At 36.8% G+C, this 144,179-nt stretch overlaps 3 protein-coding genes across 4 annotated transcripts in view; 1 reads left to right on the top strand and 2 right to left on the bottom strand.

Annotated features, from left to right (window-relative positions):
* The window catches only part of TMEM230 (transmembrane protein 230), a 16,337-nt gene extending 8,966 nt beyond the window's left edge, over nucleotides 1–7,371 (bottom strand). The window contains exons 1-2 of the mRNA XM_051975456.1: nucleotides 7,107–7,371; nucleotides 1,985–2,112 (exon numbers count right to left, since the gene is read on the bottom strand). Coding sequence (XP_051831416.1) covers nucleotides 1,985–2,083 — 99 coding nt within the window. The 5' untranslated portion in view covers nucleotides 2,084–2,112; nucleotides 7,107–7,371. The remainder of the gene's footprint in view (nucleotides 1–1,984; nucleotides 2,113–7,106) is intronic.
* A 56,776-nt stretch (nucleotides 7,372–64,147) lies between these two features.
* On the bottom strand, nucleotides 64,148–69,421 carry PCNA (proliferating cell nuclear antigen). The gene is made up of 6 exons (XM_051975454.1): nucleotides 69,028–69,421; nucleotides 68,348–68,445; nucleotides 68,195–68,262; nucleotides 66,967–67,161; nucleotides 64,833–64,956; nucleotides 64,148–64,736 (listed from the first exon to the last, which is right to left on the bottom strand). Exons 1-6 carry the CDS (start codon nucleotides 69,246–69,248, stop codon nucleotides 64,657–64,659), a joined length of 786 nt encoding a protein of 261 aa, XP_051831414.1. The 5' UTR covers nucleotides 69,249–69,421; the 3' UTR covers nucleotides 64,148–64,656.
* A 7,583-nt stretch (nucleotides 69,422–77,004) lies between these two features.
* Nucleotides 77,005–139,370, top strand: CDS2 (CDP-diacylglycerol synthase 2). 2 transcript variants are annotated; one of them, XM_051975452.1, is made up of 14 exons: nucleotides 77,005–78,025; nucleotides 108,943–108,996; nucleotides 118,368–118,501; nucleotides 119,052–119,148; nucleotides 119,768–119,865; nucleotides 122,523–122,662; nucleotides 123,642–123,700; nucleotides 124,244–124,326; nucleotides 129,151–129,238; nucleotides 131,630–131,698; nucleotides 136,323–136,475; nucleotides 137,092–137,211; nucleotides 137,609–137,712; nucleotides 138,049–139,370. In XM_051975452.1, exons 1-14 carry the CDS (start codon nucleotides 77,963–77,965, stop codon nucleotides 138,188–138,190), a joined length of 1,404 nt encoding a protein of 467 aa, XP_051831412.1. In that variant the 5' UTR covers nucleotides 77,005–77,962; the 3' UTR covers nucleotides 138,191–139,370. The 2 variants fall into 2 exon arrangements, with proteins under 2 accessions (XP_051831412.1, XP_051831413.1); XM_051975453.1 differs by lacking the exon at nucleotides 108,943–108,996 and having other exon boundaries at nucleotides 77,006–78,025.
* The last annotated feature ends 4,809 nt before the right edge of the window (nucleotides 139,371–144,179 follow it).

Here is a 144,179-nt window from a genome sequence, read left to right as displayed (position 1 = left end):
GTAGAATTAGAGAAATACCTTATGTAGAAGAGAACACTTAAGTTGTAAGAATGATGTCATCAAGAGAAACAGGATTACGGGCTATGAGACTAACAAATAGTAATCCAGTTTTTTCTTTCACATGAAACACACTAACTCTCTAGGATAGTCCTTTTCTTTTTTCAAGTTTTAAATTAGGGGCAGCTAGGTGGCACAGCGGATAGAGCACCAGCCCTGAAGTCAGGAGGACCTGAGTTCAAATTTGCTCCCAGACACTTTTAACACTTCCTGGCTGTGTGACCCTGGGCAAGTCACCTAACCCCAATTGCCTCAAAAAAAAAAGAAAAAAAAAGGTTTTAAATTATGAGATAAATCTTCACATCAAGCCAAAATTGTTCATTCTTTAACTTTCACCCATTGGTTTCAGTTCTCTTGGGGGAAAATCTCCTATTCCACATTACTTCCCTTTGAATATCTGACAGCAGCTACCATATTCCTCATAAGTTTCCATTCTAGCTAAACACTGCTAGAATCAATGTTTCTACACTAATCAATCCCAATATGGCTTGTTTCTTTCACTTTCTTGAATCCTCTCCTCTAAATACAATCCAATTTGTCAATGTCCTTTCTAAAATGTAGTAACCAGAACTAAGTCCAAGAGTTGTTTGACCAGGATTGTACTGGTATTATACTTCAGAAAATTAATGCCATAAAAATCTTTTTTCTTCTAAAAATAATTTTGTAGTCCTCTATGATAAAACAACCAAGATATCATAAATCACTGTGTACATTATCAGAGATCTTCAATATTCTGTAAAAAAAAGAGTCTCCGCAGGATCAAGGAGATGTTTGCATGGTCAACAATTTTGGATGTTAATGAAAGGTGAAAAGATGAATAATGCAATTTGATTTTTCAGCAATTTCAACTAACATTCACTGACCACTTACTAGATAGCACACATATACTGGATAGCAGTTTCTGATATCTGAAGCTGGCTAACATCTTTATATGTTTGGAGATGGGCAATTATATCTAGCTAACATTTTCACTGTACCATAATGACCTCAATTTGTGATGAGACTTTGAGATGATTCCTGAAGTTTGAAATCAATGTTTCTGAACAGACTTTCCTGGAAGTCTCCTAGATCATTTTCAAATTTTATTTCAAATGCCAAAGTTGTAAGATAAACTGAAACATATAAACTTAATGTATGTGTGTGCATGTCTTTAAGGAACTAATCCCCATCAATTCATTTTAAATTTTTTTATAGTAAGAGGGAAGACAAGAGAAAAGAGGCAGTAATATTGTCTCTAATAACTATACAGTGTGGGATAGATTAACTGTTTTCTGTGTTTCTTACTATTTCCCAAGAAAAAGAAAATTGTTTGTTTAAAAAATATTTTAAAAAGATAAGTGTTTACTGATGAATCAAGAATGAAAACAGTTGTTCCTGCTCTTTCTTTCTATTTAAAGGAGCCTTCCCTCTTTTCATAAAGTAGAACCGATTTGGCTTTAATTGAAATTCACATATACAGCTAACAAAGTGCTTTAAAAGAATTGCAGTTTCAATGTAATTCAACATAATTTCCCTACTGAATTTTAAAGCTTCCAATTTGTACAAATACACTGTCTGACTTTATTCCCGGCATATTTCTGGGAAACCACAAGGGAAATGGACAAGACCTGTACTACACTGGTTTGACCTAATTCCCCTGAGACTATCAACGGTTTAAAGATTTTAAGTATAGAGCCTAGGATCTAACCAGATTTAGAGCTGGAAAGGAACTTTAAAGCTGTTTATTAAGTTAAATTCCCACATTTTATATACATGGAGCTAAGCTTTCGAGGAGTTAATCACAAAGCTACTACTAAGTACATGAGGCCATTTCAATCCAGGTTTATGGGACTCTGAATCCAGGGCCCATGGACTCCAGAATGTTGCTTTCCTAGGTGGCCTAGATTTTTTGGGGGGTGAACATCAAGAAACTCCTCTGTTTACTCACCTGAAGATCAATGTAGCCATCATCTGTGCTAGAAAGCTTGGAGTACTTCACTTTACTACTGGGAATCCCAGTAGTTACATTGTTACGGGATGGCATCATAACAAAGAGACTGTTTCCTCAGCTAGAATCTGAAAATAGAGAAAATCCTTGTTGATTACAAGGAAAAGGTAATAAATCATACAACTTTAAAGTTAGCAGACACTTAAATCATTTTTACCCAAATCATAAACCCCCCTACAATATCTCCAACAAGTAATCTTTTTCTGTGTATGTATGAATTTTCAAAAAATTTATTTTAAATTTAAGTACAAAATAAGAAAAACAGACATAGCTATATTTACAAAAGAACACAGGATTCAATATAAAAGCACAAATTTCCATTTCAAGAAAACCTATTATAATACTAAACATTATTTTTAAAGCTGATTGGCTTTTGCTTGCTCCCTTGGAGGCCTTCTTTTATCTCTTGCTGTACAAGTTTTATTACTTCTTCCTCCTTAATTTTCAGGTAATTCAACTATTCTTATATTTCTCCCTGATCTGTTCTCTAAATCAGTTCTTTTTCTGATGAGATGTTTCACATTCTCTTATATTTTTTCATTCTTTAAATTTTATTTTGTTTTTCTTGGTGTTTTTGTATCTCCAGAGCTCAGCACAGTGCTATTTTCTTTCTTAAGTTCCTGATTCTCTATTTCAAGTTAGTTGACCTTCTTTTCATAATTTTCTTGGATAAGTTTTTTTTTTCCTTCTAATAAATTGTTCTTCTAATTTTTCCTCAATTAGGGGTAGAGACAAAATGACAGAGAGGAGACAGGTTTTTATCTAAGCTCTTTTTGGCACCAAATCAAGCACGTGACTTTTTTTTGGAGTGACAGAACCCACAAATATTTGGAGTATAATAAATTTCCAACAGAAGATATTTTGGAAGAACTGCAGAAAAGGTCTGTTTTAATCAAGCATGGGGAAGGTGACCTAGCGCAGTCCCAGCGCAAGGACCCAAGGCGGTATAGTGTCACAGGCCAAGGAATTTACTGGGAGGCTCTTAGCCAAAATACAGCAGCGTTGGCTACTCCCCCAGTTCAGAAACCAGTGGATCAGCAGATCATCCAATGTAAAAACAAAAGGCAAACAGTGAGCCTCTAAACCCCAGAATAACACAGGACTTGGCCATGCTCACCAGCACAAGAAGCAAGTTAGCAGCACCAGCCCAGAGCAGCGTGAAGTTGCTGCTGTCTATAGAAGAAGTCTGGGACAATTTCCCTTTTGACCTAAGAGCAGACCTCAACCTTTAAACAATGAATATAAAAAGCAAAAAGAACTCTGACCATAGATAGTTTTTATGGAGAAAGAAAACAGACCTGAAACAGGCCTATTTCTCGCAATACATTACACCTCAGACACCCAACTGCCTTCTCCTCAGTAGTCCACATCTGCCATGATGTCAACCACGATTGACTAATTCGTAACCTCCATGCCAATGGAGCATCAATATTTTTCATATGTCTCTTCCTACAGAGGACACTAAAAACAAATCATGTCCAGATGAAGCCTCAAAAGGTGATAAGAGTTGGTTCCCATCTCACAAGGCTCTCTTGGAAGAATTCAAAAAGGATCAAAAGCATATAACTTCTTATATTGAAAATTGAAAATTCAATTGGCCAAATGCAAAAGGAGCTAAAAAAGCTAACTGAAGAAAATAATTCACTAATTTTTCCTCAATCTTTTTTATTTGATTTGATTTTTAATCCTTTTGATTTAAAGTCCTTTTGAAGTTCTTCCAAGGATTCTTTTTGTGCTTGGGACCACATTTCAAGTTTCTCAGCCACTAGCTCCTTTTCTCCAGCAGTCCAGGACTCCTCAGTCCTGAAAGGTTCTTCAAATTTTGTTCTTTTCTGCCATCAAACACCACTAACTCTCTCAAATCCCCACATAGTCAATGAGATGAAAGTTTTTAAGGCTCAGGCTACCTTTCAACTCCACTGCTCCAAGTTTTACTGTTGCTTTTAAAGAGTATTACAATAGAAAACCCTGCACAGCATGGATTTTGGTCCTAGTTTCTCTCTCAGCCTGGATTGCCATTCTGGTGAAATGATTTCTTGGGACCATGAAATTTATTAGAGTGGTAAGAGGCTTTAGAGATGGTTTAGTCCCACCTGTCATTTTATTGATGATGAAATAGAAGGTCCAGAGACACAAAGTAAAACTTACCCAGAGTTACTCAGGTAAGGAAATGGCAGAGTTGGGGTTTCAGTCTGTGTCTTGACTCTAAAGCCAAAACTCCTTTTGCCTTATATGTGTGATAAAGGGGATGCCCTAGAACAGTTTTACTGTTCCAGTCTTTAACATTCAATAAATATGAGATGCATTGATTGCTTAGGTATTGTCATGTAAATGTGTTTTCAGTTTTGTTATCGTATAGAGAGAGATGGTAGGAGTCTATTCTCTTAATACATTTACTGTAGCTAATGTAACCTAGTCTTTCTGGAAAACAAGAGGTCTTTTGAAAAAAGTCTTTCTTTGCTATCCTTTTGGACAGGTTTGAAAGGGAATGTGATAACTGTTTTGAAATAGCTGAAGAGCTCTCATGGAAAAAATAATGAGGCCTCTGTTTAGCTTCAGAGGGCAGAACTTATACCATTGTCTTAAAATTATAGAAAATACAAATGGAAACTAGAAGACTAGGGTGAATACCAAAGGATATCTTGTTCAAGGAAGTGCAAACCAAGCCAAGCTGTAAATGAAAAGTGGAGAGAATGAAATGCAAAGTCCAAATCCTACTTTATTTAAAGGAAAGCTTTAATGTTGAATGCTCCACTCCTTAGTCCTCCAATAAGAGGGGAGAAGAGGCTGAAGGCATCCAGAAGGTTTTGAGTACACAGTGTTGAATTTGCTGCATGGTGATTGATATTTCTAGTGATCAGCTTATCCTGGGAGGGGGTCTCTTTTTCTGAAAACATGGCCCAAAATAGAGCCTTGGGGAACATTCACAATTAGAGGGCATAACATGAAGAGCCAGTAAAGAAGACTGAGAATACATTGTCATACAGGCAGAAGAACAAAGAGAGAGCAATGTCATGAAAACTCAAAGAGAAATCTTCAGTAGGAAATACTGCAAATAAAGAAGGATAAAGGTGAAAAAAAAAAAAATTAAACCTAGCAATAAAACAAAACATCAATGGCAATCTTGGAAAGAGCATGTTCATTTGAATGAAGTCAAAAACATCCAGCAGAGGGTTTAAAAGACAGTAAGAGAAGAGAAAGCATAAGCAGTTTTTTCAAGAAGTTGAACAGAAGGAGCAGTAAAGGACAAAATGATTAGTGGGGTCAGCAGATAAGTAGCAGAATAGTAAATGGGGGAGACCCAGGCTTATTATGCAGAAGTGAAAGAATCAGAATATAATGTGAAACTGAAGATGAGAAAGAAATAAAACATGACATTGGGTGCAATTTGCTAGAGAAAATGTAAGGGGATGATGAAGGGTATAAACTGTTAGGTGGCTCAGTAGATAAAATGCCAGGCCTAAAGTCAGAAAGGCTCACCTTCCTGAGTTCAAATCTTATTAGCTATGTGACAGGGAGGCAAGTGATTTAACCACACTTGCCTCAGTTGGTCATCTGTAAAATGAGCTGGAGAAGGAAATGGCAAACTACTCCAATATCTCATCCAAGACAACATCAAAATGGGGCCACAGAGTTTGGACACAACAACAAAAAAAGGGGCAGGGGTAAATTTGTGTTTTTTGTTTTTTAAAAAGGTCATCTATCAGACTGCAGCAAAAGGGATAGTGAGATATCATATCAAGGTGATATGACTTAAGGACAAAAGAGGGAGCTCTTGATTTTTCAGTGAATTATGAGGTCAATTCCTCAGCAGAGAAAGTAAAGGAGAAGTTTTGGAACAGTGCTATTTATAGTGAGATAAATCAATTAGGAAGAAAAAGAATCGATTTTCATCATTGATCTATCCAATCTTAACAATTTTGGAAAAGCTTTTGCCTCCCTTTTTTTCTAATATGGAAGAAAAAAATCTATTTGGAGATTATAAAAACAAGGTTCTAGAAAATGATGAGACTGAGCATAATGGAATGGAAAGGGTATTGGATTTCAAGTCAGATGTACTGGGTGTGATACCTGCCTCTTGTTTTCCATGCCTCCGCACTAATCATTTTATCTCCCTGCACCAAGATTTATCTGTAAAATGACAGGGAGCAACTGGATGATCCCCAGGACCCAGCTCTAAAGTCTACGTTACAAAGGGGTTAGTGGCTACCACACCATCACCACTCCGATGCATAAACATCATTATTACAGGATCTTACACACAGACCCTGAATGAACGCATATCTAGGCACCACTTATGTTTCACTCTATCTATATAACCATCTTACCCAAGACAGCTGCCCCCATCTTATGTCATAATATATAGCACTTAGGAATCGAAAAGTCAAATCTAAAATCCCATTGGAGACTATGGAAAGAAGGCATGGGAGGCTTAAGACCGGGGATCAGTGTGACCTTTGACCCTAAACTGTGTGATAAAACTGAGCTAGTTAACCTCAGGTTCCTCCTGCATCCCCTCAAGAGATGGGCTGGCTAAGTTCTGGGGTCTTCCCTTTATTTATTGGGAAGCAGGGTGCTCCTCCAGCTGAAGTCCCTCTACGATCCGAGTCCTGGAGGGCGGAGGCGACTGAGCGTTTCGAGGCCGCGGCCAACGGTCCGGGAGGATCCCGGGGACGTAAATGGGACCGCGAGCCTGCGGTTCCCCGGTCTCGCTTCCCGGACCTAAACAAGGGGCGCGGGTAAAGTGGAGAGCGCAGTGCCCGTAGGGATGACCTCGAAGCTCGCCCACGGTCGCCACTGAGGCCTCATCTTTACGCCCCGGTCCGGCCCCCGCGCAGAATTCCCCTCCGTCCGATCGGACTCCAGCCCGGATCCCGCCGGCACTGCCACTCCGGGTCCAGGCTTCTCTCCCCGAAACCTCCCAGCACGGTTCCGGCCCCGGCTTTTCTCCAGGGCTCCGCCTCTTGCACGCCAGCGTTCCAGCCTGGGAGTCTCAACCAAATCGAGGGCCCCGCAAGCTACGAATCCTGACAGCCCGAGGAGCACTCGGTCCAGGCCTTACCTCCTGCTCAGGGCCATCTCTGTTTCTTTAAGCCCGGCAGAACGGTTCCCGAACGAGAGGCGAACGCTACGTCCCACGGAGAACGAATGAAGGACCGCTGGCTGCAGGAAACGGGATTAGTTCTCCCGGAGCCTAACTTCCTCTCCCCCGGCTCGCCGGAGCACCCGGGCCTTCGCCTCCATATAAAGCGTCTTTTGATTGGTCCGAAGAGGGAAGAGGCGTATCCGATTGGCTCCTAGGTTTGTTTATCTCTGTGAGGACTTGAGCGCAGCACAGCGGGAAAATTGGGGCGGGCTAGAGGCGGAGCGGGGCGGGGCGAGCAGGGAGGAGCCGGGGTCGGGGAGGAGGTGGGGCGTTGGGTCTTCGAAGGTAAAAGCAAAGTGGGGGGTGCTTAGAACTTTGAGCTTAGATTGTCAGAGGTGGGAGGGAACTGCAAACACAATGTTAGGTGTGGAAAGGATATGAAAACATGGAATGTCAGAACCGGGAAGAAACTTAGAACATAGACTGGAATATGAAATCTGAAAATGCTTTTAAAACATGGAATGTCAGAATTGGGAGGAATCTTAAAACATGGAATGTCAGAAGTGGAAAGGACCTCAACTGAAAGAAGATTTTAGAACCTGTAAAATCAGTACTGTGAAGTCCCTAGAAAATAGAACAAAGTAAAAAAATATATTTCCAAAATTAAAAGGAAAACAGAAAATTGAAGGAATGTGTTTTTTAAAATTATTATTAAAGCTTTTTCTTTTCAAAACATATGCATGGATAATTTTTCAACCATGACCCTTGAAAAACCTTGTATTCCAATTTTCCCCTTTTTCCCTCCACCACCCCCCAGATGGCAAGTAATCCAATATATGTTAAATATAATAAAAATATATATGTTAATCCAATGTATGCATACATATTTATACAATTATCTTGCTGCACAAGAAAAATCAGATCAAAAAGGAAAAAATATTAGAAAGAAAATAAAATGCAAGCAAACAACAACAAAAAGAGTGAAAATGATATGTTTGATTGACATCATTTTCCACTGTCTTCTCTCTGAGTGCACATGGCTGTCTTCATCACAAGATCATTGCAATTGACCTGAATCATCTCCTCATTTAAAAAAAGCCATGTCCATCAGAATTGATCTTCATATAATCTTGTTGCCACGTACAATAGCCTGCTGGTTCTGCTTATTTCACTTAGCATCAGTTCCTGTAAGTCTCTCTAGGCCTCTCTGAAATTATCCTGCTGATTGTTTCTTATAGAACAATAATATTCCATAATATTCATATCCCATAACTTATTCAGCCATTCTCCAACTGATGGGCATCCACTCAGTTTCCAGTTTCTTACTATTACAAAAAGGGCTGTCACAAACAGCCCTTTTGCACATGTGGGTCCCTTTCCCTCCTTCAAGATTTCTTTGGGACATAGGTCAAGTAGAAACATGGCTGGATCAAAGGGTATGCTTAATTTGATAGCCCTTTGTATATAATTCCAAATTGCTCTCCAGAACGGTTGGATCAGTTCACAACTCCACCAACAATGTATTACAGTCCCAGTTTTCCCACATATCCTCCAATATTAGTCATTATTTTTTCCTATCATCTTAGCCAATCTGAGAGCTGTGTAGTAGTATCTTAGAATTGTCTTAATTTGCATTTCTCTGATCAATAGTGATTTGGAGCACTTTTTCATATGATTAGAACTGGTTTCAATTTCTTCATCTGAAAATTCTCTGTTCATATCCTTTGACCATTTATCAATTGGAGAATGGCTTGAATTCTTATAAATTTGAGTCAATTCTCTATATATTTAAGAAATGAAACCTTTATCAGAACTTTGTATGTAAAAATGTTTTCCCAGTTTATTGCTTCCCTTCTAATCTTGTCTACATTAGTTTTGTTTGCACAAAATTTTTTTTAACTTAATATAATCAAAATTATTTATTTTGTGTTCAATAATGAACTCCATTTCTTCTTTGGTCACAAATTCCTTCCTTCTCCACAGATCTGAGAGCTAAATTATCCTTTGTTTTTCTAATTTACATATAATACCACTCTTTATATCTAAATCATGAACTCATTTCAACTTTGTCTTGGTATAGGGAGTTAGGTACGGGTCAATGCCTAATTTCTGTCATACAAATTTCCAATTTTCCCAACAGTTTTTGTCAAATAGTGAATTCTTATCCCAAAAGCTGAGGTCTTTGGGTTTGTCAAACACTAGATTACTATAGTCATTGAATATTTTGTCCTATGAAGCTAGTTTATTACACTGATCAATTGCTCTATTTCTTAGCGAGTACCAAATGGTTTTGATGAACGCTGCTTTATAATATAGTTTTTGATCTGGTACAGCTAAGCCACTTTCATTTTTTTTTTTCATTAATTCCCTTGCAATTCTTGACCTTTTATTCTTCCAGATGAATTTTATTATTATTTTTTCTAGATCTGTAAAATAATTTCTTGGAAGTTTGATTGCTATGGCACTGAATAAGTAGATTAATTTAGGTAGTATTATCACTTTTATTATATTCGCTCATTCTATCCATGAGCACTTGATATTTTTCCAATTGATTAAATCTGACTTTATTTGTGTGGAAAGTGTTTTATACTTGTGTTCATATAGTTCCTGACTTTGCCTTGGCAGATAGATTTCCAGATATTTTATATTATCTACAATTATTTTAAATGGAATTTTTCTTTGTATTTCTTGCTGTTGGACTTTGTTGGTAACCAAAAAAATGCTGATGATTTATGTGGATTTATTTTGTATCCTGCAACTTTGTTGAATTTGTTAATTGTTTTAGTAGTTTTTAGTTGATTCTCTAGGATTCTTTAAGTATATCATCATATCATCTGCAAAGAGTGATAATTTTGTTTCCTCATTTCCTACTCTAATTCCTTTAATCTCTTTTTGTTCTCTTATTGTTAAAGCTAACATTTCTAATACAAGACTGAATAGTAATGGTGATAGTAGCCAATTTTGTTTCACCCCTGAGTTTATTGGGAATGGTTCTAGTTTATCCCTATTACATATGATGTTTACTGATGGTTTTAGATAAATGCTACTGATCATTTCAAGGAAAACTCCATTTATTCCTATGCTCTCTAATGTTTTAAATAGGCATGGAGATTGGATTTTGTCAAATGCTTTTTCTGCACCTATTGAGATCATATACTTTCTGTTAGTTTGGTTATTGATACAGTCAATTATGCTAATAGTTTTCCTAATATTGAACCAGCCCTGCATTGCTGATATAAACCCTACTTGGTCATGCTATATTATCGTGGGGATGACTTTCTGTAATTGCTTTGCTAATATTTTATTTAAGATTTTTGCATTAATATTCATTAGGGAAATTGGTCTATAATTTTCTTTCTCTGTTTTCACCCTAGCTGGTTTAGGTACCAACACCTTATCTGTGTAATAAAAGGAATTTGGTAGGACTCCTTTTTTACCTATTTTTAAAAATAATTTTCATAGCATTAGAATTAATTGTAATTTAAATATTTGGTAGAATCCACATGTAAATTCTTCTAGCCCTGAAGATTTTTTCTTAGGGAGTTGATTAATAGTTTGTTCTATTTCTTTTTCTAAAATGGGACAATCTATATTTTCATAGGTATTCTGGAGGAATATTTTTATAGACAATTTCTTTAAAACTTTGTAAAGATGTATAAAAATATGAATCATTCTCCAAATGATAAATAGTCTAAGAAGGTAAAGAAGAAGAAATTGAAACTACATAGTCATATGAAAAAAGGCTTTAAATCACTTTTGATTAGAAAAATGCAAATCAAAACAATTTTGAGATACTATTTCTCCTCTATCAACTATTGTCTACAGTAATAGAAGGGGAAGATGACAAATGTTGGAGGGGATGTGGAAAAATTGAGACACTAAAATACTTGATAGAGCTGTGAATTGATCCAATCATTTTGGAGAGCAATCTGAAATTATACCCAAAGAATTATAAAACTATATATATCCTTTGACTAAGCAATACTACTATTAACTCTGTTTTTCAAGGTGATCTGGGGAAAAGGAATAGAGCCTATACATTATTTTGTTTTTGGCGGAGGCACTTGGGGTTAAGTGACTTATGGAGGGTCACACAGTCAAGAAGTGTTAAGTGTCTGAGGCCAAATTTGAACTCAGGTCCACCTGACTTCAGGACTGATGCTCTATCCACTATGTCACCTAGCTAGCTGCCTCAAGCCTATACATTTAAAAATATTTATAGCTGCTCTCTTTGTGGTGACAAAGAAGTGGAAATTAAGGGAATGCCCATCAATTGGAGAAATGTTTGAATAAATTGTAGTATAGGATTGTGATGCAATACTACTGTACTGTAAGAAATGAGGAGCTGGTTGATTTTAGAAAAATGTGAATATAGTTGGATGAAATAATTAAGAGTAAAACTGAAGTATGTCAAAGTCATGAGAGTTCATGGTTAGTTTGAAAAAATTCAAAGGGATTTTTTAATAGTCACAAAAGAGTTTATATACACTATAGCTGATGGATTAGCCTCTAAAAGAGTCTAGCAGTTAGAAAACGTTTCGGGCTTAGCCAGCAAGCTAACAACTTATAAGGTTGTAAATTAATAAAAAAGAGAAATAAGAAAGATTGTAGTTTAGGGAAGAAGACAAGTAAGAACTTTTACAGAAAGAGAAATCTGAAATTAGGATGGGGGTTTTAAAACAGACAAATAAGGAGCAACAGAGATTTTATTGCTCCACATTCCTTAGCCAGTTATATAGTTTGTGTTAAATGCGTGCTGTGACCATCATCTTCCCCCTTTCTGTATTTTGGAGAGAAAAAACTATGGGGACAAGGGTTGGAGGTCTCAGTCTTCCTCAGGAGCTATGGCTGCTTCAAGCTGGAAGCAGATGTTTGCCTTACAGGGTCTCATTCTAAGAGCCCAGAAGCTAATTGAAAACAGCATCCAATGGGTGTTGTAATATTGACCATCATTTAAAGATAAATTGACTGGAGCCTAGAGGAAATCTAACACAGAGACTGTAGCACCGTTCACTTGGGTGGCCAAAGACACGTATGCCAAAGTGTTTAAAAGGCTTTGGGTAGAGAGGATGATAGATTAAGGTGGGGTGAGGCCTCCAATTGGAGGCATTTTGTTTGATAATGCTTTCAGAAATATAAAATATCTCCCTGAGGCACAGATAGTGCCTGAAGTCAGGCTTTGTGCTACTCTGACTAAAGAGTTATCTCCCCACTGACAGGAGCCCACAGAATGGGACAGAGAGAGTTGGAGAAAGAGCTCTCAGAGAAGAACCCTCATGCTTGGGATATGTGGTTAAAAGGGCAGGGGGAAATGGTTTAAGAAGTGTGGGAGAAAACAGTTGACCTGGAGAGAGTAGTATCAGTTTTCCCTACCTTCCCTGAGAATTCCAGGCAGAATGGAGATAATTTTAAATGCTTCAGGCACAGTTTGGGTTATCTGTGAAATGAAAGCTGGGCCATATTAACTCTGTAAAGAACTGGACAGGCCAAAATGAGATATGATCTCTTTTAGTAGAGACCTTGCTGTTTTTGTGCTGGCCTGGCTCTTTTTCCCGAAGAATTTTCTCTGCATTAGGAATAAAAACATGCTTATTTTGAGAGATATGACACCAGCTGAGACATCTAATCACAAGGATTTGACATCTAATTTGGCTTTCTGATTGGATACGGTAAAAGTGGGGTTTCTAGAGAGCTCCACCTAGGTGGTACTGTAATAACAAAAATTTTATTGGATGAAAGATCTACTTGGGATTAGAAGTAGCATGAGTATAAGAACCAAGCAAAAAGAATAGCCAAGATCCCCATGAAGAAAACTACTTTGGGGAAAAATAATTTTCAGAAAGGGGGTTCTTAGCAGGCTAACTGAGGCATTTAATCCTTCCTTAAGAGGGATCTCAGAATAATCACCTATCAGAAAGCAGGGTATTGAAATAGTAAGATTAGTCCAAACCTCTCTCTACATGAGGCATATGTATAAAATCTCTCAGCCAATCTTTTCCTAGGCAGGTAATTTGCTAGTCTTTTCCCAGACAAGTATTCCTCCTCTAAACAAGTTTTGGGGGAAAGAGAAGGGGAAGCTAATGGCACTTTCAGCAGTCCCTTGGACACAAAGTATCAGACCTAGGACAGGTCTGATAGTTCTGCCTAATCATTTCTCCTACCAAATAAACAGTGAAAATAGATTTCATGAAGGATTGAAGGGAATTCTTTGTAGCTTGGTGTAGGTCTAGGAGAAGTTTCCATTGGTTAGTTTCTAGGATTAGAAGTGAATGGGATACAAAGAGATCATAAAGGAGGGAAAGGGACCCATATGTGCAAAAATGTTTGTGGCAGCCCTGTTTGTAGTGGCCAGAAACTGGCAACTGAATGGATGCCCATCAATTGGAGAATGGCTGAATAAATTGTGGTATATGAATGTTATGGAATTATTGTTTGGTAAGAAATGACCAGCAGGATGATTTCAGAAAGGTTGGAGAGACTTACATGACCTGATACTGAGTGAAATGAGCAGGACCAGGAGATCATTGTACTTGGCAACAGCAAAATTATACAATGATCAATTCTGATGGATGTGGCTCTCATTAAAAATGAAATGATTCAAACCAGTTCCAATGGATTTGTGATGAAGAGAGCAATCTGCACTCAGAGGACTGCAGGAACTGAGTGTGGCTCACAACCTAGTATTTTCATTCTTTTTGTTGTTTGTCTGCATTTTGTTTCCTTTCTCATTTTTTTCTTTTTTGATTTGATTTTTCTAGTGCAGCATATTTATAGAAATATGTATAAAAGAATTGCACATGTTTAATATATTTGATTATTTGCCATCTAGGGTAGGGGGTGGGGAGAAGGGAGGGAAAAAATTTGGAACACAAGATATTGCAAGGGTGAATGTTGAAAATTATCCATGCATATATTTTGAAAATAAAAAGCTTTAATTAAAAGAAGTGAGTCGGATAGGTGAAGACTTCTCAAATTCACTTCAATAAATTTGTTCAAACTCCAGGCCCCAGATTCATTTACCAAAAATCATCTGACTTAGAAATAGGAACTCCAATTCCCCCTTCTCTGAATACTATTGTGAGATTCTGACACATCAACAGGAGTTAACCCAAATAAGGCTGTGAATACTTTTTGATTTTATATTGATTTTTTTTATGTTTCCTTATGCTTTGTGTCTGGGGTTGTCTAGATTGTGAGCCTGTCCCTCCCAGTCACTGGGATTGGAGGCCAGCAGTGGGTGTGGGAATCTCCAAGTCAGGGGTATAAAATTTGGTGTTCTCCTGTAACTTTCCTCTCCTTGCCTAAATGATTATTGGGAGGGAGGCACTCTTTCTCAAGAAATAGTAATAAAACTCCTTTTGGTTTCTATCTTGAGAAATCTCTTTGATTTATTTGAGCTAGTGGTTTTTGGTCCCACACAAATGGGGGCTCGTCCAGGATCTTGAAGCTCACCTGGGAGGAGAGCTCTCTCTCCAAGTGTGGGGATAGGTGTGCCCTGCCTGACTTTGGTGGTCCCTGGTCTTGGAGGGCGGTTGCTTCCTGGTGTCTAAATGACCCAAGAAGGGAAGACTTGGTGAAACAGAAACGAAACAGGAAAAGACTCCTATTGTACAACCCCCCTCTACTCCCCCACCCCCCCCACAACCACGTGAGTGGAGCAGCCACATAAGATGTACAACCCACAGGTGAGCTGAATGGGGACCTGGGGTCACTAGAGAGAGCGATCCAGCAGAAAGGGGCAGCGCCCAGTAAGTCAGGACTCTGGGATTGTGAGAGTCCTTGCTAAATTAAGTCAGAGTCTAAATCTGAGACACTGGTAGATAACCCCTTGGGGAATAAAAACTTTAGAATTAGGGCAAAATTCCCTAAAAATAAGGGGAGAGAGAAAAAAATGATAAAATATTGTTGTTCTATATGGGAAAGATGCTCCCAGGGCTAATTGGCTATGTCACTTAAATCTGTATTTAAAAGCTGGAGAGAGGAGATTTCTGTGTGTTTCTGTCTGTGGAGGTCTCCTTTGCACTCTGTGTTCTCTGTTAAAAGTTAATGGGCTTGTGAAAAATAAGAATTCAGCCTTTGTGTTACTGGCTTGTAGAAATACCTGGCTGAATTGCTGGAATTCATTCAGAGTAATAATTCTTTCAGAGTTGCTTAGCCATCTTCTGCTACTATCTTGAAACTTAAGACTTTTCCTGGCTCACAAAAGAGAAGAGGTTTGTGTGAATTAGGAAAACAATTAGAAATGCTGCTTGAATGAAACATATAGCTAGATTTTAGGGAATCTCACAAACTAAAGTACTGGTTAATAATTTTAAATTAGTTTTTAAATAGGTATGTATGTTAATATTGGAAATTTAATTGATTATGATAAAGATTGGTTCTGTTTTACCTGAACTGCTTATCAGTGGGTTCTTTCTGAGATTGTAGAACCCAGATTTGGTTTGTTATCAAATACCCTGAATGTTATTAGAATATAAACTGAAAAACTAACAGAAGGTAGAAAATATGTTGAATAAATTGTTATCAGTTTTACTAACTCAGTAAATGTAATTTAAAAGATTAGGTATTTCCATCATTGCTTGTGAGTTAGGAGGAAGTTACAGCTGACCATTTGGTTGTTACTTATGAAAATTCTAAGATTGTTCATTATGTTAAAACCTACAGTTGATAAGTACTATGTGTGTATAACAAGACTATAAAGGAGAAGATATAGTAGTTACTGGAGTGGAGAGATCTTCACTCTAAATTAGTGGGAGTTTCAGGATAGAAGTCACTTCTGTATATAGAATAGATGTAAATCCCGGAGTTGGGAAATAACTTGTCAGGCAGAGGCTGAATTATACATTAGTATTTGGAATTAAAGGTGTGGAACTATCAGATTTAAAATACACCCTCTTTTGGCAGAAAATATGAATAGCAGAAATAGGAGAGACTTAAAAATTCCCTCCCTCGCCAAAAAAAGTTCTCAAAATCAATCTGAAAAATCCAGAGTGTGGTGTGTGTATTAAACAATACCCTATATCAATTGGAGGGAAAAAATAAGACTTCAATCAGTAATAAAGGGAAGTGTGAAGGATGGACTATTAAAACTTTGTATGTCACCTTTCAATTTTCCTATTTTGCCCCTTAAGAAATCAGATGAGACTTATGAATTAATCTAAGGTCTTGGGGCAGTAAACAATTTAGTGACATGTTAGAGAGCATCAGATGAGATTTAAGGGATCATGCTCCAAAATATTCACGTTAGATTTTACTGAAAAGACACTAGTGGAAAACTGAAGTATTTATTGGTTATAGTGGACCATTTGATAGGACAAGTGGACTCTTTCCTCTGAGCTCTACTACTTTGAGAAGTTAGTAGAATAACATTGGAATAAATTATATCTAGATATGGATTGCTAGAGACCATTGAATTCTGATAATAGAACATACTTTCCTTCTAAGGTTTTATAAGAAATAAGGGAAGTGAAGGCTGCAAATTGAGTCTTATCTATTCTCATCAGGGAAAGTGAAAAGAATGAATCAAGTTTGTAAGAAACATTACTAAATTGATGTTAAATATTAAATTGCTTTGAACCAAATGTTTGCTTATTGCCTTATTAAAGTATTGGAACTGTCCCCAGAAGAGATCTGGGACTTTCCCCATTTGAGATGGAGGGAAAAGGGAAATACTTTTCTTTGAAACAAAGAATAAGGTTTTTAAGAATTGTATACTGGCCATGTTCTTTTCTTTTTCAGCCCTTGGGAAACAAGAACTGTTGGTCTAGACAACACCTTTGGAGTTTATAATTACAGGAGACTAGGTGCCTTTTAAATCCTGGAAGGTTCAGAGTGTGAAGGACCTTATCAGATGTTACTGATGACTGAGACCAGGGACTGAGAAGAGATGGATTCTACAGCAAGGTTAAAGGAACTGTGGAGAAACCTCAAGAATGGACTTTTAAGGACAATTTATAACCTGTAAAAATTTGACTTTGCACCAAGGCAATTAAAACTGTTTTGGTGGGGGAGGGAGGTATATCAAAGATCACATCCCACAGAAAAATCCTAAGAATAGTTGGAGTGAACAGGTAGGAACATCAAGCTCAGCTCCTCCTCTAGTCAATATTTATTTAGGATATGTAATCCTTGAGAGCTAAATTCATCTGAAGCTTTGATTAATGAGATTTGCTATTTCAGATAAAATCTCCTCAGACTGTAGGTGATATTATTTGGAGTTTTAAATTCAGGTATGATTGTCTGATGGATTATCAAGTCAGTGATCCACCATCTGAAAGGAATATGCCATAAGCTATCCAGAAGAATGTGATCCTGAATTGTTACAGGTGGAAGTTAGTATCTGAACAAGAGTTAGGAGGACGACCTTGGCCTCTGTTTAAGATGGGAACCTTCTGACTCAGTTCCCCAGTGGTATCTTTTGAAAAAGAACTCACTTGGTTATTCCTGAGTCTGGCTCTAAGGTGGAGTTGTTGCTACATGGTGAATTGAAAACTGTGACAATTATCTTCAGTCAAACTGATCTAAGAATACTTTATCTTGTTTCATATATGAGCTCTCAGGCTGAGGCCTGAAGGACCACTTTTCATGCTATTTAAATCATGTCCCTGTTTTTTCCTTTTATAGCAAATTTCTATAATCAGAGCAAATGGTCAGTAGAAGCCATGAGCACAATTCAAGTAAAATCTGAAAATTTTGTGGGCATCATATCCTAAAGTAGGTACGAGAGAATTCAGCCTACTCATCCAGCTGTTGCTAGGTTCATGTCTGTCTGCTTCTTTTAACATTTCTGTGGCTGCTGACTTTTGTGATAGACGTCTTTTTTTGTGAAAGATCACCTACTCCGATTACTGGGGACATACCTTGTTGGGAAGATAGGTGGCCCTGCTACCTGAGCCCAGGATGGGAGCTGGGGTTATAGAACTGCAATCAATAGGAAGGAGATGTCTGTGGAAAGCTTTCCTCATAGCACTTAGGGGGATCCTCCTACGTCCAATCTGTATTGTCCAAGATGATTAGAATGAAGGGCCAGGCTGGAGGATCTGTCAAGTTAAGAATTCTTAGAGTCAAAGGTGTAGAAGAAAGGCCTGGCCCTGAAGAGGAGGAGACCGATAATGAAGAAGCAAATGAACAGTATAAGCAATGGTGTGAGAAGTCTTCCCAGAGTTAGAATGCAAGAGGAGGGATTGAGTAGGATAGGTGAAGACTTCTCAGTCACTACGATAAATGTTTTCAAGCCCCAAGATCCAGATTCATTTACCAAAAATCATCTGATTAGAAACAAGAAGTCCAAATCCCCCTCCCCTGAATGTTATTGTAAGACTCTGCCACATCAGCAGGAGTTACCCTAAATAAGGTTGTGGGTGCTTTTATGATTTTGTATTGACTAATTTGTTTCCTTATTCTTTGTATCTGGGATATTCCAGATTGTGAGCCTACCCGCCCCCCCCCCCCAGTCACTGGGATTGGAAGCAGAGGGTGGGGGGGAGCTCTGAGTCAGGAGTATAAAATTTAGTGTTCTATAACTTGCCTCATCTTGCCTGACTGTTTGTTGGGAGGGGGAGGGAGACATTTTCTTGAGAGATCATAATAAAATTCCTTTCTGCTTCTATCTTGAGAAATCTTGATTTATTTGAGACAATGGTCTTTGTCCCACACAGACGCATGCCTGAGGGTGTATAAAATCAGCCCGAGGAGGAAAAAGTATATCCCCTTTCTTATGCAAGGGCCTGTTATAAGATGATATATAAGAACTGGAGAACTGGAGGAGTAAAAAGACCAATATAATAGATTGATCAGCAGCCACTCTTGTGGCTGCATCAGCAAGCCAATTTCCTATGGCTTGGTCTGTGCACATCAAATAAGTTATTTATAAGAAAACATGCTTTTGCTGTAGGACACACAGTACAAACAGATGTTATTCCCACATTATGAATAAAGTTAAATAAAATTGACTTTGCTGTTGATGTAACACAAAATATTCCATAAGTTACATCTCTCTAAGAAAACTGATTGCATTGAAATTCTTTTCTCTGAACTACACTGAAGATATTTCAGGTTTAGCTTCAACATCAATAAAATAACAGCTGGCTCCATAAACAGTTGGATCAATTGCTCTTACATTCTTTTGAACTTTTAAGGACCTTCTTTCATACAGAAACATACATTTAGTAATAGATAGGTGACTACCCCAAATACTCCTTTCCCTAAGGACTATAACTTTTCAGATTGAAAATAGCAAGATTTTACATACTTGCCATGTGCTCATGGCTTCTTACTGATCACTTGGTCTGAATATAGAAATTTGCTATAAGAAGAAAAAATAGGGACATGATTGTGATAGAAAGCATCTTTAGTTCTATTTGATTTCATATATGAATCACAATTAACAACCAAAAATGCATTTGCAATTCCACCCCATAACCACACTAGGGAATAATTACATGGGGAAGATTCCTATTCAAAGGGGCATAATTGGGAAACTGAGCCATTAGGAGCTTACCCTAATTAAAAATTAAGGCTGTGCTCCAATGATTTTGCTCAAATACAGACTTCCATCTATAAAAGTTCAGGATCATATTCTCTCTGAGTAGATGGAATATTTCTCTTGAATGATGTATTAATTTAATGCTCTGTCAGATAAGCATCTCTGAATTCAATTCTTAAAACACTAAGTTAAAATCCCAAGAAATTTCATGTCAAACAGTAAGTTTCACATATAGCAAGTAATCACAATTTTAGGTAGGTCCAGTTCTCAAGGATCACATATCCTAAACAACAAGTAATGAATTAGCAATAGTAAGAGATTAATCACATAAATTCACAATTTATCTTGATATCCAAGGAGATGATTTTAACTTCAACATTACATGAATGATTTTGCTTTAAGATGCTCGATAACCAACAACCAAAAACTTGAGATATAGAAAAATAAGAATTTGAAATTTTATGAGGAAAAAACCCCAAATGTTATGAAGCATTGTCTATAGCAAAATATGTTCAATTATTAAACCATATCTTCAAGATGACTTTAATACAATGAATTAAATTAGGCTTATCATAATAACAAAGTTTACTAAGCCTCACATACATAAGAAATTGCACTTAACATGCAACTTTTTCCTCCTTCTTCTTTAAAACCTATCCTGGTGTAAAAACCAATCAGTAGAAATAATTTCTATGTAACAAACTTGTAGATTGTCAGGAAACCCATTCCTTGTTTGAGACTTACATAAACTCAAACAAGCTTTTTCCTCAGGCTGATAATTTTGCTCACAAGATATTTTTAAGAAACTTGGCAAGTTTACAAATTAAGGAGAGTCTATAGGGACTCTAAAGAGGGGGCTGAGTGCTGCTCCTGCCTGTTCAATCCAGCTATCCTTGGGGCTTTGTTCTTTGACATCTCTCCCACATTTCTGAAGAGGCAGGATTGATACAGGATTCAGTCACTAATACTAGATCATCTTGTTTTCCCCCATTAATGTAGCTTCATATTTTAATATTCCTTAATTCAATCTTAGCTTGGGGGAGGAGTAATTCCACAATTCCCTTCATTCTTTCAGCATTTATTTTCCTCTACCTCTGAAATGAGGTGTCATAAATCCCTGACTTCCCTATCCACATACTGTAATTTCTTTTTAGATACTTTCTTTTCCCAAGAAATTTAGCAGAGCGTTTGTTGTTTCTGTTACCTTATTTTTCTTTTTCCCAAATATCAACAGATCATCCATATATCCACAATAAAGTTATTTCTTCTAAAGCTTGTCCAAATAGATTTGGGAACTTGGTAAATCCTTGAGGTAAAACAATCCATCTAGATTATCCCTTTCTTTCTATAAAAGGATTTTCCCTCTACTCTCTGATACTAAAGGGCAGGCTCAAAAGGCCTCCTTTAAATCTACTATACTAAACCATCTATTCTGGTGTGGAATTTTTCCCATGATAGGATAAGGGTTTGGGACCACAGATCCTAAACAACAAGTAATGAATTAGCAATAGTAAGAGATTAATCACATAAATTCACAATTTATCTTGATATCCAAGGAGATGATTTTAACTTCAACATTACATGAATGATTTTGCTTTAAGATGCTCGATAACCAACAACCAAAAACTTGAGATATAGAAAAATAAGAATTTGAAATTTTATGAGGAAAAAACCCAAATGTTATGAAGCATTGTCTATAGCAAAATATGTTCAATTATTAAACCATATCTTCAAGATGACTTTAATACAATGAATTAAATTAGGCTTATCATAATAACAAAGTTTACTAAGCCTCACATACATAAGAAATTGCACTTAACATGCAACTTTTTCCTCCTTCTTCTTTAAAACCTATCCTGGTGTAAAAACCAATCAGTAGAAATAATTTCTATGTAACAAACTTGTAGATTGTCAGGAAACCCATTCCTTGTTTGAGACTTATATAAACTCAAATAAGCTTTTTCCTCAGGCTGATAATTTTGCTCACAAGATATTTTTAAGAAACTTGGCAAGTTTACAAATTAAGGAGAGTCTATAGGGACTCTAAAGAGGGGGCTGAGTGCTGCTCCTGCCTGTTCAATCCAGCTATCCTTGGGGCTTTGTTCTTTGACATCTCTCCCACATTTCTGAAGAGGCAGGATTGATACAGGATTCAGTCACTAATACTAGATCATCTTGTTTTCCCCCATTAATGTAGCTTCATATTTTAATATTCCTTAATTCAATCTTAGCTTGGGGGAGGAGTAATTCCACAATTCCCTTCATTCTTTCAGCATTTATTTTCCTCTACCTCTGAAATGAGGTGTCATAAATCCCTGACTTCCCTATCCACATACTGTAATTTCTTTTTAGATACTTTCTTTTCCCAAGAAATTTAGCAGAGCGTTTGTTGTTTCTATTACCTTATTTTTCTTTTTCCCAAATATCAACAGATCATCCATATATCCACAATAAAGTTATTTCTTCTAAAGCTTGTCCAAATAGATTTGGGAACTTGGTAAATCCTTGAGGTAAAACAATCCATCTAGATTATTCCTTTCTTTCTGTAAAAGGATTTTCCCTCTACTCTCTGATACTAAAGGGCAGGCTCAAAAGGCCTCCTTTAAATCTACTATACTAAACCATCTATTCTGGTGTGGAATTTTTCCCATGATAGGATAAGGGTTTGGGACCACAGAACCTTCCTCCCTTTCATAGGAATAAGATATTGCATTACTCATACCATCTCACCTTCTTTTTTCCTTTAAGGGAGAGATTCTTAGACCTTCTTTGTTTTCTTCTTTAACTCAGCATATCAAATCTATTTGTTTTTCCTCTTCTTCTATTAATAAAGATATTTTTGCTTGCATTTCCTGGTTGTACATTTCCATTTTAAAATTCAGTTTTACTATTAAATACCTTCCCAATAAATTACTTCCTGCCTCAGTGATAAATAACACTTGTCCATTTAACTTTTCTTTTAACTTTAACTTAATAGGTTCAAATATGGGTACTGAAAATCCTCTCCTTTTACTCCTGAGACTGTAAGTTTCTGAGTGGAAAATCTTACCCTTTGTGGTTTGAAATTCAGAGATAACTTAATTGTCCCAGTTTTTGTTAAAAGACCACCTCCTCCTCCTCACATGGTCCCACCTTTAAGTTTATCAAGGATTCTAGGTGGGACCAACTATTTGGAAGCCTCTCATCTCCTTATTCTTCATCAAAAGTTATGACAAGGGGCAGCTAGGTGGCACATTGGATAGACCACCAGTTCTGAAGTCAGGAGGACCTGAGTTCAAATCTGGCCTTAGACACCTAACACTTTCTGGCTGTGTGACCCTGGACAAGTCACTTAACCCCAATTGCCTCAGCAAAAAAAAAAAAAAAAAAAAAAAAAAGGTACGACAGTCAGATTGGCTAAGATGACAGGAAAAGATAATGATGAATGTTGGAGGGGATGTGGGAAGGCTGAGACACTGGTACATTGTTGGTGGAATTGTGAAGTGATCCAACCATTCTGGAGAGAAATTTGGACCTATGCTCAGCAGTGTTTCTATTGGGACTGTATCCCAAAGAGATCTTAAAGGAGGAAAAGGAACACATATATGCAAAAATGTTTGTGGCAGGCCTCTGGCAAGAAACTGGAAATTCAATGGACGGCCATCAGTTAGAGAACGGTTAAATAAGTTATGGTATCTGAAGGTTATGGAATATTATTGTTCTGTGAGAAATGACCAGCAGGAGGATTTCAGAAAGGCCTGGAGAGACTGACATGAACTGATGCTGAGTGAAATGAACAGAACGAAGAGATTATTGTACACGGCAACATCAGTATTATACGATCAATTCTGGTGAATGTGACTCTTTCCAACAATGAGATGACTGAGGCCAGTTCCAATGATCTTGTGATGAAGAGAGCCAGAGAGAGGACTGTGGGAACTGAGTGTAGATCAAAACATAGTCTTTTCACTCTTTTTGTTGTTTGTTTATCTTTTGTTTTCTTTCTCATTTACTTTCCTTTTTTATCTGATTTTTCTTGTGTGGCAAGAGAATTGTATAAATATGGTTACACATATTGGATTTAACATATATTTTAACATATATAACAAATATTGGATTACTTGCCATCTAGGGAAGGTCGGGGAGGGGGAAGGAGGGGAAAATCTGAAACACAAGGCTATGCAAGGGTCAATGTTGAAAAAATTATCCGTGCATATGTTTTGAAAATAATAAGCTTAAAAAAAAAAAAGAAAAAAATATGAGAGAGCCCACTTTTCTTTTTTTCCTTAGTTTGGAGCATTCCTTCTTGAAGTATTCAAATTTTCCACAATAAAAGCAGTTGGAGAAATTATAATTGGTTCTACCTCTGCCTCTTCTTTTTTGATCTTCATCTGCTTCCATTGATTTTTCTTTCAAAAGCCCTCTTTCTCTCCCTTTTCTCTTCCACTTTCAAATCCTTCCACAGTCAACCTCCTTACTTCTTTAAATCTATCTTGGTATTAAAAAAAAAAAAAAGCTAAAAAAGTAGAACCATTTCTATGTAGCTAGCTTTTAGTTCACTAAGTCCATTCCTTGTTTAGGAACTATATAACCCAGATAAGCCAGATCTGATGAACTTGCACACAATATGGTTTTATGAAACTTGGCAAACTTACAAATCCTAGGAAAAGGAGTTTAATTTGCTGTTCCTGCCTATTCATCTTAGTTATTCTTGTAGGCTTTGTTCTGACCCCTCTCCCCGCCCCCCCCACATTCTATGAAGAGGGGAAGGATGCAGCACATTCTCAGATCTTAAGGCAAATTGCTCTAAAATGGTAAACCAATCCAGATAAGGTTTTCATCTCACCCCCTTCTCTCATATATAGCAATTATCATTCATGTTTAATATGATGACAATAACTTAGATAACCATCTTGCAATTTTCATAATAGCCAAACTGTTTTGGCTATAATTTCTCTTAATTCACAAGTAAATATGGGAATCCCCAATTCCTAAATTGCATTCACAAAACATTATACACAAAATAACATAACTTGTTCTAAATCTTTTTCACAAAATTTTAGTAACAAGCCAAATTTCAGTGCTATAATTTTGGAAAGAATTATCATTCACTAAATCTCACCACTCAGTGATGGATCCTAAGAATTGTTTTGTTTTCTCGATAACACAACAGGAAAACTCCTTTATAGCAGCAATAGTTTGGGGGTGAGGATGACAAGGGTTCCCAAAATATTGCTGCTTTAAAGTAATTTTCCTGTTGTGTTAGGGAGAAAACAAAACAATTCTTAAAATTCAGATAGACCATAATCTATCACAAAAATGGATAGGAGTCTCATGGAATGCATTTTAACACACACTATTTTAAAAATTATTTGAAAAATAACCAGTACTTTAGTTTGTGAGATTCCCTAAATTCTAACTAGATGTTCCATGCAAACAAAATTACCTTTTAGTTGTTTCCTAATTTACACACACCTTCTCTTTTTGTGAGCCAGGAAAGAGTTAAGCACCAGTTTTTTGCTCCAAGATGCAAGCTTTTACCTTCAAATTTTCCCTGGCAAGGCTCCACCAGCCTGACTCCTGATAAAGCAGTTACAGATTGGTTGCTGCCAGAGTTTTTAAAGTAGCAGCATACTGCTTTTCTGTTTTACCAAAAGTTCCCAAGCTCTCAAATTCCTTTCAGCCCATGCTCCTTTCATTCCTGCATGCTTAAACTCTCTCTCACTTATCTTTCTATATACATATCCTTTAGTGGACTTTGATTAAAGCACCTTTAAAACTGCATCTCTCTGAACTAATGCTAAGTAAAATGAGCACAACCAGGAGAACATTGAACACATAGCGACACTATACGATGATCAATTCTGATGAATATGGTTCTTGTCAACAATGAGATGATTCAGACCAGTTCCAATGATCTTGTAATAAAGAGAGCCATCTATGCCCAGAGAGAGCATTGTGGGAACGGAGTGTGGATCACAACATAGCATTTTCACTCTTTTTGTTGTTGTTTGCTTGCATTCTGCTTCCTTTCTCATTTTTCCCTCTTTTGATCTCTTCAATAATGAGATGATTCAGGCTTGTTACAATGACCTTGTGATGAAGAGAGCCATCTACACCCAGAGAAGTGATTGTAGGAACTGAGTGTGGGTCACAACATAGTATTTTCACCTTTTCGTTGTAGTTTGCTTGCATTTTATTTTCTTTCTCGTTTTTTTCCTTTTTGATTTTTCTTGTGCAGCATGATAATTGTATAAATGTATTCATATATTGGATTTAACACATTTTTTATTCCATATTTAACATATATTGAATTATTTGCCATCTAGGGGAGGAAGAGGGAGAAAAATTGGAACACAAGGTTTTGCAAGGGTTGATGTTGAAAAACTATCCTTGCATATGTTTTGAAAATTAAAATGCATGTCTCATTTCTTTCCTTCTCTGATCTGACACTTCTATCCTCTTCCACTTGTTTCCACCACCACATCTCCAATAATCTCTATTCTCTTCAGCACATTCCTTTCCATGATTTCTCTCCCATCCAGGCATCCCTGCAATCAAGAAGGGAATGGGACAGTCGGGTGTGGAGAGAGGGGAAAAAAAAAAAAAAACTCTCCTCCTCTGCCCCAGAATAATTCTTATCAAGTGCTTTCAAAGCAAACCTTTCTAGTCACTTGTAATTTAGCTGACAGGAAGAGAAGTTCAGAGCAACTTAAAGACTGGACACACAAAAAGCCAGGGAGACTGAGAGAAGAAAAAGTGCATGCTTTTCAAATTCCTTATCTCATTTTTTCATTTTAACCCTGCACAACCTCGGTGTCTTCTCAGTATTTGAGCATTCTCCCCAATGGGCTATAAGGGGGAACCTCCCTTTTCTCTTCAGGGACTCGAAGCCCTTCTTTCCCACCCTGACAGACCATTATGAGGACATTAACCTCTGTGAGTCAAACCCTTATCTCGTCTAGTTCAGGATCCTCAGTGAAGAAGGACTTATTGTTCCTTGCCTCAATCTCTACAGGCTTCCTTCCTTATCACTTGCTGATTCATTCACCCTTTTGGAACACTGAATTCTCGGTCCCCCCCAAGTCAGACTGGGGAGCCTACTGTCCAAACTACAAAGTCGCCAACATCAGTGGGGGGCACCCACTTTGTTTCCTGGGGTGGCCAGCCCCAAGCTGATGATGTCATCCTGGACGAGCCCCAAAACAAAACTCTAAACCCCAAATAAGGGTATAGTAAAGAACAAACTCAGGAGGAGTGAAGCAGTTTAAACTTTTAAAACATTCCTGGAGGAAGTAAGTATAAAACTCAAAATGAGCTCATGCACTTTACAGAGACAAGATCATAGCCTTTTATCCCTTCCATCCAGTGGCTGGGGTGATGAGGTTAATATACTTTCCTGATCCTTCTACAATTGCTCCCCTTAATATGTCCACTCTCCCACTACATACATTATATAACCATTAAACTGAGCCTTAGCTCCTCCTGGGGAGGAGAAGTTAATATTTATGAAGCAATTAGGCATACATACTCTAGCTAAGCTATCATCTTTGTCCTATTTTTAGCTTTTTTTTACTGGACAACTAATTCTGTCCAGTTTTACCTCGTTTCAAATGGTATTAGGAGCTTCTCTCCTTTCTTCTGCACTAATTCTAATTCCAGACTTCCAGTTTTCCTCCAAAATGGGAACATAACTGTTTAATGTTTTTTTTTTTTTTTTTTTTTTACAATCTTTACTTGTGTTCTTCCTTACTGTATCCCTTAGATGTCTTTTCTTTCTGGCTGTATTTAAAAATCTTTCAAGATAACATTATCTTGCTCATAACACAAACATGACATTCTGCAAACACAGAAGCATAAACAGACAAAATGACAAGTCAAATGCAATCAAAATATTTAATTGAGAAGCCCTTCCTAATCCTTTAAGGTGTAGTGAAGTAAGATTTTCTTGAACTCTGAACTTGTCCCAATGATCTAGGAGGAGGAAAGATACTACCTGAATGACTAAGAGATTTGAGTTGAGAAGGGAGCTTGAGATCTGGGATCCCATCCACAAGCTAACCAAAGTCTCAGGGCTTTTTTCCCCTCTCCGTAGGTTGAAAGGACTACTTGGAAGCAATTCACAAGAATCACAAAGGAGAAATTTTTAGAGAAAGAGCTAGACCTTTCCCCATTTTCCTTCCCTTGTACAAAATAAGTTCAATTGCAAAATGGTATTATAATTTAGAGAACTTTTCTCAAACAATTTTTCCTGGTCCTTCAGATTACACTGGGACCAAACTGTTTGCAAAGGAAAATGAGGTGCTTTTGTCAAGAGTTCCTTTGGGCCAAATAGTTCCAGTATCTGAGTAGATATCCCAGAAGTGAGAGTCCTTAGGAAGGAAAATACCTTGATTTATATTTCATAACCCATTTTCTATCCTTCAGCATCCCAAAGGATGAGAAAAATTAAGAGAGAGTGAGTGACCAGTTAAAAGATATCCCTTTCAAAATGCCCCATTTGATTTAGTCAGAACCTGTCTCACTCAGCTGCCCAAGAGCTGGTGGACCCATACCTCTGCCAGACATCTTTGGACCTCCTCCAGGGCAGGTCATGGATGAAAGAGAAATTCAAAGGAAAGTACCTACCTTGAGTGAATTTAAGAGAATGCAAGTCTGCAAAGAAGACTTCCCAGGTTTGGGTACCAAAATGGAGTATGTGAGAGTCATGGTTCACAGTTAGTTTGAAAGAATTTAGAGATTCTTGTAGTCATAAGAGTTTGTTTACACCATAGCTGATAGATTAGTCTCTAAGAGAGTTTAGCAATTAAAAAGTTTGAAAGAGCTTTATATATTGAATATTTGGGGCTTAGTTAATCTTAACAGTTTACCAGGTTGCAAATTGAGAAAAAAGAAATAAAGAAGATTATAATTTAAGGAAAGAGACAAATAAAAACTTTTACAGAAAGACAAATAAGAAGTTACGATGGGGTTTTTACAGGAGACAAATAAGGAACAATTGATAATATGTTTTATTGCTTCACATTCTTTAACTAGACAAGCAGTTTTGAGTAGATTCTAGACTCAGGGCAAGAGTTGGGGGACTCATCAAAATGAGCGGAACCAAAAGAATGTTGTATACTATAACAGTAAAATTGCTCGAAGAGTAACTAAAGATGATTAAGCTATTCTGAACAAGATGAATATTAAAATCCACAAAAAGGACCTAAGAAGAAAGATATCATTTGTTGTGATATGGGAGCCACCTGCCAGTGGCTGCTGCAGGTCTAACTCAGACCTGTAGAATGGATCTCTTTATGAGAGAAGAGGAGGAAGAGGAGGAAGAAGAAGAGGAAAAGGAGGAAGAGGAGGAGGAGGAAAAGAAGAAGAAAGAGGAGGAAGAGAAGGAGAAGGAGGAGAAAGAGGAGGAGGAAGAAGAGAAGGAAGAGGAAGAGAAGAAGGAGAAAGAGAAAGAGGAGGAGGAGGAAGAGAAGGAGGACGAGGAAGAGGAAGAGGAGACTGAGAGGTATTCTCTGACTTCCCTCCTCTTATCTCTGCTTCCAATTTATTTCATTCCCAATCCACAAGCAACACCGTATCAGTAAAGGCTGTTTTGCAACTTCAAGTGTTATGATTCACAGCTGTGGAGGCTCTCGGAGAACTGATCTGTCCCTTTATCTAGGCATGGTCTTTAACAACTATTTATCTCCTAAGAACTAATATATGGAATTATGTATTATATGATTTCGCACGCGCGCACACACACACACACACACACACACACACAACTGTGTCAAATGTTAGTCTTCTATAATTCAGGGCTTGAAGGAGGAAGAAAGATAGTTTGGCACTCAAACTATAACAATAAATGAATAATTTTAAAGGGGGAAAAGAGGAAAATAGAACAAAGATTATTAGAGCCTAAAAGACCTATAAAACATGAGATGGCTGCATGCTGCCAAGAAAGAGTGGGACCCGAACCAAATTATAATGTAATTGGGAAATGTTTAACAAAATAAATAAAAACAAAATACAATAGATAATAAACATTAATTTGTGGTTTTCCTAGTAGTATGTGCCTACAAGAATCCATTTCTAGTTTACTTTGATACTTTTATTTTAGAGTGCAAGATTTTAGAGCTGAGAATTCTCTCTGAAAAGAAAACAAAATGTTAAGATGAGAAAAGATCCAGCAGATCACTTAGTACAACTGCATAGTTTACAACGCAGATTGCAAGTTCTGCCTTTGGTCATCTCATCTGAATCCTCCCAAGACACCTTGGGGTTTTTTGGCTACATTTGTTTCTTAAAGTCCATGCCTTAAATCTAAACCACTGTGACTCATTGATTGGCCAAGAAAAAGTCCAGGCCAAGCTCCAGTTGGTCATTGGTTGGGTCTTGATTGGGTGCTCAGAGGAAATGTACATAGCAATTATTTCTGTTTTGGCCTGAAACTTTGAGGGTCTTCCCCTCCTAGATTTATTTTTTTAGGGTTTGGGATTTAAAAAAAATGTTTCTGTTTTGGCCTGAAACTCTGAGGGTCTTCCCCTCCTAGATTTATTTTTTTAGGGTTTGGGATTTAAAAAAAAAATTATTTCTGTTTTGGCCTGAAACTCTGACGGTCTTCCCCTCCTAGATTTATTTTTTTAGGGTTTGGGATTTAAAAAAAAAATTATTTCTGTTTTGGCCTGAAACTCTGACAGTCTTCCCCTCCTAGATTTTTTTTTTTTTGGACTAGATGAAAGAGACCATTCTTTGCCTCAATCGCTACATATCCTTAATCGTGGCCTCTGTCAAATTGCGACCTGTTAAAGACCTTAGCTTAAAAAGGCATCCAGGGCCATCTCCATTTGTCCTGATCTAGATCTGGCCACTGCACCCAGATATTTCTGGGGAGGAAAATGCGGCAGGTGACCTTGCACAGCCCTCCCTCACTTTAAAACAATTCACTTGCACAACATTACATCTCATGGTCCTCTTCAAGAATAAAGATTAAATACAGAGCACACTTTACCTATTAGTACCTAAATACTAATGAAAAAGTGGGGGTAGGGGAGACAAGAGGGAAATGTTAATCTAAAATAATCAAACACATAGCTTTTAGCTATAGTTCAACTTGTTATTGCAAGCCACACTTAGGTCATAGGTCAAGGCCACATTCTTCACTCAGTTTATACTATTCAGAAGAGATATGGGAAAACTGGGACACATGCATTGTTGGTGGAGTTGTGAACTGATCCAACCATTCTGAAGAACAATTTGGAACTCTGCCCAAAAAGTTATCAAACTGTGCATACCCTTTGACCCAGCAGTGTTTCTACTGGGCTTATATCCCAAAGATTTATTAAAGAAGGGAAAGGGACCTGTATGTGCCAAAATGTTTGTGGCAGCCCTGTTTGTAGTGGCCAGAAACTGGAAACTGAGTGGATGCCCATCAATTGGAGAATGGCTGAAAAATTGTGGTATATGAATGTTATGGAATATTACTGTTCTGCAAGAAAATATCAGCAGGATGATTTCAGAGAGGCCTGGAGAGAACTGATGCTGAGTGAAATGAGCAGGACCAGGAGATCATTGTACATGGCAACAAGAAGTATATACAACAATCAATTCTGATGGATGTAGCTCTTCCCAACAGCAAAGTGATTCAGGCCAGTTCTAATAGACTTGGGATGGAAAGTGCCATCTCCACCCAGAATATGGACTACAACATAGAGTTTCACTTTTTTGTTGTTGTTTGCTTGTATTTTGTTTTCTTTCTCATTTTTTCTCTTTTGATCTGATTTTTCATATGCAGCATGATAACTATGGAAATATGTGTAGAAGAATTGCACATGTTTAATATATACTAGGGGAGGGAGTAGAGGGAAGGAAGAGAGAAAAATATGGAACACAAGATTTTGTTCTGGAATGCTGAGGGGCAGCTAAGTGGTGCCATGGGTAGAGCCCCAGCCCTGAAGTCAGGAGGATCTGAGTTCAAATCTGGTCTCAGACACTTATCACTTCCTAGCCATGTGACCCTGGGCAAGTCACTTAACCCCAATTGCCTCAGGGGGAAAAAAGTGAATGCTGAAAACTATCTTTGCATGTATTTTAAAAATAATAAAAAGCTATTATTAAAAAAACGAACTATTTGACCTCAAAGGTTCTTCATACTCTGAAGGCAAAGCATACTATAATTTCAAAATATGTTGGGGCAAAAGGTTTTTGCATGTTATTTGACATTCTTGCCTTTATATCATCACTGGAAAATACTCTCAGCTCAGCAGTTAGATAGCTAGTGGATAGAGTGTGGGGCCTAAAGTGAAGACTCATCTTGGCGAGTTTAAATCCAGCCTTGGACACTTCCTAGCTGTGTGACCCTGGGCAATCACGTGATCCTGGTTGCCTCAGTTCCTCATCTGTAAAATAAGCTGATGAAGGAAATGACAAACCCCTCTAGCAACTTAAAGAAAACCTCAAAGGAAGTCATGAAGAGTCAGACAGGACTGAAATGATTCAACAATAGAAACATCCTCATCTCACAGAATAAGGCACTCAGCAAGGCTGTCCCAATTTTTAGGTCTGCTTCCACTCAAAGGGATAATACATGAGACCCCACCAATGTGTTTAACTTTATGAGTCAAGAAGGAGACATAATTAGTTCAAATGCTGGATTCAGGGCTACTGATGATCTCTGCAAACTGAGGTTCCATTGGGTTTATGTACAAGTATATCTACTTGTAGCTTCATACAGAATACTTACTGTTTCTCCCTCAGAAGATGGGGCTCTTCTTTCCCTCTAAGGAATCTGTTTAATTCAGAATTTTGGTCAGAAAAGTTTATTCATTTCCAGCAAGAAATTTTTTGGGCCAAAATTATAAGCTCTTTAAGATATAAAAGAAATTGATTCTCACTTAACTAGCATTTCTACATTTTGTATTTTTCTGAACTCAACTTTCCTGGTTTCTCTAGGTGTCACTCTACAATAGCGATTTCCCCATATCTCTTTATCTCTGAAACATAATGAATGCCACATCAATCTCCATTCTAAAGGGTGTCTCCTTCTGCCCTTCTCCTCCAAAACGACAAACTGGCAAAGGTTTCTAGAATCCTGGATCCCTGGTTTTTTAATCTAAAACTTTTTTGTTTCTCTATGAAGTGGAATCAATGGAGTGTCTGAATTTGTGGAAGCTCAAGAGAAAAACTAAGCGTGGGGCCATATTATTTTCCCTGAGCCTAAATTTCTGGTTTTATTATAAAGCCTAAAGCCTTTTCTGAATTTTAGTCCCTTGTACCTTATTTCATGTAAAATAAAGCTAAGAAGTTTCTCAGCAGCGTGATGAGTAAAATTGTAGTGAATTTTAGAGGCTATGTGGTAAGGAATTTGGGAAGGGAAGAATATAGGATCAGAAAGCCTGGTTAATATTATGTAACTCTAAGTTACTGATTTAAATGCTGTGATTAAAAGGCCTATGACTATTCAGGGTCAGTAATAATATTTTTTTCCGTATCTCTTCAAAGCAATTACTCATTATTATGTATTATATTGTGTGGAATTAACTGAGTGAAGACACTTTCATGGGAATATAGCCTTAGACTATACCTTAACTGTGACTTAAGACTTTTATAATTACAAAAAGAGCTATAGCTAAAAAGTTGTCCCCTAATTTCTTACCACCTCTTAATTAGCATTTAAGAACTTCTTTTAAAGGTGATGTTAGCTTTGAATTTTCTTATCTGAAGATATCTGCTTGTATAGCAGTTCTCTAGGGAAATTTAAATTAAGAGTTTATTATTGTGGATTTATGTTCTTTTGTTTCTGGAATAGAATGTAAGCCTGAACTCCCCTAAACAATGAGAGAAAAGACCAGACTGGTCAAAGGATATGAACAGACAATTTTCAGATGAAAAAATTAAAACCATTTCTGCCCATATGAAAAGATGCTCCAAATCACTACTGATCAGAGAAATGCAAATTAAGACAACTCTGAGGTACCACTGCACACCTGTCAGATTGGCTAAGATGACAGGAAAAGATAGTGATGAATGTTGGAGGGGATGTGGGAAAACTGGAACACTGATGCATTGTTGGTGGAGTTGTGAACTGATCCAACCATTCTGGAGAGCAATTTGGAACTATGCTCAAAAATTTATCAACCTGTGCATACCCTTTGACCCAGCAAAGTTCCTACTGGGCTTATATGTAATGTTCTTCTCTAAAATATAATGTTCTCTTGTAGCAGATTTCTAGGGGAGGCAGCCTTAGTTTCAGCTCAGTGTAACAATCACCTCAAATGCAGCCAGGAGTTAAAGTCTAGATCCTTTATTTTCTCTTTCCAAGTCTGGTCTCCTTCCTTGGGCCCAGTTAGCTTTCTTAGAGGCCTATTCTCTCCTTGGTTCCGAGAGCTCTTGTCGCTAGTCCTTTGCCTCTGCCAGCTTCTGCCTCTAGCTCCCTCCGAATGTCTCCAGCCAGCACAAAGGTGGAAAATAGAATGAATCTGTCTCGCCTCCCAGAGTGGGCTTGTCCTTCTGACTTCTGAATGTCCTGGACTGAATCCTGGTTGAGGCTCCTAGCTTATATATGCTCTCTTATAGGTGTGAATCTTGTAGAACTCTAATAAATACTAAGTACATCAGTGAACTAGAGAACTGTTAAGTACTGTGCTAAATTAGATAACTGACTTAGCACCTTGTAAAACTCCTAACACTTATATCCCAAAGAGATTTTAAAGAAGGGAAATGGACCTGTATGTGCAAAAATGTTGGTGGCAGGTCTCTTTGTAGTGGTCAGAAACTGGAAACTGAGTGGATGTCCATCAATTGGAGAATGGCTGAATAAATTGTGGTTTGTGAATGTTATGGAATATTATTGTTCTGTAAGAAACGACCAGCAGGATGATTTCAGAAAGTTCTAGACAGACTGATGCTAAGTGAAATGAGCAGAACCAGAGATCATTATACATAGCAATGGCAAAATTATACAGTGATCAATTCTAATGGATGTGGCTCTGCAACAATGAGATGATTCAAACCAGTTCCAATTGTTCAGTGATGAAGAGAGTCATCTACCCTCAGAGAGAGGACCATGGGAACTGAGTATGGACCATGACATAGCATTCTCACTCTCTTTGTTGTTGTTTGGTTGCATTTTGTTTTCTTTTCCAGTTTTTTCCCTTCTTAATCTGATTTTTCTTATGTAGCAAGATAACTGCATAAATACGCATATATTATATTTATGTATTTAACATATATTTTAACATATTTAACATGTATTGTACTGCCTGCCAACTAGAGGGGGGGAGGAGGGGATAATTTGAAACAGAAGGCTTTGCAAGGGTCAGTGTTGAAAAATTACCCATGCATATGTTTTGTAAATAAAAAGCTTTAGTAAAAAAGAAAAAGAAAAGAAAATACCAGACTGAAGTGGGGGCTTCTGCATTCAGGCTATTTAATCTTGTATTTTGTAGTTTTCATTTTGCACTCCATTTACTGACAAATACCTTGTCAGATGGGAGATGCCTTTTATAACTAAAGTTAATAAATCCCTTTTTGCTTTTTTCTTACTCTGAAAGTCTCTGATTATTTTTATGTTCCCCCAGTTTGGGGGATCATTCTGGGATATTTCCTATTCATGAGGGATCTTTCTTATATTGAATCCTTGGGCAGGTACCCTCTGGAGAGTGCTCCAGTGATCCTTGGATTTGGTTAGGAATTCCCTCTCCAATTGGGCAAACTCCCAAAGTGAGACACTTGGAGAAAAAAAAAAAAAAAATAACACAAGTAGGCTATCAAAGAATAAATTTGGCCCAGGATCTAAATTTGAAACATCAGGTAAGTTGTAAAGCACAGCCCAGAAGGCAAGAAGTAGTGAGGGGGAAAGTCCTAAGAGGACTTTCCTCTGCCAAATAACTGGTGAGCTATCTGGCTGAGTGGCATTAGGTTTGAGAGAATTTGGGCAGTTAGAGTCTGTAAAAGACTCCCATTTCCCTTTGAATGGCAAGAACTGATGAGGAGGGGAGAAACTCTAACCTTAATCTGTCAAGAAACTGGTGAGCCACCTAGATAAAGGAAAAATCCTAGGTGATTCAAGTCCATAAGGATTCTCCTATTTTCCTGTGATAAGATCAGGTGAGCCCTCCAGTAAAAAGCAATATACATTGCTGTGTATAATCATCTCCTGGTTCTGCTCATTTCACTTAGCATCAGTCTGTCTAGGACTTTCTGAAATCATCCTGCTGATCGTTTCTTATAGAACAATAATATTCCCTAACATTCATATACCACAATTTACCCAATCATTCTCCAATTGATGGGCATCCACTCAGTTCCCAGTTTCTGGCCCCTACAAGCAGGGCTGCCACAACCTTAGGAACCTTAGGAAAAGAAGAGTAGTTGGCTCTAACCCTATCTGGTGTCCCAGAAAGATAGCTCTTTAGGAAGAATTGGGATCAAGTACCAAAATGTATAGGGATTAAATACTGTTGTTTTGTTTGGTCAGGTGCCCTACTCACTTAAAATAACTGTCCATCCACTTGGCTCCCATTAACAATGAGATGATTCAGACCTGTTCCCATGATCTTAAACTGGCCAATTTGAGTCTGCAGAAAGAGTTGAAGGTATTGCACTGTTAAAATATTTTACTGGATTCTGGGGGTTTTGAGACTGTTTTAAGTTGCTTGACACTATCTATCAGCTAAATTGAATTGGTCTATTTTATTTTTAAGTAGGCCTAATTTACATGATTAAAAGTCTTCTGAGGGCCAGAATTTGACAAACAAAACTACCTGCAGAAGGAAAAAAAAATGTTCTCTCTGGGATTTTCCAAGCTTCTCAGGTTTGTGGAATCTATCTTGGCAAGGGAGGTGTCCCTGGCTGGCCTGAATTCTTTTGGGGTGTGTGCTGGTGCCCTAACATCTTAAACATGGGCCCCTACCCCACCCTGGCATTTCTGGAATAAAGGGTGAAAGATCAAGTGAGTCCTCCATTAAAAGAGGATAAGGAATAGAAGGTGGAGTGGTCATTGGGCCACAGATGTGCAGCTGAACACCTGGGTCCAAATTTCTTTGACCCTCTTCCCCTGAGGTCCTATAATCTCCCAATTTCTTAAAGCCCTGTGGACCAACTTGAAAGGACGGTTTTCTGCCACTTAAATTTGGGGGTTGTATGTGTTTAAATTAGAATTTTGATTCTGAAATTATATGAGATAATTAGTATTAACAAGTGCATACTAAAATTGAGAACTTATTCTGGTATAAGTGTAATACTGGAGAAACTGAGCAAGATAGAGATTAAAGAACAATTTGATAATTTATTAAATGGGAGAGATTTACTGTGACCAAATGGATCCATGGTTTGGTCCTAGGACTGAATGAGACTATTGTCTCCAAGAATCCAGCGACGAATATCAGATCCAAGATTCTTTTATAGGGTTACAAGAAGGATGACATTATGGGGGAGGTACCTGGATGGGGATGAACTAATGGGGGGAGGATGAACTAATGGAGGGAGGAAGACATAATGGAGGCAGGCACCTAGGATGATATAATGGAGGGAGGTCCTGGAGAGGGTCCAGATATTCTAATGATGTCTAAAATGGATAAAGACCTTTATCCCATCAAACATTAAGAGGGAATGGTTATAGCCTAAGGTTTAAGACATAACACCTCTATCCTAACATTAAGAGGGAATGGTTATAATCTGAGGCAGAGTAACTGAATAGGACAATTAGGGAAATTGGGTCAGGATATTAAAAGGGAACTGTGGCACAACATAAGATTTTAGAAATACGTGTGTATTAATATTGAAATATTGTTACTAAAAATTTAAATCTTAATTTGATTTGGTTTTAAATTAAAAATTTTGGGTCCCTGGTAACTGACTTAAAGAGGTCACATGTTTGTATTTTCTAATTAGATGAAACATATTTAAGCTACTATGTTGATTGCTAAATTGTATATTGGACAACTTGTAAAAATTGTATAAACTATGCTTTAACATTTTGTCAGCCCAGCTGGATACGTATCATAAATTTTTTGAAATTTAGTCCAAAGCTATTTAGAATATTAATCTTAAGGTTTGTATTGCTTTCTCCCTTTAACAAAGAAGTAAAAGCAAGAAAATTTGTCATATGGGTATGTTAAGGTTCAAAAAGGAGATTCCAAAAGGCTGGAGTCACAGACTGGTGTCATTGAGATGTCTCAAAAGAATTTGCAGGCTTGAATTCATATCCAAGTCAAGAGGCAAAGTTTATTGTAATTGTACAGCCAACTGAAGTGAACTAAGTTCCAAAACAATTTAGCAAAGAACAAAGAGTAAAAAGACGAATTTATCCAGTTCTTCATGTCACTGATGTGTTAATTTTATGGCTTACACTTAGGTGTGATGTGGTCTCACTATTGTCTCAGGAGCATGGTTATCACTTAACAGTAGATTATCTATATGACAGTCAGCAATGTTTGCTGGACTATTCTAAGCCCAGAAGACTTTAGAATCATTGACAAATCGTTAGAACAAAAACACCCTAAGTTCAAGGGACCTTAAAATTATTGCTATTTTTCCCTCTCAAGCAGTTTGTACCCCAAATTCCTTTGAGACAAAGAGAGATCTCATCTTCCAAAGCTGTTTTGTGCTGATACGGGATGGAGCTGTTCCTGCTTAGTGGGGTCCAGACCGAGGAGGGAAGTCATGTGACTTACAGATGGCAGTAGTAGCATCCAGCCATCAGTCAGCCCATGGTATTCAGGCTGAACAAGTAGTTGGAAATTCATAGCTTGGAGTCTGGAGGAAACAAATTGCACAAGTAGATTGAGCAAAAAAAAAAAAAAAAAGAATAATCAAAAGTGGAGTTAGCATGGGGGTTATTAGGAACCTTAGGAATTAGGTTATTAGGGTTAGATGAGGCTATCATGAATGTCTCACATCCAGACAGCTTTTCCTGGGGCAAATAAGAAAGAACATTTCCCCCAGATCCCTGATTTTGTTTCCTCAAAAGAGTAGGTGTAATGGGTAGAAGAGTGGCAATATGCACAGTGAAAGGAGTGGCGCAGGGTGTAAGCACCATAATCTTTAAAAGGCATTAAGCATTGGGTAGAAAAGATATATAGAGTGGAGATAATAATTCATCTTAAGTGGTTATGACCTCCTTTCTTATAAGGGAAGGCTTTTATCCTATTAGTACAGGTGTCAACAAAAACCAAAAGCAGTTTGAAGCCCCTGCCAGTGGGCATATGTGCAAAATCCATCTGCCCTAAGTATGTACTCCTCCCTCCAGATAGGCTTCAGGGTGGGGGGATTTAAGAGCCTTTTCAGAATTCACTTGCTTGGAAGCTGTATGAGGGAGTGTAGGAATCAGAAGTTGGGGAATTAAAGCTACTATGGTCGGGGCAAATAGGCAGCAGCACAGGCAGCTTAATCTGCCTTAGCCTGAAGTGAATTCCTCTTCTGTTGTCCTTTACAAAAACATAACAGAAACCTCTCTAGGTCCATGAACAGCTTGCAGTAATTGTTCCCCTGTGTACTTAATGGGGAAATGTTTGGGTATCAAAATAAATGAATAAATCCTTTTTCTTTCCATATAGTCCCCATGAGCATGCAAAACATATTTGGAGTCAGTATAGATATTCATTCTTATTCCTTTCCCTAATTCTAAAGCTCTGGTGAGGGCAAAAGTGCTCTGAGACTGATGGGGAGTTAGAATCCCCAATGACTGGCCAAGGATGAGCTTAGAGGCTTCCTCATTTGGAAATACTATGGCAGCTACTGCTCTAAGGCAGGAGGGTCACCCCACAAATACCAAGTTTATTTGAGAAGCAAGCAAGGAGTCTGGGATCAGGTCTCAGAGACAGAGTCAAGACCCCTAGGACCTGGCTCTACCTTTCATCAACATACAAAGTAAAAGGCTTTCAGTAGGGCTAAGATGGGGCAGAGGTCAGTTTAGCTTTCAGGGTTCTAAAAAAGCCTTGGCCTGATCAGGGCCTGGAATAGAATCATAGAGGGGTTTGGCCATAACCAAAGTTAGGTATCCAGATTCTACCAAATCCAGCCATGTCCAGGAAAGTGTGCAGCTGTTTCTTAGAGAAGGGTTCAGGGAGTGAGAAGATTGTCTGCCTCCTCTCTGCAGTGAGCAAAAGGGAGGTGGGAGGTCATTCATGGCCCAAATAGGCAAAGTGGGCCTTCAGACAATGAAACTCTCACCCCAGGAAGCCAAGGGTATTTATGGCTGCAGCCAGGAGAGCCTCCAGGGCTGGACTGCAGATCAAGATATCATCAACATACTTAAGATTGTGCTCATGGCTTCTACTGACCACTTGCTCTGGTGACAGAAATTTGCTACAAGAGAAAAAAGCAGGGACATGATTATAATAGTGTCAAAATCGATCCTTCAGAGCCTCAGCCTGATAGCACAAACATGACAGAATAAAGCTTCCTTCACTGACAAATAATCATGCAGTAATAATTACATCTCATAACCAAACTCAGGAAAAATCACATGGATTCTTATTCAAAGACACACAAGCTGGGAAATTGAGTCAGAAGGATCCCAGAGGAGATCAATGTTATTCTCCCAACTTTTGCCTAGATACAGACTTCCATTTGTGACAATTCAGGATCACATTTCTCTGAGTAACTTGTGATATTTTCCTCAAGTGATGGGATACTGACTTAATTCCTCACACAATCATTTCCAAATTCAAAACTTAAAACAATATTAGTTAGTCCCAAGAGATGTCATCTCAATAGTAAGTTTCACTAATCAGAGGCTTCAAGTATATATAATATACATATATACATATATATATATATATTTTTTAAAAACTTACAAACTATTGTGAATAATCTATCAGTTGAGCCTGCAAGACACAGTCAAAACTAGTGAAGGGATATCAGGTTAAAATTCTGCTCTAGATACTTCAAGAAAGCTATAGATCATATTTGTTATCATATTCCTTAAACAAGAAGACCATTTGCACTTAAAAAATATTAAATAATTTTGCTGAAAACAGATGGAAACCTTAATAGAAATAAAGGAATAGTATTAAACAATAGAAGCAATTAATTGGGGGAGGGAGCAGTTTTCAATCCTAATTTTAGATTACCAAAAATCCCAATAAAAATTCTCCAGAAACCTAAAGGTGAAGAGACTGCAACTGCATACCAGAACCAAGCTTTTCCCAAACCCAGTAAGTTCACAAAGCAAGGAATTGAGCAGGGGCTACAGTTTACTTCTCCTGCCTGTGCAATCTTAGAGTTCTTTAGGTAGGCAGGGAGAAGACACTGGGGGAGAGCAGGTCAGCTCCATGGTCCCATTCTTTGGGGAGGTGGTCCCATCTGAAATGTCAAACCCCTGAGATCCACCTTCTGTAGAGAAGCAGCCTCACCTTGCCTGCCCCACCAGAAATCCCAGTCATGTGCCTGGGGCCAAATCCTCCCCCAAATCTACTCATGAGCCACCCCCATGGCGCTGCCCTCCCCCAGGTCTGCTCGCCAAGGCACTCCACCTTATGGTGTTTCTCCCCTTCTCCCTGCCACATGGTATCACCCCTAACTCCCCCATGTTTCCTAACCCCACTTCGCCTCAGAGATAACTCTTATAGGCTACTAAGGCCTTTTCAGCATTAGCCTTCCAGCTAAGGACATGCCCCAACATCATGGGGTGTTTCCTTTCTCCTGGCAAATAGCAAGTTTCAGTAAAGAACTTGTCCTTCCTAGTCCTACCAAATTCCTTTTATGACACAGACATGGTACTGACACCTAAACCAGGTAGGACAAAATAAAGAAAGAAAATTATAGACCAATCTCCCTAATGAATATTGATGCAAAAATCTTAAAATATTAGCAAAAGATTACAGAAAATCATCCCCAGGATAATACACCATGACCAAGTAGGATTTATATCCTGGAATGCAGGGCTGGTTCAAAATTAGGAAAACTATTAGCATAATTGACCATATCAATAAATAAATGAACAAAAACCATATGATCATCTTAATAGATTCAGAAAAAGCATTTGATGAAATCCAACATTCATTTCTAATAAAAACACTAGAGAGAACAGGAATAAATGGACTTTTCCTTAAAATAGTCAGTAGCATCTATTTAAAACCATCAGTAAGCATCATATGTAATGGGGATAAACTGAAACCATTCCCAATAAGGTCAGGAGTGAAACAGGTTGCCCACTATCACATTACTATGCAATATTATATTAGAAATGCTAGCTTTGGCAATAAGAGAAGAAAAAGAGATTAAAGGAATTAAAGTAGATAATGAGGAAACCAAATTATCACTCTTTGCAGATGATATGATGATATACTTAGAGAACCCCAGAAAATCTACTAAAAAGCTATTAGAAATAATCCACAACTTTAGCAAAGTTGCAGGATACAAAATAAATCCACATAAATCATCAGTATTTTTATATATCACTAACAAAATCCAATAGCAAGCATTAAAAAGAGGAATTTGTGAATTTATTTGCCAAGGGAAAGTCAGGAACTATATGAGCAAAACTACAAAACACTTTCCACAAAAACACAAATAAAGTCAGATCTAAACAACTGGAAAAATATTAAGTGTTCTTGGATAGGCTGAGCGAATATAATAAAGATGACAATACTACGTAAACTAATCTATTTATTTAGTGCTATATCAATCAGAGTCCCAAGAAACTATTTTAACGACTTAGAAAAAATAACAACAAAATTCATCTGGAAGAACAAAAGGTAAAGAATTTCAAGGGAACTAATGAAAAAAAATCAAATGAAGGTGGCCTAGTTGTACCAGTTCTAAAACTATATTATAAAGCAATGATCACCAAACCATTTGGTATTAGCTAAGAAATAAACTAGTTGATCAGTGGAATAGGTTAGGTTCACAGGACAAAACAGTCAATAACTTTAATAATCTAATGTTTGATAAACCCAAAGAGCCCAGCTTTTGGGATAAGAATTCACTATTTGATAAAAACTGCTGGGAAAATTGGAAATTAGTATGGCAGAAACTAGGTATTGACCCACACTTAACACCATACACCAAGATAAGGTCAAAATAGGTTCATGATCTAGGCATAAAGAATGAAATTATAAATAAATTAGAAGAAAATAGAATAGTTTACCTCTCAGACCTGTGGAGGGGAAAGGAATTTGTGACCCAAGAAGAACTAGAGATCATATTGATCACAAAATAGAAAATTTTAATTATATCAAGTTAAAAAGTTTTTGTACAAACAAAACTAATGCAGACAAGATTAGAAGGGAAGCAATATACTGGGAAAACATTTTTACAATCAAAGGTTCTGATGAAGGCCTCATTTCCAAAATATATAGAGAATTGACTCTAATATATAAGAAATCAAGCAATTCTCCAATTGATAAAATGGTCAAAAGATATGAACAGACAATTTTCTGATGAAGATTTCTAGTCATATGAAAAGATGCTCCAAATCATTATTGATCAAAGAAATGCAAATTAAGACAGCTATGAGATACCATTATATAACTTTCAGATTGGCTAAGATGACAGGAAAATATAGTGCTGAATGTTGGAGGGGATGTGGGAAAACCGGGACACTGATGCATTATGGTGGAGTTGTGAATGGATCCAACCATTCTGGAGAGTGGTTTGGAACCATGCTCAAAAAGTTATCCAACTGTGCATACCTTTTGACCCAGCAGTGTTTCTACTGGGTTTATATCCCAAAGAGATCTTAAAGGAGGGAAAGGAACCCACATATGCAAAAATATTTGTGGCAGCCTTCTTTGTAGTGGCAAGAAACTGGAAACTGAGTAGATGCCCATTAATTGGAGAATGATTGAATAAATTGTGGTATATGAATGTTATGCAATATTATTTTAAAAATTAAGAAATGACCAAAAGGATGATTTCAGAGAGGCCTGGAGAGACTCACATGAACTGATGCTAAGTAAAATGAGCAGAACTAGGAGATCATTATACACTTCAACAACAATACTATATGATGATCACATTGGATGAAAGTGGCCCTCTTCAACAATGAGATCCAATCAGTTCAAATGTTAAGTAATGAAGACACTGAGAAAGAGAACTATGGGAAGTGAGTGTAAACCACAACATAGCATTTCCACTCTATCTGTTAATGTTTGTTTGCATTTTTATTTTCCTTCTCAGGTTATTTTTACATTCTTTCTAAATCTGATTTTTCTTGTGCAGCAAGATAACTGTATAAATATGTATACATATATTGTATTTAACATATACGTTAACATATTTAACATTTACTGAACTGCCTGCCATCTAGGGGAGGGAGTAGGGGGAAGGAGGGGAAAAGTTGGAACAAAAGGTTTCTCAAGGGTCAATGATAAAAAATTACCCACGCATATGTTTTGTCAATAAAAAAACTATAATTTAAAAAAAAGGGGAAAAAAAAGCAATTAAAAGGGAAAAAAAAACCTTGCCCTTCCTTTCCATCAATTATTAAAACCCCTTTCTATGTTCTATGTTCTACTTCATATTTACCATTCTTAGTGTCTTTTCTATCCCTTCCTTTATGGTTCCTGGAACCACACCTTTTGATACCAGCCAAAACATCCTGCTTCTCTCTGTGTCCTCACATCTCCTCTGTTTTTCTCTCTCTCTCTCTCTCTAACATGCTGTCTCCCTCTTTCTCTAACAATCTATCACATCAATAATCCTTAATTTTAGGTTTCAATATCTTGACAATAATCTCTACTTAATTAGCAATTTCACAATGTTCATAAATGCTAGCCAAACATACACAATATAGCCTATCACAAAAATGGATTGGAATCTCATGTAATTTGCAATTGTTTCCAATTTTAACATACATACCAATTTAAAAAAAAGTTATTTTAAAAATCAATACTTTACCTTGTGATATTCTAACTGGTTGTTCCATTCAAACTATTAATTGCTTTTGCAAATCAATCTTTCTTGTTCTTTATTTTTAAAACCATCTTAAAAAAAAAAAACTTTAAGATTCACAATATAGCCAATATCTAAAAAACTTTGGACCAAATTTTATAAAACTTATATATATGTCTAGCAGAGCTAACAAAACTTTAAAGCATAGCTCATACTTTCTAAAAATTATCCAAAATTCATTTTAGAAAGCAACATATTTCACCTAATTAGGGGATCTTAATAAAAGTTACCAGAATGTGTTTTTTTTTTTAAAATAGCTTTTTATTTACAAGATATATGCATGGGTAATTTTTCAGCATTGACAATTGCAAAACCTTTTGTTCCAATTTTTCCCCTCCTTCCCCCTACTCTCTCCCTCAGATGGCAGGTAGATCAATACATGTTAAATATGTTAAAGTATATGTTAAATACAATATAATATACATATCCATACAATTATTTTGCTGCACAAGAAGAATCAGACTTTGAAATAATGTACATTTAACTTGTGAAGGAAATAAAAAATGCAGATGGATAAAAATAAAGGGATTGGAAATGCTATGTAGTGGTTCATATTCATTTCCCAGAGTTCTTTCTCTGGATGTAGCTGGTTCTGTTCATTACTTAACAAATGGAACTGATTTGGTTCATCTCATTGCTGAAGATGGCCACATCCATCAGAATTGATCATCATATAGTATTGTTGTTGAAGTATATAATGATCTCCTGGTCCTGCTCATTTCACTCAGCATCAGTTCATGTAAATCTCTCCAGGCCTTTTCTGAAATCATCCTGCTAGTCATTTCTTACAGAACAATAATATTCCATAACATTCATAAGCCACAATTTATTCAAACATTCTCCAATTGACGGGCATCCACTCAGTTTCCAGTTTCTGGCCACTACAAAGAGACCTGCCACAAACATTCTTGAACATATAGGTCCCTTTTCCTTCTTTAAGATCTGTTTGGGATATAATCCCAAGTAGAAACACTGCTGGATCAAAGGGTATGCACAGTTTGATAGCTTTTTGAGCACGGTTTCAAACTGCTCTCCAGAATGGCTGGATGTATTCACAATTCCACCAACAATGTGTCAGTGTTCCAGTTTTCCCACATCCCCTCCAATAGGAATGTTGTTTTAATAACTATTTTTAACTTAAAATCAAATTAAATATAAGTTAAATTTCCAGTCGTAATGTTTCAATATTTGAACACAAATATTTAAGATTGTGTGCTTAAAGTTAACAAAGGCACAATTCTAGCACATACCAATTAATAGTGATTGTCTCATATAATTGTAATAGTAAGAGATTCATCATATAAAATTTACAACTCTTCTTGTTATCTAAGAAGGTGGACTTAAGATCAATGTTTCTGATGTAAAAGCCAATCATTAGAAATTGTTCCTACTTAAGAAAGTTGTCTATTGTCAGTAAACTCATTCCTTCATTGGGACTATGTAACTCAAACAAGTTATTTCTCAGGCACAACAATCTTACTTACAAGATAGTTTTAAGAAACCTAACAAAAATTACAATTTAAGAGAAATTCCAGAAAAAAGACTCTCCTTCACTTCTCATTTATTTCTTTGATATCTGCTTTCTTTGTTCTCTTCTCCCCCCAATTCAGAGCTGTATACTCTCAGGTCTTTTAAAGTGCAAACCTGATCCAGAAAAGGTTTATTTGTTTGTTTGTTTTTCCACATACAAACTTTTAGTTACAAGCCAAATCTTAGTTCTATGATTTTAGAAAGAAGCCATTACCTTCTGTTTGTTTTTGCCCGAACACACGAAACTTTTTCTCTTTCCTCTGTGAATCAGAAAAGGCTAAGTTGCTTGATTATACAGACTAGATTGTTTGCTGCCAGGTTTTAAAGTAATCGACTGTTTTTCTGTTTTTACTAAAATCCTCAAACTCTATTAACACAGTCAGTGTAAAGAGGTTACAATTTACATATTCCTTTAGTGAGCAAGTTCCTTTAAATCTGCTTTTATTATTTTATCTCAAATAACAAATTTCACTGCACTGAGTGAGTATATTTTCTTTCTCTTCCTGTCACCCTTTTGTATCTCTGCTGCAATAAGGAAAGGAGGGAAGAGGGAAGAAAGAGAAAGAGAAACTATCTTTCCTCTATGCACTATTCTTCTAGTCTTGGGGAAGTCTTAATTTAGTTGAATTTGCTTCCAAATTACTTTAAACACACACATAGCAATCATTTATTTCAACATTGACACTGTATGTTGGTCATATCTAAACACCCATAAAGTTATGAAATTTGAAGCAATTATATTCAATAAAGCAGTTAACATACATATAGAATGTTTTAGACTAAGCACTTTTGCAGTCATATGATCTTCACAGAAAACTAGGCAGAGATAAAATAATTTCCCATAAAGTACATAGCAACCAAAACAGAGAATGGTGGATTTACCAAGTGCAGAGGCTGGCTGGCTTTCTCACCTCACACTGCCATGTTGGCTGCTGCCAGGGGCACGTGGATGCTTCCCAGGCAGTTCCTGGACAGAAACCACTGAAGGCTGGCCTGACTTGTGCCAGGATCTCCCTGTGATGGTAGTTTCAAGAACCAGGGCTCAGGGAATGCTGAGACATTAAGACAATGAAAATATGCTTAAATTATTTTTAAAACACATGCAATAACTCCATCTCTATTTCCCCAACCTGGGTTGGAGAGGTGTTTAGGCAAAGTTGTGTGGAGTCCATATGGCTATTGCTGCTGCCCCTGTTTCTACAGGTGAGGCTGGATTTGAATTTCCTTAGAGTTCCTTATCATTCTCTTTTCTTAATCTGATCTGAAATGAGAGGAGTTAGCAAACAGGGACTTGGACTAGATTGATCTTGTTAGCAATCCCCACAACTGAGATACACTCAGGACTCTGCGGAGTGGAGTGCAGAGAGTCCCTTAACACCTTTTAGGGTGCTTTCCTAAAAGAGCAAAAGGGGACTCTGGACAAAATAGGAATTAAGGAAGGGTTAGCAAAAAGTTGCTATTTATCCTGTTTGTTTGTTTGTTTTCTTTAAAAATAGGGTAAATTCCTGGAATTATCTACAACGTTTCAGGAATTTTTCTTGCAATCTTTTTTTTTTTTTTTTTTTGCTGAGGCAATTGGGATTAAATGACTTGCCCAGGGTCACACAGCCAGGAAGTGTGAAGTGTCTGAGGCCAGATTTGAACTCAGGTCCTCCTGACTTCAGGATTGGTGCTCTATCCACTGCACCAAAACTGCTAAATTCTTAATTACAGCTCTCAAAACTTTGAGAATCTGCTAAGATGTTATTTTAATTTTAATTAGCTAACTTTATTTCTGTAACCCCTAGTCTGGCCAGAGTTGAGGTCCACAAGAAAAAAGTTAGGCTTTTTTTTTTTTTTTTCCTATTTCTTGGATTTATTTTTTTTTATTTTTATTTTTTATTTAATGATTACTTTATATTGACAACATTATTCCTTGCACTAGTTTCTTTTCCGATTTTTTCCCCCTCCCTCCCTCCACCCCCTCCCCTAGATGGCAAGCAGTCCTTTATATGTTGGATATGTTGCAGTATATCCTAGATACAATATATGTTTGCAGAACCGAACAGTTCTCTTGTTGCATAGGGAGAATTGGATTCAGAAGATATAAATAACCGGGGAAGAAAAACTAAAATGCAGATAGTTCACATTCGTTTCCCAGTGTTCGTTCTTTGGGTGTAGCTGCTTATGTCCGTCATTTATCAATTGAAACTTAGTTAGGTCTCTTTGTCAAAGAAATCCACTTCCATCAAAATATGTCCTCATACAATATCGTTGTCGAAGTGTATAATGATCTCCTGGTTCTGCTCATTTCACTTAGCATCAGTTCATGTAAGTCTCGCCAGTCCTCTCTGTATTCATCCTGCTGGTCATTTCTTACAGAACAATAATATTCCATAACATTCATATACCACAATTTACCCAGCCATTCTCCAATTGATGGGCATCCATTCATTTTCCAGTTTCTAGCCACTACAAATAGGGCTGCTACAAACATTTTGGCACACACAGGTCCCTTTCCCTTCTTTAGTATTTCTTTGGGATATAAGCCCAATAGAAACACTGCTGGATCAAAGGATATGCACAATTTGATAATTTTTTTGGCATAATTCCAGATTGCTCTCCAGAATGGTTGGATTCATTCACAACTCCACCAACAATGCATTAGTGTCCCAGTTTTCCCGCATCCCCTCCAACATTCATCATTATTTTTTCCTGTCATCTTAGCCAATCTGACAGGTGTGTAGTGGTATCTCAGAGTTGTCTTAATTTGCATTTCTCTGATCAATAATGATTTGGAACACTCTTTCATATGAGTGGTAATAGTTTCATTTTCATCCTCTGAAAATTGTCTGTTCATATCCTTTGACCATTTATCAATTGGAGAATGGCTTGATTTCTTATAAATTTGAGTCAGTTCTCTATATATTTTGGAAATGAGGCCTTTATCAGAACCTTTAACTGTGAAGATGTTTTCCCAGTTTGTTGCTTCCCTTCTAATCTTGTTTGCATTAGTTTTATTTGTACAAAGGCTTTTTAATTTGATGTAATCAAAATTTTCTATTTTGTGATCAGTAATGGTCTCTAGTTCATCTTTGGTCACAAATTTCTTTCTCCTCCACAAGTCTGAGAGATAAACTATTCTATGTTCCTCTAATTTATTTATAATCTCGTTCTTTATGCCTAGGTCATGGACCCATTTTGATCTTATCTTGGTATATGGTGTTAAGTGTGGGTCCATGCCTAATTTCTGCCATACTAATTTCCAATTATCCCAGCAGTTTTTATCAAATAATGAATTCTTTTCCCAGAAGTTAGGGGCTTTGGGTTTGTCAAACACTAGATTGCTATAGTTGACTATTCTGTCTTGTGAACCTAGCCTTTTCCACTGATCCACTAATCTATTTCTTAGCCAATACCAAATGGTTTTGGTGACTGCTGCTTTATAATATAATTTTAGATCAGGTACAGCTAGGCCACCTTCATTTGATTTTTTTTTCATTAATTCCCTTGAGATTCTCGACTTTTTATTGTTCCATATGAATTTTGTTGTTATTTTTTCTAGATCATTAAAATATTTTCTTGGAAGTCTGATTGGTATAGCACTAAATAAATAGATTAGTTTAGGGAGTATTGTCATCTTTATTATGTTCGCTCGGCCGATCCAAGAGCACTTAATATTTTTCCAATTATTTAAGTCTGACTTTATTTGTGTGGAGACTTTTTTATAATTTTGCTCATATAATTCCTGACTTTCCTTTGGTAGATAGATTCCCAAATATTTTATGGTATCAACAGTTATTCTGAATGGAATTTCTCTTTGTATCTCTTGCTGTTGGGTTTTGTTGGAGATGTATAAAAATGCTGAGGATTTATGGGGATTTATTTTGTAGCCAGCTACTTTGCTAAAATTATGAATTATTTCTAATAGCTTTTTAGTAGAATCTCTGGGGTTCTCTAGGTATACCATCATATCATCTGCAAAGAGTGATAGTTTGGTTTCTTCATTGCCTACTCTAATTCCTTTAATATCTTTCTCGACTCTTATTGCCGAGGCTAGTGTTTCTAATACGATATTAAATAATAATGGTGATAGAGGGCAACCTTGCTTCACTCCAGATCTTAACCTTGCACTCTCAGAATTAGATAAATCAAACCACAAAATAAATAAGAAAGAAGTCAAAGAGATAAACAGAATACTAGAAAAGTTAGATATGCTAGATCTCTGGAGAAAATGTAATGGAGACAGAAAGGAATACACTTTCTTTTCAGCAGTTCATGGAACCTATACAAAAATTGACCATATATTAGGACATAAAAACCTCAAACTCAAATGCAGTAAGGCAGAAATAGTAAATGCATCCTTTTCAGACCACGATGCAATGAAAATTACATTCAACAAAAAACCAGGGGGAAGTAGACCAAAAAATAATTGGAAACTAAATAATCTCATACTAAAGAATGATTGGGTAAAACAGCAAATCATAGACATAATTAATAACTTCACCCAAGAAAACGATAATAATGAGACATCATACCAAAATGTATGGGATGCAGCCAAAGCGGTAATAAGGGGAAATTTCATATCTCTAGAGGCCTATTTGTATAAAATAGAGAAAGAGAAGGTCAATGAATTGGGTTTGCAATTAAAAATGCTAGAAAAGGAACAAATTAAAAACCCCCAGTCAAACACTAAACTTGAAATTCTAAAAATAAAAGGAGAGATCAATAAAATTGAAAGTAAAAAAAACTATTGAATTGATTAATAAAACTAAGAGTTGGTTCTATGAAAAAACCAACAAAACAGACAAACCCTTAGTAAATCTGATTTAAAAAAGGAAAGAGGAAAATCAAATTGTTAGTCTTAAAAATGAAAAGGGAGAACTCACCAGTAATGAAGAGGAAATTAGAGCAATAATTAGGAGTTACTTTGCTCAACTTTATGCCAATAAATTCGACAACTTAAATGAAATAGAAAAATACCTCCAAAAATATAGCTTGCCCAAACTAACAGAGGAAGAAGTAAATATCCTAAACAGTCCCATCTCAGAAAAAGAATGTTTTAGGCTAAGCACTTTTGCAGTCATATGATCTTCACAGAAAACTAGGCAGAGATAAAATAATTTCCCATAAAGTACATAGCAACCAAAACAGAGAATGGTGGACTTACCAAGTGCAGAGGCTGGCTGGCTTTCTCACCTCACACTGCCATGTTGGCTGCTGCCAGGGGCACGTGGATGCTTCCCAGGCAGTTCCTGGACAGAAACCACTGAAAGGCTGGCCTGACTTGTGCCAGGATCTCCCTGTGATGGTAGTTTCAAGAACCAGGGCTCAGGGAATACTGAGACATTGAGACAATGAAAATATGCTTAAATTATTTTTAAAACACATGCAATAACTCCATCTCTATTTCCCCAACCTGGGTTGGAGAGGTGTTTAGGCAAAGTTGTGTGGAGTCCATATGGCTATTGCTGCTGCCCCTGTTTCTACAGGTGAGGCTGGATTTGAATTTCCTTAGAGTTCCTTATCATTCTCTTTTCTTAATCTGATCTGAAATGAGAGGAATTAGCAAACAGGGACTTGGACTAGATTGATCTTGTTAGCAATCCCCACAACTCAGATACACTCAGGACTCTGCGGAGTGGAGTGCAGAGAGTCCCTTAACACCTTTTAGGGTGCTTTCCTAAAAGAACAAAAGGGGACTCTGGACAAAATAGGAATCAAAGAAGGGTTAGCAAAAAGTTGCTATTTATCCTGTTTGTTTGTTTGTTTTCTTTAAAAACAGGGTAAATTCCTGGAATTATCTCCAACGTTTCAGGAATTTTTCTTGCAATCTTTTTTTTTTTTTTTTTTTTTTTTTTGCTGAGGCAATTGGGATTAAATGACTTGCCCAGGGTCACACAGCCAGGAAGTGTGAAGTGTCTGAGGCCAGATTTGAACTCAGGTCCTCCTGACTTCAGGATTGGTGCTCTATCCACTGCACCAAAACTGCTAAATTCTTAATCACAGCTCTCAAAACTTTGAGAATCTGCTAAGATGTTATTTTAATTTTAATTAGCTAACTTTATTTCTGTAACCCCTAGTCTGGCCAGAGCTGAGGTCCACAAGAAAAAAGTTAGGCTTTTTCTTTTTTAAGGTAGGAGTCAAGAATGTTAAGGCATTTTCCCAGCATTCTAACTACAATATAGAACATTTTTCTTGTTGGTTGCATTATAAATCTTTTAGATAAATCTAGCTCATAGAACAAACATGATACAGATATTCTGCACAGAGATGTAGACCCAGACAAAAATAACATGAAATAGAACTGTCCCATCTTTGCCAAAAGCCATAGCATTTCTTTGCCAAAAGCCATGCTGTAAGCACTTCGTCTCCTCTGATATCCCAGAGAAGATGGAAAGGTGGCAAAGGTTCCCTAAGAACTTTGCCACAAATTGCAAGAATTTCCAACTCTAGGCATTCCCAGGCAAGGAAAACTTGCTGAATGTGGAGCTCATGATGACCTAGACAAGCCTTCTACCAATGGCTTGGGGTGTCCAAGGTCTAGGATTGAGGGAGAAAAAAATGGGGGGCTTATTTTGACAAGGAGAGAATTAAGCCAGGGGAGGCCAGGGGTGATATATATAGATCACCCAAAGTTGAGGTCCAAAAGAAGACCCCAAAAGGTTGGAGATTGCAGACTGGTGTCTCAAGGTATCTCAAAGGAATTTTTAGGCATGAACCCATCTCTAAGTCAAGGGAAAATGTTTATTGTAATTGTAACATCAGTTGAAGTGGGCTAAGCTCCAAAAGAACTTTGCAAAGAACCAGAAGAAAGCATATAATGTATCCAGTTCTTCCTGTCACTAATATGCTAATTTAAGGCTGATGTTTAGGTTTGAGGGGTGGTCTATTCACTATTGTCTCAGGAACTTGGTTCTCACTAACCAACAGATAATCTATCTGCAAGGTTTATAGGACTATTCTAAGGCCAGAAACTTTAGAATCAGCAGATTGTTAGAACAAAAGCACCCTAAATTCAGGGGACCTTAAAATTATTGCTGTTTCCCCTAGAAGCTGTACCCTATCATGGAGATGTCTGAAGGGTGTGTAAAATGTCCAGAGATAGATGGGTCCCTCTGGAGGGAGGGAGCCTGGTACACAAAATGTCCTATGGAATGCCTTACCTGGGGAGGGGCGGGAAGGAGAGGACCTATCCTTTCAAAGAATAAGTTTTTAAGGAATTATATCCTGGCAGTACCTCATCCCTTTGTAGCCCTTAGGAAGCAAGCACTGCTGGTCCAGAAACCACCTTTGGAGTTTGAAGTTTGTAGGAGAGTGGGCATTTACTAAGTCCTGGACCTTACCAGATTTTACAGATGAATGAGACTGTATTCTGGAGGCTGAGAACACTAGGCTTAAAGGACCTCTGGAGGAACCTCAAGAAGGGACTGTTAAAGACAATTTATAATCTCTAAAACTGACTTTGCAATTAGGAATGTTTTGGTGAGAGATGGGGAAGTGTTTGTACTTAGAGGGATTTTAACAATATTGATGTTGTACCTGTTATTTATAGTTTATAGGGACTCCTCAAATGGAAGAAGTTAAATTAATATTTTTTAAGTTGTTAATTCTGAAAGGGTTCTTTAAGGTGAAATTAGGACAATATTTTCTATATTCTGTGTGAGCTGTAGTTGGTTGTATAGAGTCACTTTAAAACTGTTTCCATTGTTTAGGAAGATTCTGAGAACAATGGTCTATGTCTTTGTTACTTTAAACATAGTTAATAACATATTTTAATATAGATTGGTTACTGAGCATCTTAAAGTAAAATGATTTGTGTAATGTTGAATTTAAAATCCATCTACTTAGTTATGAAAATAAAATGTGAACTTTCTAGGATGAATCTCTTACTGTTATCAACGTAAGATCATAGTCAATAGTTGTTTAGGATATGGTTCTTAAGCTAAATTCACTTGAAGCTCTGATTAATGGAACTTGCTATTTGAGATAAAAATTTCTTGGGACTTTAGCTGATATTATTTGGAGTTTTGAATTCAGATATGATTATCTGATGGATTATTAAGTCAGTGATCCACCATTTGAAAGGAATATGTCACAAGATACTCAGAGGAATGTGATCCTGAATTGTTACAGGTAGAGGTTAGTATCTGGGCAAGAGTTGGGAGGATAACCTTGATCTATACTTAGGTGGGGATCCTTTGGACTCTGTTCCCCAGTGGTATAAGAACCTGCCTGATTATTCCTGAGTCTGGCTAGAAGGAATAGTTAAACTGAGCTAAGGATGCTTTATCCTATCATGTATGTGTTCTCAGCCTGAAGCCTGAAGGACCAGTTTTTGATTATAATCATGTCCCCGCTTTTTCCTCTTTTTTTTTTTTTTTAACATTTTTTTATTATAGCTTTTTATATGCAAAACATATGCATGGGTAATTTTTCAACATTGACCCTTGCAAAAACTTTTGTTTCAACTTCTCCCCTCTTTCCTTTCATCCCCTCCCCTAGATGGCAGTTAGTCCCATACATGTTAAATATGTTAAAGTATATGTTAAATACAATATGTGCGTATACACACACACACACACACACACACACACACACACACACAGAGTTATACAGTTATGTTGCTGCTCAAGAAAAATCGGATTTAGAGAGAAGGTAAAAATAACCTGAGAAAACAAAAATGCATTGCTTTTTCCTCTTATAGCAAGCTTCTATAATCAGAGCTATAATTTTCAGTAGATATAAGATCTTGCAGCTTGTGGTCATTATATCCTAAATAAGTAAGTAGGTGAATATTTGGCCTAGTCACCTATCTGTCGCTAAATGCATATATCTGTTTCTTTTAGTATTTTGTTGTTGCTGATAGGCATTTTTATTTGTGAAAGTTTACCTGTTCTAATTACAGGGGGCCATCATTGGTTGGGGTATTAGATGCCTCAGATAGGAGTTGGGAGTACAGAACTCTAGTTTTATGCTGAACCCGCTCATTAACAGGCCTGATTCCAGGCCCCGGTTGAAATAATTACTAACCAGATGACAAAGGCCTTGGATTTGTTATAGATTTGGGAGAACATATAGTTTGCAAGAAAAGGGCTTCACAATTTCCTAGTAGAAAGGGAGTACTTAGCTGGCAGGCTAAATCCTGAAAGGGACTTAGCACCCTAAAAGAGTTAATTAGCCAAAGGGAGGAGAAGTGGGGTAAGCATAGGGGGAAGGGAAATACCCAAAGCAGGATGCTGGGCTGGGCTGACCCAGAGGAGAGTGGCAGTCATGGGATGACCATGAGAAGGTTTTATAGGGAAAATTTAACCTCAAGGACATGACTGAGAAATTGACAGAAGATTGAGCAACCTGGAAAGGGAAGTTTAATTAGACAAAGATGGACCCCGGGAGAAAAAAGGGACACGCCAGGACCAGAGGGAATGGAGACTGAGAATAAGATGGTTGAGCAAATGTATCAAAAATGGTGTGAGGGGTCTCCAAAGATTAATAAATAAAAGAGGAGGGACTGTGTGGAATTAACTGAGTGAAGACACTCTCAAACAAATATAGCCTTAAACTGTACCTTAATTGTGACTTGAAACTTTATAATAACAAAAAGAACTATACCTAAAAAAAGTTGAGGGTATTTGTCCCCTCATGTTTCCCACCACCTTTTAGTTAGCATTTAAGTACTTCTTTTAAAGATGATGATGGCTTTGAATTCTCTTATCTAAAAATATCTGCTTATATAGCAGTTCTCTAGGAAAATTTAAATTGAGTTTATTATTTACTTGTACTCTTGTTTCTGGAATAGATTTCTGTAATTAGAATTAAGCCTGAACTCCCCCAAACAATGACAGAAAAGACCAGGCTGGGGTGGGGGCTTCTGCATTCAGACTATTTAATCTTGTTTTACAGTTTTTACTTTGTACTCCATTTATTGACAAACACCTAGTCAGATGGGAGATGCCCTTTCTAGTGAGATAAATGATAAACCTCTTTTTGCTTTTTTCTTACTCTGAGAATCTCTGATTGTTTTTATGATTGTCATTATCACATGAAGATTTTTTTCTTTTTTTTTCATTATAGCTTTTTATTTACAAGTTATATGCATGAGTAATTTTACAGCATTGACAATCGCCAAACCTTATGTTCCAATTTTTTCCCTCCTTCCCCCCATCCCCTTCCCCAGATGGCAGGTTGACCAATACATGTTAAATGTGTTAAAGTATAAATTAAATACAATATAAGTATACATGTCCAAACAGTTATTTTGCTGTACAAAAAGAATCGGACTTTGAAATAGTGTACAATTAGCCTATGAAGGAAATCAAAAATGCAGGCAGACAAAAATGTAGGGATTGGGAATTCTATGTAGTGGTTCATAGTCATCTCCCAGAGTTCTTTTATTGGGTATAGCTGGTTCAATTCATTACTGCTCTATTGGAGCTGATTTGGTTCATCTCATTGTTGAAGATGGCCAGGTCCATCAGAATTGATTCTCATATAGTATTGTTGTTGAAGTATATAATGATCTCCTGGTCCTGATCATTTCACTCAGGATCAGTTCATGTAAGTCTCTTCAGGCCTTTCTGAAATCATCCTGTTGGTCATTTCTTACAGAACAATAATATTCCATAACATTCATATACCACATTTTATTCAACCATTCTCCAATTGATGGGCATCCACTCAGTTTCGAGTTTCTGGCCACTACAAACAGGGCTGCCACAAACATTCTTGCACATACAGGTCCCTTTCCCTCCTTTAAAATCTCTTTGGGGTATAAGCCCAGTAGTAATACTGCTGGATCAAAGGGTACGCACAGTTTGATAACTTTTTGAGCATAGTTCCAAATTGCTCTCCAGAATGTCTGGATGTATTCACAATTCCACCAACAATGTATCAGTGTCCCTGTTTTCCCACATCCCCTCCAACATTGAGCATTATCTTTCCCTGTCATTCTAGCCAGTCTGACAGATGTGTAGTGGTATCTCAGAGTTGTCTTAATTTGCATTTCTCTGATTAATAATGACTTGGAGCATCTTTTCATATGACTAGATATAGTTTCAATTTCTTCATCTGAGAATTGTCTGTTCATATCCTTTGACCATTTATCATTTGAAGAATGGCTTGATTTCTTTAGAGTCAATTCTCTATATATTTTGGAAAGGAGGCCTTTATCAGAATCTTTGACTGTAAAACTATTTTCCCAGTTTATTGCTTCCCTTCTAATCTTGTCTGCATTAGTTTTGTTTGTACAAAAACTTTTCAATTTGATATAATCAGAATTTTCTATTTTGTGATCAATAATGATCTCTAGTTCTTCTTTGGTCATAAATTCCTTCCTCTTCCACAGGTCTGAAAAGTAAACTTTACTCACATGAAGTTTTAATATGAAATAGATTTGGGATTGAACATGGAATAGCCATGACAAACATCCATCGCAAAATGCAAAGGTTTGCCATTTATTACATGAAATAGCTCATGAACATAATGGAATACAACAAGCAAGGCACAGTCATACTGATGAAGCACCTTGCTTTTTTCAGGGCAGGGAGAAGGTAAAAGGAGGATGACTTTTAATGTCTCAGAGGAGACAAGGTCTAGGGAATAAGGGGAGAATGTGGGGAGGAATTGGGGAGAGATCAGGAGGGATCAAGGAGGATCCAGGTATGATTGACTAGGCCCCAGATTCTAAAGATTAATGAATTAATGGATTAACAATGGAGCACAGAAGAACTCATTTAAGTGTTCCTGCTTCCCATCATTCTATACTAAACAAGACAGTCTGGGAGACTGATCGGATTATAATTGATAGCCAGAACAGGGAGGGCTCCTGTTTGCAATTCCTGGGAATAAGCTAATTTTGAATTGCCATCATAATTATCTGTATGGCAGACTATTATGTATACTAGACTATTAAGTTCAGTGAGGGAAAAAAATCACACTTTTTGAGACTATGAATTGAAATTATAGTTTTTGTTGCTGTTGCTGTTGTTCAAACACATTCATTTAACAGTTAAGGAATCACAGAATTTCAGAGTTGGAAAACCAAGGGTGGCTTTGGGTGACTATGGGTAGGTGAAAATAATTACCTCCCATAAGAGTCCATTGCACTTTTGGTTAGCTCTGATTGTAAAAGTCTCTGCAAAGTGTACATATTGTTCCTAATTCAGTCCTCGAGGGCTGAGCAGGGTAATTATTTCTTCCAGATGACAGCCTTTCAACTATTTGGAAGACATCTTAACTCTTTTCAAACTAAATATCCCCAGTTCCTTTAACTAACCTTCCTATGGCATGAGCTTGAGGCCTTTCTTGTCCTACTTTACACACTATCTTGAAATGACAATCTAGAACTGAACATATCCTAGACTTGGTTTACTGGGGGCAGAATAAAACAATATTATACATCCTTATTCATACATATCATGGATGCAGGATGCAGGATGTAGAAAGCCAATGATTTTCATTGTACAATTTTTTTTTATTTTTTTAAACAATTAAAAAAAAAACACATTTAAAAACAAATATCCTGAAATGGAAAGATTAGAAAGGACTTCAGATGCTATTTAAAGATCAACCCCTTCCTGAATCAGAATTTCCTGTATGATATCACCAACTTTTCTTAAAGATCTCGAGTTAATATGCAATCAGACTATTAAATTTGCTCGCTCCCCATGTATCTACCAGATATTGACCCCAACTAGTTTGAGCGGGATCAGGGTCTATGGTAAGAAGACTGTGGTTGAAAAGGATACATGGACTCATTTCTGATTGGTTGAAGCCACCTGTTAAGCAACTTAGTTAATTAGTTTCAGAATTCTAGCTCTGTGGAAAACTTGTTACTCCTTAGGGTGGTGCATCTATCACATTTACAACAAAGGGCTTCTATGAGAATTAAATGAGAATGCACAGAACATTCAATTAGATAATGCAGCAAATATGAAAGTTCTTTGCAAAATGTTCTTTGGATGATCTCATTTAATTATCACTCATAGCATAGTAAATAATTATTTATAGCAATAAATACCGTATGCCTAAAATAGGTACTCAAAAAGTTTGTTGAATGAATGACTGCATTGTATTGTGCCTTGTGCAAACTATGCCTTATGTAGCAATTTATTTTTTCTAATTAACAATTGAAAAGCATACAAAGTATTTCCTTTTATTAGCTCAATAGTGGGTTTCAAGTTGCTGTTCCTAAGGGACAAAAACAGGAAGTTTAGTCAAGTTAGTTAATATTATATAATAATACAATATTTATTATGAGGTCTCAAGGAGCCAACTGTTGGAACTTCTTGCTGCCACCCTCTCCCAATGTTTCAGCCACAAAAAAAAGAGGCAGGTGAAATTAGATCAGTAACAACTAGTTTTAACATTCTGATTTTAGGACTTTTTAAAAAGAGGTTATTTTTGTTAATGATTTTTTACTTAATAATGGGGAAACCTCCTCTTCCCAATTAAACAATCTAAAATATTATAAAACACAACTTATTAATCATTTTTGAATCACAGAATTTTAGAGCTAGGAGGAGCCTTAGAGGACTAGTTCCAAACTGTCTCATTTTTTTCACTTTTTTCTACATTTTGGTTTCACTTTTACTCAAAATTTGGTTTCACTTTTACTCAAAATTAAAGACTGTTAGGGTCATTCATACCTTTTTGTAATTTACATGAACAAAAATGCCATTTTTCATATATGAAAATGAGACTAGTAACTCATGACAACCAGTTTTTTGCGAATTCTTTCCCCTTCTCCAGCACAACTACAGATTCGTGATCTATTCATTCTATATCTTGTCCAGCTATCTCTTTGTGATCACAGGCACTCATTTATTTTCCAAGACAGCTGTGACTTAGATGTAGAAAAATAATTTTCATGATAGCATTATGTGTAATAAGAATCTAGAAATAATCCGTGCTCAGCAACTGGGGAACAGCTGAATAAACTATGGTATATCAGTGTAATTGTACATGAAGGATTAAAAAAATATGCACTTAGAGAAATGTGGAAGGATTTTTATGAAATGATGCAGGATGTAGAAAGCCAAGCCAGAAGGTCAGTATTCACAATAATGACAATAATGCAAATAAAGTCAACATTGAGGGCTAACAAAAAATTGGTCAAGTACAATGATCAATGTTTGTGACGATATTAAATCAATATTATTAAAGGATACTTGTTTGACTTTGACAGGCCAATATAAGTTTTCAAATTGCCTTAATACGTTGTGGTTTAAGTCTCACAATAGATATCACATAATTTCCTCCATTTTACAAAAGAAAAATCAAAGGTCTAAAAGAGTAAAAGTGACTTGTCCATGTTATGGTAGCTAAGTGTCAGAGATAGGATTTGAATCCGTCTTCATATTTCCAGATCAAGCTCTATCTACTATACTATACTTTCTCAAATCTTTGTTAATGTTTGATAAATTGTTTTCGGAGAATGTGGGAAAAGGAAGGTGACACAGTGAATAATGTGCTGGAGTCAGGAAGACTTCTTCCTTATTTCAAATCTGACTTCAGATACTAAGCTATGTGACTCTGGGCAAGTTATTTAACCCAATTTGCTTCAGTTTATCAGCTGGAAAATGATTTGAAGAAGGAAATGGTAAACCACTCCAGTTATCTTTGCTAAGAAAATCCCAAACCAGATCATGGAAGAATGAGACATGGCTGGAAAACACTTGGAACCATAAGGAAATGTGTTTTGTAAGGGGGGAGTTGTGGATGGTTGTTAGGAAGTGTCTTTTGCATCAAGTGTATCAATAAGCTAAAAAGACAAATTTTGATTATGGATTACTGAAGTTAATTCACACAGTATTTGAAAACATAGTCTTGACTTTTCAGCATTTATCTTAATTAACTAAATCCAATGGAATATAAGTATTAAACATTGGATTCAACTGTTGGAACGTCTTGCTGGCACCCTTTCCCAATGTTCCAGCCACAAAAAAAGAGGCAGGTGTAATTAGATCAATAATAACTAGCATCTAGTTTTAACATTCTAATTTTGGGACTTTTTGTAGCGTTTATTTTTAATGATTTTTTATTTAATTTTTAAAGTTATTTACAGCTTCAAATCATTATATAAACAACAACAAAAAAATAACCCTGGTGCCTATTAAATTGAGAGACAGGAAGATAGTAGGAAGAACACTGAATTTAGCTCCAAATTAAAATTCAAGCTCTGTCTTTAGCTTATGTGATCCAGTCACTTAACTTGAGCTTCATCTATACAATGGGATGACTTTATATATTTAAGGAAAATGTGTTATAAGCTTAAATTGTTATATAAGGTTGCTATTTCAAGATTTTTGATTTCAATTATTCTCTCTCAATCCTATAATCCACCTACAATTGAAAAATTCATTAACTTATGGCCAACCTGGAGATGAGCCTCTTGTAATTTAAATTAGATTTTCAAACAGTTAAGACTCTAGTCCATATTTGAAACCTTTCCAGTAAAACTTGGACTGTTGGTATAAACTTTGAGGATTTTGGTCATCTTGTTTCATAATGAAGCACTTAGAGAATAAGTAAAGGATTATTAAAGTAAACCCATTTGGAAGCATAGGGATAATGTTTTCTCTGCACAATAGAAATACACTTTATGTTGCACGTGGAAGTCAGGGTTGTGAAATATCATCTAGCAGGTTAAAAAGGATTCTTTGAAAATGCAACAATTCTATTCTTAGATAATATAGGAGTAAATGGACCAAGACAATTTTATACTAGATGTAAGCGCTCTTAGATATGCCAGTAATTAGAGAAAAATGATTTTCCCTCTATTGCCAGGATCTATAGTAATAGGACCACTTCACTGAAACAGTATTTATATGAAGGCCTGAAATAATCTTTGACTCTTCTTATAATCCTCAAATTTCTCTCAAAACTTTGCTCAAAGAGCACCTTTGTTATGTTTCCTATTCTTTGTATATTTTTATTAAGTGCATTTTTGTCTTCCTATAAAATACATAAGCTTCTTGAGGGCACCTTTGCATCTCCAAAACCTGACCCATAGTAGATCAATAAATGCTGATTAATTTTTCCTTATCTCCCCCATAATTAGCTGACAGTTCTGCCTCCATATTTCCTATCATCTGTCCCTTTCTACTTAAACCACATACCTTAAGGCCAAATATTCCATATAATTTGGGGTGTTATAGAAGGTAGTGATAGAACTCTGGGTATTAGATTGTTGAAATTTTAATGGGGACAAGCCAGTTCCACAGCCCTTCCTCATACAATCCAATTGATTCCTCACTAACCAATCCAATCCTGTTTATCAGGATTATTTATTTATTATTTATCATATTATTATTACAAAGGACTTAAAAAAAATAAGAATTCACTAAACTGGTATATCAAAAGTTATTAAAAAAAGGGAGTGGGACAGACATCCAGGTTAAGAATTCCTGCAATATAGTATAGCTATATAGATTTTAACAAGTATTTACCAATCTTCTCATACTATCCTCAGAAAATGAGGATTTTCAATCTAATTTCAAACCAATTCAAAAATTAGTACCAATTAAGTGGAACTGGAGAATCAGCTTACATCAGAAGCCATTGATTTGGGTCTGTAGTAAAGTTCCCTACACCCTAGGAATTTGTAGTTGATCCTATGCAGATGACAAAGTTAATGACAGCTAATTTTACTGGGTACCAGATTAAAGATTCAATAGGACTGACAGGTTGGAACTTTGGATTAAATGTAGTAAAGTTAGAATTTAATGGGATCTTGTAAATACTGGGTTTTAAAAAATTTATTCCATGAGCATAAGATGCGAGATGTGACTAGCTTGTCTGAAAAACATAGTGCACTTGATAATGTGATGCCAGAAAAGCTAATGGAGTCTTAGGCTATACTAAGTTCTACTACACCATCCTAGTCAGACCATGTCTTGAAGTTGCGTCAATCTCATTTATCATCTGGTACACACTTTGGGACTTTTCTCTACCATGTCTCAAGGAGTTTATTGAGAAAACTTCCTCATCCTGTACCCATCACTATCCTTAAATCCTCTAGTTGGAGAATGGATTCATTTCTTAACCAGATGCAATATTTTGGGACTACTTTGACTTCTCTATTGATGTCTTGCCTCAGGAGCTTTCCTTGCTTGCTCCCACTTTTCAGTTTCTTTGTCCATTATCTACCTCCATTAGACTATGCTTGAGGGCAATATTGCCAACTAGAATAAGGCTCAGCACATATTAAGCACTTTTAAAGTTTGACTAACAGGAATACAAGATCACAGAAATTAGATTCCAAATGGCAAAACTGGGATTTGAACCCAGATCCTGATTCTGAATCTAGTGTTCTGTATGACACAATGCTTTAAAACTTATCTCAGTGCACTGAGGCCCCATTAGCTGCTGAAATTATTTTTATTTGAAATTTAACTATATACACATGCACAGTAAGCAGCTTTTTTTTTGACACCCAAAGTAAACCGGTGCTGGAAGAACTACATCCAATTTACATTTCATCTCTTCTCAATCACATGACCCACTAAGACCACACAGAACACTTGTCCTTGTCTTCCAAACATCTAACAAAAATGTAAACTACTTCTATTTTTTAAGAGCTAAATTAACTCATTCTTGAACCACAGTATAATTCTATATAGCTTAGGATATCTACAAAAGGTATATGCCTATAATGATAACTATTGTTTTTATGTTAGGCTATCAAAAAGTGTTTTGAAATTCATTACTGACCTAAATTTTTACCTGACAAGACTGTTTTTAATTATCTAGAATTTATTTCAAGTATAGTTGAAGATTCTAGGATCTATAGTACAGTAAACTCATTAAATATGAACTTTGGCTCCATGTATTAAATATCTAGGCTACTACATTAAGATCTTTTTGGGTTACTTTACAACTAGCTAATATATAGAAGATATTCTATTATAACGAACTATAATTCTTCTATGGGAAGAATAGATTCTCAAGGGAGAAATATATAAGGGATATCAAAAACTAATTTCAGAATTTCAGAATCTTAAAACTAGAGCAAGAAGGGATTTTGAAGGTCAGTCATCTAACTCAATTGCTTACCCTTTATGAAGAAACCCACAGAAATTGTGACATTACCCAGTCCTTAAATAAATACTTCTCAATCTCTATTCTATAAATATGCACACTTACGTAAACATGTCACACACTAATATTTGAAATAATGTTTTTTATTGCTATTTTCACAATGCTTCATATTCAACAATTTCAGGGTGAAAAATAAAAATATTGGCAAGTAATTTTTACAAAAGCTACAGCTGAGAATCCATGACGATTTTTGTAGCAGAGCAGAATCCTGTTTTAAGACACTACACTCTGTGAAAAGCTCAATTCCTATACAACGTTATTTAAATCGAGTTCATCCCCTTTGTTAGAATTACAAAAGGAGTCTTTTGGTATAAAAACATCTAAAATAGAATTTCTAAATAAGGCATGGTCTAGGATAATAGTATTAAGATTCAACTTTGGACTTTTTAAAACAAATTATGTGGAGAGAAGTACTATATTTACAGAAAGTTATCTACATATTTATGTACCTAGAGGTACAAACAGAAAAGTTAAGACTGAAAAGACTTAACAATTAAACGTATTTGCTGAATATCTCAAAAGTAATTCTCTTTTCAAGAGCTTCCCAACCCCCCCTTATCTTCTTAGAAATGATGTTTAAGATCCTCCTTCATCCTCAATCTTGGGAGCCAGGTAATATTTTAAGTGTCCCATATCTGCAATTTTATACTCTACAACTAAAGAAGACAAAAGAAAAAAGGAGTTAATCATTTGGTAGTGTTATGAAAGGAAGACGTAAGTCCATTGATTGAAGATGAAATTTATAATCTTACCAAGTGGTACATCTGCAGACATACTAAGTGTTACTGTAGGAGAAAGTGGAGTGGCTTTGGTAAAGAAATTCAGGTATCGAAGTGCAAAGGTCAACTGAACTGGCTCATTCATCTCTATTGTAACCTAAGGGAATAGAGAAGTCTTAGAATTAAATTCAGTAGAAAATTTGCTAAAAAATATAAATAACCACAAAATACTCTTTCCTTCAAAAACCACTGAAATGTAGACACAATGCTTTAATTGAATCAACGAGTTGATAGTTCTATGTCATTTAATCAGAAATAGATTCTTAAAAAAAAAAAAAAGATAGCTTCAAGATGGGACTAAGTTTTTGTGGCAAAGAGAAGAAAAAGTAGCAATGATTCCCCTCCCCCCCCATTCTTTGAAAACATGTGCTGTTACTATGCCTATTTTTCCACAACCCTTCCAACACTATTCCCTCTGTCATCTTTTCCAATTTGCTGGGTATAAAGCCAAACCTGATTTGATTTGCATTTATTAGAAATTTTTGAGAAGTATTTGCTTACATGCCTTTTTAAAATACACATCAACTAGAATATGATTTTGGTTTCTTATCTTTGTTAGTTACCTATGTACGTAGGATTAAGACTATCAGAGATGTGATTAAAGATATTTCTTAGCTGCTTATCTTCTTTCTTAATTGCATTGTTAAATTCTACAAGTTTTATACACAAAATTTTTAAATGCCTCAATCTCTTGTTTAGATTAAGAACTCTTCATTGATGCAAAGTAAATTAAGCAAAACCAGAAAAACAATATCCACAAATTACTAAAACAATGTAAACAGAAAGAATAGAAAAATTGAGACTAAATACTGTGAAATTAAGACTTGGCTTCAAAAAGATATATGATGATATCTTGCAGAAGTGAGGATGTGGAACACTCCATGTTAACATCAAATTTGGTTATATTGGTAAGGTTAAGTTTAGATTTGTTGAACTTTTCTCTGTTAGTCTCAAGGATGGCTTACTATGCCAGGATAAGGCTTTAAAGGGATACATATTGTATTAGAAAATAAAGATGCAAAAACAAGACATTCATAAAATTCATTTTAAAAAGATATGTATATTCAGTAAAAAAGAACCCAAATTCTTAGCTTTAAAAAAAATATTATTGTCATTCCTTTTTATAACTGTACAATGATTTAAAAGGTTTGGGGATTTTGGTTAATTTGTTAACTCAGGCCATACTTTTTATGGAAATTTCTTGAGAAATCTATTATCTATTTTGTATAATTAGATATCTATTGAAAGACAACATATCTACAAGAAAGTACTGTCCTAAATACTTGTAGTAATAAAAGATGCGAAGAATGCAATTTTTATACTATTAAAATCTTATAAATGAGAGCTATAATCCATATATTTCAATACAGAATGGGATGTGGCAAAAACTACAACAAATTCAAGATAGGTAGAAGAATATAATTGAAATTATGCTACAATCAAATCAAAAGATCTCTTGCTTAACTAGTTAAACCACTAGATGTAACCCTGGACCAATTACTTAACCTTTAGGTTTACAAAAGAGGGTGCCAGTTCTAAACAACTTTAATATTGTGGTCTATGTAACTAAACATTACCTGGATACCATATTGAGCTTAAAAAAACCCCAAAATTATAAGAACCAGTTTACCATTATCTGACTTTTCTATACACCCCTTCAGTAGATAAGGGATTCTGCCTCTAAATCATTTCAGGTTGAGTTTCAAAATTAGCTATTGTTAATTTGTGGTTTTAAAAATAGGTATGCAAATCTTCCTGTCTGACCTTGGACAAATCTCTTAAGCTGGGCTTTTTTTTTTTTTTTTAACAAGAAGGTTAGCCTCAAAGATCTATAAAGTTCTTTCCAATTGTAAATCTACGATTTTATGTTCTACAGGTAAAATACATGTCATTTTCATTTTTATAAATTTCATTATCCAAGAAAAAGTTGGAAAATGCATCAAAGACAAAATAAGTCTGGTATCTACCAATGAGTTTCATTTAAATATCAAATTATATCCATTTAATATATACAATTTCAAGCTATTATTCTCTAAACAGGTTATTTTGTTTCACCAACATAATTTGCTGCCTTAAATTATTTTCTCAAGATCTAGATTTCACTTACAGCTTCCTCCTCTTTGTCAACATTACTTGTCTGTGATAGTTTTACATTTCCACTTCCCAGTTCTCCACTGGCAGAAAACTTTACACCATCTTTTGCACAGGAAATTACAACAGCATCTCCAATATGACTGAGGTCCCGACAGATTCGTGCAAATTCACCAGAAGGCATTTTCACCACACAACTGTATTCTTGTTCCTAGAATAAAAAACAGCTTTGAATATTTAAGAATTTAGATTTGTCATCAATCTCAATTCTTGGGGAAAAAAAAAACAACAACTATAAAATTGAATTCTTTTGACTTCAGAAAGTTAATTTTAAGTCATGACAATTGAATTGACTCAATAAATGGTCTGGAGTTTTAAAGAGTACAATACTTTTTCAGGGAATATTTTATATGAAAGTGAAAAAGTACACTTAATCCTATTTTAAATATTTAACGAGTAGCCAAATCCACTTTTCTTGAATGTAAGAGCTTTGATCCCACGTTCACCCCACTAGGTACTAGATTATTAATACAGTCCAATTGCATAATGATGGAGCATAGAAAGGGTATGTGGGCAGCTATGTAATCCACCTAAATCTGTCTTCCAAAACAAATCTATTGTTTTTACACTATAAATTGTTATCTGATAGCTTTTTTACTGTTTAAATAATAAAAACTTATCTTTTCCTAGAAATGACTAAAATCTTCTAAAAGCTCCATATAAACTATTAATTAAAATGCAGCATGTTTAATGAGATCAATAATATTAGGGAAAAGCAATTTAACAGGGAAATCAAGAGGACAGAAGCTGATTTAATGTGGTGAAAATTAACTCATGTTTTGGAGAAGACAGGGATTCAAATCATGATTCAGTTATTACTTGCTACAACCTGCAGGAAACATTTAACCTGTGAAGCTTTGCTGTACAGTACTAGCATGACATATTATCTTAAAAGTGGCTCCTTGTTCTAAATGCCAACTTATTTTCTTGCTCTTATGCATTCTTAATAAGCACAAGGAGAAATGAGTTTTAAGCTCGAATTTTAGGCCATTATTTAATCCTATATTTCATTAGATGAACAAAGTAGTTATATATTCAATTAAAATGCCACATTAGTGATTTTTTTCCTCTTGCCAAATTTTTTCTTTACCTATTAGAACTATAAATATATAAGTATTAGAAAGTGAATTTGGGCTTTTTAAAAAATTATAATTAGGCACACGGCGGGAAACTTTGATACTTACTGGAATTCCAAGTTGTTCAACATCTAAATCCATTAATTTCATCTCATAGTCTGAAACTTTTTCCTGATCTACAAATAAAACAATGACATTTTATATTTCAGTATTAATGGATTAATTTTAAAATGGGATGTGAACTTATAGAAGACAACTTACTAGGTGCCTCAAATATCAGCGCAAGCGTATCTGCATTGTCTTCGGCTCTTAAAGTAATAATATCCTCATTGCTGGCACATTTCAATATTTTGGACATGCTAGACAATGGAAAACAAGAGGTAAACACACACATTCATCCACGCGATCAAGGAAAGTCCCAACGAGCTTAATGCTATTATCATAGGCAGCAGCAGCATCTAATACATGCTGAGACCTTAGGCGGATGTCAACATAAGACTAGAGCAGCTCGGCACAGCTCACCCCCCCTCCCAACCACGATATAGACTGCAGAGACGGCCAGGCTCGCCGGGCCATAAGGCCTTCTAGGGGGTAGCATGCTTTTGACTTTAAATTCGAAATCTTCGGAAGCGCTTCTGGGGGGGCCTTCCCGCCACAGCTTCTCGGGCCGCATTGTGAGCTTGGCGCCGAAATGACGTTGGGCGGGAGGCGGCCCGGGCGCGCTTCCCCTTCCCCAAACCGCGCGCTTCGGCCTGGTCCCGCCTCCCGCCACCACTAGGACCAATGAGGCGCGTTGCCCGGTCCTCTGCACCCACCCCGGGCCGGGCAGCTAGAACTACCCTATTCCGCCGCGCTCCCGCCAAGAGAAGCCCGGGGGAGGGGAAACGAATACTTGGTTTACTCTCCCCAAAGTCCAAGTTCGTGCACGGAATCGTGCTTACCTGGTGAGATTCACGCCCATAGCCAGGTTACGGTCGCAGCGATAGGTATCGAAGCCCTCCGAGCGGAGGGTGAGCTGTACCAGGGAGATGTGGGACGAGTCCATGCTCTGCAGGTTCACCCCGCCTGAGCTGATGTCCCAGCAGGCCTCATTGATGAAGTCTTTCAGCGCCTCCAACACCTTCTTAAGGATGGAGCCTTGCACTAGCCTTGCCTCGAACATGGTGGCGAACAGAGATACTAAGAGCAGAAACGAGAAAAAACTAAGCCTGGCCTAGGCTCGGAGAACTGGGCTCACCCGCTGCAGTGAGGTCCTTGGCCCGAGAGGAGACGCGGGCGCAAAGACGTACACACAACAGCCGCCTCTAACCAAATGAGGTTCTGCAGCTCCAGCTCGCGCTCTCGCCGGCAAGTCGCTGTGACGTCACGGCGTAACCGCCCGCCTTCCGATAACGCTACTGGTGCTCTGTCGACCAATCCCATCACAAAGGGGATACCTAAACCTCCTGAGCCAACCAGAGGAAACGGGCTTGCCCCACCTTCCGTAATTGCCCGGGCTTGTTCAGGTTCAACCAATATATACGCGATCCTTTATGATTGGGACTAACGGGTGTTTTGTAGTTACAATCTTATTCTAGGAAAGTGCTTTTTTCTTTGGAGACTGGAATTTAGAGCTAGAAGCGAATTTGGAGATTCTTTTATCCAATCCCTTCAATTTACAGATGAAGAAATTTAGCGCCCCCCCCCCCCGAAGTTAAATGACTTGCTCAAAGTTGTGAAATAGGTAGTGGCAAAATGCATTACAAATGCATCAAACCCAGGACCTTTGGCTCCCGATCCGTGGCTTGTGTTTTTCTTCTTCGCTACGCCACCGTGCAAATTTTTAATTAGGAAAAATGTGATCCAAATGTTCCTGAATGAGCCAATGACAAACCTTAAAGTATAGTTATACATGGGACTTAGTGCTTGGCGCACAGTAAACACTAACCCTTTTCCTTCGTTCTAAGGCAATGGGCAGTCATGTTTTCCACAACTTTTTGGCTGTCAGGTTCCTGAATATATCAGAAGATATTATCTTCACTGACTCAGTTATTAGATCTAAGCCACAACTAAAAACTTTTAATTTCAATAACTATATATGTGTTTTGGTTAATTTGCGGACAGATATTTTGTTCATACTCCTTTCTCTGGATTGTTCTCATCTATTAAATAATATTGAATTAAATGAAGAAGGTTCTTTTAAACCCCTCAGGTACCAATAATTCGAGTGCCTAGATTTTTTTTTTTTTTTTTGGTATCCCTTTAGTGGGGTTTAAATCAAGCAGACCTCTTTCAGTGGTTGGAAAAGAGAGTACATAACTCATTTTCATGGAAGTTTAGGTGGAACCCATTTTTTGGCATAAGGAAATTGAAGCCATGGGAATTTAAAAACTGGCCAGGAGTTTCAGAGGCATAGGTAGATGTACAAGTTTCCTTTCAATATTTTCCAATGCCGCCTTCCTTCAAAGCTCTTCTCCCTCCATTTCTTATCTTTAATCCCCTATTTATGATGCTCTCTTAGTGGTTTGTTTTATGGTAAATCACTCCCTGAATCTAGCATTCTTTTATTACCTTTGCTTTTTAGTGTTCTTACGATGTTAGGTTGAATATTGTTTCTACACAAAAATAAAACCTATCATTCTGGAGAACAATTTAGAACTATACCTAAAGAGCTATAAATTTGGGCATATCCTTTGAAGTAACAATACCATTACTAGGTCTGTATCCCAAAGATGGATCTTATGTACAAAAACAGTTCTTTTCATGGTAGCAAAGGAATGGAAATGGAAAGGATGTCCATCAACTGGAAAATGACTAAACAAGTTGGGATGGAATACTAATGTGATATAAAGAAATGATGATAGTTTCAAAAAAGCCTGGAAACACATATATAAACTAAAGTAAAAGTGAAGTGGGAAGGACCAGTAGAACATTGTACATAATAATAGCAATAAAGCCACAATGATCAACTCTTGATTTAGCTACTCTGATTTTATAATGATCCAAGATAGTCTTGAAGATTTTATAATGCAAAACTCTTATCAACTTCTAGAGAAGTGATGAACTCTACAGATTGAAGTTTTTTACTTTATTTTTATTGCTTTTTCCCCCTCAACGTGGCTAATGTAGAAATATACAATTGATATCATATTGCTTGCCTTTTTAATGGGTGGAATGTTCAGGAGGAAAAGAGAATTAAAATAAAAAAAAAAAGAATGTTAAGTTCATTTTTAAAATAAGATGAAAATGAAGTATAGAAATAATATAATAATGAAACTTGACAAGACTAGTATAAAGATATAGAGTTAAAAGACTGAAAATTCCTGATAAATCTGGAAGATATAGATGTTTTGCATTTTATAAGATTGCTTGGTGTAATTTTCTCCTAACTCAGAGAGAGGTTGAGGCTTCTCCCTTTTTATCTCGGTTTATCCTTTCTCACTAGGTCACCTAGCAGGAAGAAGGCGACCTAAGAAAAGAACATATGGTTAATTAGTGCTTTTTTCAATGCATCTCACTCTAAGTTATAAAGCCACAACCAAATAAAAATTCTTCTATGGAAAGCAGACCAGAACCAGTTATAGAATTTCTTCTCCAAAGTCCCAAAACAGAGTTATTTGTTTCCTAACAATAGAATATATGCTCCGAATTCAGGGACTAATTTCACTTTTGTCTATATGTCTCCAATTCTTAGCACATACAACTGAGTCTATTTGAAAGGCCACAGGCACGGAAGGCCAAGAGTAGTGGGGTATTTTCTATTTTCTTTCTCTCTAACCTCATCAGTTCTCATAAGTTTAATTACCAACTCCATGCAGATTACTGACAGATAAGACTATCTAGTTCCAGTTTCTCTCTGAGCTTCAGTAAGTCCCTCATCAGCTGTAAATGGAACATTTCATAAACTGGTTCTGAGACATCAACCTCAAAATGTCTGAAACTGAATTCATCTTTTTTTTTTTTTATTGTTTTCTGCTTATTAAAAAAAGACAAAAAAGGAAAATAAAACAAAATGAATTTTGTCATGTACCCAGCAGAACCAGGGAGGATTCAAAATAATAAATTAATAGTTCAAGAAAGGATATATAATATAGTAGAATATATAGAATAGAAGAAATTATATTCATGAGTCTCCATCTTTTCTTTGCTTCCTTGTAGATTGTTCTTTTGTTCTCTGCTTTGCACTTTTCACTTTATTCTTCTTTCTTCTTAAGTACAAATATATACACATACACACACATACACACACACAAACACACATACAGCCATACACTCCCACCCACAACCACCTACTCACCCACAAATTCACACACATATACACATATCTATACATACACAGAGCAACATGCATACATATCTACATATTCTCAGGCACATATATACACTTAACTCATATGTAAACATGCATCTAAAACAATATTAATATGGCTGACATGTAATATAGATTTATCTCTTGAATCTTTAAGTTTCACTTTGTCTAAGATCAATTATTACTAGCTGTACTTACTCATTTTCTCTCCAAATCCCTCCCTCTTCCAAACCTCACTATTTTTGTTGAAAGTATCAGTCTTATGGATTTATAAACTGGACATTATTCTTGATTCCCATTCTTCATTACATATATCTATCAAAAAAATCTTACCATTTTTACCACTACAATTCTCTTATGAGCCTGCTCTCTATTTATACAGCTACCTCCTTATCAATCTAGAGGCAGCTGGTGGTACAGTGGATAGAGTGCTGGGCCTGGAATCAGAAAGATGGGAATTCTAATCCAAGTGGAGACAATTATTAGCTATGTAATTCTTGGCACTATGTTTACTTTACTTTCCTAATCTGTAAAATGGAGATGATAACACTTCCCAGAATTGTGAAGATCAAATGAGGTAATATGTGTAAAGCACGTGGCACATAGTGAGCACTATATATATATGGTAGGTATTATTATTAGTTGTATGATGTTGGGCAAGCCACTTAAGTGCCTCAGTTTTCTCATGTGCCTTCTAAATGTTCTCTACTTCTGGTTATGAAGCCATAGCCAATCAGTTTCCTTTTGTGGTAGCAGACTGGAATCATAAGCACTGATATTAAAATTTTCTGAAAGTGACTCTATTATTCAGCTACTAAAGCTTGCTGGTAGGTTGGTTGGTTGATGTTCTTTATTCTCAAAGACCAAAAGGACATCATCATTGTATAGAAGATAGAGCTCTGTCCTTGGAATCAGTAAGGATTCTTTCTAAATTCAAATCTGGTCTCAGATCCTGTGTGACCCTAAGCAAGTCACTTAGTCCTGTTTCAGTTCATTTGTAAAAATAAGATGTTTATAGTTTGCTACTGCTCCATCGTTTAGTTTTTAGCCACAACCTGGCTTCAACCTATTTTTCAGGTCTCATTGGACTTTTCTTCTCTTCCACTCTGCCAAATTGGCTGCCTTATCTCTTCTTGATAGGCCACCTCACATTTCCATGCCTTTACAGTGGCTATCTCCCAAGCCTGGAGTGTTTTCTCTTCTTACCTCTACCTCAGGGTCCCTCTTCCATTAAGCAGTAGGTAAGCGCAACCACTGTATTCTACTGGGAAGTCTTCCTTATCCTTTTTAATCACTACCAGTGGCTGGCCTTCTCTCCCAAAATACTTACCTTGTATTTAGCTATTTGTATTTATTTCTATTTATTCACTACATATTGATGCCATATATAAATCCAATGTGTATTTGTTAACTTCCCCATTAGAAGCTCTCCGTATAAGCTCCTTAAAATATCTACTTTGTATTTGTTTCTATTTGCCATATATAAATCCAGTATGTATTTGTTGACCTCCTCCCATTAGAAGCTCTCCATGTAAACTCCTTTGGAGAAGGGATTATTTCACCCTTTGCATTCTGTATCTGAAACTCTTAGCAGAGTGCCTAGCATAGTAGGTATTCAATAAATACTGGTGGATGGACTCATTCCTAAAATTTCCCTCCTTCCAAATGTTTGAGTTGTAGCCTAGAAAGAAGCAGAAGAATTAACTGACTTCCAATTAAGTTATAGACATACTATTAAAACACTTAAAGGCAGAGTGAGGAGTGGTGACAAATGACCAGTATTTGGAACACAAAACAGCGTCTGAGGGATAATAATTCTTGCATGCCATTCTAGCTCCTGCATCTTTGCTACATGAGATCCTCCAGGAGTAAAAGGTAATTCTTCCTTAACTTTGCTTTTTGCAATCATTAGCTTCCTTTAAAACTCAGTTTATCAGCAGTCACCAAAACCATTTGGTATTGGCTAAGAAATAGACTAGTTGATCAGTGGAATAGGTTAGGTTCACAGGACAAAACAGTCAATAATTTTAATAATCTAAACCCAAAGACAAACCCAAAGAGCCCAGCTTTTGGGATAAGAATTCACTATTTGACAAAAACTGCTGGGAAAATTGGAAATTAGTATGGCCAAAACTAGGCATTGACCCACACTTAACACCGTACACCAAAGTAAGGTCAAAATGGGCATAAAGAATGAGATTATAAATAAATTAGAAGAACATAGGATAGTGTACCCCTCAGACCTGTGGAGGAGGAAGGAATTTGTGACCAAAGAAGAACTAGAGATCATTATTGATCACAAAATAGAAAATTTTGATTATATTATATCAAGTTTAAAAGTTTTTGTACAAACAAAACTAATGCAGACAAGATTAGAAGGGAAGCAATACACTGGGAAAACATTTTTACAGTCAAAGGTTCTGATAAAGGCCTCATTTCCAAAATATAGAGAGAATAGACTCTAAAGAAATCAAGCCATTCTCCAATTGATAAATGGTCAAAGAATATGGACAATTTTCAGATGAAGAAATTGAAACTATTTCTAGTCATATGAAAAAATACTCCAAATCAATTGATCAGAAAAATGCAAATTAAGACAATTATGAGGTACCACTACATACTTCTCAGATTGACTAAGATGACAGGAAAAGATAATGATGGATATTGGAGGGGATGTGGGAAAACTGGGACACTGATGCATTGTTGGTGGAATTGTGAATGGATCCAACCATTCTGGAGAGCAGTTTGGAACTATGCTCAAAAAGTTATCAAACTGTGCAGTGTTACTATTGGGCTTATATCCCAAAGAGATCTTAAAAAAAAAGAAAGGGACCTGTATGTGCATAAATGTTTGTAGCAGCCCTCTTTGTAGTGGCTAGAAATTTGAAACTGAATGGATGCCCATCAATTGGAAAATGAATAAATTGTGGTAAATGAATGTTATGGAATATTATTTTTGGTAAGAAATGACCAGCAACATGAATACAGTGAGGCCTGGAGAGACTTATATGAACTGATGTGAGTCAAATGAGCAGGACCAAATGAGATCATTGTACATGGCAACAACAAGACTATATGATGATCAAATCTGATGGACCGGCTCTCTTCAACAATGAGATAATCCAAATCAATCCCAATTGTTAAGTTATGAAGAGAACCACCTACACCCAGCAAAAGAACTATGGGAAATGAGTGTGGACCACAACATAGCAATCCCACTGTTATTGTTTTATTTTCCTTCTCAGGTTATTTTTACATTCTTTCTAAATCTGATTTTTCTCGTTTAAGATAACTATATAAATATGTATACATATATTGTATTTAATATATACTTTAACATATTTGACTTGTATTGGTCTACCTGCCATGTAGGGGAGGGAGTGGGGGCAAGAAGGGGAAAAGTTGGAACAGAAGGTTTTGCAAAGGTCAATGCTGAAAAATTACCCATGCATAGATGTTGAAAATAAAAAGCTATAATAATTTTAAAAAACCCTCAAGTTTAGCAAGACTATAGGAGTACTTAGCTATTTCCTTCTCCAGCTTATTTTACAAATGCAGAAAGTAAGGTTAAATGACTTGCCCAAGGTCACATGTCATCCTGTTTGCCTCGGTTTCCTCTCCTGTAAAATGAGCTAGAGAAGGAAACGGAAAACTTTTTGCCAAGAAAATCCCAAATGGGGTCACGAAGTTAGACACACCTAAACAAAATCAATAGTGCTTGATATCCATGAGAAAAAAATAAAACTGCAAATTTTTTGTCTAAACTTAGGAAAGTGATGGACTTTCCATCCAAGGGATTAATAGTTAAATTCAGAAGCGTTTCGTCTCTATATTTTTCAACCCTTAGGAGCTGATACTTAAAACATTCAGCAGTAAACCAGAAGCCCAAAGTGCGCAGAAATGAAATTTCAGATGACGTTTTGTCCGCTCCCTTGCTCCCGCACAGAAGAGGGAAGGTTGCCTTAGAAAGGAGGCTCCAAGTCCCACTCCCCTTTTCTCCCTTTACTTCCCTCCTCCCCCACTTTCAAGTTTAGGGCTCGGTCACTGGTCTCTAGAAGCGGAGCCGGGAGCAGAAATAAGGGGTTTTCCCTTTCTTTCCGCCTGGACTCAGGCTTAGTTAAGTATGCGGATCTCAATCATTCCACTGCTTACTTTCCAAGAGCCTCGGGCTTTAACAAACATTCCCGGACAGACCCGGGCAGAAGGGATGGGCTAGAGAGAACGGTGAGGGGGGAGGGGAAAAGGCAAAGGCGGGCTGGGGGATGGGCAGCCGTACATTATCAACAAAACCCGCCGCTGTAACCGGCGCGGGAAAAGCTGACCTAACCGTTACGTCACCCAGCCGCCGGCTGGGAACCGACCTCGTAGGTCCGCAGCCGTCCTTCCCTCCCAAGGGAGAGCAGAGGCGGCCTATCGGCCGCCGGAATCCGGCATGGCACACTCTCCTCGCAGCCACTCCCGCGATGGGGAGGGCCCATTTCGTCGAGGCGCCCAGTCGTATAGCCCCGCGGCGCGCGTCCCCTCGCCCCGCCCACCTCGCGACACTCCCCGGGCCGTTGGTGAACGGTCCTCTTACTACGTAAGCGGTGTGGCCCCGCCCCTCCATCTTCATCCTCCTCCCACCCTTTTTCTTCCTCCTGGACTCTTCCTTTTCTGTTTTCTGAACTCGTCCACCCTCTCAAATCGGGAACATTTATTTATTGAACGATAAGCGCAACTCTATGCTGGGGATATAGCGACCAAAATGAAGTAATTCCAGTCCTCTAGTAGTTTACATTCTATTGTTTTAATACTTGGGAGTTCTCAACTTGGGCTCAGCCAACTTTTTGCCTTCAACATTTTGATGACTTTCAATACAACTTATTTCCTTTTTAATCCTATGCCTTTGAAAATAAGATTTTGAGGAGGGAATCATGGGCTTCACCAGCCAGTTAAAAGAGGTCCATGGCGCAAGCAAAGTTTAAGAAGGCCAGCTCTCGGGTCTCCCCTCGGAGCTGGGTGTCCAGTGAAAGCACGTCTCCGAGCTCTCGGGCCTGGGAAGTGGCACAACTGGAGTGATACGCGGTCAGCGGGCCCGCGCTTATTTGCGCACTCTCGCCCCTGCTCGCGTGCTCCCGCGCTCTGCATCCGTGGGCTCCCTCTAGAGCGGAGGAGGGTAATCGGCAGACTCGCGTGTGGCCTGGGTTGAAGGAGGGGGTGCGGCCCGGGGCGGAGCCGACCCGGGGAGGTGGAGGGGGGCTGGTGTCTTGCGTCTCCGATCTGGGCGGAGCGGGTACAAAATCAGCTTCCCAGAGACCCTAGGCGGGCTGCTGTCTGTCTGTCTGAGGGATTATCATCGAGTGAGGTTCACTTGCGTATCTTCTCCTTTGGTCTCCATCTCTTTGCCTCGCTTCGCTTTTCATTTGCACCTGGGAGGGGGTATCGAGCGAGTCCGAGCCCCGCCGGAGGAAGCGGCGCTCCAGCTCTGCTGGGGGCGGTGGCGGGGGCTCGGCCGAGGGCCGGGCTGTGGGAGAGGCAGAGGCCCAAAGGCTTCTGCTTCGCTGTCTAAATAGCGCGTCCTTGGAGAGAAGGCGGGGGCCTAAGGGAGAATGACGGAACTGAGGCAGAGGCTGGCCCACGAGCCAGACGGGCGGCCAGAGGCAGAGGACAAGGTAAAGGCAATGAGGGGGGCTGGCGGCTGCCCTCGTGCCCTTTCCGCTCTACGCGGAGCCGGAAGGATGCTTCCTCCCCTCTCCTCCCCTCCCCCACAGCTGCTGCAGGGGGTAGGGGCTGCACTGGCTGGGGACTCAGCTCCGTTGTGCACGCTTGGTAGGACGAGGTGGGCGGCGGGTCATGGTGGAGAGTGCTGGCCTGGGGGGACCTGCCTTCCCGCTCCCGACCGGCCTCTTTTCTGGGCGTAAAACCTACTCAGCCCCATCTCCGGGGCCTCCCTTTCCTTATCTACTAAAGCAAGAGGTGGAATTTGGAGGAATCCTCCGGACTCCGCGTCTCTAAGGCATTGTGAGCTCCCGCACGGGAGAGCCTTCCAAATGGCAGCTTTCTAGGTAGGGACTGATGCCCTAAGAGGCGGACAAAGGTGATCTCCTTGTAATAGTGACAAGGAAGGGCTCCTGTGATCGCTTCTCTCTGAAGCATCCCAGGCACCCCGGCTTTATAGTAATCTTGACCAGCGATAGAGCAACGGTTTACACTCCTCCTCCCCCTCCCCTCAAACGTAGAACCAGTCTTGTGGAAGTACATTTGGAGTTCCCTAAGCACTCTCATCGAGGCAGATAGAGTAGAAGCTTTTCAAGGGAGAAGCTACATATTGATGAAATTGAGGCTCATGGCCACTTCATTGCAAGCTGCTCGGTCTGAAATCGGTGAAAATATCCTAGATCGCATCTTAAGCACAAGTTTCTTTTGTTGTTGTCACTGTCCTCTTGCGAGCAAGACACCAATTTGTGTGCTTGGGATGCAAATTTATATCCCAGATAAATTCCCATCAGATATTGTAGTCCAGCCTCAGGAAAGAGATACACTGAGGCGCCGCAGCACAGTTTGTGTCTGAGAGGAGAACACAGATAAGTGTTAGAGGAATTTAGTGGAGAAAAATGACTAGCGGATTGTGGGCAGAAGTCTTTATAGGTAAGATGGGTCTCTTAGAGATCTTAAAGGAAGCAGAGGACTTGGGTGGCAAGGCTGTCCTTTAGGGCACAGCAACCAGATATGGATAAGCTATGCTCACTATTTTGAGGAATGATGAATAGGCCAATTTGAGTTAAGTGGAAAGGTTATAAGAGGAGTAATGGGAGATAAATTTGGAGACAAAGCTAAGGTCTGGGCAGTGGAGGGTCTTACTATGTGGACAGTTTTGAGCAGGTTGGTTATGTATGAAGTTGGGTTTTAAGAAGGAAATTTGGCAGTGCTGTGTAGGTTGTTTGGAGAGGAAGGACAACAACATAGGCATCAAGAGTAGGTTGATGGCATCAGAAAAAAGAGAGGGTTTAGTATGTACTGAAGTTGGATCAACCAGATTTAGGTTGGAAGGTGGAAGAAGAAAATGATGACTTTTTGAATTTGAGTAATTCTGGGGCATGACAGTACTAATGATAGAAGTAGAAAATATTAGAGGACTGGTTTGGAGGAAAAATGATGACAAGATTGGTTTTAAACGTAACATATTTGTGAAAACAGGACATCCAAGTGAAGATTATGTGGGACTAAGTCTTGGAGTGAGACTAGTACTGGAACTAGAGATTGGGGAGTCATTTGTTTATTTGAAGCTATGCAAGTAAATGAGATGATAATTTGAAAATGAAAGAAAGAAAATGAACTTGGGAGCAGAGGAGAAAGTGTGTTACATAGAAAAACAGGAGTTTGTTGAAAGAAGGGCTGGGCTGGGCTGGGTTGGATGGCAGTGAGTGTGATTCTTGGGAAGAATTGGTTTTGAAATCAGATTCCTTAAAGTGGAAGGGAGACCTCAGAAATTAAGTAACAGTCTTTTTGTATTTCTATTGTTAGACATCTATTTAAACACTTCCTTACTATTTTGTGAGGCAGCCTTTCCTTTATAATTGTTAGTAAGCTACACATTGTAGTGTAGGCCTGTGGGAAAACATAGAGGACTATTTCCTTTACAGAAGCTAATCCTCCAAATATTCTTTTCTCTCCTGTTACCTTCTTTGTCCCAGGCTAAACAACCCCAATACAGCCAACCAATTACTTGTATGATGTGATTTGAGTACTGATTGTCCATTTCTCTGAAGTATTTTGTGTTTTTCATTGTCTATTTTAAAAAATAATGTGACCCTTAGAACTACAAAATACAACTTAAAATCCAGATGTGGTCTAATTAGGGAAAGATTTTGTTCAATAATCACAATGGAATCTTGTCATCTCCATATTTGTCATTCGATTTTGTTACTGTTGCTTATGTGATTTGCAGTTGAAGACAGTTTGCCAAAACTTGCCTGAAATTCCCTTTTCATATTTTTTAAAAATTAAGAACTCTCATTATATGTGGAAGATCCTTGTTATAAAGATCTTACTTATAAAATGATGAGAAAATAGACATATAGGTCAGTAGTTAATGATTGATCTCTTGATCACCTTTTCAAGCAGCTAAGTACTGCTTTGGATTAATTGTAGATAACAAATATATATAAAACTGCATTTTCATTATAGGGCAATTATGTGAAGGCATACCCATTATTACACAGATATACTATTAGCCCTGGAGTAAGGAAGCTTTGAGTTCCACTGTGGCCTCAGTGGAATTGTTGGGAAAGTCACTTAAGGTTTGTTTGCCTCAAATTCTTCATCTGTGAAATAGGATCCCAGTTATACCTACCTGCAGGGTTTTTATGAGGATCAGATGAGATATTTAAAAATGCAGTGTCTGGCACCTAGTGAGCTCTATCCACATGTTAGCTATTATAAATAACAATAATATAAATTGTGTATGTTATGTTTTTGTCCTCCATTTTTTTGGTATTTTCCATTTCTTAAGATATTGTATAATATGGTGTTTCCATTCTTTTAAGATATATTCTCTTCAACAGAGATTTCCTTTTTTGTCTATTGCAGATTCAACCATTCTTCTTGACTGTCTTCTAAATGGCAATTTCAGATTCGGTGTATATATTATTACATTGATAACTGGGGTATTAGGGTCTAAATGTGGTGGTTTTCCTTATAAAGTTATATTAAAGTTTCTATTTCATTTTAGATCTGTTTGTTGTCAGACTGCAAGTTTAACTCATGAGAGCTCCTTGTATGGTATGGTTAATTTGGTTCACATGCCAAGTGTTTTCTGTAGAAATGTTTTTGTTACTGTGGTTTATTTTCTTTTGCGCTTTTATGAAATATTTCTACTGTTTGTAGTCCTTATAGTCATAGTATTTTATAAATGAGTTTTTTTAGTTTAAAATCAGTGTTTCCCTTTGTTTTCATGGTTTTCTTCCTTAGCAAATAGATCAAATATTTGCTAGTTAAGGTAATTTCTTTTGGGAGTCTTATTGTAGCCACTGCTTTTTATATTAGTGAAGTTTTTTTGTAAGAAATGGGGATAACCAAAGTCAGGCTTTTTCCAGCATCGATAACTTGTTTGAATAAGTCAGGTTGATTATTTTTGCTACACCTAGGGACAACTGAGGTGACTCAATGCTAGGTAGGCCTGGAGTCTGGAAGATCTATCTTTCTGAGTTAAAACTGATCTCAAACATTGTGTGATTCTAGGCAAGTCACTTAACCCCATTTGTTCAGTTCCTCATCTGTAAAATGAACTGGAGAAGGAAATGGCAAACCATTCCAGTATCTTTGCCAAGAAAACTCCAGAAGAATTGGACAGGATTGAAATGACTGAACAACAACAATATACCTAATCTGTGGTCCGAGTGCATATGGAAAGTTATTGTAAGAAAACTTCAATATTAATAACCAGTTTGTTTTCAGTCTTTAAAGATAGCAGGGTTTTCTTTTTTTATTAACATACTCAAATTTACCTTCTCTCTTTTGGAAGAACAGTATTTATGAAAATACATACTTCTGAAATAGATTATATACTTCTGTGGGTTTTTTTTTTGGGGGGAGGGGTTCTCTTACACTTGTTATGTTTTCTGGTTTTGTTGTTGTTGTTGTTGTTGTTGTTGTTGTTGTTCTATTTTCCTAAACCTTTCTCCTCCCTGCCCCCACCTTTGGCCCCCTTTGAAAAATTGAGTGTCAAAGTGTGTGTTATGTTGGTTTGGTGGAGTTTGTTAATTTCTTTGTAGTTTTTCTACCTCTTCATTCTCTTCAATAGGTACAGGCCCAAAAGCTACAATTAATTTCATGGAAGTCCTTTTTTTTTTTTTTCTTTTTTCTTTTTTTAAACTTATGTTCATTATGAGCTCTGAAAGACAAAAAGACCAAGTGTGCCATGAAAGAATTTTTTCTTATTGCTTATGGGGAACAAACATTTATTGTCTATTATGTTCCTGGCACTATGCTAAGCATACAAATATTATCTCCTTTGATTTCTCCTACAACCCTGAGAGGTAGGTGCTATTATTATCCCAATTTTACAGTTGAGAAAATAGGCAAACAGAGGTTTAAGCAGATAGAAATTAAATGATTTGGGCAGGATCATCAGATTAGTAAGTACCTTGGGCCATATTTGAACTCAAGTTTTCCTGAGTCAAGTGAAAGACTCTTTCTACTGTGCTACCCAGAAGCCTCTATTGTGGGTACTTAATAACAAACCTGTACTCTTCATTTAATTACAACTTTCCTTGTTGTTTCATTCATCACATTTAGAATAGCTATAGTTAATTTTATACTTAAAGTCTAAACATATTGTGGTTTTTAACACCCTTATTTCTAATACTATTAATAAAGAAGGGGGGGTGCTGTACAGGTCCTTTCCTTGTTTAATGGACTACCATGGTTAATTCGTTACATAATAGCTAGCCCAGTGGGATGCTCTTAGCTGTACTTGTTCCTTAGGTAGCAGATTCAGTCAGTGGCTTGACTGCTCAGAGTCTTTCCAGCATGATGTAACTGTTAAGAACTTTTATGACTCCACTAACACTAAGAAACCAGGGTCAGTTCTGTACCTGGTTACGATAAGGAAACCTATGATAACGTCTCCTTATTCCATTTTGTTGAATAGAGAGTGTAATAGGCAGTGCCCAGTAATTGTAAGTAGTAAACACACACACATATATAAAACTGTGTTTATATTATGATGCAAATATGTTACTCAAGTTCATTTTTTACATAGATATATCCACTAATCAGATCATATCTCCTGAAGCATAACAGCTGTATCCAATTAAAGCTTGCTCTAAAATAGACAATATCATGGATGTGTTAATCTAGATACTCAGACATTTTTTTTAGTTTCTAAATGATTGATCAGAGAAGGGAATAGAGGATGAAGGCAAGGGTTAAGCATAAGGTAGACTTTTTAAATAGTAATGGGTTCATTTTTGTTATTTTGTTGTAAACCTAAAGTAGAAATCTCTCCCCTTTCCCAGTCTTTTCTATTTCATAATTTGTCCAGATTTTCATCTAGATATTGGCTTTTCTTATAAAAGGCTTTTTTCTTTAAAAAAATTTTTTTTAAACATTCATCCTTGCAAAATCTTGTGTTTCATATTTTTCTCTGTCCCTCTTCTTCTCCTCTCTTCCATAGACAGCAAATCTAGGTTAAACATGTACAATTTTTCTAAACATATTTCTACATTTATCATGCTGCATAAGAAAAATCAGATCAAAAGGGAAAAAAATGAGAAAGAAAAAAAAAAACCCCAAGCAAACAGCAACAACAACAAAAAAGGGAAAATACTATGTTGTGAGCCACATTCAGTCCCCACAGTCCTTTCTCTCAATGTAGACAGCTCTTTATCACAAGACTATTGGAATTGGCCTGAATCATATCATTGTTGAAAAGAGCCAGGTAGGTTCATCACTGTTGATCATCACATAATCTTGTTGCTGTGTACAATGTTCTTTTGGTTCTACTCACTTCACTTAGTATCATTTCTATAAATTTCTCCAGGTTTTTCTGAAATCATCTTGCTGATCATTTCTTATGGAATATTAATTTTCCATTACATTCATATTCAGCCATTCTCCAACTAATGGACATCTACTCAGTTTCCAGTTCCTTGCCACTACAAAAGGAACTGCTACAAATTTTTGCAAATGTGGGTTCTTTCCCCTTTTATGATTTCTTTGGCATACAAGCCTAGTAGAGACACTGCTGGATCACAGTATGATAACCCTTTGGGCATAATTCCAAACTGCTCTCCAGAATGGTTGGATCAATTCACAAACACCAACAATATATCAATGTCTCAATTTTCCCACATACTCTCCAACATTTATCATCTTTTTCTGTCATCTTAGCCAATCGGAGAAGTGTGTAGTGGTACCCCAGAGTTGTCTTAATCTGTATTTCTCTGATCAATAGAGATTTAGAGCAAGAAGGAAGCTTTTAAAAAAGAGATTGACTCATATCTTATAATATTTAAGGTTTATAGGATACTTTCTTATAACTTTCAGTATTATAATAAGTCAATGGATTTATGATCTCATTAATGTTCATACTCCTTCCAGTGTTTCAGGTCACAGCCAGTTTGTCTTTTGCCTATCCTGTGAGACACTTGTCAGTATTTTGTTCTAAATCTGCTGTAGTAGAGGCCCACCCAACAACATGTTGGGGGACTTTCCTTAACCACTTACTTTCTCTTTCTCTCTCTCATATCAGGATTAAATGACTTGCCCAGGGCACATAACCAGGAAGTGTCAGACTGGATTTAAATTTGGGTCTTCCTGACACTAGCTACTGTGCTACCTAGCTATCCCTGTTCTCTTAATGTTGTCAGTAACTGGGGGAGTGTAAATGCTGTTATTGGATTATCCCTCATCTTTGCTGTTTGATTGGCTTTTTTTTTTTTTTTTTTTTTTTGCGGGGTGGGGTGTGTGTGTGAGGGGATGGGAGTAGGGGGATCATGGATTCTCTGATAACATGCTTTATACTACTCTTGCCTACTTCCTCCTTTTATTATGTGTTGAAGCCTGCTCATGCCTACCTTAGGACTCTTGACTACCCTTTGGGTGATCAACTTTAGGTCTTTAGCACAGTCATATTCTGTGACTCAAAGCTATTTGAAATTATTGAATGATTATTGTTGTTAAAAAGGAGGAGCCTTTCAGGGAGTGGGTTGGGGTTATGAAGAAAAAAACTGTATAAGTAGAGTAAATATTCCTATTTTATAGATGAAACTATAGAAACTGAGACCCAGAGATGGAGTACTTGCCCATGGTTTTACATAGTTAAGAAATGTTGGAACCAATTTTTGAATTCTGATCTGTCCGGATTCGTAGCTCATTGATATCAAAATTCCTTTCTGAGTAGATGCTGATTACAAAAAAAAAAGAGGGAGGATTCAGAGAATCAACTTTATATCAGCTATATATAAGAGCTGGAAAATTTATGAAAGATTTCTCTAGACATAGCTGTTTAATTTCTCTGCCAAACACTTTTCCAAATAAGTCAGCCATTATTTATTTAAAACTAGTCTGGAATATGTGTTTGTGTTCATACACTTCAGAGACATTTATAGCATTCAGAATCTTAGGGTTATGCTTTTAAGGTCTGTTTTTACTTTCCTTTTTAAAAAAGCCAGTTTCTAATAAAGGAATTGTTCTAGGAATAAAACTTAGGATCTTAACAGCTCACAGTGCTCATAGCATTTGCCAGACCAAACAAAAACATAACTTTCATCAGTAATAAATGAAATATGTTATGAAATATATATTTCAAAAGGCTGTTATTTTCAGCTTCTATAACTGGATAGTTGTTTTTTCAGGCTTGGTATTGATCTACTTCAATAACTAATTGGCTTGTTCTTTATTATTATTGGTATTAAGCAGATTTTTTTTTTGGGGGGGAAATTTTTAATTTTTAAAAAATAAACAATAAACAACAACCAAAAAAGGAAATACACATGGGCTGGGCAACTCACAAGTTCAGGACTTAAGACTCTCATTTCCTTTTCCTTCTCCCCAAGGTATAGCATCTCTCCTGGGCATGTTACTTAACTGGGATCCATGGGATCGATGCTCTCTACAGCTTCACTCTACTGTCTAAAACTGGCTCTCTCCTCCACTCAAAGCTCTCTCACTTCAACTCTTGACTAGCCTATTCTTATTGTCTTCTATTGGGTGAATAATCTTTCACAAAACACCAGAACTCCATGGCAGATGGGGAAAAAGGAGAGAGATACCTTTCCACAGAAGATATATGGAATAATTTCTCTTAAAAACCAAATTCTTCCAGAGTAGATTTTTTTCTGTGCTGCTGGAGGTCACTCCTAAGAACCAGAATTTTTGTTATAAAAAGTTTCTAAATTCCTGCTCAGAGATTCAGGTGCCAAAAATTAGTAGAAGCTGAAGGAACATTAGAGATTATCTAGCCCAGTCCCTTCATTTTACATATGAGTAAGTTAAGGGCCAATGAAGGGAAGTGGCTTTCCCAAGGTCATTTGGCTGATTATGTCATCTTATTGGTCAGTCTCATGATTTCAAAACATGTTTGCTTTACTCTTGTTTGCTATTTACCGTTTTAAAAAGGCTGTAAAAAAAGTATCACTGCCTTTCTAAATTAGTAAAAACCAAGATGAATTTCTACTTAACAACTATGATTATTTAAATATTAAAAAAGTAGATTAAATTCTAAAAGCACTGTAGAAAAATCTTTATGAGAAGGTTCAAAGTTTAAGTTCATAAACACTTTTTAAAAAATTGCTATCTACTATGTGTAAATTGGTGTGCCTACTTAGGTTCTATGGATGATACAAAATATATAAGATGAATAGCTGAAGGTTACTCATACTATGGGAAATAATATATGTATACAAATCGCTCTATAAAAATCCATGGAGAGAAAATTTTTTACATTGAATTTAATAATCCATGTTTTTATTGCATAAGATATAATTGTGTAGTAGTAGAAGCATTGTATTTTAACTTCAACTGATTTTGAATTTTGCCTTTGTCATGTCTTAATTGTATGATATTGGGCAAATAACTTCCTTTTTTTCTGATCTTCATTTTTTCTATCTGTAAAATGGGTGGGTTGGACTAAATGATTTCTTAAATTTTCTTCCAAGTCTAAATCTTTGATGCTGTGGCTTTAGTATTTGCCAAGTGTTTCCCTCATAATGACACTGGGAGGAAGCAATCAGTAAGTACTCCATTGTGTACATCGGAGGGGTTGAAATTTCCCAAGGGTTATGAAGGGTAGGAACCCACTCTAACTGGTCTTTATTTCAAGGTAAGTGCTCTTTAAAGTACTCCACAAATGGTCTCTTTAGTAAGATAACCTGTTTGAAAGACCTTTTAAGTTTCATGAATAATGTGCTCTGAATTTCTTTACTTTTTTTTGTTTTGTTTTTTGAAATTTTCTAATATCTTGAGTCAGCCCTTAACTTCTGCAGAAGTTGTGGTAATTAATGTCTCCTCCAGCAGTCCATCTTTCATATTATATTAGTGACAGTAAATTTTAGACAGAAAGCATTGATAAAATAGATTTTTTATGGCTTTTAAAAAGCCATTTAAAAGAAGGCCAGTAAAAGGAATACTTTTAAGTGTCTCTATTCATTAGATAGCATTGAAACAACTTAATCTAGCTGTTAGAAATAATAAGCATGTTTTATTCATTTAAAATTTTTGAGGAATGGGAAAATATCACTCCAAAACTCTTCTTTCTTTACTAGTTTAAAAAGAAGGAGCTCAGGGAAGGAGGGAGGAACAGAGGGAAAGAAATAGAGAGATTGAGTTTGATTTTGCTTTTGCTTACCATTCCACTTCATTAATTCATGACCTTAGACCCTGGAGTGAATATGACTTGGAGGATATGCATTTACTGTACCCTCATTTGGTCTCCTTTCCTCATACCTTTCATGTGTTAGGGTAAACCTCTAGCCAACCTGTGTGGGATTCTACAATCTTTGCTTCATCATACTCATAATCCATTCATTCTGAGCTGGTGAGGACACCTTTAGTAATTTGAGCGTTTTTGGGTCATCAAGAAGGTCCCTTCTTTGTTTTCTTTGACTTTCAATCACGCTTATGCACCAAGACCTTCAAGATTATTTTCTCTCAAATCAGCATTATTCTTGCTAGCTGTCTTTATTATTTTTTTTAAACCTTTACTCTTTTACTTGAATAGATGTCCCGCTTCTTTCCTTCCATTCATGTATTTTCAAAGCAATTACTTGAGATCTCTCTCTGTTTTTGGATACAAACTTCCTTCTTTTAAAAAGATCTTAGTCTCTTTTTAGTTACAACTGTATAAACATTTTTTGTAAAGGGCTTTTAAGAGTAATTTTGACCATATGCAGTTTTTATTTTAATACCCGTCATCATTATTGATCAAATTTCTCAAGTTACATAATTTTATATGTTCTTGGTTGGGGGGGAATTCTATGGGAAAGGATCCTACAAATGTTATTTCAACAATGCAAACATTCACCTATAATTTTTTTGTTTGAACTTTCTGTAGGCAGGTTGCCTTGTATATCAGAGAGAGTGCTGGATTTGGAATCCTAGACCAAGAAGTGAAAATCTGCTCTGCTTCACTACTACTGTTTCATCTTGTGCAAACCTCTTTACTTTTCTTAAACTAGATTTTCCATGTTGTAAATTAAAAGCAGACTAGATATTTTCTGAAGTTCTGTCCAACTTTGAGCCATTCTTTCTTTGGGCTTTGGTTTCCTCATCTATAAAATGAGAGGATTATATAAAGGGATCTCCAAGTTCCCTTCTAGAGGTAAAATTTTATCCTATTCTATGGTATGGTTTATCTTAAAGTAGAATATTTGGATAACTAAACCATCTTTCTTTTCTATTTGAGCAACTAATTAAGTAAATCTGATACTGTATGTTCATCACCTGTTTTAATTCTGAGAGGCAAGAGTGGCTGAATGCAGAGGATGTCAGCAGATTTCTTAGATACAACTAACCAAGGGGTCCTTGTGATTTCACTGGTAATGCCTGGTGCTGTTTATGGCTCCCCAAATTCTTTAGGAATGACATAGCAAAATTCAGAATGCTGCCTGTAAGAAGAACATTTTACATTTGTTATTGGGCCAACCATACCTACTGAGATTACATCCTCAATTACTTTCTTGTGTGCATTTACATCAGAAGAAATAGTGCATCTTCTCTAGTCAGCACTTATAGGAAGAAATTTTTTTGGGAGACTTTAGTTTTGTGTTGGGCCTTCTTTTTGATTGAGAAGTCAGAGGAGACAGCTGGGTTTTGGTGATCTAGACAGAGACTGTCATTAACCTTCTCATTTTAGAAAGGAGGTGGTAGAGGCCCATGGTGGTGAAGTGGCTGGCTCATTGTTATACAACTACTAAGGCAACCCTTGGATTCTGACCAAGATAGTCCAGTCCTGGAGTCATTGCTCTTTCTCTTGTGCCAAACTGTTGCTTAATGTGGAGGGTTCCACAGGCTTGTAGGACTGAGGGCTGTTACAAAGAAGGATTCCGTTGGTTCTGTATTAGAGGCCACCAGAATACATGAATGAATGAGTGGGTGGAAAAGCATTATTAAATGATTACTGTGTGCAAAGAACAATTTTGATTTATATTTACAAGATGTACATTTTTGCTGAAAGTTTGGGTTAGGGTAGTATAGGGAACAGTCCCTCCCAGCCCTGTCAGATTATGTAGCTCCTTGATACTTGATGGATCTGTAAGCTCTGTGGTTGATGGATCTGTGAGTTCTGGGGTATGAGTACTCTGCCTATGCTATACTCTCCATTTTTTCTCATGTGGTGTGACTTCTTAGGCAAGCTTGTAGTGATAATGAAATAATTGAATTAAACATTTAATAAAAGCATTTTGAAATGTTAAAAGCACTGCTAGTATAATATATACTGAAACTTGCTAACTTGTAGGTAGAAGAAACTTAAACATTTAATTGATACATTTAAAAAAATTGCTGTAATTTCCTAGTTACTCTATCTCCCCACTGTGCCCCCATTTTCCCTTGTCAAATCAATAAGATTTATTAAGCACCTATTGTATTGGGGAGCTAAGTGGTGCAGTAAATACTGTCCTGGACCTGAAAGGCCTCGAATTCGAATTTGGCCTCTGAAACTTCAGCTGTGTTTGTCCCTGGCCAATTCACTTCACTTTTTTCACCTCTAAAATAAGTTGAAGAAGGAAATGACAAACCACTTCAGTATCTTTGCTAAGAAAACCCTAAATGGGGTCATGAAGAATCAGATATAACTGAAAATGATGAAACAACAATATGTGCTCTGTGCTAGGTGTTAGGGGGAGAAGGGCAAAAATTACTTCCTGTTCTTAAGGAATTTACAACTTGATGGAGAGGATATGTAAATAACTATGTATAAATCAGATGTATACAATATAAATTGGAAATAATCTCAGGGGAATACACTAAGGTTAAGAAGAATTAGGTGGAAATATGTTTAGAAGAATTGCACATGTTTAACCTATGTTGGATTGCTTGCTGACTTGGAGAGAGGGAAAGTGGGGAGGGAGAAAAATACAGAATACAAGGCTTTGCAAGGGCGAATGTTGAGAACTATCTTTCCAAGTATTTTGAAAAATAAAAAGCTATTTTTTTTAAAAGGGGAAAAAAAAAGGATTTGGAAAGACTTCTTGAAAAGGATGGGATTTTAGCTGAGAACTTGAAGCTTAGGAGACAAAGATGAGGAGAATAGTCTTAAGCATCAAGTCATCTAACAATCTCTGATTGGAGATAGCTGGGTGGTTCAATGGATAAAAGGGGTTCTAGAGTCAGGAAAAATTCTGTGCATCTCTCACCTCAGTCATTTTCTAACTTTGTGGTCATAGGCAAAACACTTATCTATTTGCCTTAGTTTTCTCAACAGTAAAAATAACATCTATTTCCCATAGTTGTGAATCTCAAATGAGATGTTTAAAAGTACCTAGCATACAGTACTTGGCCCATAGTAAGCAAGGTATAAATGCTGGTTACTGCTATAAACTACTGCTCCTACTGCTGAAAATGGCTGAAATCAGGGAATAGAAGTTTTGTTTGAGAAACAACAAAGAGACTGAGTGCATGGAAGGAAGAGGAGTAAGATGTAAGAAGACTGGAAAGATGGCAAGGGGCCAGGCTATAAAAGTCAGAGGATTTTATATTTGTTCGTAATGATAATTGGAAACCTCTGAAGTTGATTCAGTAGAGGCAGGACATGGTTAAATCTATACTTGTAGAAGAATATTTTTACAGTTGAGTGGAGTGGGGAGAGGCTTGAGGCAGGGAGACCAACTAACACACTATTTTGTAGTTCAGATGTGAGGTGAGGAGGACCTGCACTGGAGTGATGTCAGTAACAATCAAATAGAGTTAAGCAAAACAAATCCCCGTATTGGCTATGGCTGACAATACTGAGTGAAAGGAAGACATGTTTCTCTGCTCACTGGTCCTTTGAAATCAATCAAGATTGGTCACTACATTGTGCAGAGAAAAACCCAGTTTTTGTGATTCAGGAACCTACCTGTCAACATCCACTTGGGAAATGGCATGGCCCCTATTCACAAACCAAAATACAATTTGATTGTGAAAGAGGCTTTTAGAGTAGCAAACAAAATAGGCTTCTCAAAACAAAAAAGTGAGCTGTGATTTAGTCTTCGGGGTTTTTAAAGGTTTTACTGTAATGGCTTTCTAAAGCATAGAAAGGAAGAGCTGACTTGCTCCCCTCAGAGGTTTGTTTGCCAAGTAGGATGCAGTTGGAGCTAAAGATCTTAATGATTTCGAATGGACTTGTGGTTCATTTAACCTGGGCAGGACCCAAAGGTCTATCGTGAATGGGCAATAATACCTAATTAATGGCTTTCTCTGTCCTGGTAGGATTTGGAGATAGATGCTTCATTTCTATTAACCTCTTTACTTCATAACCTTCAATGTTATTTGTACTTTAGTTATGTTCTGCATAGTTGTTGTGAAGATCAGATGAAGTTATATATGATATGTATATATGTATATGTAAATATATATGTAAAAGCAATAGGCAAAGACAAAAGATTATTATTACTAAGGTGTTAAGGGGCTGTCATAGTTCATCTGATTCATTAGGTTCAACTCAAGCATTTCCTGAAGGCTTTCTTCCTCTATGGCTCTTCTACCCTGGCTCTTTTAGGTTCTCTGAGGAATACAAAAGAAGTGGAAGATACCTTCCAGATAATGGTATAGTCATTCATTAAAAAATTTTATTGAGCACTTGATCTGTGTAGAGTGTTGTGCTAAGGGATGGAGGAGACAAAGTTTAGATAAAATAGAATTTCTGCCTTCCTGGTAAGGGGGAGTATGGAGAATATGATACATATGGAGAGAGAAAAATAAAACATTTAATGCCTTCCATAGTGTATCGCTACCATTTGCTTTTCCAGATATTTAATACTATTCCTCTCCATACTTTTGCACAAGAAAGTTCCACATGTTTCACCTTATCTCACTCAATTTCAAAGCTTGGTTCAGGGTCCACATCTCACCAACAGTTAATAACATTTGTTAAGCATTTACCATGTGCAAAAAGAGGCAAAAGACAATTCTGTTCTTAAAGTAACCACCTAGTGGGGGGGGGGAGGTTACAAGCAAATAAATAGGTATAAACAAGCTATATACAGGATAAAAAGGACATTAATAGGGAAGGTGACTTAAACAAAGATGAGAAAGGCTTCTTGTAGAAGATGTAGTTTTAGCTGGGACTCAAAAGAAGATAGGGAAATCAAATGAAAGGCTTCTTGCAGAACATGGGACTTTAGCTGAGATTTGAAAGAAATCAGGAGGCAGAGGTGAGGAGGGAGAGGACTCAGACCAGGGAGACAGCCAGTGAAAATGCCTGAAGTCTGGAGAGGGAGCATCTGGTGAATGGTATTGCTCCAGCAAGGAGGTCTGTGGCACATGGAGAGAGGAATAATGTGTACAAAGACTGGGTCTGTAGGAAAGATCTAGGTTATGAAAGGCTTTAAAAGCTAAACAAGAGAATTTTATATTTTATTTTAGAAGTAATAAGAAGCCACTGCAGTTGATTGAATAGAGATATAAACTGGTCAGACCTGTGCTTTAGGAAGAATTATTTGGCAGCTGAATTGAGGATGAACAGGAGTGGAGAGAAGAGACAGAGGCGACTTACCTGCATTCTATTGTAATAATCCCTTTGTAAGGTGATAAGGACCTACCTGCACCAGGGTGGTGGCCAAGATCAGTGGAGAGAGGGGGATTCACAAGTGATGTTAAGAAGGTAGAAAGAACAGGCTTGTCAACAGATTGTGTGTGTGGGTGGGCATGGGAGAGAATGGGGAAATAAGGGAGGAAATAGTCTGGGAATTTGGATGACTGAAAATGGTGGTTCTTTAGACAGTAATAGAGAAGTTAGGAAGAAGGAAGAGTTTGGGAAGAAAAGTAATGAATTTAGTTTTGTACATGTTGATTTTAATATATCTACAGTGTTTCTAGGTTGACATGTTCAGTTGATAATTGGAGATATACCTTTTTACATTATTTAATTTTTTACTTTTTTAAACTTATTTTTAAATGCATCCCTTTCCATTTCTCTAGTCAGTGAGCCATTTATTCTTTGGAGCAAAGATATTAAAAGAAAACTGAAAGGGGAGGTGGAGGAGGAAAAAGATGAGGGAGGGAAAGCAATTCAGCAAAACCAACCAACACACCATTAGTTTCTTATCCTTTTTGCTTTTTATTCATGCAAAAGCTTTTCATTTTCAAAGTGAAAATTGCAATTTCCTCTATTTCTTGTTTAAGAATCCATTCTACTCAAAGCCATGAAATGGTATTGATAAGACTTAGATTTAGGGAACCAAAATGAAATTAGGCTTTCTGGTGGACAGGGAGTTAAATGATAAGGTCTAGTGGCAGGTTTGGGGTTCAGAGAACCAAATGAAGAGGTTTGGATCCCCTGCAACCCCTTGGGATTCGGCACAAGGGTAGGGAGTTTTAGGGACTCCCTTCTGGTGGTGCAGAGGCTCTCTGTAAAAGAATTTACAGACCCAAAAACCTAGATTGATAAAAGAGGTTTATTGTGGGGATTGAAAATAAGGTTAGAAATCCTGACAGAGAGGCATAAAGTTTGGTTAGGAAATAGATGAGGATAATGAGAGGATGACACTGGAAAGAGTATTCCAGTGGACAGAAGCCCTTGGCATCCCAAGCATGGCATAACATGGTATGTTTGAAACCTCTGCAGAGAGAGGATTTTAGTTTGGCATTTTATAATGTGAGCTTTGGCTACAAGCTGAAGAGGGCTTGTGGGTGGAGTCCCAAGTTGCCTCATCTCTTGGTTTCAGCTTGAGGTGGAATTTAAATTGAATTCAGTGAGTTTCAGGCCTGAGCTTACCTCATCCAGATAACAAGGATAAAACTGTTTATCCCTCGGGGCAGGATCCCTCACTGAGGCAGAGTTCAAGTAGATTTTCTCCTTCTAGGATTTTTAGAGTTTCAGGGTCTCCTCTTCAATATGACTTTTAATATACAAGTTGTGTCTATTATGAATTTATTGCGGAATAGAATATACTATAAGATCTTTATCTAGTTTTTGCCAGCCTGCTTTCAAGTTTCCCAGTAGTTAGCAAATACGACTATAATTTGTTTTCAAATTTATCAGATTTTGGATTAATAAATAAAATTAATTTTTGATTCTTCCTTCTTTAGATTGTCTCATTAATCTTTCTGTCTCTCTCATTTTAGAAAGGAAGAAATCAGAGAGCTGGTCACTTTTCCAGTATTACACAGTAGTAGAGTTAGGACTTGAACTCAGAACCAATGTCCTCATTCTACTACTCCAAACAACCTCCCTTTGCTTCTGGCATTCTTAATTCTAAGAGCCATTTCATTTCCATGAGTAAACAGGAAATGTTCAAACTTCACATTTCCCATAGAGTGCAGATGTGCTTTTACTCTAAATAGCCAAGGAAAGAGGCCTGGCTATGGAGATGGTGCCGAAATGAGTGATTAGCTATTAGCTTGGGTGGGTATCTTGGTTTTTATTGTGGCTTTCTTGTGCTGTGTTTGGCTGTAGAAAAAATTGTGTTGCTATCAGATTGCAAGTTAAGTGGGATGAGTGGTTCTCAAACTATGAGTGTGATAAGGTAATTGAACTTTGAACGTCATCTCTGACTTTAATTTAATTGTGCCATCTTTTGTTTACTTTTAATGCTAAAAGAGGAAAGGCATTATCAAAGTCTCAGTGACCTGAAGAGGCAGGCTGACTGTGTAGTGAGAGTGAGAGGACAATCTGATGAGAGAAAATGGACTAATAATGTTATTACCTCTAGATACTTTTTAAAAGCAGAGGAAAGACTCTTAACATTAGTTTTCATTATATTTTTAGTGGAGGATTTATGGTTCTAGAGAGTATGGAATGGAAGGGAGAGAATATTCAAGCTGATGAGATCAGCAATTCCTTAAAATTTCCCTTCAAAGCTAATTGCAATTGCTTCTGGTTTATTGGAACTGTTCTGTACTTTTCAGTGCATTAGGAAGCATTTATCCCAAATGGACTATTTGGTGGGGACTGAGGGAGGGCTGGTGCTAGTATGAGTTCATGTATTTTTATCCAGTTTAACCCTTTTCTAATTCCATAGTTCTGCATGAGAAAACAGCTAGATGTATAGCGATAGAAAACAACAATGAAAACTCTTAACAGGATATACTTGAATACTTTGGTTTTTCTAAAAGATATTGGGGCTATATTTATATTCCCAGAGACGTGTGATGGGATTTCAGCAGGTTTTCAAATATTGGCTTTATCATATTTAAGTCAGTAAACATGCAACACATATTGTTGCTAGGACAGATGTGACTCAGATCCTTTAGGAATCTGTGTCCTAATGGGGCAGCCAAATATAGCTGTATAAATACAGGACGTGAAGGAAGGAGAATAGGGAGCTCACTGGAACCAGTGTTTGTAGAGGTGGATGAAGAGGATGGAGCTTCTTCACAGGAGAGATGAATGACTGGCTCAGAGTTTTAAAACTGGGAAGGGTCTTGTCAGTCATCTGATCCAACCTCCTCATATTATCAATGAGACATAGAATTCTACAGGTTGCGAAACAAGCCCAGTAGCACACAGATCACAAGTGAATTTGCTGGGATTTAAATTCCTAAGAATCCCTTTATCAAGTACTCTTTCTCCCCTCTCCTCCTCCTAATTAATAATATTTTTTTCAATTACATGTAAAGATAGTTTTTCAACATTTCTTTTTATAAGATTTTGAGTTTCAAAATTGTCCTTTTCTTCTTTCTCTTTCTCCTCCCCAAGATGATAAGCAATCTGATATAGGTTATACCTATATAATCATGTTAAATATATTTCTCTATTAGTCATATTGTGAAAGAATCAGAACAACAGGGAAAACAACCAAAGAGTGAAAGAAAAAACAACCAAAGAGTGAAAATAGTATGCTTTGATCTGCATTGAATTCTTTCTCTGGATGTGATTAGCATTTTCTATCATAGGTCTTTTTGGAATTGTCTTGTATCATCCACAGTGTTGCTCTTATTGTATGCAATGTTTGCCTGGTTCTGCTTGCTTAACTGTAAGTGTTTCTGAAATCCGTTTGCTTATCATTTCTTATAGCGCGATAGTATTCCATTACATTCATATGCCATAATATGATCAGCCATTCCCCAGTTGATGGGTATCCTCTCATTTTCCAATTCTGTGCCACAGCAAAAAAAGCTTTATACATATGAGTCCTTTTCTCTTTTCATGATCTTCTTGGCATCAAGTATTCTTTTCTTTTACATCACTCTGCCTCTATGCCATACTGTGGTAATGCCATTGGAATTTGAGCTTTGGAATGTTCTGCTAATCCAACTTTTAAGTGTATGGGCCTAATGATGGACTATCTAAATTCAGAGAAGTTCATAACCAGAGGGTTAGCTGCTGAGTGATGAGTTTGATTGGGCTTATAGGTATTCATCTATTGAGGATTTCTTATTATTTTTGTATCATGGACTCTTTAGACAGTCTAAAACCTATGGCATCCTCAGAATGTTTTTAAAAACACAAAATAAAATGCATAAAATTGTAAAGGAAAGTATAGTGTAATATAATTATCAAAATATAGATCCTATGTTAATTAGGAGTCCCTGTACTAAGGTAACAAGTACCTTGTTGTGATCTACCCAGATCACTGGAATAAGTAGCTGCACAATTAAATCACAACCTCTTAAGTTCTTTAGCAGAAAAATTTACCAAAGAACAATCATTCTTTTTCATTTTGTGTCCCCTGATGGGAATTTGCACTTAAGAGTACCAGAATGTGATCAGTGTTATCTGGAAATGATGAATAGAGAAAAATTATTAGTGTGCATTTCTTTATGTTGAGACATGGACAGGAGAGGGAGGTTGGAATTGAGAATCATATCTGTATCCCTAACTAAATTGATCCCCCTGACCTTTTCTCATTTTTTTTTAGGCAACATTAGCAAGAGGGAGACACATTTCATAGAATCATAGATTTGAATTGGAAGATAGCTTAAAGACCAGAGAATCTAGCTTCTTTATTTTATACAGAAGGAAAGTGAGGCTGGGAGTAGTTAGGGGACTTGCCCAGGGTCAAATGAGCTGACAGAATTGAGCACAGGCCAGGGCTCTGTCCATCAGCTCATTGATTGTGTTCCTCTATGCCCAGTTATATCTTACTATTTCACGAGAGGTCTGTGTGACCTTGGGCAAGTCACTTAACGCCAGTTGCCTCAGCAGAAAAACCGCAACAACAACAAAAACAAACTATTTCACTAAAGGTGCAGCATGGAAAACAAGGCCTCACACTAGAAGGAGGGCTTTAAGTACTTGTGTTTCTCATTATTATAAATTAATCTTTAGGTATTTTCTAGGGAAAAGCCATGATACATGCAGTTTTTTCATAATGGTAGTCAACCTTCCAGTGGAGTTAATAAGAACTGGCAAATATTTAAGTAATTATTTATTTGGCAAATGTGTTAGGACACTGGGAACTATTTGGACTTGTGGATTTAATATAAGTGGAAAGAGATAGGACACAGAATTGAAGAAAAAGATTTAGATAATACCTATTATCTACTATAGCCTTCTGTAGAAGTGAAGCCCAAAGATAGGATTTGACCCTAGGTCCTCTAATTCTTAATGTTCTGTCCAGATGTACTGATGCATATTTCATGTTGCTAGGCCACAGAGTGGGGAATAGAAATGCTTTCTATCCACAAAGCCCTTGAATTAGATGATTTGTGTACCTTTTATGTAAATGGCCAAGCAGGAACAATCAATTATTCTGTGCTGTGTGCAGATTGCTACTTTACCAAGTGCAGATGATAAAAAGACAAAAAAACCAAAATCATCTTTCTCCTCAAGAAGCAGAGCACAATCCTTGGCTTCAAGTTGCCAAACTTCAAATTCTTCTATTCCCACAGATGCCCCCTAAAGCTCCCCAGATGCTCTTCAATGGCAGTCCAGAAAATACTGATTCTTATTTTCTGGAGATTTTATTCTGAGTATTTTATTATTTTCTCACTGAACTTGCTAATTCATTGGAAATGTACATGGGTCTTACTTAGAGACCCAGTGTCAGTAGCTGTGGTGACTCCACATTAGTTCCTGCTTTTATTTTTCTATTTTAAATTTTATTTTTAATACACATTGTTTTATGAATCATAGTGGAATAGAAAAAACAGAACAAAAGAGAAAAACCATGGGAGAGAAAAAAAGAACAGAAAAAGGAAGTGAACATATTACATTCATTCTCCATATTTCTTTTTCTGAATGCAGATGGCATGTTCTGTCCAAAGTCCAAAGGGATTACTTTGGATCTTCAAACCACTGAGAAGAACCAAGCCTTTCATGGTTGATCATTGCATAATCTTGCTCTTACTGTGTATATATTTCTGTTCTACTTGTTTTGCTCAGAACCAGTTCATGTAAATCTTTCCAGGCTATTCTATAATCGGCCTATTCATCATTTTTTGTAGAACACTAGTATTCCATTACCTTCATGTACCATGCATAGCTTGTTCAGCCATTCCCCAGCTGATGGGTATCTACTCATTTTTCTAATTCTTTGCTACCACAAAAAAACTGCTACAAATGTTTTTGCACATGTGAGTCTTTTTCCCTCCTTTATGACTTCCTTGGGAGACAGACCCAGTAAGTAGAGGCTTAACATCTCTGAGCCTGAGTTTCCTCATTCATATAAAAAGGACAGTCATTCTTGCTGGGTCTGCCTCATTGTATTGTGAGAGAAATACTTTGTAAACTTGAAGTTATTATAAAGGTGTGAACTTCCTGCCCTGCGGCAATAATTATGCTGCATATTTATATTTGGGAACCTCTCTGGACACTGGGCTTATGAGGCATTAGGGATCTTAGGAGGAGGGGAAAGAAAAGTGATCTTAGAAAAACACTTTGCATATATGTCATACAGCTGGTATCATTAAACAACAACAAATCCCCAATTCTTAGCATACCTTTTAGTAAAGTTATTAATGGTCAGGGATATGAGGATAGGTAAGAAACTGATATTGCTCTCTGTTTTGCAGGACTTGGAATGAGAGAAACTCTAGTTGGAAATGACAGGTGCTAAAAGAGGGAAAGGGAAGCAGGCCGATGAATGTTTATGATTTTTCCTGAGTGATGGCCCTGGATTCCCCCTTACTTCTGATCTCTCTTGCCCTGTTTCTCGTCATATCAGTCAGCCCTAATTCAGTGTACAAGAACTATCATCAGTGTTTTAGAACTGGGTGAAGCTTCTTTTCCTGTAGTCTGGTTAATGTGAAATGAAGGAATGTTTGGGATTAGGGATATGTTTTGGGATGCTAAATATATGTATTCTTATATATAAATACTATTATATATGGTTATGGGTGAGAATGGTTGTCTTCTCAGTGTTGGAAGTTGGTTCTGTGAAAACTCGGATTTTGGATTATCTGATTTTATTTAACATCAATTAGTTTCATAGGCATGTCATAAGTGAGCAGTTATCAACATGACATTACAGTGGAGTTTCACAATGTTTTGGGTGGCTGAGTCTTCCTGATGCTGTGCTAGTGGCAGTGCAGAAAGTTGAGGTGTGAGAATTCCCTTCTGGTTGGCACAGATTCAACATGAAAGAATTCACGAACCCAAAGTTTTCTTGGCACAGCAGAAGTCAGCTTTGCTAGGAGACACACTTCCTCAGTGGCAGAGAAATAACAAAACGTTTTTCCCTGAGAAGAGGGTCTCTTCACAGTGGACAGGAGTCCTGGCAGGCAGCTATGCCAAGAAGTTCTTGACAAGGCATAATCCTGCTTTGGACGTTCTGCAAAGAAATGAGTTTAAAATTGCCCCTTAATAGGAAATCTGAGACAAGTTCCCAGTTGAAAAGAAAGCCAATGCTCCCAGGCCTAGATACTTATCAGTATCAGGCCCAGAGCTCCCAAATGAATGAAAATCACTTTGAAGGCTTTTTTTAGCCTGAATGGGGGATCTGGTTTCCCAAAATCAATGTGTGTGTGTGGGGTGATTTGTCTTAGAAAAACCCAGTTGAATGATGCCACTTAACTTGTCTGGGGAGATATGCTTTCCCAGGAGGGTTGAGACTCGAAACTCTCTTTTACAGATCAAAGGAGACACAATTTAGGAGACACAGTTTTCAGAGTTCACCCCCGTCATTCCCACTGGTACATCTATAGGAGATCTGCAAAGGCACAGATGGACAGAAGGAGGGACTGGGCATCAGACCATCCATCTGTATCTGGAAATAATTATCTGTGTGATTGTGCAGTACCTAGCCTTTGTGTAATTGATTTTTTGTCTTATCTGGTTGTAGTAGTTCAGGGGATATTCCAGAGATCTATAAAATGAGGGATTTGGCCTAGATGATTAAGGTCCTTTTTAGCTCTTAATTTATGATTTCTGTGATCTCTTCTTAGAAATTCTATTCTTGTCTTTTCCTCTCAGTGTTCTTTTATGCCGTACTGATTTTTCCCCACTTTGCATGAGTCTTGGTTTGACAGAACTTTAGTGTAGGACCTTGGGTTAAACTTTTAGTGTTGTTTAACATTCTTTGAGTAGTATCAGCTCCACACTTTGTGATCTTTGACCATAAGGTATTAATGCTATTGTTTTAAAAGAATATTGGTCAGAGCAACATTATCTTTTATGGGTTGAGTTAGGGTCAACTATCGGTATGAATAGTATTAGCATTCCTATGGAAAAATGTGTTCCAGAATTCAAACAAATAAAATAAGAACTTCCAATACACAATTTTTTAGTAAGTTGGAAGGAATGGGAATGAAAGAGAGCAGAACATATGAATTACATGTCAATAGTTAGAATTTTTAAAATTTGATTTTTTTTTGTATTAATGTTCTCTCATTTGCAAATATGTACCTCCACTTTTCCTTACCAAATAAGGTATTTCTTATAATTAATAATTAAAATGAAAGAACAAACAAAATTCAGCAAAACTAACATCAATTTTGCTGATGTTATGCCTTTGAGTTAGGGTGATGAGATGAAGTCTTATTTTTGGGGTTCCAGTCAGGGAATCAAAAATATGATGAGGTTTAGGTTCCCTTTCGTAGGGAACCAAATCATGAAGTCTAGATTTAGGGAGCCAAAATGAGATTAGGGTTTCTGGTGGTCAGGGAGTTAAATGATAAGGTCTAGTGGCAGGTTCGTGCTTCAGGGAACCAAATGTAGAGGTTTGGCTCCCCTACACTCCTTGGATTTGGTGCAAGGTAGTTTTGGGGAACCCCTCTTCTGGCAGTGCAGAGATTCTCTGTAAAGGAATTTACAGACCTGAAAACCTAGATTGATAAAAGAGATTTATTATAGGGATTGGGAAGTAAAGTTAGAAATCCTGACAGAGGCATAAAATCTCGTTAGGTAAATAGGTGAGGGTAAAGAGAGGGTAGCACTGGAAAAGAATATTATTCCAGTGGGCAGAGGCCTCCTTGGCATAGCATAGCATGTTTAGAACCTCTGCAAAGAAATGAGTTTTTAATTGCCATTTTTATAAGGAGGTCTGTGGCTGTAAGCGAAGCCTACTCCCCCTCCCAATGAAGCTGGTGAGTGGAATTGAATTGAATAGAAGATCTTTAATTGAATAGCGTTGGAATTTTTTTAGCTCAGAACTGAACCAACCCCATCTAGATAACAGAATGAAGCTGTTTGTTTCCCTCTGGCGGGGTCCCTCACTGAGGCAGGGTTGAAGGAGATTTTTTTCCTTCAAGCAGTTTTAGAGTTTCAGGGTCCCTTCTTCAAGAGTAATTCCGTTTTTATCCATTGAACAGTGTATTCAAATACAAAGTACTAAGACCTGTTTTCATGTTTTGCTTCGAATCAGACTTTTATTCTGTGGTCTCTCCTTGTGTAACTATTGTTCCTGTTGATGACATCATGATGGAGTGAAGAAATACTGGACCGAGAGAGGAAGAGGTATATTTTAGTCTTTGCTGTATTTAGTGATGTGATCTCAGGCAGATTTCTTACTAGTTTTGGTCTTCATTTTCTTCATCTATATACAGTGAGAGCAGGATAGGTCCCATGATGGTTAGACCTATAGAATCTATTGTTAATAGGGATCTGAGAGAGCATATAGATCCATCCATCTAGCATCTAGCCTTGAGTTGAAAATCCAGTTAATTAGTTATTAGAAAGAAATCTTTGTATTTCTGCTTACCTCCTGAGACAGTCCATTCCATTTGAATAGTTCTTATTATTTAGAAGTTTTCCTTTGTATGGAGCAGCAGTTTGCCTTTCTGTAACTTCCCAGTTGCTCCTAGTTCTGTCCCTTGGGACCAAGCAAAATAAACATATGGCTTTTTCCTCGTGATCACCATTCAGATATTTAGAAATGGTTATAATTCTTTTCTTACCTCCCCTAATATTCTCAAAAGTAAGCATCCCTATTTCTTTTAACTGATTCTTCTTTTGCATCATTTCAAGTCCCCTCACTATCCCACTCTTACCTGACAGATTGTGCTCCAGATTATTAGTATCCTTTCTAAAATTGAGTTACCCAGTCATGGACAGAGTACCAGATATAGTGTTATAAAAGCAGAGAACAGCATTCTCATTCTGGAGACTGTGCTTTTGTTTAATGTAGAATATGGTTATATATTTTACATTATTTCTACAGAAATCATTCTGTTGCTCTTAAACCCTTCCTAACGTGGAGGAAGGAAGAGGAAAGGAAGAGACACTTGGTTACAATTGTGGCAGGAAAATGTTGTTGGAGGCTTAGTAGCCAAGGTTTACACTGAGCAGTATGAATTTTTGAAGTTTAGAAAAAGGCAGCTAGAATATCCAAAGACACAAGGAGAGAATCCTGAGTAAATACTGAATCATCTGGCAGTTCTCCAGAAGTGTGGTATGACCTTTAATCTTGCATTGTTACTCCCTGGCCTTTCATCCTCTTTGGTAAACAACATGAGTGAGTTTCTTTGACAACAGGATGGGAAGTTAAAAATAACTGTGCTAGTTCATTTTTCTCTCTGTGCAGCTTCTATTAGTTTCTGGTAGGGAAGCAAGGAAGCCACTCATTTTGAGGCAGAATGCCCTAGTGGCAAAGAACATTGGAGTTGGTGCCAGAAAGCCCAGGTTCGAGTGTGAGTTTTGATAATTACCCTTTCTGGGACTCAATTTCTTCATCTATACAGTGGGAATCCTAATTTTATTTTTATTTTTTAATAATTGTAACTTTTTATTGACAGAACTCTCATTGACAGACCATCCTATACATGTTAAATAGGTTACAGTATATCCTAGATACAAAATATATGTGCAGAACCGAACAGTTCTCTTGTTGTACAGGAAGAGTTGGATTCAGAAGGTAAAAAATAACCCAGGAAGAAGAACAAAAATGCAAACAGTTTGCATTTGCAAACAGAATTATCTGTCCATCATATTTTTTGACCATATTGGGGAATGACTCTTGATCTTATAAATTTGAAATTTTTTACCCAGGTAAAAAATCTGGGTAATTTTTTACATTATCTCTTGCACTCACTTCTGTTCCGATTTTCCCCTTCCTCCCTCCACCTCCCCCCAGATGGCAAGCAATCCTATACATGTTAAATAGATTACAGTATACCCTAGATACAAAATATATGTGCAGAACCGAACAGTTCTCTTGTTGTACAGGAAGAGTTGGATTCAGAAGGTAAAAAATAACCCAGGAAGAAAAACAAAAATGCAAACAGTTTACATTCATTCCCCAGTATTCTTTCTTTGGGTGTAGCTGCTTCTGTCCATCATTGATCAATTGAAACTGAGTTAGATCTTCTCTTTGTCGAAGAGATCCACTTCCATCAGAATACATCCTCAAACAGTATCATTGTTGAGGTATATAATGATCTCCTGGTTCTGCTCATTTCACTTAGCATCAGTTCATGTAAGTCTCGCCAATCCTCTCTGTATTCATCCTGCTGGTCATTTCTTACAGAACAATAATAGGGAATCCTAATAATATTAATAGGTTTATGAGAATCAAATGTCATTTTGTACATGTATTTTGTTAACTGCTTTTATTATTATTTCAAGGGGAAGGAATAGATGAAGGAGCTTACCATACTCAGCAGTATTTTGACATAACCTCTGTGCTAGAGAATTGTAAGTTTTGCTGTAATGAACCCATCTCATGCCAGAAAGACCATGACAATGTTTGTTTGCTTTTTTTTTGTCTCCCAAAACTTTTTGAGATTTTGGTATCTATTCTGAATGGTTAAATCATTTTACTGACAGTGGCTAACTATATAGGTTTAAAAAGAGTATTTTCTGAGATCCCCAGAAGAGCAATTTGACTTTTTTCATATAAAATAAGAATATATATTTCACCACATAGAAGAGTCTGCTCACCCTGCTGTCTATAAATAATGTGGCCTGAGTCATATTTTTGAGAATAATGATTCAATATATAGTCATCCAGAATAAACCTTTAACCTGTGTGTGGCCAGAACCAAAATAGTATAGGCTAGCTACAGCAGAGTTAGGACAGTGGCAACGACAGAGTAAGGAAAATGTCTGGAATGACTCTGGAAGCCCATCTGTGGTGACAAGGAGCAGGGATTGTGAACATGTGATGGATGGCCCTTAGAAAAAGGGGGAGCTAAATCCCTCATTGAACACCTGATACTGATCCAAGCAACACACTTAGCCAGATGGTACTATTACCCAGAGTGCAAAGGATTATTGTTATTCAAAGCTTAGGACACAGACTTCTTTCTGGGATTTAGTTCTGGGTAACAGAGTATCTCCAAAATATTTTGACAGGCAGAAATTATAGGGCCTTCCCAGTTTTGTTACTAATCTTGCTCTAATCAAGAGACAATAATACTTCTGCTTGAACTTTTTCATTTCCCTTGCTGACAGTCTGATGTTCTTTTTTCTCACCCTCTTGACACCCATCCATTCTCATGATTACAACTCTAGTCTCAATGCAAAAATGCATAGAATCCTAGATTCGGAATTGGAAGGGACCCCAGAAACAATTCCAAACCCTTTCATTTTTTTCAGAAAAAAAGTTGCTATTGTATAAGTTATTCTGGTTCTGCTCACTTTACATTCATTCATATAATTCCCAATTTTCTCTGATTTTTATCTCATTCTTTATATAATTATATTACATATTGTATATAATACTATTTCTTCACCCTTCTTCACTAAGGGATGTTCCCTTAGTTTTCTAATTCTTTGCTACAACAAATTGAGCTGCTATAAATATTTTTGTACATATAGGTTTTTTCCTTTTTTCTTTGATTTTTTTTTTTTTTTTGTAATATGTGCTTAGTAGTAGTTTCATTAGATTAAAGATAGTTTAATGATTTTGGGGTGGCATAGTTCCAAATTGCTTTTTGTGAATTGAACTGCTAACAAAAGTGTACTTTCTTCAGGTCCTAGCCAATTATTGTCATTTAAAAAAATTACCTGATGGTTATGTTGTGAAATGGAACATTAAAGTTGTTTTTGTGTGGTTAATTAATAACTTAAAATTCTTCCTCTGAGAATTATCTGTCCATCATACTTTTTGACCATATTGGGGAATGACTCTTGATCTTATAAATTTGAAACTGTTTCTTAAATAGAAGATATGAGACTTTTATCAGATAAATTTTCTGCAAATATTTTATCATTTAATTGTTGCCCCTTTTAACTACATTGATTTTGTTTGTGAAAAAACTTTTAGAATTTTATATATTCAAAAGCATCCATTTTATCTTCTGTGTTACTCATTTTCATTGTTTGGTCATGAATTCTTGCTTTATCCATAGTTGGGAAAGATATTTTTTTTTGTTTTGCTCCCAATTTGTTTATGATATGACTTTTTATATCTAAAGTATTTATTCATTTGGAGCCTGACATATGATGTGAGCACATATTAGGAAACTGAAACCCAAAGAAGGGAAATGACTTACCTCTAAAGTCACTTAGCTAGTGAGTGGCAGTGACAGAATTTGAGCTCAGATTGCATATTCTTTCTGGTATCTCTGTGATTTCTCCCTCATTCTCCCATTTCCCGTCATCTTTATTGTCATTTATGAGGACCACTATATTGCAAACTCAATGTGTTCTAAAAGGCCCAAATCTTCCAAATAGCTTCCTTCTCTCCCAAACTTCCCCTCTCATATTTACTGTTTACCACCATTATCAAACTCTAGTGTTAGAACTTTGTAGTACTTTATCCTCTTGATTCAGTGCTTTCCCATTCCAACTCCCTTTATCTGTGCCCTTAGATTTGCCTCCTCAGTGGTCTTGCTTCTGCAACACATGAAGTCAGTTTAGTCTTCCTAAAACACAGAACTGGCTATTTTATTTCTTAAGAACTCACAGTAGCTCTAATATAGTGTGTGTGAGGGAAATATATACATATATATATATATATATATATATGTATATGTATATGTATATGTATATGTATATGTATATGTATATAGTGGAATTCTATGAGTCTTAATTTGGCTGCCCACTTAGTTTTGTGAGAAATCACTTCACTTTGCAGTGTTTCTGCTTCTGTAAAATGAGGATAAAAATAGTTATAATAATGACTGACATTTAAGCTTGAAGGCTTGCCAGAGTACTTTACATAAATCATCTCATTTGATCTCATTTGATCCTTGGAGGCAGGTACTGTTCTGGTCATTTTACAGATGAGGAAACTGAGGCTGAGAGAGAGGAGGTGACTTGCTTACGATGACATAACTAATCAGCCCAGTGTTTTCCTTTGTACAGTATGACAGAGAGAATATATCTGAAAGCATTAATGAATTGTAAAATGCTCTGCAAATGTAGAGTGAAGTTATTGCTTACCACATCAAGTCACTTCAGTTTAGCAAACATTTAAATCTTCTCTGTACCAGCACTGATGTGAAGTCTTGAAGAAGTCATTGTTGCTGTTAAGAAATTTGCAGTCTAATAGCTTAGATTCCTTAGTTGACTTTCTAGATTCACAAAATCTGCCCCTGCCCTTATCTGTGATTCATATGCATGATCTCCTCAAAGTCTGAAGTTTAGTACTTAAAACTGCACCAAGGTTTTGAAACATTCCATGTAACTCACTTTTTTTCTGCTGGTGCCAACACAGGTTACTGGTGTTATGGCCTGTGACTGTATTTTGGTCGTCTTTCTCTGACTCTATTTAGTAAGGCTGTTGAGTAGAGGAACTAGGCTGCATAACCCTTTCATATTCTGCACAGGGTTTAGCACGGGTTGGGGATATGGAGGGAAATTAATGAATGACAATTGATTTGAACTGCCTTCTTTCCTAGTCAGGACTGCATCTGGAGTTTTGGAAATCTGGGCATTACAGGACCATAGGATGATGCATCTAAAGCTAGAAAAGACCTGCGAGGCTATTCTAGTCCATCCATCTCAACTGAGGCCCAGGGAAGTGAAGTGACTTGTTTCCCAACATCAGAGGTGGGATTTGAACCCAGATCTGACTTCACAGCTAGTGCTTTTGGCTTTTTCCCCACTCAATCTCACAAAATGCCGGACTTGAAAAGGCTGTCAGAAACCATGTAACCATGTAGTCCAAAAACATATCCAGATAGGAATTCCCTCTCTAGTATACCATGCCCTTCAACTGACCAACTGGCTAGAAAAAAGACCTTCAATGAGAGGGACCATATTTGAGAGGCAGCCCGTTTTGTATTTAAACAGCTCTAATCTTTAGGAAGTTTATTGCTTATAGAAAGCCTAAATGTGCCTCTCTCTCTCTCTTTTTTTTTTTTGGGGGGGGTAACTTTCTGTTGCTAATTTGGTATGCCCTCTTGGGCTACCCAGAATAAATTTAATACCTATACTTTTTTCCAAATGATAACCCTTTAAATACATGGAGACACCTGTCATGTTCCTTTCCCTTCCATCTACAGTCTTTTTCTTTTCTTTTCTTTTTTTTTAGGCTGAATATCCCTAGTTTATTTAAACAACTCTGATATGACATAAACTTGAACCCTTACCCAATTGTCTCTCTAGATTCTCAGAATTGAAGATAGTATTCTAGATGTTGCCTGAAAGATTAGAGTGCAGTGGATCAGATAGTTTCTGAGACCAGGATCCTATGCCTTTTCATGCTGAATCTTTTTTCTCATTGAGTCTTGTTAGTATAGCTAACCCCTCATACCCTTTCAGAAGGACCCCAGCAAGTTGGAGCTTTGTCAGAAGAGGGCTGCAGATGAGGAGGCTGGAAGCTGTACCCTGTAAGGAACAGTTGAAGGCATTAGGAAGATTTTGCCTAGAGTTAAGCGGAATAGCATAGCTTTTTTCAAAAATTAGAATGAGTGTCATGTGGGAGAGGAATTAAACTTGTTTTTGGCTAGAGAGAAGAGAAATAGGAGCAAGAGGGGGAAATTCTAGTTTTCCCATTTATTACTTGTGTGATACAGGACAAGTAATTAAGTTCTCTGAGCTAGTTGCCTTAGTCTGTAAAGTGGGTTTAATATCTTTACTTCTTCCTAGGGTTTTGAAGCTCAATGCAGTAATGGATGTGAAAGTAATTAGATCATAGACTCACTAGCTATTCTAATTATCATGGTTTTCTTCATTTTATAGGGTGAAGACATCAGATCAGAGACATTGTTCGATTTGCCCAGGGTCACACAGCTAGTAAGTTAAAGAGAAGTTGTTGTCAGCTCAATGTTAAAAAAACAACCCCCAAACTTCCCAACAATTAGAGCTCTTCAAAATTGGAATGGCCTTCTTTGGTGGTGGAAGATACCCCACCACTTGAGATCTTCAAAAAGAAAGACTGGATGTCTGCTTTTTGGGAGGTTGTTGTAGAGGGGGATTCTGGTTCAGGTATGAGTTAGACTAGCTGAGCCTTAAAATCCTTCCCAGATTTTAGGGGTGTGTGTATGTGCGTGCACTTCTTTTGTTTTTCTTTTAAGGCACTGTCCTTCTTGTCTAACTATTCCCTCATGATAGGTAAGGGAAGATATTAGCATTCCCACTTCAGGTAATGCAAAAATAGAGGTCCTGTGACATTAAATTGTCTCTGCCAGTTTTATAGATGCAAAGAAGCCAAGATTAAGGTCAGTTAACTAGATAAGGGTAGGGCCAGCACTAGGATCCAGATCTCTTGACTCCTAGCTTATATAATTTTCCATGAGATCTTACTGGCTATGGTAAGATCTGGCTGTGGTCCTTTGCATTATAAAAGTGTCAGCCTTGAGAAGTGAGAAGCCTTGAGAAGAAATTAATTCTCTCTTTTGTGAGAACAACTGAAGCCCTGTTGTTCTCTTTATTACTTCCAGGGGTGGAAAAAGACAGTTTGCAAAGTGAAAAGTTTCTTTAGTGTTGTGCATTTTTATAACTTATTTCTAAGCAAAAGTTTGCAGAGGAGGCATCCTCTAGCTTACAGTGTCCCAAAATACCTTCACCAGCCGTCTAGCCCCTCTCCTTTCTCTTGCTACTGCAAGGACTGTCTAGTTGGGAGCCATATTACTTTTTTGTTCAAAATCTTGCAGAGCAAACAATATTGAGTGTGATGAGCTCTTGAGCTTCTATTCTTGAGTCAAAATTGATAGTGAAATTAATTTTTGCGTATGGTGCTGAGAAATATCTTAAGGTTAAGCGAATCATCTATTTATTTTCAGGGTCATGGTATATGTGTATTGCTGGTTATCTGGCATACCAAGGCAAACACCAAACAGCAGATCTCTGGAGCTGAGGCAGTGTTTTCAGTGACAAAGGGATCACTTGCAGCCTGTTTAATTCACAAACAATAGATTTTCCTGTTACACTGTGTAATCGAGCATAAGGAATTTGACCCACTATTCCCCCTATCCCTACTGTTATCTGTGTCCATTCAGTTCATCAAGTATTATATTGAGTTCTTGCTGTTCTAAGCACTCTCGTGAGTAAGGTAAAATTTTAACTATAGGGGTCAATTCTGGGAACTTGAAATCTGGTTTTGGAGACCAGATAAATGCATGAAACAATTGCTAAACAGTGTGAGTGTACATATATAACCTATGGTAGAGTGTGGAGACAGGAAAGACTTGGGTCCAAACCCTGATTGCCAGCTGCATAAGCCACGCAGATCCTGACCTTTTTGAGTTTCAGTTCCATCAGCTTCAAACAGAGATTCTAGGACCATAGTTTTATGTTGGGAAGAGATCTGAGAGACTGTCTAGGTCAGCTGTGCTTCCTTGTGCTTCCTTCTTCCTTTTAGAGAGGAAAATGAGGCTGAAAGACATGAACATAAAATTTGTTCATAGTCTCACATCAAGCATCAATTTAATGAGCTGGAAAAGAATGAATCTTTGGGATCAAATAATACAGCTCCCTGTTTTACAAATGAAGAAACTGAAACATAAGATGATGAAGTGACCTGCCAAGATAGACCACAAACTCCACTCTTTTTAACTTCAAATCTGATGTCCTCCCCCATTAGACTATTGTACATGTGGATTATTCTTGTGATTTGCTACATGATTACAAGTTTTTATTAGCATTTTGATTTTATTGGCATACTTTGTTTTGTCTCCCACACTCGACCTGGAACAATATCTGAATCTGCCTCTGAGGCTCAAATGAAATAGTGTATGTACAGTACTCTGCAGAAGTTAGTTATTATCAAGAGGCAGCACTAGATAGAGGAAAATGTGCCGGACTAGAGTGTGGGAGACCTGGGTTTGTATTTTAGGCACTTGATAGCTGTTTGACCCTGGACAAGACACTTAAAATATTAATCTCTTTCAATCTCAGTTTCTTCATTTGCAAAGTATGACAACCATAGCACCTATTTTTGAGCTGTTTTAAAGAGGAAAATGGAGATTAGATTTAGGATTTCATTGATAGAATCTCACAAGTGAGGAAACTTCTTTTACCACCTGCTTTTCTATGTGCCCAGAGTACTAGTGCCTAGAGCAATGAGAGATAAAGTATCTTCACAGAGCCCTTATTTGTTGGAAGTAGAACTTGAGCCCAGGTTGTCCTGACTTTAAGACTATTCTATTTTTTAAAAAAATTTATTATTATTATTATTTTTTAAAATAACTTTTTATTGATAGAACCCATGCCAGGATAATTTTTTACAGCATTATCCCTTGCACTTACTTCTGTTCCGATTATTCCCCTTCCTCCCTCCACCCTCTCCCCCAGATGGCAAGCAGTCCTTTACATGTTGAATAGGTTACAGTATATCCTAGATACAATATATGTGTGCAGAACTGAACAGTTTCTTATTGCACGGGGAGAATTGAATTCAGAAGGTATAAATAACCCCGGAAGAAAAACAGAAATGCAAGCAGTTTATATTCATCTCCCAGTGTTCTTTCTTTGGGTGTAGCTGCTTCTGTCCATCCTTGATCAATTGAAACTGAATTAGCTCTCTTTATTGAAGAGATCCACTTCCATCAGAATACATCCTCAAACAGTGTCGTTGTTGAGACATATAATGATCTCCTGGTTCTGCTCATTTCACTTAGCATCAGTTCATGTAAGTCTCACCAGTCCTCTCTGTATTCATCCTGCTGGTCATTTCTTACAGAACAATAATATTCCATAACATTCATATACCACAATTTACTCAACCATTCTCTAATTGATGGGCATCCTTTCATTTTCCAGCTTCTAGCCACTACAAACAGGGCTGCCACAAACATTTTGGCACATACAGGTCCCTTTCCCTTCTTTAGTATCTCTTTGGGGTATAAGCCCAGTAGAAACACTGCTGGATCAAAGGGTATGCACAGTTTGATAACTTTTTGAACATAGTTCCAAATTGCTCTCCAGAATGGCTGGACGTGTTCACAATTCTACCAACAATGTATCAGTGTCCTTGTTTTCCCACATCCCCTCCAACATTCCCCATTATCTTTTGTATTAATTTGCATTTCTCTGATTAATAATGATTTGGAGCATATTTTCATATGGCTATAAATAGTTCCAATTTCTTTGTCTGAGAATTGTCTGTTCATATCCTTTGACCATTTATCAATTGGAGAATGGTTTGATTTCTTATAAATTAGAGTCAATTCTCTATATATTTTGGAAATGAGGCCTTTATCAGAATCTTTGATTATAAAAATGTTTTCTCAGTTTATTGTTTCCCTTCTAATCTTGTCTGCATTTGTTTTGTTTGTACAAAAACTTTTCAATTTGATATAATCAAAATTTTCTATGTTGTGGTCAGTAGTGATCTCTAGTTCTTCTTTGGTCATAAATTCCTTCCTCTTCCACAAGTCTGAGAGGTAAACTATCCTATGCTCTTCCAATTTATTTATAATCTCATTCTTTATGCCTAGGTCATGAACCCATTTTGACCTTATCTTGGTGTTCGGTGTTAAGTGTGGGTCAATGCCTAGTTTCTGCCATACTAATTTCCAATTTTCCCAGCAATTTTTGTCAAATAATGCATTCTTATCCCAGAAACTGGGGTCTTTGGGTTTATCAAACACTATATTATTAAAGTTATTGGCTGTTTTGTCCTTTGAACCTAACCTATTCCATTGATCAACTAGTCTATTTCTTAGCCAATACCAGATGGTTTTAGTAACTGCTGCTTTATAATATAATTTTAGATCTGGTACAGCTAGGCCACCTTCATTTGATTTTTTTTTTTTTTTCATTAGTTCCCTTGAAATTCTTGACCTTTTGTTTTTCCATATGAACTTTGTTGTTATTTTTTCTAGTTCATCAAAATAGTTTTTTGGGAATCTGATTGGTATAGCGCTAAATAAAATAGATTAATTTAGGTAGTATTGTCATCTTTATTATATTTGCTCGCCCAATCCAAGAGCATTTCATATTTTTCCAGTTGGTTAGATCAGACTTAATTTGTGTGGAAAGCATTTTGTAGTTTTGCTCATAAAGTTTCTGATTTTCCCATGGCAGATAGATTCCTAAATATTTTATACAATCAGTAGTTACTTTAAATGGAAATTCTTTTTGTAACTCTTAACTGTTGGATTTTGTTAGTGATATGTAAGAATGCTGATGACTTATGTGGGTTTATTTTGTATCCTGCAACTTTGCTGAAGGTGTGGATTGTTTCTAATAACTTTTTAGTAGAGTCTCTGGGGTTCTCTAAGTATACCATCATATCATCAGCAAAGAGTGATAGTTTGGTTTCCTCATTGCCTATTCTTTAAGACTATTCTAAGCCATCTTCATTATTATTAATTAGACTTTGTGGTTCTTAACCTCTTCTGTGGATAACTAGCTTCTTTCACCTTATCCTGTAGAATCCTAGTGCCATGTTTTGTTATAAAGAAATTTTCTTTGAATCCCCAGTTTGTGTTAGATAATTTCTGTCTCATTGAGTAAACTGAAATTTGACCTAGCCTTTAGGTCCACATTCCTTGCTGCTTAGTTCAGGATTGTTGTCATTTTGCCTGTGCTCTCTCTCTCCCTCACTCCTAATACCATGATTCATCATCATCATTCAGTACACTCTATTCTCTTAACTTCCACACCACCCTAGACATAGATATCTAGAATTCTTCCCCATCAGTATTTCAGCATCTAGTTTATAAACTTCCCCCTTTAGCCATTCCCTATTATTACCTTTATTGACATTTAATATTTAAATTGCATTAATATTCTTAAACTTACCTCCATTTTTATCTCTACTAACTGCTCACCAGAACAGCTACACTTTAGACCTTACTGTCATCTAAATGAAGAATTCCCAAGAACTTGAACTGTGAAGATTCACTTTCCAAACGTAATGTTCTGTTTTTATACCTTTCCTCCTGAAATTCTTCATCTCTCCCTTTTTTTGTGGTCTTGCTCTTTCTCTTTTCTCCCAGTCCATTACTCCTTTCTGGCTTTGCTGGCACTAGTTTGGAGTTTTGACTTTAAGGTCATTCGTTTCAATATTGAACATTTCTGCCCTTGAGTTTTTTTTCCCATTATTCTTTCCCTGTTTATTTCCAGCTTCTGGGTTGCCCCTACCAGTTGTCTTTTTTGTTTCTGTTTTCTTAAATAGTTTATCAGAGTAGTAACCTCTGTAAAAAGTGAAATAAAGTTGTTCTGATATGTTGCACTTTGTGATTATAAGTTTCTTTTCTAGTTGTTCAGCCATCCTATTAATTTATTCTAGAATTTTGCCAGGAATCGAAGACTAGGTCACTGGCCTGGAGTTTACATGTTCTGTTCACTTTTCCTTTTTAAAAAGTTGAGGCATTTGCCATTCTATAATTCTGTAGTATTTCTTTTATTAGCCAGGGTTTTTCAGAGATTACTGACGGCTTAGCAATTACATCTGTCAATTCTTTCAGTTTACTAGATTATTTGGGTCAGATGATATAAACTCCTCAAAGGCCTTCTAATTGTTCTCTTAAAATTTTTAGTTTCTGTTTTCTGTTTTCACCATGATTGAGAAAATAGAAACAAATGAATAGATTTGCCTTTTTTTTGTTGTCAATTATAGTTCTTTTCACCTTAAACAACATTCTGTCCTCTCTGATCTTTTTCTCCAAAATAACTCACTAAGCTTTTTCTTAGTCTTAGATTTGCCTACTATTCTTAGCTCATTTTGGTCTTTATTGGCCTTACACCTATTAGTAGGGTATGTCCCCCTTCTAAACGTATTTCCACATTTATCATACTGCACCAGGAAAAATCAGATCAAAAGGGGGAAAAATGAGAAAGAAAAAAAAAAAAAAACAAGCAAGCATACAACAACAAAAAAGATGAAAATACTGTGTTGTACTCCACATTCAGTCTCCATAGTTGTCCTCTCTTTGGATGCAAATGGCTCTCTCCATCCCAAGTCTACTAGAATTTCCCTGAATCATCTCATTGTTGAAAAGAGCCAAGTCCAACACAATTGATCAGTACATAATTTTGTTGTTGCTGTGTACTCTTGCTTGTTCTCTTGGTTCTACTTGCTTCACTTAGCAGCATTAGTTCATGTAATTCTCACTAAGTCTTTTAAAAATCAACCTGCTGATCATTATGGAATAATAACATTCCATTACATTCATACTCAACCATTCTCCAACTGATGGGCATCTACTCAGTTTCCAGTTCTTTGTCACTACAAAAAGGGCATTTTTTGTGCAGAAACATTTTTGTACATGCCTTATCACTGTTTTAAAAAAGTGTTTTTGGTTGTCTTTTGTTTTCTACACCTCAATCACTTTTTGGTTCACCTTCCTTTGTAACAGTAAAAGAAAAATAGTTAAACAAAACTGACTGACAAAACAACTATAGCCAGTCACCATCCTATATCTATGGAGAACAAATGCCTCTTATCATCATTTAACTGCCTTTTATTGTTTTTATATTGTTATAATCCTTATAAATGTTGATTGATTTTGGATTCCTTCCTGTGTATCAGTTCATATAAGAAGTCTTCACATTTTTTCCTTATTTTTTTTTTTTGTTTATAATTGCTTATTTTTTCAGTTTTCAATTACATTTTATTTTTTCAATTGATTAAAAAATTGATTATTTCTCCCTATCTTCTTCCTACCATTTGAAAAATAAAAGCAAACAGGCCTCCTTGTAACAAATACATATGATTAAATAAAATAGGTTCTCATATTGATGTTATCCAACAAAGTCTATTTTGTACCCTGAATTCATCACCTCGGTTCAGACATGGATTAGTCCTCTGGAATGTGCATTGATCAGAATTCTCACAGCTTCCAGTATTGTTAGTTTTCACAATGTTGTTATTGTATAAATTGTTTTCTTTGTTTTGCTTATTCACTTGCATCAATTCAGATAAGTATGACTAGGTTTCTCTGAAACCTTCCTCTTCATCATTGCTTATGGCACAGTAGTATCCCATTACATTCATAAACCATAATTTGTTTAGCCATTTCCCAATTGATAGATACTCTTTTTTGTTTGTAGTGTTTTGCTACCCCAGAAACTACTATGAATATTTTAGTACATATGTCATTTTCCTATCTTCTTTTGAGATGAAAAGTTTAGTAACCAGATTTTCTTCAGATTGGCTTTTATGTCTCTCTTTAAAACAAACAGAAAAAGTCATACTGTTTCTTTTGAATAAAGTATATCAGTCTAGAGACATATTCTAGTCATTTCTAAGTCTCAATGATACCTGTGAAGTCAGATTTGATTCCTTTTGTTAGGTACTCTAATTTATCTTACTTATTAGCTCTAACTTCTCTATTGCCCTGTGTTTTACTACTTTCTTTTCTATAATGTCTTGTATTAGCTTCTTGACTAGTTTATTGGCTTGTAATTTGGCTAGTTACATTATATCTCTTGCTACTCTTTCTACATCTTAGCTTTTTTTTTGTATTTCTTTATCTTGGAGAACCTATATAGGTTGTTTCTTCTCCACGTCCTTTTCATATTATAAAACCCTTTGAATTATTTATTTATAGGACTCTTGTTCTCAATTGCCTTTTTTCTACCCCAAAGGTCTATCCAATATTAATGTACTTCTCTTTTGCGAACTTTTAGTTTGCCACCAGCAAATTGTGAAGCAAAAGAATTTTAAGCCTTCTGTTGTGGTTGTCATTGCAGCTTCCTTTTAACCTTCCTCATATTACCCAAGAATTATTTGGTTTCTTGACTTCCTCTCTTTGGGATAATGCTGGTGGAGAAAGTCTTGAATATAGCACAGTCTCAAATAATGGGTTTCTGAGGTTAACTCTGAGAGTTTGACTCCTTATGTATCCAAAGTGAATACATTAAACTTTCTGAATTGTTTGCATTAAATTATTCCAGTTTCAGTTGTGCTTTTAGCTTTACAAAACATCTTCCTCACAATAACCCTGTAAGGTAGATAGTATAAGTATTATTATCTCCAGTTCTCAGATGCAGAAACTTGAGCCTCAGAGACTGATTAAAGGAGTTATGAAATTCTTACAGCTAACCTGGAAGAATGAGGATTCATACCCAGGTTGCTTGATTCTAAATCCAGAGCCTTTTCAACTATCTTACGCTTCCTTTTTATATAGAGTATAGGAGAGCACTTTGTTTGAGTGATAATACTAATAGTAAATCATGTTTTTATAGTATTCCATCCAAGGTTTACAAGGTGCTTTCCTCATAAAAAGGTAGAGCTTTGGTATGGTAGAGCTGGAGCCAGTGGCTAAAATGTCTCTTTTCAATTGAAGGAGCCTCCTCATACCTGCTATTGTTTGTTCTTGCTTCTTTGCATTAATCATATCTGCCTTTCATTGAGGAATCTAAGCTAATCTGATATTAAAAAAATTTTATAAAAAGAACTTTGGACTCCTTCCAAAGTCAGGGAGTAACTCAGCCATGATAAGAATTCAGCTCTGAATTAGGTAGCTGGCAGACTTCATTTCAAACTTATGGTACCTCTGTTCCTCTCGTTTTCCACAGCTGTCTGCCAGCTTCATTTTGTGCCTGTCGTGCCACCTGAACAGAGAAGGCTGCTCTGCTAGGAATAGATTTTCTTTTGGCTTTAGTTTCCTCTGCTCCCTTCTGGATTATGATAAGTATGATAGTAAGAGGGGGGTGAGATCATACAATGGCCTGCTCTACCTTTCCCACCTTCACTTTGCCTTATATAAAAATTATCTGTGCCTTTAGTCCTGCCATATTCCCTGTATGGTGGTGCAGACAGAGATCAGCATCCAGTGATGGACAGGGAAATTTGCCATCAGGATAGCATGATTACTTACTCATTCGTGTTCTTCAGCTGTTCTTAGAATTGTGTAATTAAATATATTGAGTTGGAAAAGATCTCAGTGTATTGGAAAGATAATCTCTCATTTTTCTGATGTGAAATCTGAGGGAGGCAGAAGGTGGTTGAAGTGGCTTGTTCAACATCTACAACTGCTCGCTGAACTGGGCATCTACCCATCTATTTCTCTCTATTTTTCTGTCTACTTGTCTGTCTATCATCTATCTATGTCATCTATCTACTATATCCATCTATCTGTCTATCATCTATCTACTTGTCTGTTTTATCTTGGTCTAGGAAACTATCTTTCTGTCATGTTCTAGATTGTATTTACTTAAGTCAAGTCTTTTTTTTTTTTTTTTTTAACATTCTGGATTTTCACTGCATTTAGGAGTCTGAGGTGGAAACAAAGACAGATGGGGAGACTGCATCAGACAGCGAAAGCCGAGCTGAACCTGCACCAGTACCCACCTCTGATGATACTCCTGAGGTTTTCAACCGAGCACTGTCTAATTTGTCCTCAAGGTAACTCAAATCATCAAGTACTGGAAAATCATTTAATAGTTACCATTTAATAGTGACTCCTGTAGGAAAAATAGATATGAAATGGTCCATTTGTTCAAGTTGATGATTATCTTTTTGTATTTTTTAAAATGATGATTATCTTTTTGAAAAGTCATGGTTATCCTACAGAAAATAATTACAGAATAATCCTGGATAATGTGTAGTCAGTGGTTAAGTTGACGTGCATTCAGTTGTCCAAATGTGTGGAATGGATAATTAATGTTATGGTTGACATCTAAAGGTCTAAGTTCATTGCTTAGTTTCCTTCAGTGCTTTAGACAAAAAGTTAATTTAGCTGAATGAAGGTTCTTTGCTCCCACCTTCTTTGAAGGTGTGCCAGAGTTCTTGACCTGGAGAAAAGATTTTCTCCTAAAAAAAAAAAATGCTTATTTTCCCTAATCATAGATATACCCATCAGAAGTGAGTGATGTAAGAAGGATTTGATTCTGGGTTCTACTTATGTGTGTTTAGATCTCTTTCTTTGTACCTAAATGTATTTTCTCTGTACTAGATGGAAAAACTGGTGGGTGAGAGGTATCCTGACTTTGGCTATGATTGCCTTTTTCTTCATCATCATCTATTTGGGACCTATGGTTTTAATGATGATCGTAAGTAGTATTTGCATGTTAATGTAATCTGACCTTGAATTCCATATGGTCTGTCATCTTATTGTGAGACTGATTTGATTTGGAGATGAGCATGCTTTCAGAACTCAGCCACAGACATTCAGTAAATATTAAGTGCTTCCTATGTGCACAGCAATAAAATTAAGAGCCTTTTAGACTTCACAGGGCCTTTGTTTCCTCTTTAAATAAGGGCTTCAATCCTCCTAGAAAGAGGTTTAGGTTTGAATTAGAGAATTGTTATCTCTAGTGAGAGGAGCAACTACATTAAGGAAACCCTGAGTTTTTAATTTAAAAATAATTTTTAAAAAAAGACCATATTTAAAATAAATTAAAAAAAAAAAAAAAGAGAGAGACAGTTGCCCAGGATTTATGGAGGGAGACAAATGAGAATAGAAGTATCATTTGTAGATCTGAGCAGGTCAGATCTTTGTTATGTCTTATTTGCTGTTTAGCCAATAGTTTATGTACTGATTTAAAGTTTTGCTCTCCCCTTCACCACCACACAATCTTGCTCTTTCAGATTATAATGTTGGGGTAGAGGGGAGGAAGTTGTTGAAAACATAAAGCATAGGAAATGATTCCATTCTTCTGTGTCTTACAGGTTATGTGTGTTCAGATTAAATGTTTCCATGAGATCATCACGATTGGCTATAATGTGTATCACTCTTATGACTTACCTTGGTTCAGGACTCTCAGTTGGTAAGCACTCTGCCCTCCCAAGGGCATGTAAGAACCCTGAATAACAAATTAAGGACTTTGTTGTTTCCCAGATAGTTCACCAACAGCTACAAAGGTGTGTAGTGCCCTTCTATTGGTAGGAAAGTATGCTTCTGCTTCATGGGAGCCAAGGAGCCATTAAGCAGCTTCTACAAATGTCAATTTTAACTCAGAAGGAACTTAACTGGTCATATTTATAGCATGGAGTATGTTTGGGCTTTTTATAGCATCTGCTTAAGAAACTAAAATTTTCTGATCACCATAATTTATCTGCCAAAGTTTAGAAGACAGATGTTGAACTGGGAGTCAGAAAATCTGGGCTGTAATTCCAGTTCAATTTTTAACCATATTTGTGTGAATAGGAGCAAATCAGTTCTTCCTCAGTGCTATTCTCTATTCCCTTCTTCATGTCAGTCTTATTTTTCTTTTTTGTAAAATAAAGTCATTGTTATAACTAGACTAAGATCTTTTCCAGTCCAGGACTGAGATTTTTAGGTACTAATTCCTTTTAATGTTCAGTCTGCTATCAATTTACTTTTAGACACTCAATTGGCTTCTCCCATTGGGCTAGAATTTAAAGATTCAGTATTTTATCTTTTCACAAAGTTACTGAAATATATATACAAGATAATAAAACTTAGAAAGAAAATCTGCACAAATCATAGTGGGCAGTGGCAGGCCACTGTGAAAATTCCAAAATTTCTTCTTTCAGAGAACAATCTCCTTTGTGATTCATTAATTAGGGGCATTCCCTGGGTCTTATGAATAAGCTCGGGGGCAGGGGGACCTATAACCATGGAGTGACCAAAAGGAGATGGGGATAGTGTCACTAATGGACCAGGATGTGCATGGACAAGGTATTTGACCTTTCTGTGTCTCCTCATTTGTAAAATGAGTGTTTGATGATTCCTTCTAGCTGTGTGAAAGTATGCACGCATGTGTGCGCATGTACACACACAATAGTTCAGTGAATCAAAGTACAGAAATGGCAAGGAAGCTTGGGTGGTTGGTTAATGAGTTGACAAGTTCAGGTAGAAGAACTCTATAGGGAGAACAATGGTAAAGAAGGTAGATTGCAGAGTAGGTTAGACCCAGAATGTGGAGGGTCTGAAATGCTAGTTTACATTGTTATTCTGATTTTTGTATTCTTGCTTGTTTGGAAGCTTCACAAAAAAGATTAAGAGCTGAAAATTTAATTTGTAGGATCAGATTATTCAGTATTCAGTAAATATCTATGATAAGATCCTTGCAGTCTTGGACCTTATAGTCTAGTAAGAGGACCATCACACATATGTCAAATAGATTATAGTATGTTTATCACATAGAAGTGATATTTATCATGAAATATAATTAGGTACAAAATGGTGCTATGTCAGCATCAAGAGAAAAATTAATTTTCAAAATTGTATTTTGTTATCAGGATTAGAAGTGAAATTTAAGTAGGGCTTTGAAAGATGGGAAGAATTTATTGGGCCAAGAATAGGTGTAGAAGAAGGTAGAAGAACATTCCTGTTATAGGATTGCCGAAGATGTGTAATAGAACCTATGGATGTTCAGGGTTCAAGATAGTAAGTCTGTCTTGGAAGGACCACAAAATAGGTGAAGTGAATCAGTATTATAGAAGGCTGAAAAAATAAGGAGATGCCAGATTTTAAAGAGAATTGAATGCCAGAAAGGAGTTTAAATATTGCTAAGCTGGCAGGAAATGTCCACTGAAGAATTTTAGTCAGTAAGAGAACTAGATATATTCTTAAGGAAAATGGCATGAAGGTATAAAGGTTGGAATAAGGATGGGATGATTTCTGAAGAAGTTTATTGCAATAATCTGGTGGTAATGGTAGCAATGAAGCATTGAATGGCAATGAAGGCCTCTACCTTGATAGTTGTATTGAAAACAGAGAAAGAAGGAAAAATATAGATTTTGGGAAGAACTGACAGGATTTTTAATAAGTGATGGATAAGAAGGATATAGAAAGGGAAAGAGTCAAAGATTGATTCTGGATATAGGCAACTGGAAGAATAGTGGTATCATAACTGAGATCATAAGGAACAAAAGTTGTTTTTATTTTTCGGAATACATGTAAAGATAGTTTTCAACATTCATCCTTGCAAAAACCTTGTGTTCCAAATTTTTCTCTCTCCCTCTCTTCCTCTACCTCTTCTAGACCATAAGTAATCTAATATGGGTTAAAACATGTGCAACCAGGAAGAGAAATTTTTGAACAAAAAGATTAAAATTTGGGATCTGTTGAGTTGGACATGTTGGTGATATCTTGAAAGCAATTAGAGTTGTAGTTCTGAATTTCAGAAGGAGGTCAGACAGGACTGAAGAGCTAGATTTGGGAATCATTTGCATAATGGCTAATATTATTTGCATAGAAGTAACAGTTGCATAGAGGTAACAGTTGAAGACTGCAGTGAATAGAATTACTATGGAGTGTTCCCAACTGAAAAGTTGAGAAAGACTCTAGGAAGCTGGCAAGCATAGTTTTTCCTGTCCCCAAATACAGGAAACTAGAACAAAGAAAAATGGGACATCTGTTGAACATCTTCCTGCATCATTGTCTGATTATTTCAGTGTAAGGAGCATGTTGTAAGTCCCTCTTTTTCCATGGAAAGCAACTTTTCTTTGTTTGCAGGTACTTTCTACTGTGTGTGAATTATTTTTTCTATGGTGAAACAGTGACTGATTACTTCTTCACTTTGGTCCAGAGAGAGGAACCTTTGAGGATTCTCAGTAAATATCATCGTTTCATTTCCTTTGCTCTTTACCTAACAGGTAATTAATTATAACTCACTTCACTAGTCCTTAGTTTTTGTCATTTGTAGAGTCTGTTGAATGGAAATAAGGCAATCTAGACAGGAGAAGCATGATATAGTAGAAATAATTTGATACCAAGATTCAGGAAATCTGCGTTTCAATTTGATTTTTGAAATTCATTAGTTAGGGAATAGCTAAATGGTACAGTGGATAGATCACTGGCTCTGGAGTCAGGAGAACCTGAGTTCAACTGTAGCCTCAGACACTTAATTCTTACTTGCTGTGTGAGCCTGGGCAAGTCTTAACTCCAAATTCCTTGACCAAAAAAAAAAAAAAAAAATTCAGAAGTGACCACAAGCAGATGATATAACCTCTCAATCTCAGTTTCTCTCTGTCTAAAATAGGATTATATTTATACTGCTTTTCTGAAAGATTCATTGTAAGGAAGTGCTTTGTAAACCTTAATAGTGCTTTAAAAATTTAAAATTACTAACAGGAATAATTTAATATAATATTGGTTTTTTGAAAGTTTGGTCCTCTTCATGCATAAAATGAAGGGGTTGGACTCAGTTTCCTTGCAACTTTAAAGGTGAGTGTATAAATATGCAATAAATGAACATGTAAATAGATTTCTTTGTGTATAAAGAATGTATATACATGTAAGTATGCACAAATTTGATGAAGCTTGGCCATGGACTTTTACCTCCAGAAGAGAAGATAAAGCCAATGTCTAGAATACCAGTACAAACAGCTAAATCTTGTATAGCAGCATAAACAACATCTTTCTAATGAGAAAACTGCTGAAAAGAGTATTCACGTGACTGAGCCCTACATTAGTGGTAATGCTATTTTTTGTCTTGGGCCTTTGGAACTAAGCTTTGAGATGTTGCCAGGAATTTAGCTGAAGGGCCACTAAGTACTGATGATGGAAATAATTAAAAAAGATGAGTCTAGGAAATGACTCATCCCTATCTTTGTTTTCTTTTTTTCCATTTAGGGTTCTGCATGTTTGTATTGAGTCTTGTTAAGAAACATTACCGACTCCAGTTCTATATGGTAAGAGGAAATGGTGGATTACAAGTGGGGAGAGGCAGCTTTAGTGCTTTTTAGATTAAAGGAGATTCAAGGATGGACATTCAGCTAATTTTTTCTGAATTTCAACTGTAAGGCAACTCAGTATCCATAAGCACTCCTCCATTTCTAAGGCTTTTGGAGCAGATAACACGATGGGAGAACATCTTATAAATTGAGAGTGTTTAGAGCTGCTTAGTCTCTTCAATCAGATGCTATTACTTAGTGTAGTATGTAGGACATATTTCTTGATGCCCCTCTATGTAATTTGAGCAAGTCATTTCATTATAAGAATTTTTCCTTGATTTGGCCATATTGCTGATCTCAGGTGTCTTGAAGGGAGATAAAGGGGAGAGGAAGTATTGAAGGGGGAACATTGTGAATAAGAGCTCAAGATACAGACCTATACCTCTCAAAGGGAGATATTCTATTTATAATTCATCACAGCTTTCTACCTAAGTCTGTTCTCTGAAATGACTTTAGTGATGGACTGGAATCTAGGATACTTTTTTTTTCTCTTTCCTGTAGTTTGGTTGGACTCATGTGACTCTGCTTATTGTTGTGACCCAATCTCATCTCATTATCCACAACTTGTTTGAAGGGATGATCTGGTAAGTTGGAGCAAGATGGATATGTGTGAGTATGTGTGTAGGTGGATCATGGGAATGGAAGGAAAAACAAGTCTTACTTGTGAAATGTAACCTTGACTGAAGAAAAATTAGCGGGCATTGGATGTCCCCTTGAATATTTGGATCAGGTTTCAGATCATTTCATTTTCCTACAGGAATCCAGATTCAAAGTCAAACCTGAGGCACCCTGCTAAACATTGCAGTTGCAAAAAGAATCCTCCCCTTCTCCCCAAATGGCTTTTCTTCTCAGGGAGCTCATGTTCTAATGGGGAAGACATGTAAATAACTAGATACATATAAGATATAGGATAGATGGAAAGATAGAGCAAAGGGCACTAGCAGCTGGGCAACTGGGAAGGGCCTGCAGAAAGTGGGATTTGAGATGAATGAAATCAAGAAAGCTAAGAGATGGAGGAAAGTAGGTAGAGCATCTTAAGTGTGGGGAACAGCCAATGTAAAGGCCCAGAGGACAGGAGATAAAGTGTTATGTGTGAGGAGCTGCAAATCTGAGTTGGACAATTCATGAAAAAAAAAAAAAAAAAAGGTGGGCATTCAACAATAAAGACGTGTTTGAAACATTTTTAAGAAAAAAACCAGAACTGAAGAGATTATTTGTTTTTTGAGTACTCCAAACAACAGACATGTAGGGAAAGGGAATAAATGCATCAGCCAAGGACAGTAACAGCAGCAGAGTGACAGGGAGAGATCAATAAAAAACTTCTTTCTTAATGTACATAAGGAGATAGGGTTAAAGGCAGAAGTTAGTTGGAGGTAATAGTGAATAGGTGGGTCTGAGCCATTATGGACAGAATCTGATCATACCTTGTCTGCAGATGAATCAGGTTTTTTCCTATGGGACTACATTACAGCATGGAAAAGTGTACATAAAAGGGGAAAAGGGGAACAGGGAACTAGAAATGTTGGTTTTGTGTTGGAGTCAAATCAAGGGCTAATAATGAAGGAAAAGTGACTTCTTTGGTGTCATAGAGAGAAGAGCCTACAGAGATGTGTGGGTAAGGAGGAAAGAGGAAGGATTGTAAAGTGGAAGAGAGAAAAGGGGTTTCATTGATTAATAATGCTGGGGTAAAAAGATGTTCTGTGAAGGGAAATAGGTACCTTTTGCTTATGATGATCTAGAAGATTTGATGGTTGAAAAATCTACTCACCCTTCTTTATGAAATAACCTGGCTTCTGGGGAAATGGGAAACCATGGAGACAGGGAAAAGACCTTGAGGAAAATGGGGATAAAAAAGTAACTAGAAGAAGTTATAGATCAGTGGTGGGTTGTATAATTAGATGTGTCATTGGGGAGAGACCCTTCCATGGGGCAATATCCTCTCTGACTCCTGCAATAATTGGCAATATATTGAGAGTAAGACACAATGGAATTCATGGGCCAGACTCTAAAGGTGGTGGTAGTAACTGTTTAAAAGGGAGAGTCTTGGAATGGATGCCTTAGAAATAATTGTATGAGAAATACAGAAAAAAGAGATAATTATAAGAGAATGAGAATCTAGAGTAAACAGATGAGTAAGAAAAATCTTTTTTGGAAAGGGAGCAAAAATGAAATTTAAAAAAATGATTAGGATTAATTGATGGAAAGAAGAGAAAGAAGGAATCTATTTGACTGAGAGGAAATATAAGGGGGAAGAATTACATAACCAAATAAAGACAGAAGAAAAAAAGGAAGTAACAAATAAAACCCTACTGGGAAAGGGATAACAAATGAGAAAAGGGGATCAGGGCTGAGGGAAAGAGAACCAGTGAGGACATGAACACCTTAAGAGAGAGTAAGATTAAGTAACTGAAAAAATAGAGTACTATATTTACAACAGAAGAGGAGGAAATATCTTAACTTGAGAGAAAAAAATAACGGTAGTATTAGAGACAGGGAAGGGGAAAAAACTCACCTAACTCATAACCTTAAATATGAATGGGTTAAATAATCCAATTAAATGAAAAAGTGACAGATTAGAAAAGAAAAGAAAATCCTACAGACTGTTTCTTAAAAGAAACACATTAAAAAAATACACAAAGTAAAATTGAGAGGATGGAATTTTTTTTTTACCTGTGCATCAGGTAAATCCAAAAAAGTAGGAAGTAGGAATTGCAATCATGTTATCTAACAAAGCCAGATTCAACTTCCTGAGTTCAAATCTGGCTTAGAGACTTAGTAGTTTATGTGATCCTGGACAAGTCACTTCACTCTGTTTGCCTCAGTTTTCTCTTCTGTGCTAAAAAGGAAATGGCAAATCACCGTAGTGATTTTACCAAGAAAATTCCAAATGAGGTCAGGTAGAGTTGGACACATCTGAAATGCCTGAACAATATCCCAACAAGAATTATAAATAAAGTACATGCCCATCAATGGGGACAAATTGTGGTACATAAGAATAACTATATATAACTAATATTGCTATGTTCTAAGAAATGGTATATGATAACTTCAGAGAAACATGGAAAGTTCTATATATGAATACGGAAGTAAGGGTCAAGAAAACAATATACAAAATAACTATTACAATATAATGGAAAGTACAATTGAACATCAGAAAAATCAAAAGTAAATTTAACAAAATTATAAACATCAAATGAAGAGATATGACAGGACTCCTCCAGCCTGCCACTTTAGACATTTCACATATTTTTGGACTTTTTCAATGTATTGATCAATTATACTGATTTATTTTCTTTCTAAAAAATACTGTTTGTCATATGGGAGGGCTCTCTGGAAGATAAGGGGAAGAGATTTATTTATTTTTTTGCTGAGGCAATTAGGATTAAATGACTTGCCTAGGATCATACAGTTAGTAAGTATTATGTTTGAGGACAGATTTGAACTCAGGTTCTCCTGACTTCAGAGCCGGTGCTCTATCTACTGTGCCATCTAGCTGCTCCAAGAAGAGATATTTGGGATGATAACTAGGATGATGTAAGAAATAATAAGACATCAATAAAAACCTGTTTTTTAGAAAGTTTGTTGCAATAGGCCTAGAAGGCCTAAAAGCAAAGTTGTGGTTGTATGAATAGAGAAAAGGGGACATGTGAGAAATAGTATAAAGGTAGAAACAGGATTGGGCAAGGTTTGCAGACTTGGTTGACTGGGAGAATGATGGTGCTCTTGTCTCTAATAAGGAAATTCAGAAAGTGAGAGGGTTTTTGAGAAAAGATAGTAAGTTCCCCTTTGGATATGTTAAGCTTGAGATGTCCAAGAGGAGCTGGAAATGTATAGCTGTAAGCTCAGTAGAGACTGAAATTATCTGCTGAGAAATGTTCATTGAGCTCATAGGATCTGATGAGATCTCCAAATGAGTTAGTATGGAGAGAAAAGAGAAAGGGGCTGTGGGTTAAGAGGAGAAACAAAAGCGAAATAGTATTTTAAAACCCAGAGATGAGAGGATATCCAGAAGAGAATGGAAAAACAGTGTCAAAGATTGTAGAGAGGTTAAGAAGGATGAAGACTAAAGAAAGGCTTAACAAATTTGGCAGTACTAGATTGAATAGTTGTGCAGAAACCAGTTTTAGTTGAAGGATGAAGCAAGAATGAGAGGAGAGGGAAGTGAAATATCAAGTAGATTAGTTATAGAGGTGAGGAAAGAGAAGAATTTAACTAGTGAGGATGGTGGGATCAGTGAGAATTTTCAAAGGACAGAGGAGACATTTTATATTTAAGTAGTAAGGAAGGAGCCAGTAGTAGCTAGGGAGAGATTAAAAATAAGAAAAAGGTGAAAACTTTGGGATAATGGTAGTTGATTGTCCTCTCTCTGGATGTGGATGACTCTCTCCATCATAAATCTGTTGGAATGGATCTGAATTACTTCACAATTGAAAAGAATCGAGTGTGCAAACCTCACAGACTATTTGCTAAGTTACAGAATAGTTTTGTTCTGTGTTAATGGAAGGAATATTCATAACTATGAATTTGTAGATCCTTATAGTGTAAAAGTATCTCAGATATGTTAGTCATTCCATTTTGGTCATACTTGTGTTGCTGATGAGGGGATCAGAGATGATAGCTCAAGGGAGAGAGCATCAGAACTGATATGGCCAGGGCCACTTTTAAAAATATTTTTTAGAGGAAAAGGGACCCACACGTGCAAAAATGTTTGTGGCAGCCCTTTTACTAATGGCAAGAAACCGGAAATTGAATGGATGCCCATCAGTTGGGCAAGGGCTGAATAAGTTATGGTATATGAATGTTATGGAATATTATTCCATAAGAAACGACCATCAGGATGATTTCAGAAAGGCCTAGAGAGACTTATATGAGCTGATGCTAATGAAGTGAGCAGAACCAGGAGATTATTGTACATGGCAACAACAAGATTACATGATGCTCATTTCTGATGGAGATGATTCAGGCCAGTTCTAGTGGTCTTGTGATAAAAAGAGCCATCTACATTCAGAAACAGGGCAGTGGGAGTGTGGATCACAACATAGTATTTTCACTCTTTTTATTGTTGTTTGCTTGCATTTTCTTTTCTCATTATTTTTCTTTTGGATCTGATTTTTCTTGTGCAGCATGGTTATTGTGGAAATATATATAGAAGAATTGCACATGTTTAACATATATTGGGTTATGATCTAGGGGAGGGCATGGAGGAAGGGAGGGGAAAATTTGGAACAAGATTTGGCAAGGGTGAAACTATTCAAAATTATGCATGTGCTTTGAAAAGTAAAAGTTTTAATAATAAAAAGAAAAAAAGATATTTTTAAAAAACAAATGTTAGAGTTATGTATTCTTAAATTTTCTTGACAATTTGCTAATGGTGCTTCTGGTTTCCTTCCTTTTTTCATTCTTCCTAGGTTTATTGTCCCCATTTCATGTGTGATCTGTAATGACATCATGGCTTATATGTTTGGCTTTTTTTTTGGTCGAACTCCACTCATCAAGGTGAGAGAATGTTTTTTGTCTTGAAATATCACAGGGCAATTCTTTCAGTAGGAAAAAGTTGCCTTTGGAGATAGAAACTTTATTGATTTTTTGAAAATCTATTTTTTATTCTGAATTTAGCAAAGATAAAATAAAATTAGCATTTCCATATGAAGTACAAAATAGAGTAGAAAAAGAATTATGCATGAAACTGAATTTGTATTATGTCCATCTTCCTTTTTTCTGTTAAAAATATAATAAATTCAACATGTAACTTTCAAACTCTTGCTTGTCTTATTTCCTTCTGTTCTCTCCTATGTGCTTAAAAAAATATTTCAATGACCCTCATTACTTTGACCTTTTTTCCCTTTGGGTAACAATATTAGGTATAAAGCTGAAAGGGACATTATAATTCATCTCTTCCAATACTTAAATTAAAAAAAATTGTTGTTATTGTTGAAATTGTTCTTTTGGTTCTACTTATTGTAGTTATGCAAGTTTTCCCAGGCTTCTTGGAAATCTTATCTTTTACAATTTTTTCTACAGCATTATAATATTCTCTTTCATTCACATGTCATAGACTTTTTTATCCATTCTCCAGTTAATGGGTATGGCTTTAGCAATTTTTTTTAATCACTATGAAAAATATTTCTATAACTATTTTTATACATATGGATCTTGGTCTTTTTCTTTGATCCATTAGGCTATAGATCTAGGATTGGTACTGAAGGATAACTTTTGAGGCATAGTTCCAACTTGTTTCATAGAATGGTTGAACCAATCCACAGCTTTTCCAATGTATATTATGTGTATTTTTTTCCTCTGTAGCCCTCTTGCAGTATTTCCTTTTTTTCATCTTTGACAATTTGATGGGTATGAAATAGAATTCTAAAAGTTGTTTTCATTTCATATCTCTCTAATTATTAATGGTTTGGGAGCATTTTTTCATGTATTCTTAATAGCTTAGATTTCTTCCCTTGAGAACTGATAACATTTGGCCATTTATCTAAAGGGGAATAACTCATTTTTAACATAAAAATTTATATATGTGTGTGTGTGTATAATATACATATATTATACACAAACACACATATATGTATGTATATATATATATATATATATATATATATACACATATTTTAGATATGCCTTTTATTAGAAAAGTTTTATTAGAAAAATTAGAAAAAAAGATTTTTTTCCCCTAGTTAACTTTCTTTTCTTATTTAAACTCCATTAGTTGTGTTTGTAAAAAAATGTTTTAATTTTATGTAATCAAAATTGTCCATTTTATGTAGAGGGCTGAAACTCCAAAAAGGTGTGCTTGGATCAGACAACTGAGCACTTAAGTCTACTTTTCAATGTGAGATAATGACTCTTAGCATATATTTGGATAAATAGCTCTTCTCACCATTCCTGCTTGTTGAAGGTTTGGTGTTAAAATAATCTAGGCAGGGATTGGAGGGTGGAGGGAGAGAGGCCAGAGTCACTTGGTAGTAGGAAGAGGAGGAGAGAGGATGGTAACTCTGGACTCCAGGATCCAGGAGACATCTTTGGCAAGTCTCCTGGCAGTTTGCCTGTTGCTTTCACTTCTCCCCCTAAAGATCAAGGACTTTAATTTATCCTGACTCTGGCTGACCTTGATGTCCTCCAGGAAGCTAGCCTATATTCTACAATTTTATCTCCTGATAACCTTTTTGGTCATGAACTCTTCCCCTGTTCATAGTTGTGAAAGGTATTTTCTTCCCTGTTCCTTTAATTTGATGTGATATGATATGATCTTTCTAATCTAAGTCATTTATCAAGCTCAAAAGAATTTTCAAAAGAACTGGAGACAAATATTTGTGAGTCATTTGCATAGAGATGATTTCATCCATTGTCGAGGGAGATAGTGTATAGAGAAAAGAGGGGAGGGCTGAGGACAGAACCCTAGTGAACACATATCCATTTAAAAATATCAAAGATTAAAATCTAGTGAAGAACTGAATGGTCAAAGATAGTGGAGGAGCTATGAAAATTGTTAAAAAAACTGAGGGAAAAGAAGTGATAACAAAGAGAAAGGGAAATGAAACAAAAAACAAAAACAAAACCATGGAGTTTGTTAATTAGGAGTGTTAGTGTCCTTGGAGAAGTTTCTTTAGGGTGGAGGAAAGAAGCTAGATTGTAACAGTTTGAGGTTGAGTAAGCAGTAACAAAATGTAAGCTTTATTCTTTCTAAAAATTTGAACTTAAAGGGTAGTAATGAAATTGGATAGTTCTGAGCACATTTTAAAATAAACTTTAATAAATATATAAAGTAGAAAGGGAGTCATTAGAGGTATAGACAAAATCAAGTTATGGTAAATATGTATAGGATAACAAATAATGATACTAATCAAATCTTACTTTCTTGTTCCCCTCTTCCCCCAACTGCAGCTTTCTCCAAAGAAAACATGGGAAGGTTTCATTGGAGGATTCTTTGCCACTGTGGTGTTTGGGCTTCTGGTAGGTAGTTGACAATCCCAAGTGTTTAAATGTTTGTTGAAGTATTGTAGGTTTTACGATTATTGATCATATTAGTGTCTGTGAGGTGGCAGGGGTGCCAAGTGTTCACCTCCAGGTACAGAGGTATGTAATGGAGAGGTCAGCAATGTCAATCTTGCCTCTAATGTTTGCGCTTACCTGCCCATCACTAAAATGGAGACGGTGATAGCACTTACTGGGTAAGGTTGTTGTGAGGATCAAATGAGACAAGATATGTAAAGTGATTTGCAAACTTTAAGACATTATATAAATGTGAACCATTTGTCTCTCAGGTTTGCATTTTGTAGACAAAGCAACTTGTGAAGCCCTTCTCTGGTAGAGTAGGTCCATATCATAACTTTGAAGCCACCTGAATCTGTCAGGAAGCAGATGGCTAAAGAATGAGCTGCCTTTTAAGGTGACAACTGCCACAGCCCATTGCCAGAATATCAGTAAGACCTTGAGAGAGCTGCTGCAGCCGCTAACTACTGTGGGGTCACAAGAGTGGATCACTTTCTTGTTTACTTTCCTACCCCAGAATATGGCATGTTCCCGTCTTTAGATACTTTGCTCAACCCTCTTATACTAGACAAAGCAATCTTATGTCTTTAGGCAGTCAGCTCATTGAAAAGAAGGGTGTTTAGGGGAGAGATATGTGGGTGTGGTAAGATATTAAAAGAGAAGGGTAGGAGATTATGGGGTGAGTGGGTAGGGGTATCCCTGTGCTGCCCTCTCCTGGCTCCATGTAAAAATGCATCTGTATTTAATAACCAAGATTCCACTTCTGAGAAGTACTCTGATTAAACTCCCACTTTTTGGAGAACTGTCAGAAAAATGATGTTCCTAAGCAGGGAAGATTTCATCTTTTAGGGGCTATTCTAAATTCCCCTCTCAAGTCAGTAATAATGGTTTTCCCATAAACGTCCATATAGTATTAGAGAGAGAGAGATATAAGATGGGAAAACAGGGCTGGATAAGTAGATTTGAGAAACATTAGTGTCAAGGTGATTACTGAATCCAGGGAAGTTGATGAGATCCAAAATCTAGGCAACAGGATGAACTAGAAGTCTTTATACTAAGTAGAAAATTTAACCTCATAGTCTTCACTGAGTTTGGGCTGATATCCATACCTAGAATGTAGCTCTTAAGAGGTATATACTTTAGACAGCCAGTGGATATGGTGGATAAAGCAGTGATTATGTAGTCTAGAAAACCTGAATTCAAATCCTGCCTCACATACTTACTAGCTTTTTGACTCTGGGTTAACTGCACGTTGGACATCTTGAACTGGACATCTCCTAGAGACATCTTAAACTTGACATGTCCAAAACGGAATTCATTACTTCCCCAAAAAACCTCTTCCTTCTTCCTAATTCTCCAAAGTAATTCTTACTTTGGAAGGTTACATTAAACTCCCAGTCTCCCAACCTAGCATCATGCTTGACTCCTCTCTCTTACCATCCACTATATCCACTCTGTTATTAAGGCTTGTCAATTTTGCCTCAATAATTTCTCTCAAATATGCCCCTTCTGTCCTCTAACACTGCCCCCATCCTCATGCTGGCTCATTACCTTCTATCTGGACTGTTGCAAGAGCTTGCTCATTGATTTCTTTCTTTGCCACAAGTCTCTCCCCATTCTGGCCCATCACTCAGCTGTTAAAGTGATCTCCCTAAAGTCCAGACCTGATTATGTCAGTAAACTCCAGTGGTTTTGTGTCATTTCCAGGATCAAATGAAAAGCACTCTGTTTGGCATTCAAAACTCTTTACAATTTGGCTCCATTCTACTTTTCCTTTCCAACTTCTCCTTTCTGTATTCTGTAATCCAGTGATGTAGATGTTCTTGTTTCTTTTCTTTTCTTTTTTTTTTTTTTTTTTTTTTTTTTTTTGCTGAGATTGCTGGGGTTAAGTGACTTGCCCAGGGTCACACAGCTAGGAAATGTTAAGTGTCTGAGGCCAGATTTGAACTCAAGTCCTCCTGACTTCAGGGCTGGTGCTCTTCACTGCACTACCTAGCTGTTTCCATTGCTGTTTAAAAAAGTTCTCCCTCTTTTTATTTCAATAGTTCTCCCTCATGCTTAGAATGTTCTCCCTTTTCATTTCCTCCTCATGCTTCCATGATTACCTGCTAAAATTTCACCTTCCACAAGAAATCTTTCCTGGTCCTACTTAATTTTTACCTTCCTTCTTAATTATTTCTAATTTATGTATCTATACTTACTTGTTTACATGTATTCCCCAATAGGGAATATTCCCCAATAGCTCCTTGAGAGCAGGAGTTATCATTGTTGTTTGCTTTTCACAAACAGCACAGTGGCTGGTCCCAGTAGGCACTTAATAAATGTTTATTGGCTGATGGACTACATTTGGGGCAGTGATTTTTAGAACTGATTCTTTTCCTGATTTTGATCCCTGTATGAATGAGGACCTTTTTTTTTTCTTCTAAAGAGTGAAAAAATCTTTTCAAGTTTTTGAAATAATGTCCTTGTAGGAAGGGAAGTATACATGCATCTGTGGTGTCTTGCCTCATGTCACTCCTTCAAGTAGGCCAGGGGTTAATCAGGTTCACTAGACTACTGAATGCAGACAGTATTTCTCAGAGCTTATACTTAGTAGATAGTTTCTTGTCCAGATAGTAAAAGTTTTGGAGTGAGTTTAAGTGACCTATCCTCTGCTAAAACTTTAATATTTTATCATAATGTGGAAATAATCTTGGATTTTAGAAAGTAAGATCATTCTTATCCTTTCCATTTTGGATGGGATAGACTATGTCTTATAGGATATAGATAGGTTATGATCTACAGATTTTATTACATTAGCTTTCCTCCAAATCTATTTTTCTTTCAAAGTTCTTTATTTCTGACAAAGATCCCAAAATCCTTTAAATCACCCAGGTTCACAACTAGTCATTCTTTGACTTAAGCCATCTATCCAATCTGATGTTGTCATTTCTACCTATACAGCATCTCTTGTATCTGTCTCCTCCTCACTACTCACACATTTACCACTATAGTTCAGGATTATCGCAGTAGTCTACTGAATGGTCGCCTTGTCTCATCTCTTCTCTTCATTTCATCATCCGCATGGATGCCAAAGTGACTGTGTCACTCCTCTGTTAAAACTCCATTGGTTGGTTCCTTGTTTGCTCTATGATGATCTCATCCATTTAATTGCTTTTTTGTGTGTGTTTATGTTCACAGTAATGAGTAGAGTTGTACATATGTATCACATAAGTAAGTACATATATATGTACATATAAGGGATGTGTGCTCAAAAAATTTTATTGGTAAAGATGTTCAGTTGAAAACAGTTTGGAAACCACTTGTTTAAAGAATCAGCTTAATGGAGTAAAAGTAGGCTGTTACCACATCACTGGCCTCTAGATGATGAATTTTTTCTGAAGCAGTTCAGGAGGACCATCTCCCAAGATCTAGCACTGACCTGTGTTCCTGGAAGGGTGGCCACACTGAAGAAGCAACAATTAGGAACAAGGAACATGCTGTTGTATAAAACCTCAGATTATCTTCTGAGTGCTCCCAAAGGGAAGCTTTGGTCCTAAAGCTGGAGGTGGCACGATAGAGCCCTGGGCCTAGACCACTTGACCAAAATTCCTCTCTGGCCTTGGACCCATACCAGTTGTGTAATCCTGGGCAAATCACTTGGTTTGATGGGATATATATGGTGGGTAAATTTACCTTGTTGAGAGGTAATTAGTATATGGAGTGAATAGAGGGCAGTAATTACTGTGTTGATACCTAGGAGGATGAGTGAGAAATTAGACCAGGAGAATGAAGTTATAACTATTAGCTCTCCTAAAAGATTAATGGAAGGGGGTTGGACTAGATTAGCAAGGCTTGCTAGTAGTCATCATCTCTTTCTTCTTCAGTTTTCTTAATTTCCTTCCTTTCCCTTCCTCTTTCCTTCTTTTTCCTGCTTTCTCCCTCCTTCATTCCTTCCTTCTTTTCTTCTTTCTCTCCCTTCTTTTTTTCAGTGTGCATGAACAACATGTTTATTGTGATGGAAGGATTTTGTATGAAAATAAGAATGGGTGTTGTTGCTATTTTGAATTCTTTTAGGTTATGGGCATGAGAGGTGTCCTAGTCTAGTGAATAAATTAATGGATTTGGAATCAGATTCTACCACTGCTCCTGTGGGAATTTGGGAAGTCACTTAACTTTTCAGTGCCTCAATTTCCTTATTTGTAAAGTGAAATTGTTGGACTAGACAGTCTCTAAGCTTCCCTTGAACTCTCAATTTATCTGTTTTCATTTTGGAGTTGGATGCCATTAGTGTGTTGAATGTCATGGATAATGAGTGTCTTAAGAATTTGAGAAACAAGGTCCGTATAAATTGAAATCACCAGGGGTTAGTTGCCAAAGGATGAAACTTGAAGTGGTCCCTGAAGGACTGGTAGGATCTGGAGAAGAGATAGGGAGATCCTTCTTGTACATGGACTTGATTAAATGGGTAAGTGAGAACAGTTAAAGTATGGAAGAGTTGTGGGTATATATGTACATTTTGGGGTCAAGATCATTTTGGAAGCCTAGAGGAAAGATAAATTGTTATAACTGTCATTAACTTGGTGCTCTTTTTCTCTCCAAATAGCTCTCCTATTTAATGTCTGGATACAGATGCTTCATCTGTCCTGTGGAGTTCAACAATGACACCAACAGCTTCACTGTGGATTGTGAACCCTCAGATCTCTTCAGACTTCAAGAATACAACATCCCTTTGGTGATCCAGTCCATCATTGGCTGGGTGCGTCTCTTTTAATTTGGCATGGATCAAACCCAACTAAGATCATCTATTTGGTTGGTAGAATAAGTGAGGGTCTTCTCCACAAAAATTTCCCAAAAGGTATGAAGATGCCAAACCAGAAAAGGTGCCTATCTCTATAGTATAGTCAAGGCAGGTTCAGTGCAAGGCTAATCCTTTTCTTAAACTCTTGCAACATTCCCTCTCCCCCCAATTATTTAAAATGACATGGAAGTATACATGTATCTGGGGTGTTTTGCATATAGAAGGCATTTAATAGTTTTTTAATCAAATGTTGGAAGTCCTTTAGCTGAGGAATAAAAAGGCATCTTAGAACTATTTGTCAATTTGTGTAAGAAATATCTTTTAGTAATTCCCAATTAATGATTATTCCTTGCTCAGAGTCTTTGAAACAAAAGGAGGCCAAACATTATTTCTCTTACAAAAGAAAAAATTACAGGAAACATAATTTTGGTGTTTTATTTTATTTTATTTTTTGTTTTTATGTTGGTGAGCTTTTGCACATTGAAACTGCAGACCTGGCAAAATTAACTTATTTTAGCGATGATATTAAAGAAATAAAATAAAAACTGAAGGCAACCTCAACTTTCTTTTGCAGAAAACAGTCCGAATGTATCCCTTTCAGATCCACAGCATTGCTCTTTCCACCTTTGCCTCCCTCATTGGCCCCTTTGGAGGTTTTTTTGCAAGTGGATTCAAACGGGCCTTTAAAATCAAGGTAGGAGAACCTCTTTTACTTTTTTGATCTTTCCTCTCCCCAAAGACAAAAAACCAGTCAGGTTTTTTGAATTCAATTGGCCTTCATATTACATGTTTTGAATTTAATTGGAATCACTCAAAGATTTTTTTTTTTTTTTTTTTTTTTTGCAATTGTTTAGCAAATGGAGTTTTGTGACTGGCTGTTTAGTTTGTCTGTTTTTAAAAGTTCCTTTGCCACAAGCCCCATTATGTTCATTTGTCTTTTATACTTATGTCTTTGCTGTCTTCTAGGGAAGAGGACAAATGCTTAGCGTTTTTCTATATTGAGGAGTAGTTGGGTATGTGAGGACTTTTAGGTAGGTATGTGATTATTTTGTTGAATTTAGATTGACAAATTCTTTCCTCAACTCTGGTAGGACTTTGCCAACACCATTCCCGGCCATGGAGGTATCATGGATCGCTTCGACTGCCAATACCTGATGGCTACCTTTGTTAATGTGTACATTGCCAGTTTTATCAGGTAATACAACTTTCCTTCTTCATCCAGTGAAGGTTCTTTGGATTTGGTTGTCCAGTTTGCTTTTACAGCATTGAATTTTTAGTATGCCAGACATTTTCCTAATCACTTTTGAACATAAAAACATGTCTCATAGCCATATACAAAGGAATTTTTGGGATTCACTATGCTGCTTACTTACTGCTCCCATGCGGCTCTTGTGATGAGTTTTGATCATTTTTTGTTTAAGAAATTAAGCCATTGGACATAATCATCTGATAAAAGTTCCTTCAACCCTTAAATCGTTTCTTTTTTTCTTTTTCTTTCTTTCTTTAATTTTTTTTGATTTTTTTCTTTCAGGGGACCTAATCCAAGTAAGCTGATTCAGCAGTTCTTGACTTTGCGTCCAGATCAGCAGCTTCACATCTTCAACATGTTAAAGGCTCACCTTATTGACAAGGGGATGTTGACTGCCAGCACTGAAGACCAGGAGGCAACCTAAAAAGAGGACAGTAGGATCAGAACTGAGCTCTAGGGCAAGTCTTCAACTCAGTCCCAGCTTGTGTGACGTTTAAGACCATTATAAGACCTCATTTCACTGTTTTCTTTTTTTTTTTTTTTTTTGTAGAATTATTTTTTGTGCTATGGGTTTTAAGGAACAAATACCTATCTATATATACATACATATACTCTATATGTGTGTTTATATGATGTGACTAAGTGTGTAAATCAGAGCTTTGAGTTGGAAAAAAATCACAGGAGTTAAACCTATATGGGTTTAAGCAAAATAAAATACAGAATCCTCAAGATTGGGGCCATCTGTTCCAAGATTTATACTGTTGGATCCAGGGCCTTTAAATTTAACAGTGCTTCTGTCTTTTCTTTTTGGAGAGCAGAGCCATCAAATATGGGCTGATGGCCAGACCAGAGAGTAAATTTCGCCCACTTCTGCAGCTTTTCTAGATAGTCTAAAACTCATGCACAGCCCGAATTACTTTGCAGTCACAGAAAGCTTTCACCACAAACCATTTTCAAGTTCCAGCATCAATTCTGGAATGAAAGCAAAGTTGTCCTCTGATATGAAAGGAAAACATGGTGTTTGATAAAGGTTTATTTATTGAAAAAAAATATTAATGAGATGACATTTCATTTAAGAAATCCCACTTTGAGTGAGCATTATCATTATTTGATTTTCACTTTTGCTCCAGTGCACCTTGGAAGATGTCTTTCAGTTTTAATTAAAAGCAAACAAGAAACCATGGAGCATGAAAATTGATTTAAAAATAAAGTCTGGAAGGGGAGAATGTCCACACAGTAGTGTTTCACCTGTCAACAAGAAAGCATACCTAGCCCAAATATACAGAGTTTCTTACATTATTAGATATAGGCCCTAACTAGAATAGCATAGCTCATTCTGTTACTCTTCAGGGATAATGTCACTCATGTCTGTCTGCTGTATTTAAGCTGGAGACTTGATGCTGCTGAATCATTTCTGTTGATTTTGTGTTTTTCTTTGAGCAAAGAATAGGGAAGGATTGGCTTCTAGCTTGTGGGCTCTTTGCTTTTATCTTTTACTTGGTTGACTTAAATTGTACTTGTTGCACTGTTGGTGTCTGTGTAAATATTCACCAATATGTTAACTATTATGTGTCTCATCTAAATGGAACCCTGCTGCAAACCCAGTCTGAGTCCTTGAGAACCTTTATACAATTCTGAATACCTTGATAGTTAAATGCATAATCAGTCTCTGACATTGGTAATGTCAGCCTACTTTGTCTTTTCCCAGAGGTCTTAAAAAAGAAAAAAAAAAGTTGTAACATTTTTTTCTTCTTGAGTACAGGATAAAATTGACAGAAGAGACAAACTTGTATCTCTAAGCCTGGAGATACATCCAGGCAACCAAAGGTGTTTCTGGAGGGAGAGATTTTGGTAGTCTGATGGAGGAGGTTCAGATCACACTGTGTCAGTGCGGTTCACTTGGTCTGTTGAAAATGGAAATGTGTAATGTGTTTTTAATTTCCTTGGCACCTTGGTCTGTTTAGCTGTGTCTTTTACTAGCTTTGTCTATCAATCTGTAGTCATTAGGCCAAACCACTGGGGCCTTGGCACAGGCCAAACATCTTACTAAAGACAAGTGGGTATTGGCTGGGAGAAGCAAAGCTGAGATACAGCCTTACATGTGTGGAATAAAAGTAAATTGTGTGTGTGTGTGTGTGAGAGAGAGAGAGAGAGAGAGAGAGAGAGAGAGAGAGAGAGAGAGAGAGAGAGAGAAAGAAAGAGAAAGAAAGAAAGAGAGAAAGAGAAAGAGAATGAATGAATAAACAAGAACACATCAGTATTTTTTTTCTTTAGTGCCAAGACCTCCTTATGAGGTATTATGCTACAGTGCAAGGATTTTGGAGTCTGAAGATCTGTGTTTTAGTTTTCATTTGCTAGTGTTCTAATTTGTAAAAAATAATTTATTTTGCCTGAGACTTGGTTTTTTTTATCTATAAAATGAGAGGTTTGGAATAGGTGATCTCTAAGGTTCCTTCTATTGCTTTAAAATGTTCTGATTCTGGCTGGGCAAAGATAAAATACAAAAGGTTGCTTTTGTTATCGAGTTATTTTCTGGCATCCCAAAATAAACTTAGTCAGAGCCTAAATCTCTAAGAGGAAAATCAACAATGGATTCTTGGCTTTGACATTGGAATGACGTTAAATATATGTCTGAGAATCAGACTTATTCATTCTGGATTTGGTATATTGGTTGGCATTCTTTCAATGATAGAACCTTATTTACAACTCAAAGAAGGAAACTTGAAATGATATCCCTAGGAAGACTGTGTTAAAATAATCTTGATAAGAAAAGAGAATCTGACAACTCAAGTGATACTGGCACAGTTAAGTGAGTTTTTCCTTTTTTCAGTAAAATCTCAGTGTAGCCTGGACAAGGAGGACATTTTGACTGTACTTGGGGATTATTGTAGGGCTTGGTATGGTAAGCCCTTAGGCGAAAAGTAAGATCATGGCATAGTTTTTGAGGATGGCAAAATCATAAGTAATAAACTTCTGACTGAAATGACACTTCTAGATTTTCTGTAGAGACATTGTTTTTTCCTTCTGCTTTTATCCCTTCTGTCAGAGTTGCTAACAAGTAACTTAATTGAGATTTATTTGAGCTTCATATTTCGTCTTCAAAAGATATGTGATTTCAGTAGTGTGAGTGTTCATCCACTATAGATCTCAACCCATAGAGATAAATATTTTCAAGCCAAGTCAACTTGTAAAGCACCTCACCTCTTGACTAGTCTCTGATGGAGTCTCCTTTAACTTATCTAGTCTTGAACTTAAATGGTTTGGGGATGATTGATATACAAGTTTATGGTTTAAATCTTTATTCAAAGATGTTTCAGCTTTAGGAGGGCTCTGTCAGAATTTATAATACATTGGCAATAGTGCCTGAGAACCCAAAATTACTCCCATAACTTGATGTAGGGTTCAGATAGAACCCTCCTCCTGTAGGGATTTACCCCCTTAACCCCCTAGAAGTACCATTATTAAACACAGCTATCCTTCTCGCTTCAGATGTCTCTATTACATGAGCCCACCATAGTCTCATAGAAGGAAACCACAAACAGACAATGTCGAAGGAGGCATACGATTAGGAATAGTGATCCGATCATTACGTGTAAGCCGTGGAAGCCAGTTGCTACAAAGAATGTTGAGCCGTAAATGCCATCAGAAATAGTGAATGCTGCTTCACACCTGAAGGACAGATCTGTCTATCTGAAAACAAATTTAAGTCTAAAATTGGCCACAGTATGATGAGCTTTAAATCATAGTATTCCAGGAAGACCCTTTATTATGGTGAGATGAGATAGTAATTTGCATCATTTGAGGACATATCCACACCAAAGAAGTATATGTTTTTTCCCCTTTTCATTGGTTCCCACCTACTTTTTTTCACCTTTTTGCTCTTCAGACAATAATTGACTTTAGTTGAGTCAGGAAAAAAAATAACCCACTAACTGAAAGCATCTAAAATGTAAAAAACTCATGAAACTATGAGGTAGTTAGCTTAGATGGCTAGAGAATCATGGATCAAGGCCAGACACCCTCCCTAGTCATAGCTTTTGTTTATAATAGGCAAGAAGTTGTAGAAGATTCTATCCAAACCCATCATCACTGCTTCAAAACCAAATGATTTTGCCCTATTGAGAGTATATAGATAATATTATCTTGTAATGATAATTACACATTTTTACAACACTTTCAGGTTTACAAAGTACTTTGTTCATATTAATCTCACAGAGTGAGTAGTACAAATATTATTATCCTTACTTTACATATGAGAAGATTAAAGTGGGTACAAAAAGTAAAAGAAGAAAAAGGAGTAGGCTTCTGTAGGTTAGTAAAGGGCTCTTTGAAATATTGAGGATGAATAAAGAAAGATGCTCTGGCCTTTTTAAAAACTGTTTGCTGAGGTCAGTATTTCAGTTTCTGCTTTTGGCAGGACTTTCCTAATTGCAAATCTAGAACTCTGTCTCCACCATAGAGAAAATTAATGTGGAAAGTGGATTTCTTGACCTTGAATAAGTAATTCTTCAGCCTCCTCTTTTGACAAATTACTGGATTGTCTTTTTTTTTTTTTAAATTCATCTTCTTGATTCTATATCCATTCTCTTTGACACCATCCTCTTTCACTATTAATAGCAACTAAAACATTTAAAAACTTTTTTTGGAGGGGCAAATCTCTTGTTAATTTGTCTATTTTCAAGAATATTATTAGATAAAAGAACAAGTACTGAGGAGTTAAGAAAGTTGATTGTTTTTTGTACTGTTATTCAAATTCAGATTCAGATTTCATCACAGTGTAACAGTGGTAAAAGTCTGGAAGTAGACTATCAGAGAGATCCTGTTACATAAATGTTGACATCAAGATAGGGAGCATTGTGTTATAGAAAGAACCTTGGAGTAGGAATTGGGAAACCTGGCTTTAGTATTGACTCTTAACACATAGTAGTCATATAATCCCTTAAAAAATCCATTTCAAAACCTTGGTTTTGTTGATATGAGAAGTTTGTACTAATTGATTTCTGAGGTCCCATCCAATTTACTATTTTACATTCTGATTCCTACTAGTGCTAATATTCTGTGATTTCCTATAACTAAAATAGTACAAAGCTTAGAAAAATTAATCCTTTTTTTCCTAGGTGGCCTTTTATAAAGGAAATTTGGGAAAACAGTCTATTTCAGGGTCCAAGAATTATGTTCCATTTGCAGTTATGGATCGGAGCATGGATTAGTTGTTTCTTTCTTTCCTCTCCCTCTAATTTGTCATAAGATAAAGACTCAAACTCTCAAATTTGTGTTTCCCCTGGCTATGTTTTTTTTTTTTTCTTCCAATAGCTCAGTTGGGAAAAGCAAGTTGAAAAAGTATATGTTGAATTGTTACAAATTTTTTTTCTTTTCTTCTCCCTGCCCCCTAAAGTTGGTTTGATTTCTGGTCTTAAGAGATAATTTGAAGTTATTGATATGATCTGAGTGATAATGCCTTTGCCCAATTCTCAAGCTGAAGGTTTTATTGTCATAATCTTTGTAGAACATCTAGTGATGATAGGAAACATATCAGGCATAACCATAGCACAGGATAATGTAGTAGTGCTGATGACTGTAGTTCTCCCTGAGAGTACAACGACACTCCATTGATTAATTAGTCGTTGACTGTCTAGAGTGGAGGCAGATTCTCTGGCCAAGAAGGGCTTGTTCAGCATTTGATCTATTTTATTTATTGGCTTCATTAGCCAAACCACTTCTTATTCCTCATTGAACATGGCAACTTATTGGCTTGTATCCTTGCTCCTTGCTGGTGTGGCAGATCTTCAGGTTCAGTGACAGAGTCAAAGGAGTTGACTAAGTGTTACACACATAACCCATTCATTAGCTTGGGTGTCTGAGTCAAGAAGACTAGAATGTATGTTCTACAAGCGAAAACTAAACACATTGAAATTTATATTAATAGTATGATGACTTTGCTTCTCAGACAATTTGATTATGATTCTTTGAGTTAATGGTATTTTCAAAAACTGAGAGGGTGTTAAGTGCAGATACAAAGAACTCGGTCAGTTGTAGGAATCCAGCAACAGTTTTGTGGCCTATGGTTATCCTCAAAGGTACCACTTAGCTATCCTCTTTGGAAGCTAAAGCTCCTCTTTTGGTGAAACGACAGGAAGCTTTACTGGTTCTTTCAGTTTCAAGTTAGTCACTATCTAGTGTGGTGCTGAGTTGGCCACGTTTTTCAAGGTTTCTTGACTAGAAAAGAGGTCACTTGACTTTACCTCCTATAGATTCTACCTGCTAGTTAATGCAATAGTAGTTTCTTGTTTCCAGAGATTTGGGATTTAATAATTCTTTCCAAAATTTTACATGTTTCAAAGCAAGGATCTGGGCTAGTGGTTACGCTGCCACCGCCTCTAACTTTTTTTTTTTTTTTTTTTTTCTCGCCTCTA

The sequence above is a fragment of the Antechinus flavipes genome, chromosome 2 (genome assembly GCF_016432865.1).
Source record: "Antechinus flavipes isolate AdamAnt ecotype Samford, QLD, Australia chromosome 2, AdamAnt_v2, whole genome shotgun sequence".
NCBI classification, from domain to species: Eukaryota; Metazoa; Chordata; class Mammalia; order Dasyuromorphia; family Dasyuridae; genus Antechinus; species Antechinus flavipes.
This window is presented reverse-complemented; position numbering and strand designations above follow the sequence as displayed.

What these genes read in the sequence shown, in the direction of transcription:
- PCNA (XM_051975454.1), bottom strand. Translation starts at nt 69,248, where the DNA reads ATGTTCGAGGCAAGGCTAGTGCAAGGCTCCATCCTTAAGAAGGTGTTG. An exon ending in ATGGGCGTGAATCTCACCAG is followed by an intron (nt 68,446 to 69,027) that starts GTAAGCACGATT and finishes TCCATTGTCTAG; the next exon opens with CATGTCCAAAATATTGAAAT. An exon ending in GCTGATATTTGAGGCACCTA is followed by an intron (nt 68,263 to 68,347) that starts GTAAGTTGTCTT and finishes TTTTATTTGTAG; the next exon opens with ATCAGGAAAAAGTTTCAGAC.
- CDS2 (XM_051975452.1), top strand. Translation starts at nt 77,963, where the DNA reads ATGACGGAACTGAGGCAGAGGCTGGCCCACGAGCCAGACGGGCGGCCA. An exon ending in TGGTTCAGGACTCTCAGTTG is followed by an intron (nt 119,866 to 122,522) that starts GTAAGCACTCTG and finishes CTTTGTTTGCAG; the next exon opens with GTACTTTCTACTGTGTGTGA. An exon ending in GTCGAACTCCACTCATCAAG is followed by an intron (nt 129,239 to 131,629) that starts GTGAGAGAATGT and finishes CCCCAACTGCAG; the next exon opens with CTTTCTCCAAAGAAAACATG.